The 144,179-nt window shown below is 35.4% G+C and overlaps 2 protein-coding genes and 1 long non-coding RNA gene across 7 annotated transcripts; all 3 read right to left on the reverse strand.

Annotated features, from left to right (window-relative positions):
- Positions 1-12,940: 12,940 nt before the first annotated feature.
- Positions 12,941-30,805, reverse strand: LOC116167458 (zinc finger MIZ domain-containing protein 1). Of its 4 annotated transcripts, none has more exons than XM_031482822.1 (9): positions 30,455-30,805; positions 29,738-29,944; positions 18,118-19,061; positions 17,721-18,064; positions 17,332-17,666; positions 17,133-17,277; positions 16,294-16,629; positions 15,992-16,243; positions 12,941-14,760 (listed from the first exon to the last, which is right to left on the reverse strand). In XM_031482822.1, exons 1-9 carry the CDS (start codon positions 30,475-30,477, stop codon positions 14,620-14,622), a joined length of 2,727 nt encoding a protein of 908 aa, XP_031338682.1. In that variant the 5' UTR covers positions 30,478-30,805; the 3' UTR covers positions 12,941-14,619. The 4 variants fall into 4 exon arrangements, with proteins under 4 accessions (XP_031338682.1, XP_031338684.1, XP_031338681.1 ...); XM_031482824.1 differs by having other exon boundaries at positions 16,303-16,629; positions 30,455-30,779; XM_031482821.1 differs by having other exon boundaries at positions 17,721-18,067; positions 30,455-30,775.
- A 5,345-nt stretch (positions 30,806-36,150) lies between these two features.
- LOC116167460 lies at positions 36,151-74,573 on the reverse strand. Its single transcript, XM_031482825.1, has 2 exons — positions 73,303-74,573; positions 36,151-36,261 (listed from the first exon to the last, which is right to left on the reverse strand). The coding sequence occupies exon 1, from the start codon at positions 74,299-74,301 to the stop codon at positions 73,393-73,395; it is 909 nt and encodes a 302-aa protein (XP_031338685.1). The 5' UTR covers positions 74,302-74,573; the 3' UTR covers positions 36,151-36,261; positions 73,303-73,392.
- Positions 74,574-116,255: 41,682 nt separating this feature from the next.
- On the reverse strand, positions 116,256-127,679 carry LOC116167339. 2 transcript variants are annotated; one of them, XR_004144508.1, is made up of 4 exons: positions 127,600-127,679; positions 127,282-127,469; positions 127,098-127,236; positions 116,256-116,588 (listed from the first exon to the last, which is right to left on the reverse strand). It is a non-coding gene; the product is annotated as an uncharacterized LOC116167339 (long non-coding RNA). The 2 variants fall into 2 exon arrangements; XR_004144509.1 differs by lacking the exon at positions 116,256-116,588 and having other exon boundaries at positions 127,037-127,236.
- Positions 127,680-144,179: the final 16,500 nt, after the last annotated feature.

The following is a 144,179-nucleotide window of genomic DNA, read 5'->3' on the forward strand; positions in this document are numbered from 1 at the left end:
ACTGAAATACAGTTAGTTAAAATCGTGCGAGTACTATCTGTGTAGCCACAGCAAATTTTTGTTGTAACTTTTAGCCAAATGGATTTTATGGTTTCTTAAGATCACTCTTTCGATTTTGCAGAGGTGAGCTTTTTGTACTGTATTTTGTTTTATTTTGTGAATATCTTCAACTATCAAACACTTTACGCATCAGCAAGCAGAGGAAGCAAATTTAGGGAAGCAAAATGTGCTTTCGTGCGTAGACTTTAATACTTGTTAATGATTGAATGGGTAGCGGTTCTGCCCAGTTTGCCACACAATAACTTTATTTAAAGTCCATGGTCCATAGTTAACAAAAAAATTAAGTAATTTATGACAGCGTAAGTACTAACAATCGTCTTTTGATACGCATATTCCATCAGAATTTCTTAAAAATCCTGTTACACATCCGCAACCTTCCCTACATACGGCTGCACAAATGGTATTGCCCTCTTTAAGTTGTTGGCACGTCTCTGGGCAGCGTGAATGGCACGTACTGTAGATTTCGTTGGGACCGGGACAACCTAGAAAGTACAAAATTTGAAAACTTAAGTTCTAGTAAATCGTAAGCGTACAGGTATATACAGGAAGGGAAGAGTAAAATTGTATTCAATTATCTATACAAAACAAAAGAAACGCAAAAGAACTGAACAAAATTTAAATTAAATTACTAGACCCAGATTGAAGTTAGACGATTTGTCTAAGTACTTTTTACTAGGCTAGGACTCTGGAGCAAAATTTGGGCTTAGGCGTGGTATAATAAGGCTTAGGTATATCTTTGATCCAAGTTTAAGACGAGGCAAATATTTAATAATGGCAAATCAGAATGCAAGAAGCACCAGTGCATAGCGTTTGAAACATGCATCTGAGCGGACGGATAGACGATGGCTATGGAGTGAATCTCGAGATCAAGTCTAAATTTTAATAAAATACACAGTTGTGATTCAATTAAAAGAACATGGAGAACGTTTTCCTTCACAAAATGTACAATAAAAAATAAAATACATCAGGACAACTAATACAAACGAGTGGCAGTAATTATAACTTGTACCTAAATACAAAGGTAGGTACTTACTCGTACTTGCGCTCGATGTCATCGCTACCAATACAAATAATGCAAACAATGATGCACGCATTTTAGTTGTTTGCTATTAGTATCGCGAGAAAACTCTGCCATTCTCACGAGAGTCGAGCTTTTTATAACATTGAAATCGCACATGGGAAATCCAATGGTTTTTTTTTTGTTATTGTGTACAATACAGATCATCCACATATTTATGTAAACGTGTTGTGTATACCAATTCCTAATTTTATTCTACTACTAACCTTCTGCTAACTTACTTCAATGCAACATTAAGATACCTAAGTAGTTTTCCTACGACGAATTGTAAATAAATGTATGGGTTGGGCATCAAGTAGAAGATCATACGTTTATTCCCTCGACTTTTCCAGTTGCAGTTCAGAATACGTGAACTGTATTTCAGATTAGTCAATTTAATTCCAGAATATTTGAAATAGTTAATTGAATTTCAGATGAGATTAAAAGTATTTAAAAAAAGTCGAGTTAATTTTAGAAAAGTTCAGAAGTTTTTCAGATTATATCAAATGCATTTCAGAAAAATATACAATCATTACAGTAAAAGGGGGGAGGGGGGTAAAAAAACGGCGAAAACGTAGTACAAGATATTTCGGAAACGTTGAAAATTTCTTCACTTAACAAAATACAAATTATTATTATAACATAGATTATTTATTGGTCCACTGGCATTAGCACTGGCATCTCTCTCAGTTCCAATGCGGAGGTATTTACATTTGACACTTTCTGAAATTCAATTAAACAATCTGAAATATATTTGGCCTTTTCTTAAATTAAGTTGACGAATTCTGTACTAGGTACATCTGAAAAAGGTGCGTAGACACAATGTTAACAAAGCCAATGCGATATTACTGCGATATTACTGCAAAAGTACTTGCAGTGGCCTGCACACATGTGAGTGAGAATTCAAGATCAAGTACTTACATTCTTTATGTGCGGTATAAGCATTTTAAAATTTTGACCCCAGATACAGACGGACAGATACGTGTCTTGTGTAGACCTTCCGTTGTCTATTTCAACCCTCATCAATCCACTCTCGAGATCTAGGTACACATTTCAAATTTTTATATAATTGTCGATCAACTAAATCGCTAGAGTAGGGCAAAAATTTGACCCCATAACATTGGATTTAAGCCCATGAGAAGAGTCCGAATTAATAGTGAACTCGGCGAAGAGAAAATCTGTGACTGACAGATCTCTAAGGCATAGTCAAGCTCTATTTCATAAAGCTAAAATTGACAATTTTTGAGTTTTTGGCCAGATGATATCCTACAAATTCAACAAAATATAAAACATTGTTTCTGTAAATCTTCTTGCACAATATCTTTTTCCATGAAAAATTAGGTACCTACCTATAAGACTACTTTCAAAATATTTGTCAATAATACGTTTGAAGACATTGTCTACACGATGGTGATGTGATATCTGATTTTCAATTTGACAAATTATTTCAAAATTACGACTTTCAACTGCTTTAAATGGAAAATTAATAGTTTTGCCACAATTTGCAAAATACCACTTTCCACCCCTTTCAACCCCCGGGATTTCACCCGCGGAAAAGTTCAGTTGTTTTAATTATTTTCCCCATTTTCTAATCATTTCACCTGCCTGAAAAACTCGGTTTTGCCCGGTAACTAATTTTTTTAATAAATAAATTATTTTAGAGCTATTTAGCCTGGACTAATTATATCATTGTATATAACATACAATGCTATTATCATAGCCGATGGTGTTACGTAATACTACAGACGTAAACACTGTGGTATTACCCAAGAACAGGGATTTCCCTTTTCTGGAGCAACACAATGCATGTCCTTCAGCCGTCCCGTTAACTTCGATAACTACATCAATTTAGTCATTTAAATCTGTATACATACATTATAATGATTTAAATAATACTTTTTACAACGACACTTAACGGTTTACATTTTAGTTTAGTGCATTTATCATTGGTCTAAATACGAGTATACATTATTTTTTATTTAACTGTTGTACGCTCTTGGGTAAGAATAAATTAGAAAGATTGTAATTTAACATTTAGAATTTCGTATACCTAGGACTTTCGTCTCATTAAGGAATAAGGAAGGAAAATGCACTACCGTAGTTTATACGAATTTCATTATTTCTTTTAAATGATAACCTTGGTATTATCATTGAATAAAAATAGTGTGAATAAAAATAGTGTTTTTATTCAATGGTATATTATTGAATTGCTTATTTCTAAACCTTTTGAAAGGAATTATATTTTAAGAATGCACCATCACCCTGTAGCCTGGAGATCGGTAACGAAGTGTTTGCGGACGTACACGCTATGTGTATTGTATATGTTGTTTCGGACACGGACGACTCGGCTCCGCGCAAATCGGCACCGGAATACTCGGCTTTCGGATGACTCGGCTCTGCCATAACTCGGCTTCAGGACTACTCGGCTCCGGGACTACTGGGCTCTGGGAATACTTGGCTCCGGGATTACTCGGCTCCGGGACTACTCGGCTCTGGGACGACTCGGCTCTGCCATAACTCGGCTTTAGGACTATTCGGCTCTGGGATTACTCGGCTCTGCGACGACTCGATTCTGCTATAACTCGGTTTCAGGACTATTAGTCCTTGGTGATAAAACAATTCGTAAAGTTGAAATTTGTATGTGCATAAAGAAGCCATACGAACGGAGGTTTTTTTTTCAGAGTCCAATGATTCTCGCGGTGCCGGGTAATGCTAGAGCCGAGTTATCCCAGAGCCGAGTTATCCTAGAGGCGAGTAATCCCAGAGCCGAGTTATCCCAGAGCCGAGTAGTCCCAGAGCCGAGTAATCCCGGAGCCGAGTTGTCCCGGAGCCGAGTTGTCTCAGAGCCGACTTGTCCCGAAGCCAAGTAGTCCGGTGCCGAGTAGTCCGGCGCCGAGTTGCGCAGAGCCGAGTCTTCTTGTACCGGTATTGTTTATATGAACTTATTTACAGATTTAAATATACTTTCACTCCTGTGGTATAACAGACAAGGAATTTTGGGAAACGAATATGCTTCCAAAGATCAAGAAATGTTATAACAGCTTTACTACCGGAAATAATTGACCACGCCCAGTTACGAAAATTGCCGATTAGAAAAACATTTCTCTAATATTAAAAGTATCAATAAAGACATTAGGATAATCAAATGTTTCTTAGTTTATTTACTAATTTATTTACTAAACTTAATTTTCTAAACACAATTGCTGCGTTAATCTTAATCATAATATTTAAAATTAAAACATGCCCGTATGTAGATTGCTCTGTGTCAAACTTGATTATTGCATACGATAATTTTTCAATTTTTATTGTAGTTTCAGAAAAAATTATGTGTAAAACTTGAGAATAAAATATTTTTCAAAAAATGATCAAAGTCCTCGTGTGAGATCGAAGGGACTTCAGCGCATTTTTGTGTGGCAGATCAGTGTTTTATTAGCCAATATTGACTCCACCATCAATAAGATCTTGCCGAAAGCTACCACGGTCACTTTGTCGGCACCATTTTCTCACTTACCGTGCACTCGCAATTCGCGTTTGAAGTGTTGACTCCACCATCAGTAAGATCTCGTCGGGGGTTACCATATTCCCTTTGTCGACACCCACTTCTGATCACCCGCAACAATTCGGATTTGAAGTTTCGACTCCACCATCAATAAGATCTCGTCGGGGGTTACCACATTCCCTTTGTCGATGCACAGTTCCGACGTCCCGTTCATTCGTAATTCACATTTTGGTAGATTTCGCTAAAATCCCGGCATAAAATCGTATTCAACTTTTGGGTACTTCACATAGCTCGACCTTCTATTAGTGACACGAGAAAGAGAGACCGCGATTCGCGCTGTAAGAAACTTTTGGGCGCCCAAAGTCGACTACCCCTCGAAGCGCGCCGCGCAAAAGGTGGTTTATTTCGCCCCTAGGAAAAAAAAACAAAATTCCGCCACGCAGGAGTTGTGCGCGTTGACAAGATCTTCCCGACGACACCAATTTGAAAACAATCGGAGAAAAACTGTAGAAGAAGATAGATAAAAACTGAAAAATCTCCAGGTTAGTATAATACGCTCGGGGATGGCGTCCAGATGTCGTCGACTCCAAATCTTGTAGCCCCATCCCTAACGTTCTTAATTACACGGCCCCGATAGTTACATGTACACTCCTTGTCTTTTTACAAGCGTTTTTCTACGGGCGCGCATTTACTGCCAGCCAGCCAGCCGCCAGCCAGCCAGCCAGCCAGCCAAAGTGAGATTAAAAGCTACTTTTTACAAAAAAAAAATTTTTGCAAAAATGCGCTAAAAACTCCACTTTCTTCTCTAGTTGTGCAAATAACTATTCAACTATTCATCATTACCTACATTTGAGGCCTTTTTTAAATAGTTTTTGTAACAAAAAAAAGAAAAATTATAACATATAACACAATATGTTATACTAAAAGATATTTACCCTTTGCCTTTCTTATGCTTCTGTTGACAAAAACGGACCGTCCTTAACATTTCAATAACTTGTTGTTGAGAACGGTCTCTTTCAAATTTGAAAACTATAAAATATAATTTGCGATCGTCGATGACACAAGAACGGTTGACAAACCTTGCAACTATAGCAATAGAACAAAATTTAGTGAACTTAAAGAAGGTGGTTCAAGTTAGTGTTAATGCAAGGAAAGCGAAATTTTAGTTGAGCGCTTCTCATGTTCCTCTATTAGGTATGTCATATTAACTGTATGTAACTACAGGTTGCAACTAGTAGGTAATTGATTACGCCACAGCTATGAATGAAAGATCTTTTACCTACAACATCAGCAAATGGTATAATTCCCTAGCTATGGACATCAAAAGCACGCCTTACAAAAAATTTAGATTAGATACCGTGTCGAGGTTATTGCACGAACAATCTTCTTCTCAATGATATCTTACAATTTAATTTGAGGTTTTTTTGCTAGATATATATATATATATTTTTTTAAATATCTGTTAATGAACGGAATCACACGGGTTAGATGGGAGAGCAGAAATGGTATGTTTCATTCCATTACCGAATCTCGCCCTTTTTACACATTTCTATGTAATTTAACCTAGGTACTTATTAAAGACATTTATTATTATTATTATTGTTAGTTTAGTCTACTACCTGAATGACAATATTTACAGGCCGTCATCTTTAACTTCTTGTTCGGGTTGGGACTCGTTAACTGCAGGTGCTGGTCTAGGACACGCTTTCCTGGGTTTCTGTGGTATCCAACTAGACAGCCACGCTTCTAGAAATGAATAGGACAATTTTATATACAACAATTCTATCTGAAACTCAGCCGTATTATATTGAGTTTTACATCTATGAGAGATAAAATCAACAAAGTAAGAAAGTTCACCTTCCGTAAAGCAAAAAAAAAACAAAGATTGTGCAAAAAAAGGATATATGCCGCACTGCTATACAAAAATACCTAAAATTGGAAAATTGTTTCTAAGTTATACTTAACTTGATAATCTCAATTCCAAGTTATAGCTCATTGCTATATAATTTCATAAATATGGAGTTGTAATTGGAAATTAAAGCTAAATCCAGGTTTTAAATTTGTAATTAAGGCTATCTTCGAGATTGAGCTCGAAAAATTAAAGAATGTTTGGTGCATATTAGTTCTACGCTTTCCTAATTAGGTATCTATGTTAGTAAGGAGCTACTCACTTCGATTCACAGGTAAACTGTAAGACACGGCAAATAAAACTAGTAAGACGTAGACAATAGAGAAACGTATTTTCATTTTATAGGATACCGCGAATTTTAGTGGGTTACCTCAATATGCCAGTAACGAAGTTTGTTCCAAAAGATTTGAGTGTCTGGTATAAAAGGTAAATAGTTGGAGAGCAACGTCACAAAAGATAAGAACCACTGTGTGACGAGCATTATCTTCATTACCAATGATTTTTTTAAGTCTATGCAACTTTATTTGAAGATGGTTTAACGCGAGGTTTAATGTTAGGTACCTATAGGTTTTGGAATAATCATAACAGCTGAAGTAAAACTGTTTTAGGCGTCTTATTAAAATAGTCATTTAGAAAGCCTGGAGATTCTCTATTTCTATTATATGGATTTTAATTAAAATTCTTATCAGTTAACAAATATTCTCACAAACATGTAAACTGTATTACAAGCAAGACTGTCACTTTATTTAATCATATATTTTGTTTAAAATCGTTTTTAAAAGAACTAACGATCTTTGATTTTTACTTACCCAAATTTAAAAAGCAATAGATATTTTGATCTTCTTTGGAAAACTACCTACCTACTATTTAAATCTTTTCAAATTACTTCATTAGAACATTTTTAACTTTTCCAAGAATTTAAATCGTTTACAAGGTTGACACAGATTTTTTAGGAATCATTTTGTATATAATGCTATTTATGGTATTCCTATAATAAGAAGTTCCCTGTTTAAATTTTGTTTATGATGATTATAATTTACTCTCATGATCGACAGAAAAGATATTATAAGTATTTTGTGCCTGTTCTTTCATCTTTGTTATTTCATTTATATTCTTATTCTTAACGATTCAGTCCTATTATCCTGTTTTGTTAGTAAAATCCTAGGTATATAGTTGAAAGCTTTGATTATTCAAAGGTTGAAAGGTATATGGATGGCTAGTCGTTATTGAATTAATATTTTTATCGTGATTTAAACAAAAGACAATAACCCTCGATTAAGATATCTGTTAAGTAGGTACGATGGATTGGGGTGAAAATAAACTGTAAATTAGTGTAAACAAAACTGTACGAAGTGGTGAAGTTTTAGCGCATTTTTGCAAATTTATATTTTTAATAATAATAATAAAGTTTATTTGAGCTTTAAGAATACAACAAAACAAAAATACATCAACAGAAAAGAAAAAGTAGCTCAAAAAAGCTTTATTTATTTATTTTCCACGTACTCATTCTCCACAGCAGCGCGGCTCGCCATTCGGAATAAATTAAGATATTTGCCCCAATCGCGCTAGTGGTCGGACGTAACTTGTGACAGGTACTTCCCCATTATTCATACGTTCTACCGAAGCCGATGGCGCAGTGGTTGCGTTGCCGACTGCTGTTCGGGAGGTTGTGGGTTCGAATCCCGCTGCCGACTGCCCTGTCTGGGGTTTTGTCAGATTGTTTTCCTCAGACGTACGTAGCTTCGCAATTCGTATAATGCTAGAATTATGTTGAAATCTATGAGGCGAATGTAGGAGCAGTAGTGGAATAGCCTTTGGCTACCTGCGATATGAATATCTATTCTTTCAAATAGACTACCTACCAAAGTTATATTGCCTATGGCAGTTGAGTGAGAAATAGCTATAAAGAGGCGAAACTTGCATTAATTTAGATGAGGTTTATTCCAGGTAACGAAATATGGATATGCCACTTTGGCACCGAGATGTGTCAGTACCTCAGCAACTTCGTAAAAAGTAGTCGATTTCTACAGAGTGTATTATCGTTCGTGTTGTTTGAGCGACGTTTAAGCATCAGATTCGCACGTCTGCCACCCTCACACCCGTCCCACTGTGGACGTGCAGGAATAAGCTCCGGCGAATGAGATGGGGAATATGTATCGCAATTTTACATTATAGTTGGGCCTCTTTACTATTTCTCACTCAACGCTTTAGCTCATTGGCAACTTTTTCTTTCCTACTAATCCGTTGCTTGTGGCACAAGCTGTACATTTTCTGCTCCACTTACTCCTTCACATCTTGTTTGCAATTTACCCAGTTGAATGGTTTCCGCCCCTTAATCAGGGTTTTTTGTCACTCCTAGATGTCTACCCGAATCCGGAGTAGAGTACCTACTCTTTTCTAATATCGGGTGTTTTTAAGCAAGATAGAACTTTCCATCGCGATGGCTGTGAAAGCCTGCGTGAATTTCACGGCATACATAATCATCCATCTGAACTAGCAGGTTGAGGTAGGGCTTTGTCCGTCCACTACATGGAAAATTTTGCACACAGATCTTGGGCTAAATCCATATACTTAAGATACAGATATACAGACAAGTTGGTGCAGGAATTAAAGCTATAACACCATCGATTGCGGCGTTCTTTCGAGGATTGGGCTATAGAGCAGTTGCAAGTTGACCCGTTGTTTTATCGCAAAATTGTTTATCTATGAGGCTCATTTTTGGCTTAACGGGTTTGTTAATAAACAGAATTGCCGAATGTGGAGTGAGACCAATCTAGAAGAGGTTTTACAATGCCCCATTACATTCGGAAAAATCCACCGTTTGGTGTAGTTTACACGCTGCAGGTGTCATCATCGGACCGTATTTCTTTATAAATGAGGCTACGGCTAACGTTACGATTAACGAGGAACGTTATCGGACCATGATCAGTGAATATTTGTTTCACAATATTAATGACATTAATCTGGAGGAGATGTGGATGCAACAGAATGGCGCTACGTGCCATACAGCGAACGAACTATCGACTTATTAAGAACAAGATTTGGTGATAAGTTGATTTCAAGAAATGAACCTGTCAAGTGGCCACCTAGGTCCTGCGATTTGACGCCTCTTGATTATTTCCTATGGGGCTACGTAAAGTCATTGGTGTTCTAAAAAACCGCTCGAGCGACGAGCGCTCTAATTTTCTCAAAAGTGTTCGCTCCTAAAAGTGCTCGGGAGCGAAAAAAACGCTCAGGGCTCGGGAGCGTAAAAACCGGTCGCGAGGGAAAAAAGAGCTTGCGGGGAGAAAAAACGCTCATGAGCGGAAAAACCGCTCGTGGGCAGAAAAAAGCGCTCGAGCGCCGAGCACTTTTAGTAAACGCTCGAGTATCGAGCACCATGCGGCCGCTCCGAAAAGTGCTCGCGAGCGGATCGCTCACAAGCGCTTTTCCTCTTGGAGCGCTTTATCGAGCGGAACGCTCGCGAGCAGTACCCAGCTCTGGGTGTATGCTAATAAACCAGCAACTCTGCACGCCTTGGAAGCAAACATTGTTTGTGTGATTAATAACATAACACCACCAATGCTCGAAAAAGTGACCCGAAATTGGACTGGCAGAATGCGTTTCGTCAGGGACAGCCGCGGTGGCCATATGCCTCAAATAATTTTTAAACATTTAATGTCATATATTGTTCTTTCCAATAAAAACAGATTTTTCAACAAAAGCTATTTTTGTATTATTTATTAAAGTTTAAAATTCTATCGGGCTTAAAAAAACACCCTTTACCGTCGGCAATCTGCAGTATGTACTCGTAGTACCTACTACCTATGCTCTCCGGTATAGTATAATAATGCGCTGGACACACATTTTCTAACGCTCGCTTGAGAAGAACATCTAACTGTAAACTGAGCCCAATAAGTCTTTAAAACTGTATACGTATATCGGAAATACGTACCTCTTCCCAGATTGCCCTTCTTCCATTTTCCAGTTTATCATTAGACGTAAATCACGGACACCTAAAGCTGTCCGGGGTTCTTGGGCGACATGCGTTTTGTTTTTCATATTTATGCGTGAACAGTGTGGACCATCTTCACGACATGGTATAATAAAATGGCAATATGGGCCAATCGATAGGACATCGGCATTACCGGATGCTTTGTATTTGTTGCATAGAATGAGTTCGCATTCCGAAATAGTTGTGGAAAAGGATTTTCGCATGCATGTGGACGCGTTCTGCCATTTACAAATGTGCGCCCCGTTTCCGGATTTTTGAATTGATCAAAACGATTTTCTATCGTGGTTGTGTCTACCATATGAAAAATATTGCTTTTGTAAATTTCTTCGGGATCAGTAGATGCGAAGATGGGTGGTGCAAAGATTCTCATCATTTAAAAAGTAATACGAAAATATCATTCCCCTGAGTGACTTTACTTAAAAAATCTTATTCTGTAACTGCAACAAAAATCATTATACTGTACAGTTGAGTTTTTTAGGTCAACCAAATTGCGTTTAGCGTATGTTAGAGGCCATTACAGAATTTGGCTCCAATCATTGTTTAGTGTTATGCTTATGGGTTTATCATAAGTACAGTGTAGGAATTTAATTCATCTTCCCATTTTATGGACAAGCGTAATGGAAGATCTTTCTTGAAATTGTTCCAGCGGACTCGAGATATGAAATACAGGGATTTCCAACAAATCTAGATTATATTAGAATTTTATAATTTCATGATCAGTTACCGATTGAAAAAAAAAACAAGCCAAGAAAAATATCGATATATCAAGTCCACTTTTTAAATGAATTATATGTGGATTTTATGTACTTAATGTATATTTCTGAACGTTTTATTGCGATTTTTGCTTTATCTAGTAGGGGAGCTAGCACGAAATCCACTGAACGAGAATGATCAAAATTTTAACCGATGGAGTTCCATTTTGCCCTATCAGAGTATGCTAAAATCGATCGTCTGCAGCCTCAGGTCATACGATTTAAGGCGCTGCGGGTACTTCTTGTGGTACCAATTCTGAAAGGTTGTTTTTCGAGAAAATAAGTTATACACCAAATGAAAACGTTGATAATAGCTCTTAAAAAAATATTTAAAAAAATCGCGCACATTTGATAACTCCGTAAAAAAACAATTCTTAGTCGGTTTTTCACGAACTTTCTACGGATATAACTAGGTTACCGTTGGAAGAATGAAGCTGATTTTTTTTACAGACTAATGATAGGTAGGTACAGCCAATGACTATGAGAGTGTTTCTTTTTTAAATTTAAGATAATAAGATAATCTTGTAATTAGAGAAAAAATTTAAAAACGAAACACCTTTAAGTCATTAGTAGTACCTATCATCAGTCTGTAAAAAAAATCAGCTTCATTCGTCCAACCGTAACCTACTTAGTTATATCCGCAGAAAGTTTGTGGAAAACCGACTAAGAATTGTTTTTTTATGTAGTTATCAAATGCGCGCGATTTTTTAAAATATTTTTTTAAGAGCTATTATCAACGTTTTCATTTGGTGTATAACTTATTTTCTCGAAAAACAACCTTTCAGAATTGGTATCACAAGAAGTACCCGCAGCGCCTTAAGTCGTATGACCTGAGGCGGCAGACATCGATTTTAGCATACTCTGATAGGGCAAAATGGAACTCCATCGGTTAAAATTTTGATCATTCTCGTTCAGTGGTTCAGTGGATTTCGTGCTAGCTCCCCTACTATTAGTTTTGCTACTAGGATTCCATTATAAGTTTTAGAAAAATTTACTTACCTTAACCATTTCATCATTGTGAACCGTAGAAAAAGGGTGTGTGGTAGTGGTATACGATACCATTTTTATTTCAATTCATAATTACACTTTTTTCTTTGTGCGTTTTCCCTGTAATCATGTTTTTTAAATACTTACCATTACGGTGAGGTTTTAAAAACGTACATTCTATACACATAACATGCAAAATAAAGTTACATGCAAAAGAAATTAAAAAGAAAAAAAAACGAAAATATAAATATTAAAACTATCAGTCTACATTTTTATTTCATTGCACAGACACTGATAATAAAATATGATAACATAAAATCGATAGAATTTAAAATATACATAGGATTAATTATAATTTAGATAATACCGAAACTATCCTTTAATTTGTACTAACACAACAGTAAATTAACACAAAAAGTGAAAATTAAAAAACCTCATAATACTAGGATGACAAAAAAGTGAAACGACATATTTGCTTAATTGAATGTACAGTATATTTACATTATTTAGCAAAAGTCATGTAATACACGTTTTACTACATAAGTATTAATTTAGATCTATACCACTTTTTACACAAATATAAAATTGCCAATAATTAAAATTTATTATTTTTGTTCATATTATTTATTAAATATTTTAAGAAGTATAGCAATTGACAATATTTTCTATGATTTTCTTCTACATGGAATCAACGAACGCAAAATCATTGTGAAAAGGGACATTTTATGTTACTTGGTCCAAACAATATTATGTGGTGCCATAAATGTGACGATTGCCAATGAATTGTAAAATTTCTCTTTAAAATGATATGTTACCAATTGGTCTAAGGTAAAATTGAATCCCACTTAAATTGCGAATGCTAATTGTACCCATAATAAAAATAGTAAATTAAAAAAAAATTATTGGCAAAATTTTATACCGAGGTTTGAATGATCGAAAATTTTATACATTTGGAACATTTTTCTTTTATATACTTCTAACTGGAAACTTTAAATAAATGATTTTTCGACTGAAAAAAATTCGCTACATATGGCTACTAACATACATGTCATACATACATGTTTGTCTAAGTTTAAATTTAGAATGAGATTTACTTTTGGCAATAGAAATGTTCAATTCCGATGAACCTTCATCATTCTTACTTTAACAATAATAAAAAAGAATACTTTTTAGGAACTTGGACCCTACATTACAAATTAACACACCACAGACTGTTTTGTCATTATAAATCGTATGCAAGTGAAATTCTACACGTGTAAAGGTTTATAAAAAAAGACAACTTTTAATTCAACTTAAACTGTATTTTAATATCACATGATGTTTAAGGATTACAGTTAAAAAGATCCAACGATACTTTTCGTACATGTATCTAAACCAAATGCAATGTCTGAAAAAATTACACTAGCTCTAAAGAAACATTTTCAGAATTTGAACACAATTAAACCCACACGATACAAACTTGTACACAAAAACATTTAAATAAAAAATTTACCCAATAACAAACTTAACAACATTCAGTTTCGTTTATGTAAACTTTTATAATCAACGTCGACATCATGCACAAAACACTCAAAAACTTTGATTCCATATAAACAAACTAAAACATCATATGTACGATAAATGATAAATTTTAGGAGTTACAAAAATTGGAGAAATAATGAACTAAGTATATATTTTTTATCACAGTCAGGAGAGTTCACATTTGCAAATATTCGTATTTCTTGAAGTGAATTGATGCATGAGAATGTGATTTAAAAGGTTCCATAACAATGTGAAAATCTTACGAAATTTTTACAATGTCAAAACCTATACACGTGCTGTACTTGCAAGGTTCACGGAATTGAATTATGCACTAATACTTGAAGCCAATACACATCAAGATGCAAAAGGCCAGCTAATCGGCCAACTAGGATTATGTCACTAGATCGTTTGGTTCCAACAGCTAGCCTACTTATTATTATTTAAGTAGTAATACTATACTAAACTGGCCGTTATGTGTGCATTCATTTCATTCGTTATTTAACTACGATTACAACATATATACATTGCATAATACTCCCTCCTTCCAATTTTGTATTGTACTAAGTATTTTACTACCTTTTCTATTTATATTGGAAGAAAAAGACAAATTAAAAAATAAAAAACTAAGAATGCTTTTAAAGTTCTCTGTTTAAATAACCAATGAAAGGAATATTTTATGCCATAGTTTTTTTTAAGTATTTACAAATAATACAGTAAAAATAATTTGATTTAGACCTTTACTCCAATAATTAACACATTTCATAGTTCTATCACACTTGTTCACTCACTTTATTACACACATATTTAGGTATGTGTGAGGGTTAAGCACAGGAACTTATCTTACTCAAACAGTGCTAAAATGTCATCATTTGTGGTCGTATTCGCGTGGCCTGTACTGCTCCCACTCGATGGCGGTGTGTTTAAATCGGGTGGATCCAAATACGATAAGAGCTCCATTGGATCCACACTGTCGGGGAGTAACTAAAATTGACAAGAAAAATAAATAGTACCGCAATTCATAATTGTTGCTTTAATTATCTACTACCTATATACTACACATAAATTGCAAGATGCACCAATACTTGGTTTTGTATTTCTCCATACTTTTCATCTGGTAAGTATGAATCAATTTCAGTGATTTTAGTGCTTTTCCATAGGCGGTTTGTAACAAGAGTATTATAGTAATAGCTATTCTATAAAAATACCTAATCTTGTTTGCAGTCCTATTTGATAAACTCCTCTTGTGTAAGAAAAAATCAAAAAAGTAATGTATAGAGTTCTGTACACTCTTTTGGGGTCCCTACAACCACCTACTTTTTTAGACATTTCAATATAAATTTTGGTTGGAACACGCGCGCCCGTTAGCTCTGTTTGCTTATGATTGGTTAAGGTTGAGTTGAGGGTATACGTATATGATGAAACTGATGAAACTTGGGATAGGTAGTAGCATAGTGTAAAGTTCTATTCTTATAGGTACTATGGTCGCAGTTATTCACTACAGAAAAGGTGATAGAGAAATAAACCCGTTTAAAGTATGCACTTTGATGCTTTTAGTTGCCTTGGTGAGCTATAACAATGTTCCAAGAAGAATTCAAGTTGAGACACGTTATTGACACTACTGAAAACAAAGAAGTTGACTTCAAATGGCGCAAAAAAATAGCAAAAATTCAATTAATGTAATGAACATCCAATTCCAAGATGTAGCAAACGTAAACGCGGTTACTGATCTGTCTGCTGTAAATGTATAGTGAGTTAGGTTGGTACGCTGAAACCACGCCCACTTAAACGTTTGGGAAATTTTGCTTCCAGTGACCTTATTACTGCTATCATTGAGTGTTTACACTGGAGAAATGGAGATAATGATAAACAGCAAGTAGCTTATCAATTAAATTGTACTGCAAAGTACACCTTTTGGAACAAAATTGTATTCATTTTTGATGGTGCCAATTTCGAAAAACCAGTAGAAATGTCTAAACAGTTTCATTTTAACTGCCTGCTCTAGTTTTTAATTACTAATCTGTAAGTCATATTGCTATCCTTATTGTGCACATACTGTATATCATATTTCGAACACTAGAAGTTTACACAGGAATTATATAAATGCTACTTTACTAAAGACACAGCAAATAAGTTGTTTATAGAAACTTTAAAATGTTTACTCAACAATATTTCAACTACACTAGTCAGCAAGAGAAAAAGATCTATTACTTACATTTAATGCTTCTTGGCCTGTACCCTCACCATCAATAACAGCGGCCGGATCAAAGTTAAGATCGGATGGTATTTCAGGAACAGAATTGTCGCACTTGTCATTGCTTCCACTCGAATTTAAATGACTACTATCGGAGGGAGGAGGTACGCTGGGCGGGCCCGTTCCACCACCAGGAGTGTGCGCGGAGCCCGGAGTTCCTCCTGGTGTATGTGGGGTGTGTGGAGTATGAGGTGTGTGAGGTGTATGAGGCATCTGTAAGTAACACCAATATAATACAATGACATCACAGATCGATCTCTCACATTGTATACCTGTTCATTTAAACTTTTCTCCATTGCATTCAGTGGATCAAGCGAATTTACAGAGTCGCTCAGGTGTGAGAGTGGACCGGTGCCTGCCGTGTACTCGTTACTGGAAGGATTTGTCGATGAACCATATTCATACTGGTTCGTTCGCGAGTTGTTATACGACGGTCCATTCATCATTGACCCACTCGCAATACTGTTCATATCTGGAGGTATATAGGGAGACATGGCCTGAGGAATATCCCAATTATTCATCGTGGGCATCGTCATACTTTCTGGCGACATTGCTTTGTTTAGTTTTCGAGAGCTGCACGACTCGTTCTCTTCCTCCATCTAAAAAAATCAACCTTTACCTAACCATTTGCTCATCAAAATAATGAATATATAAAAATATTAATATAGGGAATAAACAAGCTACCGCAACAAAAATTTGCAACGCCCATAGTTTTTGGGAAACTTTCAAAAGAATGTTGTATTAAAAAGCGGTCTCAGTCAAAAATTTCAAGGGAAAAAGCAAGGGTATCATTTGAAAGTACATTTCATTCTCTAATGAGAGCTATTGATCATTTTAATTTCTATCACTATTAGCAAATGCTTCAAAAAGTACAAATACTACTGGTTTAAGATGGATGTGGATCGACTGCTGAAAAGCGTATATGATTCTTCATATACTTATCTTAATTAACTTAAGTATGCATTATTTCAATTAAAACCCTATGAATGAAATTTGAGATGTTTGAGCACTTTCCTCATTTTATTAAGGGGTGCAAGTTTTAGTTGAGACACTTTATAAATACGTGACACATTGCTTTATATCGTGATAATTTAAATCGTACCTTAATGCCCGATGTTATACTCTTAGCAGCTTTCCAATTAGCTGAACTATCAATAGTAACTTCATCGACCTCCGAATTGCTTAACGTATTAAGAATTCCCCACATATACTGATCCACTTCCAATCCTTCTAATTGTGCCGGTTTACTGAAAGACAAATAATGTAAAAATGTATACAGACACTTTACTTTGGCGAATTACTTGCACACAGGACATCGCCAGGAGCCTCTTTCACAGTTCAATTGTAAATAGGATTCTAAGTCGAAGCACTGTATGTGTTTGCACTCGTGACCTCTCGCAGGTAACGTTATTCGTTTAAAAGTAATAGGACATTTGAGACAAACTTTTAAAGCAGTTTGTTCGACTACATCTCTGTCTCGTTCTGTTAAGTTTGATCCGGAACCCGACGTATTACTAAAGTTTCGTTTAATTTTCGCTATACAATGATCCGCTGTTAGTAATCGTTTCCTAAGTAGGCCTTGAAGAACCGATCGTACGCTCGGCCTGTGCACTAATTGTAGCACGAAGAGGTGCGACTAAAAACAAATTCAATATAGTAACACATATCACAAAAGAACTAAGAAACTTACGCAACAACATGCAGATACTGTAATTTGTATTGTATTGCGACCAGGTTGACAAACTTCCTTAAGATAGAGAGGTTTGTGGGAAGTTTTGTTTTCTCCTCTATCAATTATAAGAGGAGTGGCGTTAACCGAGACCTGAACAGATGCCGGCCAATTTGTGTTCATCTGCCGATCTTCGTGATGGAAGCACTTAAGTTGTAATTCTAAATCTGATCTCCACATAAGTGTTTGGTGTACAGTGGGTTTCAGTTGAAAGACATGATTGCTTACTGCCAAATTGTGTTCTAATCTAAATGGTGGTAAAATAATGCCATCCCTTACTGGGAAAGTCAGCCTTAATTCGTCATCTTCTAAAAGAGAAAGAATTTAGTAATTATACAGTGATGTAGCGGTTACTTACTTTGTACTGGTATTGGTGGTTTTAGATCATTAAAACTAGGTTTTACATCGGGGTTAGGACTAATGTACGGTGGCATGCTGCTCGCTGGGGTTAAAGGTGGCGTCGGATTGCCCGGAATTGGACTGTGTTGGTAACTCATATTATTCCTCATGCCCATATCTTGTTGGAATTGACTACCGGTATTGCCATATTGCGCTGCAGCGCCGCCGCTCATATACTGGCCAGAATTATTGCTATGAAACTGACCCATCGAACCATTAGAAAAGTACTGTCCCTGAGTTGTGTAAGGAGGGGTTGCCTGCCTTAGACTACTGGTATTTCTAACAGGGGTCATAGTTCCCGCTCCGAAATTGCCGGAAGGACCTATACTTTGTTGCGTAGGATACTGAGTTTGGAAAGTGGGCTGCCGTGAGGCGTAAGTAGGATACTGTCCGTTTGGACTAAAATTAGGATTCATATTAGGATTCATTGGACTCATGTTAGGATTTAAATTAGGGTTTAAATTAGGATTCATATTTGGACTAGGACCGGGCGTGGGGTAAGATTGGGGAACCCTTTTCTGGGACATATGCATCGCCGGTGACGGATAGGGGGTCATTCTTCTGGGGTACATGGAACTATTGGCGGGTCCTCCCATTTTTGGGCCCATATTTCCTGGCATGCTTCCCATCATTGAATTGTGCATATTTCCCATACTTATGTTAGCCATGTTGTTCATAGGGTTCATCCCATTCATACCGTTCATAGGAATCATTCGCTGCTGATAGCTTTGGGCGTACTGCTGATTGCCGAATTGGGAATTGTCCTGTAGAGCCACCACACTAGCGGTGGCGGTAGCCGTTGCCGTCGCCGCTGCCACCATAGCAGCTGTTGACAGCGCGTTGCCGCCTCCGTAGCTTCCTTCAGAACCATTCATTCCCCCGCCCGCTCCATAATTTCCGACACTAAAAATAACACACGTTAACTTGTAGATTTTTTTTGTAATTTCTAACGATATTGGGAGTATTGTGCAATACAGTACAAGGTTGCAACCATTAAAACGTGTATCGTAATGAAACATTTTAGACAATACATTTTATGATGATATGAGCATTATATTTTAAGTTACGACCAATTTGCATAATTTTATTCATAAGTTAGGTCTGTACCTATGAGGAGAAAGTGGTACAATAAATGTATAAATTAAAAAACGTATTTATGGCATGCGATGTCAAAATTATTGGCATTAATGAATAGATCTACGTATAAATAGATTTGCTATTACATGTAAACTCGTTGCCTGCTCGTGATACCTACACCGAAATGTGCTATTATCGTAATTATGCCTCCGAAGAGTTTTACTGGGCCATGTCCGTTTGCTACGCATTCCTCGCTACACATAACGAGACATTGTTTTACTGGCTAATAAAAAAAATTAGAACTCGTACCTACTCAGTTTTAACACTATTCTGTGCCGCTGAATTATTTCAACTATTAATAAATTAAGGTCAACTCTTTGACGTAATATAATAACATAATTAGGACAAAAATTATTTTGGTATTTAGTAACGACGCCAACATATGTATAAAAACGGATTGCGGAAAACAAAAGTGCATACTCAAAAAATCCGTTATATTTTATTTATAATTGCACATGTTTCAACAATTTTCGTTCGTATTTATATTATTGCTCACCGATGCAATTGCGTTGCTTACACGAGTTATTTTTGACCTTGTCAGAACTAATCTAATATTAGTATGTATTACTATTGGGGTCCATTAAAATCGTTTACCTGTAAAAATTGCGTTTTCTGGATTTATGTAACATTTTCGCAGAGCCTGAAATCGATAGCATTCACATTTGTATTACCAACTGTATTGTGTCTAAACATAGATTGCGGAATTTGGAGTAAAAATTTAAGGAAGTATAAATATAATAATAGGCATTTAAAATTTAAAAAAAAGACTCACCATAGCGTTGCCAATTCTACTTCACTCACATTAAAAAAAAATTGAAAATAACGCAAAATAACACATTCCATGGCTCATTGTGGCTTAAATCTCGCCTTCAATCGAAATTGATTGGTTAATTGCACAATACAATTTCTTAAGCTGGGTCCCAATTAAGCGCGCGCATGAGTACATTATTCAAAAAATATTACAAACTTGAAAACTATGACGATAAATGGAAAAATCACACGGGTAATAAAATAGGTAGTAGTACTCATATGATCGTTAAATTTAATGAGTCTGTGAACTTTTACCATTAACTTTGGCATTGGACCTGTTCCTAACTGCATCACCAAGCACTGTGGCATGGACTAGCGTAGGTACTCGAGAGCGTACTACGTACGTAATCACTATGAATAAATAATAAAGGGATAATTGAAGAAGTTTGCTATACGAAGAATATGACCTCAAGATACATGCAGATAAAAAATATCAACAAATTTTGAACAAAATCCCCATGGAAATCTGTGGAAAACTATTGAAAGTAATATTTGTTCACTTAGCTCACAATCTTAAGATTTAAAAACTATTTTGGGCAGAGTTTTGCTTTTTCATTTTGATAGTATCTTAAAACACTAAACAACTCGAAAAACAACTCTTAAGTTTGTATTATACGCAAGATCCTACATGGAGACGGTTACCAATTATCATCAATGACGTGTATTGTATTATAGTACTCGGTATAGTATCTAGTCATGTTAGAATTATCGGGTGCACTACGTGGAATAATCCTCTGAAAATTCTTAAGAAAATATCTCGGAAAATATAGACTGATGGTAAATTGTGACAAAAGAGTAAAAACCCACGTTCAAAAGAAATAGGAACGTACTCGGCCGGTGCTTGAACTTCTCCATTTGCTCGCAACCAAGACTGCCAAGTCCTAATGACCCTGCATGCTGGTTTTAGCTCGGGTTTTAGTTGTCTAGAATCTAGAGAGTAACAGCGAGGATAATAATAAATATCATTGAAAAATTTCGATAAATTTTAAAACTACACATTTTCTTGGAAATTCAGTTTGGCGTGAATGATTTGCCAAATGAATGAAGTACGAGGTGAAGTACCTACTTTTCCATCTCCACACTACTAAACAACAACGGATGATTATCATTTGGAAACCACAGCACAACTCCGCTATTATTCAAATGGATATCAGATGAGCAGTTTTATGGGTGCTGATGTCCGATTTCGTCTACAAAACCTTAAAATGGGGGTAGAATAAAGAAATTATGAACTAAAAATCGACAGCGTCCACGACAGATAATCTATGATTGATAAGGTACCAACAAACTTATTTATTATTATTATTAAATTAATTAGGAAATTAAGTATGAATTTCGAACAATTGAAGATGGAGGTTTTAGATTAAATTAAACCCGACCTTTATCATCGATAGTAAGAAAGTTACCCATGCAATTCCCGAGGCAATTCCACTCGCTTATGTCTCGGAGCGGTCGAAAATCTTTGTTATCTACGGACCGATTTTTTAAAAATGAGAGTAATAAGTACTTTAGAATAAAAAGCAAAGAATTCATTGGCTATAATGACGATTTTTTCATTTAATCTGGCCGGAAATAACCTTAATTTTTTTTATAGAACACCCTGTATATTTTGCTGTTTGACTACACAAATTAAAAAAGCCCTAGATTATTAGAGGAAAATCTAGGGAAATTTTGGAGAAATTTTTAGGAAAATTTAAGGCAATGCTAGAAATGTTGGGGAAATTAAGGAAAATGGTGGAAATGTTTAGACTCGTGTTTAGACAATGAAGGAAATCTTTGTCCTCTAAAATAAGTCGTGATCAATTCCTCGAGCAACAATGTAATTAGGAAAAAGAATGCAAAATAGTTGACGATATAAAGGGTGTTGCACTTAAAAAATACCAACTTCAGGTCAAATCTCAGAAAAGGTGGGGCAAAAATTTAATTTTACTACGCCACTGGATCCTACGTAAAAATATCCAGAATGGGCAGTTTTTTACATTTTTTATATCTTACATGGGCAGTAAGGGTAGTAAGCGAGGTAGTAAGATACGATAACATCCCGTTAAACTTTCCGTTTTTACCCTGTATCTCAGAAACAAACGTAAATAGGTTGATTCCAAGGTTGATTCTGTTTGTGGTACTAAAAATTTAACAAAAAAGTGGCACAGGGTCGCGCAACAACAAGTCTTTAAAAACAGCCGAGATACACCGCAGTCTGAACCAAAATAGGACTCACGCTCGGACTCACGGTACAAGGAATTTATGCATTTATACCTCGATTTATACTTAAGGATGTTTTAAACAGAAAGTTGGCAACCATAAGGGCAACTTATTTCTTTGAAAAAGAAAATTTGAAATGTTGAAGAAACGGATAAAACGTCTTTTTGTTGTATAGATATTACATGTATCTTCCCATGTATCTGAATGTTACAACAGAACGTTTTTTTTAACGAAACGTGTGAATGGATGATTTTTTTCGGGCAGTATTAATTTTCATTATATTATAACCAATGACTTATATCATGATAATTAATCTATTATAAGACAGGTTCTGCAGTACCTATAGAAAAGTTTAAACCACTGTCGAGACCACTGTGAACTCCCTTTACTCCCTTCAAGAATTTAATAATTAAAAATTACATCCCGACCCTAACGTTCTTGAAACTCTTTCGCTCACGTGACTTTTGTAGACCTTCGGGAGAAATTTTAGTACGTGCAAAGTTGGTTGCCTATTGCCATCTATTCCATGCTCTGATACGGTTTTTTTAAAGGCGAGTTAAATAGTATACATAACAGATATGTATATATTTAAGAAAAAATCGCTGAATGCAGGCTGGGGGTTATTTCCGGCCAAACCGGAAGTGAAAAATGTCATTATCACCAATGAATTCTGTGCAATTTACTGTAGTTTTACTCTAATTCGACCGTTCCGCGACTTATGGGGCAATCTTTATGCATGTACATGTTCCTGTTATATGTACCCTCGTATGAACCTAAATAGTTCTCTTTTAGAAATACATTTATTTCATAGGTAAACTTCTTCGTAAAGTCCTTGGTTACAATTGTCAATACGAATATTACCTTAGAATTCAGAATAGATCAATTGTTCTGCTTAGAGCACTTGCAGAAGTAAATAAGTTTAAAAAGTCATTATGGCAAACATAAATGACGAGAGCGTATTTTCCTCCTAATAATATTAATGTTAAGACCAGGAAAAAATCCCGGTAGGCACGAGATCCTTATCCCATTCTCTTTCAAATGAGCCGCCTATCGTCGAAGTCATACAGTTTAATGAAAAATAGTGGAGGGTATACAAATACAAACAAATTTTGAAATGGGAAATAGTTTTACTTTTATTCGAAGTGTCTACATATGAAATTTTTTTATTGCTTTCATAAATAGCATTGCGCATTGTCTACATTAGAAATTTCATTGAATACCTTCATAAATAAAACATACAGCATGCCTACATGTGATATCTCATTTAACTGCTTTCATAAATAAGAAAGTTGGCATTGCGCATGCGCAAAACAACATTTTGAAAACTTCGTTAACTTTACTTACATTGGTAGTATTTACATATACAGTTTCATTTAAATATCTTCATAAATAAAAAAGTTAGCATTGCACATGCGTTAATCCCAATTTTTGCCACTGCGCAAACCAAAAAATATCAGTATGCACGGAATCCTTGGACCAAGCCCTTTCAAATGAGCCCCCTATCGCCCAAATCGGTTCAGTGGTGTAGGAGTACGCGTGACGGACGACAAAGTGCAGCCAATAGCGATTTATCGCTTTGATGAAAATACGCTAAAAAGAAGAGAATAAATGCACCATTTTCCGCCCTTGTTGGGTGGGTATGTTTCACGCGTAACCCTCGACGCTTACACCACAAAAATTAAAAGGACATTATACTCAGTTGATTTGCGCAGCGCAAGCCATTAAATATTTTTAAAATATCTTAACAAAGATTAATGCGCCTGCGCAGATCGGAATTTTTTTTACAAAACTCTTTCGTTTCACCCATTTTACACATTAACACCTCTTACATTAAAAAAATTCCTTTTGGCCTCGGTCGATCAGGTGTAGGTAGATTTCTTTAACCCCATTAAGTAACATATAAAAGTGTCCGCCATATGGAATCAGCCGGGATATGAGTTGGTGTACCAACCCTTCAAGTTTGGTCGGTGCATAATTACGAAGGTTAGAGTGTTTCTTGGAAGTGATATATACAGGGTGACAATTTGAAAACTTACCACCTCCCATATCCCCCAAAAAATAAACTAATATGATACATTTGAAATCTGTCGTATTTAAAACGCAACCGGCGACCATAGACGAACTGAGACAGAGAATAATTCAAGAATGTCGAAATATTGCAAAACCAACATTTGAAAAGGTTCGACAAGAGTTTGAGAATAGATTATAACTGGCGATCAAAAATGAGTTGCTGTCGAGTCGGCTTTGGAAGTTCAAGTTAAATACGATTTTCCATGTTTATTTTTTGATTTGCACGATAATTACTAACCTAAATGTAATGCTATTTGGTATGGTTGGAAAGCATTTTTTCAGAGCTTTCCAACGACGTATCACACATGGGGGGTCACTATTTAAGATTTAAAAGTTGGGGTGGCTGGGGCGCAGGGGGTGTGAGGGGGTGCGTCGCCAACTATGTCATTGTGAGTCCCCCTCCGAATTACCGAAACGGATTTTGATTTTTTTAAATATCTCGTTTATTTACTAAGATATGGGGGGTGGTAAGTTTTCAAATTGTCACCCTGTATATACGAGTATACAGGGTCTTCATTTGAAAACTTGCCATCACGGATTTATCGAAAACCAGTGATTAAAAAATTAAACAAAATGCCGAGACGCATCAAAAGATTTGTCAAGGGGGGCAACTTTTTAAACTACTGCACCTCCTTTCCCCCTCTGCCCACCAGAAGTCATTCCCTTAAAAATGTTCGAGAACATTTTAAATGACCAGTGGTATCGAGTAATAGCCGAGGTAATGGCTTGTTTGAAAGGTCTTTCGAAGTTTTTTATTTTGACGTTTGATTTTTTTTTAATCGGTCGATACGTTTTCGAGAAAATTAGAAAAATCTTTAGGTATTTAATTTATTTAATCAACCCTCGAATCGATAGAATCGATATAAAACAAAAACAAACGAAAATATCACTTGTCGATTAAATAAATTAAATAAAGATTTTTCTAATTCTCTCGAAAACGAATTGACCGATTTTAAAAAATCAAACGTCAAAATAAAGGACTTCGAAAGACCTTTCAACAGCTATTAGGTACTCGATACCACGGGTCATTTAAAATTTTTAAAGGAGTGACCCTGGTTGTCCCCCAAATCTTGTGACGTGTCTCGACGTTTTTTTCCTTTATTCAGTGGTTTTCGATTAATCCGTGGTGGAAAGTTTTCAAATGAACACCCTGTATATAAACCTATAAATATACTGGTACCATTACAGTAGGGAGATAAAAATCTATCTAAAAATCGCAGTGTCCAACGAGGTCCGATTATTACGAGGATTATTACCTACTGAATTTCTTGGGCGTACGGACAGAATTCAGGCACAATACAGCATGTGTCCAGAATTTTAAAAATATGTGTATGTTTTAATCTAGTCTACAGCGCGTTCGCACCTCCAGATGCAGTATGGTGCTTATGGACATACAGTACATGCTTGCCAAACGCAACAATGACAGCACAAGATTATGTTTTGTTTTAATACTTCAATTTAATCATATGTCAATTTGACATCAATGCGGTTAGAAACAAGGATAGTATATTCGAAGAATGACGCAAACTAGTGAGAGAGGCAATTAGTCCCCATACTGCATCTGGAGGTGCGAACGCGCTATAGTAAACACTTTTATTTGTTACTCAGTTGTAAGACAAAACGCAAACGGGTAAACGTCATGTTTAAACGCTACTGACTTGTAAAACTGACAGCTGACCTGTAAAAATTTTACAAGTTAGTAATCTAGTAATTTCATTGGCCAGAATTAACTCAAAGTCTCTGTTATCTACATGGATAACATGATATTTTAGACATTTCTTCGAGATCAATTTAAGAACTAATTATTTACGTTTACTATTTTTCCAAATGAGTAACAAATAAAATATTGTACATTATACGCCAGGTAATAGTTTTTACTGGCTCTAGGAGATGACGGGCTCGCCTGACGGCTCGCTAGTTAAAAACTCACTTACCTGGCTAATAATGTAAAATACTATAAACAATCTAAGTAAGAATATTTCATCAATGGAGAATCACATAAATATCATTACGCATGCATGCGGAAAATGCGAGAGAAAATGCATAAAGTTGATTTCCTAGACATCGAATTAATGCATGACGATTCCCGAACAGAATTGGAATACATATAAATAACGACTTTGATACATCTTGGTCAAAATTCGCGTGGTCATTGAAACGCATTTCTTGAGCTTGGATCTAATTACTTAGTATTGCTGTTTTCGAAACGAAATTGATGTATGAATATAGCGAGGAATATAGTATGACAATTAAAAAACACGTGGTCATTACCAATGTGTAAAACGAGGTGTAAAATTTATGACTTGGGCAACGAGCTAGTGCGATTCATTTTTCCAACGCTACTCGTGTATGAATAACGATATTCATCCCTGTGATCTCGCCTGTGATGTATCAGAAACGTCAAACTTAACGTGCAGGTAATTCCCAATTAGGTTTTCCTGCAGTTTTCCTAATTCGTCAGCGAGTTCGTAAGGTAAATACCCTCGTAAATATCGGAGTAGTATAGAACAACTTAAGACCTTCTGCAGGGGCATCCCTAAAAAGCATTAAAACGAACAAGAGGGATAATAAATAAATCTGTCAAAAACGTTATTTACGTTATTTAGTACTTACTTCTAGGCAAATAATGTTTTCTACAGATAACCTACAAAAAAAAATGTACCTACACGCAGTGAGCAAATAACGATTACGTATAGAAATTGAATTTTTCTCACTTATTTCTTTCTCATATCCCGGAGGGAAGGGCGTAGGAGGCCGTGCAAAGGAGGTTCGCCATTTTGATAATATAAGCTTCCAGGACCCCAGAATTTGCCCAAAGAGAAAGACAGACGAATAAAGCGCAGACGATAGCCAGACGAGAGAAATTAAATAATTCTCTCAATATTCAATAGCAAAAATAAGAAAACCAAAAAAGGTGTCTGAATTACCGGAAACTTAATGTTTGATAACTTTCCGGGTACTTTTCAGCTCCTTTCATACACTTTCCCACATTTCATTTACAGATACACTCGAGGATACACTTTTGCCATTGCATGAAGATACATAGAAGATTAAATTAAAATAACAATTGAATGAACATATTTTTCTCTATTTTCAAAAATTCAAAAATTTGCCTTTTAGACTCCCGAACAAGAGAAATACGAGAGAAACCATTTTCTTGCTAAAGTCAAAGTACGTCGTTGCAGGTCAAGTCTTACGCACTACAGCTCAACTAACATTCAAGAGTCACTTCACAAACTATCCTAAAGCGGACAAAAGAATAACAGCCGGGGTTGACATATTTAACAAACTGTAACCTACGTTCTCGGGAATTTTGTTCCACGTTATTTCCACAATTGTCTTTTCGGTAATTTCAAAATTTACTATGTTCGAGTGGATCTCGGAGTGGACATTCCCCATCAGAGAATTTTTCTGGCCACCCATAACTGCTTATTAAAAAATTGTAATGCTCTCACCGACATGAAACAACACACGAGACGTTAAAGGACTGAAAAATTTGCTTTAAAAAAGAACAGATTAGAATGACGTCAATGAAAAATGCTCATCTGACGTTGTGGAAGGTAATTGCGGGGGTAATATTGTAGTATTGGAAACAGTACTGTGACCTGTTCCTGATTTAATTTTTGCTATATTTGTAATGGAAATTAAAAAAAAAATCATTATAGTCAATTTGGGAGTGCTATTCGCACTAAGATGAGGTTAAAAAATTGTTTTTCCTTTTAAAACATTTACATACCTATCTTTGGACGGAATTTTCTAAGCTAAGATATTGGAAAACGCAATTTAAACAGACATTTTCGCTCGGCTATTCTCAACAGACAAAAATACAAGGTATCGATATATACCTATAAGGGCGAGGGTGATAAAGAAGTGGTCAATATTTATCTTTTTCTATTTTCCCTCATCATTATTTATTCAAATACGAACGACAACTTTACGTAACAATTGCAATTTACCATTGGATTTCGCAACTAATAAATACAATAGGATGAAGACAATGGCAAACTAAAAAAAATGTAATGCCTGTGAAGGTTACCATGAAAGAAATTTTTGGGCATACTGTGAGCTCAATTTTTAATACCTTAAAAATTGATAAAATTTAGAAGTGGAATTCTGTTTGCTACACACTTTAGTCACTAATGAAAAAACACAAAACGACAAAAACCGCAAAAAAACAAAGTGCAAAATATTTACAGCGTAGTTTACACGTCAACATGATAATAAAACTATTCTTTTTACACGACCGCACGTCATTACGTAGATATTATTACAAATTAAATGCGAAAAAAATGCTTGTGGACGTTACGTTTCGGGAATTTGCAGTGTCAATAAAATTCCGTTATGCATTAATATTTGCCCAGCGAGGAATTTTGTGTTAAAAAACTGGGTCAAGGAAAGACTAAGTTAAAGTACTTGGGCATATTTTATAAGCGTAATCGATTCCATAAAAAGTGCAGTTGTATAGGAATCATAAAGTTACATCTTTGAAGTATTTATTTTGATTTCAAAGTAGGACATGGCCGAAATAAACAAATCGGTGCGGCGCCGGCGTGAAAAAGCTTGAAGGTTTTCCTACACTTTTTGCAAGTTAAGGTGACATACCGGTAAGTTAACTATCAAATATCCTGGTTTTGCAATTAATTATGAATCAATGGCACGCATACAAATTGCCCTTCTTTTTTATGCTTTTCGAATCAAGGACAAAAATTTGTAAATGACTGTCGACTGATGACGGGTTTAGCATCACTCTCGTGCTTCTTTCATTTCCGCGTAACAGAAACTATTTAAATAAAAGAACTTCATTGATCGCATTCGTGTGAAGAGGGAGTTGTTCCCCTCGAGGTTAAAAAACCGTTACACGTAAGGCGTTAATAATCACGCTGCTCGTGTTACGCGTTTTTTCTACAATTTTCGAAATTTCCAAATTAGTTCCTAACAAATCGGACGTGATCGAAATTAAACCCGAACTATTTTGTAGGGAATTGCCAGAAAACTTTTTGTGGTAACTGGTGTAAATCCTCTTTGGTCCGTTTACCTCGCGCATCCCTTACGCTCCCATTATATTGACAGCCCCTGATTCCACCCTTCTCTTTACTCTTCTCGCCCCTCTCACGCGCTCACTAGGTCACCTTTGTTAGACGCAAGCCACCCTAATTGGACACATATTTGTTTGAATACCTGGGGTCGTTTTGACTAGGTTTGTCGACTTCAACGGACGCTTTTGTAATAAATGTTATAAATGCATCATAAAACGTGCGTCTAAACGGCAAATATTTATTTTCGGTTGTAAATCAACTGTATTCTTTAAGTGATTGGGGCCGGTTTGGTTTTTGGGGCTATTTTGAAACTAAACCACTCACCTGGGCCCCGTTTGTCTGTAGCCGCCTTGATAACTATTTTGTTGAGATTGCTTAAGGGTGTTTACATATCCTTGCGATCCTGCCGGAGGTGCTGAAGTATTAGCGTAAGCACTATGGGGGCCTGATTGACTGGACGTGGTGACTCCCCACACCGTCGTCACGACAGACAGTTGCTGTTGGGCCGTGGCGCCCGCTGGCGACCAGTCCCTGTAACAGGCCATGTTTAGATCTCATCCAAGATCCACGTGAAATTCGAATTAGTCAAGCACTTTAACGCTCTGGTGTTATACGTTGCTAATTTGCAATAATTATACTGAACGCGAACATTTTTCGCGCACTTTATTTATAGCGCGAAAACACTCATCCAACTACTTTAGATAAGAGCCTCGTTTATGTTTACAATTAATTTTTAATATTTCTGCCTCGATAAAATTTTATAAACAATAAAAAACGGTTATTTATATATAACTGGAGCTACGTGCTGTTGCTCCAATTGCTTTGGCTTATCATTAAGCACTGCAATAAACTGCATTTATCAGCGTGTTGAAATTTTATTTTTAAGCGGTCGCGATTTCACAGACGAATTCCAGAGAAATCCCATAATGCACATACACAAAGAATTTAATCCAATTGGTGGTAGAGCACTTTCTTATCACAATAATTCACACAGTTTTGATTCACAGCTGAAAAGAAATTCACCCAAAAATTGATATATACCTATAGGAAGTGTATCCCAGCATTTGATCCCAAACATAAATGTAGACAGTATATTAAACACTTGACATAAACATAATTTGTCTTTTTAAAAATTCGCACACTAATCGAGAAGCGTACTCTGCGCGTCCGTGCTAAATGTTGCTCCTACAACACGCGGCGTTCAACTGTCTAACTTGCCTGTGGGAGAAACAACGGCACGTAGTCAGCACTGGAGGGGCTCAGGGGAAGTTGACCCGAGCTTACTCTCCTCCATTCCATGCGGCCACAATATCGGTTATAGCGAGGCGGTGTTGCCGGCTTTACCGGACCGATACCGTGGGTGGATAGCTCGCCGTCTTTATCATTCAACACGCGATTTTACAAGTTGCTTCTAGATTGCACTGCTCTTTCAGTTTCAGCGCTTAAATCAATCTAACTTAAAATACTGGCAAACTGTGCGTGCATACGATTATGCATAAGCATAACCTGCGACTTTTTTCGAATTGGGATCATAGCCGTCCTCTCGTAGTGATTAGACGCCCGACCTGACACAATAGTGGAGAATTGTCTCTGCTCGTCGATATTCGCCTTTTTCCGCCACCTCTCGGTATACGTTCAATTACTCTGCCTAATTATCAGCTAAACAGTAAACGTACGCTACCCGTTGATATTGCGCTACACGACAGTATGCTCCCCGTATTAAGCACGTGTCCTTCTCTAACGTAGCGGTCTGCGCTTTGTAGGGCTTTCGGTAGATATTACATACCGTATACAATGGCGTGACTAAAACAACCTGTAATCATGCATTAATAACATTTAACTCAGCGAGGTTTAACAACGAAATGTCAATCTCGCTGAAACGTACCTCACGTAATTATCTTCGCATGCATCTGCTTTTCATATATGAATATCGGCGCGCCGTAAAAGAGATAGAATTATTGACGTACAATTCCTTAATTAAAATAGTAATATCACTGCAATAATTATATTAGCTCACTCAAACGTCACACAATATATGGATGTTTTGCAATGTTTGTCGTTCGCATTCCAAAATGAATTTGTCTCAAAGGCTAGTTCGCCATTTTGCCATTATTTTTTCCATTAATTTACGAAGCAGTGTAAATAAATAAATTAACAGATAAATTGCAAACTCAAAGTCTTCCATTTCCTTTTACATAAAATTATATAAACACAGAATAACAATATTTTTTACTGATAACCTTGCGACATAGGTAGATACAATGAGTTACTTTGCTCACGCTTGACGTTCGTTTAACAGATTTACGTCAACAAAAAATAAAAACTTTTCAAGGTGGCATAAAAAGAAAGCTATTTTAATGTGATAACTACCTGTTCAACGCCTTGACTTGAAGTGAACAAACAAAACGTCGCAACCAATAAGACCCAGGGGCGCCGGCTCAATGTGGCTTGGGGGTGCTCGAGTCCCTTCAACTGAAACGTTGAGGGATGTCTTAATTTTTAGCGACAGCAGTACCACAGAATCACATATTGCTAATATTTACTGGATATTGTAACGTAAATTTAAGTACGTGATTGATTTACCTATATACAATTAATTATTGATGAATTTGTAACAGTCCTTTTATACAGGATGCATACAAGGTGATTTATATCCAAGTTGCGTTTTTTTTTAAATAGAACCCCCTGTATATTATTGTATATTTGGATCCCTTGGTCAATTTCGTTGAAAATATTCTTAGGATATAGCCTAAAGAGTTAATCAACATCTCCCAGATAATTAATTTTAAATCTGTGCTTTAATAAACCCATAATCTTCCCCCACGCAGTAATGGTCAACCCTGTAGATTGATTTATAACAATTCAATATTTATCACTTACAGATACGATTTATAACACGACCGCGTACTTCATTATTTATCACATCGATATCGATGGTAAAACTGAGACTAAAGACCATTTCTAGAGAAATCTCGAATCAGCATATCACATTTCATAGAATGAATGAGTCACATCCGCTTTCATTCTTTATCGTCGGTGACTAATCCGTTATCCCTTTCGAATTATTCTTATAGAGATCCATACTTTTAAATTATTATACAGAGCGGCCCATACTAGTGTGATACCACGCTTAATTATTTTGTTTTTAAGAAAGACTAATTACGCTATGGATAGTTCGTCTTTGTGGATTTAAATTTAATTTAGAGAATACTAGATAAAAAGCGACACTAATGCTTTTATTTAAATTATTGACATTGTTATACAGTTGCAGATGTGTTTTTTGTGTACAATTTTCTTAACGTTAGGAATTATTTTTGGGTTTATTTTCTGTATGAAATTTGACACATTGGTTAAAAGTAATTGGGCGCAAATAAAAAAAATAATAACATTTTTTTATGCGATAAAGAAGTATTTTTAATGTACATAAATTTGCGAAAGTGGACGTGGTTCGCTATAACGCTTGTTTATAAAAGGCAGTGTTGGAAGGGAAGAATGGAGATTTGTATACGTGTGGACGGACTGTGACACTCAAGAGCGTTCTGCTACGCTCGAATTTCTATCCCCGATTTGAATGCATAGTTTTTGAAATGTACGTCATCGTAGTCTTGTAAAGTTAATTAAGTGTGTGAGTTACACTCGTGTCCAGTTGAGTTAGTCAAATTCGTCTAAAATAAAATTGAAAGTGGACCTAGGTATATCGTTTTTTTTTTAAATAAGTGCACTGAATATTATCATATGAACCAACTATTTATAGGCTAGCGCCTGAATTCAATTAAAAGAAGTCCGCATAACGTTTGAAAAGTTGTTTATTATTTTCCTCTACGGGGTTTGGTGAACATTAAATTTGTTGTGGGTAAATTTGATTTAAGTAGTGTTGGAGAAAGTTATGGTTTAATTTTAGATTTAATATTTTCTGTATCTCTTTTGTTAAAAGTTTGTCACGTATGCTTATTAACCCTGTAAGTTTAGAGTCACTTGGAATTTGGGCAAGCCGAGTGGTTATTTTGTCAAACAAAAAAATTGAAAAGCTGTTTATAAATAATAACAATAACAATAATAACAAAAATGTTAAGCCTGCCCTAGCCAGATTTCGGAATTTACCATTGTTTACGAGTCTGCTAAAAATATATTATAATAACACAGAAAATTATTACTATTGAGGATGTTGCTGTTATCAATTTAAAGCAACATAACTATGTACTTATAACATGTCTATAATGTCTAATAATAGGTATGGTATTACGATATATCAACATTTCAAAGGACCGAGGGCGTCTCGCGGGGTCGGTGGTTTATCACAAAGATTTGATGAAGCTTTGATTTTTAGCGCATTTTCCAACGAAGGCAAACATATCTCATATTGTAAACATTCTGCGCAGTGCCAACTTCTTATTTATGAAAGTATATTTTCGAAATAGATGCTTCTAGTAAAGAAAAACATTTCACATGTAGTAAAAATCGAAAACTACAAATGTCATTAGCAATTGCAAACATATCGCACACAGAAAAAATCAAATACGCGCATGCGCTAACTGCAAAATGTCACCTTTTTTACTTATGAAAAATTTTAACCATAGAAGCTTCTAGTAAAAACAAACATATGGAATATAGCATAAATTAAATGGGCGCATGCGCGAACTGCATACGAGGACAAAGATAATATTATTCTAGTTGTTTTCAACAAAAATTGACACGTGTGTTCACAAACCTAGTAAATTCGTGTCAATGTTGAACAAAAAGCCTTTCGTTCAACATTAGCACGATCCTATTCCGGAAGCCGCTCGCATCTTAAGAAAACCATAGATTGTAGATCGACAGAAGGTATGCTGTGACCGGCAATCTTTCTTGGCGAGAGTAATATACGAATCGCTCAAGTAGCCTGTCCTGATTATACAGTCTGGCTAAGGCCCTGGGTTTGTGCTGCCCTGCCTCGGGGGGTTATCCCCTGAAACCCAAAATCTAATCACTTTTTCCGTTAGCCACGGCCTATCGGTATATCTAGTATAGTTTGAGCTTTATAGTCAAAGTATTTTTGAGTTATCGAGCGGAGTCGATATTTATATCTTTTTTGAGACGCCGGATCAGTTTCAAGCTTTCGAGGAAGCCAAATTTTCGTATTACATCCAAAAGACTAATTAAGTACCTACAGAACATTTTTGATACAGCATATTTCCAAGAAACCTCCGAAGAAACACACTACACATTATGTAAAATTTGAAGTTAAAGTCGCATTGAAAGATAAGAGAACCGGAGGAGAGTTGGAGGCTTGGAGCTAGTAATATTATTTAAAGAACGTACATTGCAAGTATCGCTTCACATTTTTCTTCTGCAAATAACGTGACTTGTGTTGACAAAATGCAACACATCCTGTGGTTAACCTAATATGTTAACTTAATCTAATATTAAAAACATTCCATCCAGATAATACAATCAGCGACAAACAAACACGTCAAACTGCCAAACGACCATCATTAAAAGTATTTTTTCCGATTGAGAAGCACAAACATCCTACTCATCTACAAAATTGACGTTTTAATACACGGATTCACGAGGGCATATAATCTAGCACTTGAATATTGAGGCTATAAATTCATTGATGAAATTGACGTGTAAATAAAGATCTCAATCAAATGATACAAAACAAAGCAAAATTTATCACACCACCCGTGCGTGATTGTTCCCCTGGTACACTAACATACAAGTGTACAAAGAGACGCAAATTCGTCAGGTTCGCGCAGGTGACCCAATAGGATAGATAACAAATTTTTTAAAACCGGTTATAACTGTTCGTATACCTCTACTATAACTTTAAAATTTTAAAATGATATTTCAACAAGATAAATCATACTGCAAATTTATGCCATTTAAATTGTAGATTTTTATTCTAGCGCCAAAACGCTGTTTTGTGTCATGGCTGTGACGTCACATAACCCCAGTTTAAAAGATTTCGTGATGAATTATAACTACTATACGTGGTGCTCTACCATGGGGCACACCTTGTCGTGGTGGTAGGGCTCAGTAGTCACATTTTTCTGTGGCGCAGCTAAGTATCCCAGGCGGGTGATAGCTAGACATAGATGAAGTCTGATATGTGCAATGCCATCAGAAAAGATAGTGCCATTTGAAACAAGAAAGTTTCGGTATCGTTCTAACCGGAAAAGCAGCCATCTTGAAAATATTTTTAAATGATTCATTTTTTGACCGTTTATTCAAAAAAGGAAATGGGTCCCGAATCGAAATTCCTAACCGTTCCTGAGATACTTCTAATGGTCCACTTAAGAACACCACCCTGTATTATGTATAATACCATATGGTAGCTATACATAATATACCAAAACTTTGTTTAATAGCACTAAACGTAACAATAAAAACAGCTATACTATATACATTTGCTATACTACTCTAGGTACTACGATTATCTATGATAATTTATGCTTAATAATGCAGGCAAATTTGACAGAAGCGCATTACGTACTTATTTAATATAGTATTATGTTGTACTATAATGCTATAAATACATGATTATCGCTAACGACATGGGTATTAATAGTAGCTAATGGCTTAACGTCTATCAATTTTGTACGTATAAGTTTTATTAGGTGAACATGTTATTTCAAAACAACTATAAATTGACAAACAGATTTGTTCTAAAAATAAAATGATTAATACAATTTTCCTATACGGGTACATCGATTCCTAATTAGTTGCCCGTTGCTAGTTCTTCATCTATATTTATTTATTCGTTGGTGTATGAAGCAGCCGCTAAATAAATTCTTCTAAAGCTATACATCACTTTCCAATTAGAAGCGGTACCAAATTCTTTAATTATAGACAGCTGGAGTGGTACCCTAGAAATATATCGATCATTCCATTAATCCGGCTTTAAAAAAATAAATATCAACAATGTAAGTAGGTATCTCAAGTCTATTCATTGGCACGCGATATTAACAGTTCTTTAGTGTAAATGTTCTCTAAGGCATAAAAGGTCTTGTCTTGCTCAACCCTGGACAAGTCAGTGATTATCATGAATACCTAGGTATACTTCATTGCACGTACCTACTCATAAAACTAAAACATAAGTGTGCCTCTGCTGGAATGTACATAGAAATTGGAACAATTGCAAAATTATGTGGTTTTAGATACGAAGAGGGAGGTTTGGTGGCAGATGTAGTACTTAACCCCGCAACCCCAGCTGCTTTGTCTAAAAATTATAATATGCACCTTTGCACCAGATTCAGGGCTGTGCTATGTCCTGTACAGAAATATTTGAAATAAAACGATTTTCATTAAAAAAGGTACAGGTAACTATAGGGTGAGACAATAAATTGAGACCTAACGTTCAATGTTTTCACGTTTGTTAACTTCTCCAATAGCGGAAATTTTTGTTTATTTCAAATTATTCTTGATTTTGTATAATTTATGGTTTATAATACACCTACATTTATCTAATAATCATTTCGATGTTTAATTTACTTAAAATCCTTTAATTTTATTTCAGAATGAGATACCAAACCCGAAAATATTCTGAATATCCAGTGTTCAATGAAAATTATCGCCATTGGTGCCAAAGTACACATTTTTTGTAAGAGCGAAAAATACATATGAGATAATGATCCGATGAGTTAGTAACAAGGGAGGAATAAACATTGCCAAAAAGTGGACTGAAGCGCCCCGTCGTGTCAAGACCGTAAGAAAATTAGTTTTCCCGACGCCTTGAAATAAAAAAAATTCACTTGGGACGCATCATCAAGTAAAAATCGAATCGAAATTATTTTCGCGTTGCTTTGAAATACATTTGTAATATTTTAATACCTACCGGATGACTACAAATGAATGTCCCAATTACAAATTTTAATTGTATGAGTTTAAATTAAAAGTGGCAGAAATTGAAAAGCAACTCAAACGATCTTAGTAGTCCGGGAGGTAGCGTCAAATTTTTATGAGAATTTCCAGTTTCTTATCGATTAGTTTTTCGTACAAAAATGAAGAAAACGTATGTTAGCTGGCGCGACCCCGTGACTTAAGATTCCGAGAGCGTGCGCATCTCGCAAGAAAAAATAGATTTTCGGAGCATTTTACTGTAGTTGAAAATTTTCTGGTAGATAATTGGTAAGATTTTCATGACGAAAAAAAATGTTAGCTGCGAGATCCCTGTGATTTAACATGTTAGCTGCGCGCATGTTCATGTATAGAAAATTGGAAAATTCGGACTATTATACTGGAGCTGAAATTTATTTATGTGATAGTTGATGGAATGAGAACTGTATAAATAAATGTTAGCTGATGCACAGGTGTGACTTAACCTGTTAGCTGCGCGTTTGAAGTGCAACGCGCGGTGAGTAGATACGCGGCGCGTCGCTTGGATTCAGCAGGATATAACGCTAAAGTCATTGAAATTTTGATGTAATAACAATGAACAACGATTGTAAGCTCGTGTGCAGTATATATATATTCATAAATTTCATAAATGTAAGTCGTAATGTAGGTACTTTAAAATCCGATTTTCATACAAAAGAAACAAATATAAAACAGTGTATATGATCGATTATTCAGAATCGGAATCACTTTCTTCTTCCTGTTCGTCAGTGCTACTTTCCGACTGATCTTCAATATCAGAGTGTTCTTCATGTTCCTGGTGATCATCATCATCATCAGATTCTCTGAAAGTATCTGAAAAAAAAATACAATTTCATAAGTTTCAAGCATTATTCAAATGAGCATTGGGCAAATCTCAAATTACCTTCTATTTCAGCCTGACTACTTGAGATTTCATCAAGTTTCGGCAATTGATCTCCTTCGAACCATTTAAAATCGTATCTGTTCTCCTCTTCTACCCATCCAAAATCCTTTGGAGATGATAGAGTTGGAGTACGAGAGTGTGCGTGAGTCCACAATTGAGCACTATAAGATGTTCGGAGGATATGTTGACGCAACTCGGACTTGCACGGAGGTAGCAATGATCCTTCGAGATTTTGATCTAATTTCAGTAGCTCATCTTTATCGCTAAATTTGTAGGCTTTCATAAAAGTCGCTGTACGCGATACATTGATATCGTCTTGAAACTTGATGAAATCTCAAGTAGTCAGGCTGAAATAGAAGGTAATTTGAGATTTGCCCAATGCTCATTTGAATAATGCTTGAAACTTATGAAATTGTATTTTTTTTTCAGATACTTTCAGAGAATCTGATGATGATGATGATCACCAGGAACATGAAGAACACTCTGATATTGAAGATCAATCGGAAAGTAGCACTGACGAACAGGAAGAAGAAAGTGATTCCGATTTTGAATAATCGATCATATAAACTGTTTTATATTTGTTTCTTTTGTATGAAAATCGGATTTTAAAGTACATTACGACTTACATTTATGAAATTTATGAATATACATATATACTGCACACGAGCTTACAATCGTTGTTCATTGTTATTATATCAAAATTTCAATGACTGTTAGCGTTATATCCTGCTGAATCCAAGCGACGCGCCGCGTAATTTACTCACCGCGCGTTGCACTTCAAACGCGCAGCTAACAGGTTAAGTCACACCTGTGCATCAGCTAACATTTATTTATACAGTTCTCATTCCATCAACTATCACATAAATAAATTTCAGCTCCAGTATAATAGTCCGAATTTTCCAATTTTCTATACATGAACATGCGCGCAGCTAACATGTTAAATCACAGGGATCTCGCAGCTAACATTTTTTTTCGTCATGAAAATCTTACCAATTATCTACCAGAAAATTTTCAACTACAGTAAACTCCTCCGAAAATCTCCTTTTTTTTGCCAGATACATAGGCTCTCTCTCGAAATCATAAGTCACGGATCTTGAGCAGCTAACATGGAAATTTTTTTTCGTCAACATCACAAAGGCCTATACTGAAAAATTCACCCTCGGTATAATGGTCCGGTGAAATTTGACGCTACCTCCCGGACTATAGAGATACGTAAGTGGAAATATCTACCGATTAGTTGTTTTCTTACTAGTGTGCCGCATACACAAAATGGCGAATTCTGAACGTAAAGCGTTTTGTATTCTGCAATATGCTGAAAGAGTGTCAGTAATTTTAGTGCAGCTTTTATTAATGTTTGGTTCCGATCCTACGTGTGCCAAAACATGACATTTGCCGCAACACATATGATACTGTAGCTATACTGAACATAACCTTAAAATGTTTATTAAAAGCAATTATGTAAATAACATTTATTAGTTTCCAAATTATTTGAAATTACATAGCAAACATTAATTTGTAACTGAAAGGTGATTTACTCTCTTCTACAAATTGAATAATGAGCAACAGTTGCGAATTACAATAATTGCTCGAAACGGTCACCCCCGTTAAGGAGACCACTATCTTCTTCATATTTTCGAAACCTGCATGTTGTTGCTGTTGTGTTATGTTATGAACAGTCTCTTCAATGGTGTGTAAACGTTTTCTATAAATTCACGTTCAGTTCGCCGGACGGCCATGGACTGTCAGTAAAGGCAAATATACCGCATACAGTAAAAATCAGACGTCCGCATGCGCAAATTGCACAATGCCAACTTTCTTATTGATGGAGATATTTCTTTGAAATTTTAACCATAGATGCATCTAGCAAAGAAAAACATAGCGCACATATCTGTGGCCTCTTGGGATGTACTAATCGTGGCAAATGTGCTGAAGTTACTCCCCTTAGGGCGAAAGTTTATTTAATTTATGTAGTATGAAGTTATTATTACCTATACTAGCAAAAAAGGACTAAATTGTGTTTTGATCAAGAAATAGACTTAATAAATTTCCTGAACAATAACGTAATTTATGTTGCGCTGGTAGCGTAACTTCGCAACAGCATTAAAGTCAATACATAACTTTTTAATTTTTTAATTTTTAGAATCATCAAAGAAATTACGCAATTGAGTAGCGAAAATGACGACTGAAACAAAACTTAGTTTCGCAAATATAATTTAGGAAAGTGCGGTAAAAACTACTATTGCACAATGTTACCCTACAATTTTTTGGCGCATTTTTCAACTCATGTTTATGGGCACTGTCACCGTCCGTCCGAGGCTTTAACTACTCCTACAGTTTTAAATATATAATAATAATAAATTATCTTTTATTGGACAGTATAGGTAAAATGTACAATGCGCAATGTATGTTTAGTTTGTTATTTATGCATTTGGTACCTTATAGATCTGGCACTTCAACCAAGAAAAATCTTGACGATTAATGTGCGCATGCGCAGACTGCGCAATGTCAACTTTCTTATTTGTAGAGAATTTTTTTTTTCTTATGTCTACTAACTTATACTACTATCTTATATCTACCTACTTTAGAATTTAGATGTAATTAATTTTGTAATTTGTGATTTTGTAATTTTAACCACAGATGTTTCTAGTAGAGACCAGTATATCGCCTATTGTAAAAATCATATGTGCGCATGCGCTAACTGCGCAATGCCAACGTTCTTACATACACTTCTAGTAAACGAAAACAGCGCTAAAGTTTCACGCTTTAGGGCGAAAACCTGTTTTATTTTTTCTTGTGCGTCTTTATATCCGTGCCTAGCATTTGGCTGAGTCGCCATCACTTTTTAGAAATTGTGAACGAGGCCGCCAGCGACTTAGCTGCAGCGTTTATAGTCGAGTTCAACCTAGAACAAATTCGGGACAAGCAAGCGATGGCCGAAATTAGTAGTCCCCATATCTTCGAGATGCGGAACATCCTGAAAATTGAGCCGCCATCTTGGATTTTCATGTTTTTTGCTAATAACTTTGTTATTATTATTTTTTTCGGAAAAAGTCAGGAAAGGGAGTTTGTGAAGCTTTAAAATACAAATCCAATGCTTCTTCATTTCTCGCAATCGATTGAAAACTAAGGGAGTTATGATTTTTTTATTGTATCAATAATCGCACTATACAGCATTCGCTGTGTATACTATACGACAGTGCAACACTCCCCCTCCCCCGGACATGAGCAGAGATATGTGTAATACCCCCCACCCTTACTCCCCCCTCCTGCCCTCACCCCCGTCCCCGCCCATCTGCCCTCACTTCATCCCCCTTTTCTGGTATAGTTGATCTAAACTAATTAAAAAACTAAACATGATTAACGTATATTTATTTGCAATGGACAATTTAGGGTAAAGGTTCAGCATCATCACTTTCTGGGTCTGAGCTGTTGCCGCAAAATGGGCTCCAAGACATTGGGCCGTATGAATAAAAGTAAGCAAATGCTTATACTTGCAAAATTCAAAGTAAATACTCGTAACTGCCCCTTCATACTGGTCTGTTTAGCATGGTTTAGAAGCGCTGCACTGCGTCCTGTCTTTCTGTTTAGAAGCGCTGCTAAGTCGCCCAGTGCGAAGGAGCACTTACGAGTATTTACTTTGAATTTTGCAAGTATAAGCATTTGCTTACTTTTATTCATACGGCCCATTGTTTTGATTCGTACACCAGCCAAAGTCTCAAAAGTAATCTAGCAGCATGCGATGTAGGAGGTAATGTTGCTAACTCAAAATAATTGGTAAAGAGATTCTGCCTTGCCACGACTTGGTTGTACTTGAGTCTTGATGTACCGGTAGTCATCGAGCGTTTTGCATTTTTTGGCACCGTACCACTTCAAAATAAATGCTTCTCCTTATTTGAGAAGCTCATCCATTCGGTAGTTATTTGAAAATATTGCCCCAGGCCAGGAGGGGGCGATAAACTAAAATTTGGACTGAAAATTGTTCCAATGAATTTCGCCTATCGGATAAATCGAATTATTCGTGTATAGTGCGATTATTGATACAATAAAAAAATCATAACTCCCTTAGTTTCCAATAGATTTCGAGAAATAAAGAAGCATTGGATTCGTATTTTAAAGCTTTACAAATTTCCTTTCCTAACTTTTTCCAGTTTTTTTAGCTGCCCGCATGTTCATGTATAGAAAATTGGAAAATTCGGACTATTATACTGGAGCTGAAATTTATTTATGTGACAGTTGATGGAATGAGAACTGTATAAATAAATGTTAGCTGATGCACAGGTGTTACAAATTTCCTTTCCTAACTTTTTCCAAAAAAAAAAATAATAACAAAGTTATTAGCAAAAAACATGAAAATCCACGATGGCGGCTCAATTTTCAGGATGTTCCCCACCTCGGACATATGGGGACTTTTAGTATGTTGAAGAGCATTATTGGTACTACTAATTTCGGACATCGGTTCTTTGTTCTAGCTTTGAGCATATATTACTCTTAATTTTACTCGACAATTAGTACGAGTAGCTTCTTTCTACACATATATCATCACTCCTCTTCCCTTTCTTAATAGGCCAAATTTGTGATCAAATTGGAAGGGAATCTGTTAAGAAAATCGAAAGAAATACCGTTTTCTTCCGTCAGTCCCTGTATCTAGCAAGCAAGTAGTAAAACAGTCCCACTTGCGCAAATGACTAAACTTCGTGCTTTAGACGAATTGTAACTGCAAATGCCATTGTTGTACTTGAATCGAAAACCCAATTAAAAACTTACTTTGCGCTTGTTATTAAAATTTTCAAAAAATCTTTAAAAAATAAAAGATTTATTATATGACAAATTTGTATTGTCTTCACAATTTTTGGAAACTTTACACAAAACGTAGGTGTACTTAAACATAATATTCTGATATCACATTTATAACTTTTGCTCTTATCTGTTTAAAGTTCATTATTGATTCACTTCTATTTCACATTAATTATTTGACTAGTAGATACCTATCCTTTGTCTGTCAATAGTGTTTATTTACTTAGAAAATTATTCACACACTCGGAATCCTACCTGCTTCTGCACGTCATAGCAAATTTTTCTTAAACATATAAAAAGCAGGTCATCTAATGACATTATCCGTTAGCAAATACAATAAACTAACGTCGCTACGTATAGTACGTTATATGCATAGAATTTCAAGTTTTTCAAGGACGATAGATGAGAAACTGCACTCGCCTGTCCTAATTTTAATTTAGCTCAAAAAAGGAGACACGTTGTACGTATTTCAAACAACATAATCCTGAGCAAAATGTAATTGTATTATAAGTTGAGAGTCCAATATGTTCTCTCAAGATCCACGTTCCCAAAGTATGTATCTTTCGATGAAATTTTTTCCATTTCTCGTACAAATGCGGAGGTGCGTAAAATTCTAATCTCATCCAAATTTGGTATCCATGGTCTTTGAATAAAGGAGTAACTAATGTTACTTCCTAGATGAAAATTAGTTTAGCTCGTCTTTAAGTATGTTGCTGAGAAGAAATTAAGATGAAATGGTAGGACTTTGAGGATCTCAAACGGTTTGACTCAAAGGTTGCACCAATCAACTTTTTTTATATGCATATTTGAATGTTCACGGTACACTACGTTGTCAGACAAGGAGACGAGATTGGATTTTAGGATTGGATATGGATGCTTTTAGATCGCGCCAAGCCTGGAATACTAATTTTTCCAATTAATCCCTTCGAAAATTTCATGCCTGAAAATTACGTATCTATTTCGTTCATTGTATTTCCTAACGCAATTAAAAACCATCTTATCAATTGCATTAGTGATGTACCGGTATTGCGTACTACGCCGGTTGTGTCATTATGCTAACAAATATCATTTGATGTCGTTCCGCCACATTTCGGAATCGATTTTATGTACTACTGAAATTATTGCGTATTAAAATATTCGATTTTCTGTGAGACACGTGGGGCGATAATTTAGATAATAGTATGAAGGTTTTATAAACGTTATACACTGGCGCACTTAAGTATACAGCGCGATTGCAAAACCTTTATTTACTACCTGTAATTCGATAAGGAATCAATTTTTTGCGAATATTTATGACTTTTCGTACCACCTATTGATGGTATCTAATCATTTATAATCCTCCTGGACAGCAAATAATTTAAGAAATTGGGACGAAGGCGTCATATACTTCCAAATAAATAACTACAATGTGGATATAAGATAGCGCAACGCGAATTACAAATATTAATTCCGACCAAGGTTTACGTCATATCCGATAACTGAAATGCATTAAAGCACGCGTACGTCTGCGTTGATAATCAATTTCAATTTCCCTGTAACTATATAGTTCAATTCCTGTAATCGGTAAGTAGTTTTTTACGCTAAAGTAATTGAAAACGGTATCTTAAAGTGTAAATTAATTACCTTTTATCACGTAAATGGAACACCCAACTACTTACGCATTCTGGGGATTTAACAGCATTTAATGAATATGGATTCAATTTAGCTCAATCAATAAAAAATGACAAAGACTTTGTTTGCATATGAGAATGACATTCCAGTTCCAGGTACGACTGTAATGAGGTTGCCAACTCGTTGAGACTGTGGTTCCAAATTGGGCGTGTTTGTCTTTATTCCAAGAAAACAAATTCAATTTTTAATGATATTCAAAAAATAAAAATGTATTTTTGGAGAATTCAGATCTTCGGATTGAGAGAATAAGTGAAATGGAATAAAAATTACAGCCCCACTCTGGAAGTCATAGCGTCTGGCATTTTAAATTTATCAAAAATAATGAACTCGAGTTCATTATTTTTTTTCCAATGCCGACACGTTTTTATTGAATTTAATCCCTAATTTTTGTGCATTAATAGGTAATTTTAATCCCTAGGGATTAAAAAAATTTTAATCCCTCATTTTTGATTTCTTGTAAAACATTCAGAAAGTAGGTACCTAGGTATTCATTTTCTTTATTTTCAGAACAGGTAATATGAAAAGCACAATTTATAAAGGGCCTTGGTGTACATCCAGCTCTTCCTATATAATGCCAAATAACTGAGTTCTTCTCCGCCTCAACAATGGTAAAAACTCTTGACTTTTAGTTTTTGTACCTGGAATTCTAACTACCAACATCGATTCTCCATCTTCTATGTAGTCTACGTTCATTTTTAACAATTCCTCTGATCTGCAAGCTGCAACTTCCTCCAATATCCATAATTGTCACAATCTACAACCACAAACTTTGGAAGCATGAGCGTGTACAATCGTTATTACAACTTAACGACCATTGGGACAACTAACTAATACACACTTTAGTCGCTTGGTTATAATATACTGTAATGCGTTTGCGGATTCGAAGAACGGGGAAAAACAAATTTCACGTTTTAATGAGATAAATTGAAAAATCTCGACATATACTCGTACACTATGTAAACTAAACTAAGCTTACCCCTGTAACTGTGGTAGAATTGGTGATTGAAAATTGTAGGTACTTTTTTATCACTCCCGGTTTAACCAAAACTTTTTTAGCAATTAGCTTTTTTGCAATCATTTAAAATATATATACAAGGCGCTTCAAAATATACCGGTAAGCCACTGTGGTCCTATTTGGAAAAACTAATTTAAGTATATAAGACTAATTTTGATAATTTAGAAATTGTTTAAAATACCTGTTATTGAATACATTAATCAAAATGGATTTTTGTATAGTAGTCTAATTCAATGAAGAACGTTTTTGGTCCATTCATCGCTACCTAGATCAAAAAATAAAATTGAATTATTTTTTCGATCAACCTCGTATACATTACGGAAAACAATTAATCATAAGTTGTCTGTACCTATTATCAAAAAATATACAGGGTGTGCTATTTAAATTTCAAATATAGAGTAACTTCCGGCCAAACCGGACGTACCTATATTTTACGAGAATCCAATTTGCTTTGCTTATAATATCACCCACCAAAATAATATATTCGGAATGACAATTCTGCCAAACTTACAGGGGTTGACATTTGGTTGACATACGGTATTCCGATTTAAACGCAAAAGAAAACTCTTTTATTATGATCTGATACCCCTGCGAGAGAAAAGAAAAAAATTACTATCATCGGATTTATAGAGAATGGAACAGCAAAAAAATTGATGAGGAACAATTTAAAACTAGTGCCAAGAAGAACGAACAAAAAAACAATAGCTGAAACAATATCGGAAAGAAGAAATTCAATTGATATTCTTATTTTTCAAAACCTGGAAGGATTGGGGTTTAACAAAGGATGTAATATAATAGAGATATTATACAAATAAAGCAGTGACTGATGTATAAAGACAGTGTGGCCATAATACTCCATGTCGGCCATGTTTTTTCTCCAATTTACCAATACTGAGTGGTTTAACCGAATTAATAGATTTTGTGACCATGGCAATTTACGTAAACTCAATGATATAAATTGGAAACAACACAGTAGACATAGATTATATATGGGCACACTGTCTTTATACAGTCATTGTACTACGACTCTCCAACGAAACAAGAATCAAAAATGTCAAAAAACAGTTTTCTAAGATTGTGAGAGGATTCAGTTGCTTAAGAACATGAAAAAGGGCGATTCTGCCGTATTCGAGAGAAAAAACATCAGAATTTTTCCGATAAGACGATACTGTTCCACGACCAATGCAGGGTGCTCGAGACTCAAAGAGTGCGACAAGTGATCAATATATGTGGCTTTCAGCTCAAAAACACTTATGACGACAAAAATTCACAGTTTCACTACTAGTATAAGAACTTCGGCTTTCTTGTCCTCACGTGTCATGCCACTCTAGTTTTTAGGTTAACTTATAACCTATTCGTTCTTACTTCTTACTTCTCACCTCTCGCGACTTTGTAGGGAGCAAATGTTGAGGTAGCATGTTCTGCCGTTTCTATAATCTCTGGCGGAGTGCAATCCATGTCGCTATCAGTTTCAGTCATTTCTATTGTATACACAATTAATATTGTTATATTTTGTATTGAAATAAAAAACTTAGCATACAGTTTTTTAATTAAAATTAATTGCAATTAACTTTTTCAAATTTTGAATTCAAAATGACAGATAATAGTGCAATGGGTCTGAAGTAGATGGCGTTACGAGCGATGGCGGGTTGTATACGTATTAAAATTACGTTCATCGAATATGTAAATTATGTTACACGTGGTTTAAATAAAAATAGCGAGCGTAAATCATTTTCAATACATGTACATATACGTATATTAGGTAACAGCATTTGCATTGAATATGCAAAAATATTTGATATGTATGTATAAAAATATCTTATAACCTGCAATGTAAAACGATGTCAATGTGACATATCTCCGTGATTGTAATTTTTTAATTGACCAACTTTCAAGGTCAATTTCTTTTTGGTACTAGTACCAAAAGTATCCACTTTTTGTACAGTTCCCATGGTGAAAGCGATTAATCCGCAAAACGTCAATTTTACGTACCGAACACTGTCACAAAATAGCGTCTTATTCAGGTGGTTGGAGAAATAGTTATTTGTTTCATTAGTACAAAAAATGTCAGTTTTCGGGACGAGGAAGATAGTTGCTGGACGACGCGTTAGCGGAGTCCAGCAACCTTCCGAGTCCCGAAAACGCATTTTTTGTACGAATAAAACATAAAATTTTTTCTCCAACCCCCTGTACTTCAAATTATATTCGAATTTACATTCAGTCACAGTTTCACTACTATAGTATAAGAACTTCTGCTTTCTTGTCCTCACGTGTCATGCCACTCTAGTTTTTAGGTTAACTTATTACCTATTCGTTCTTACTTCTTACTTCTCACCTCTCGCGACTTTGTAGGGAGCAAATCTTGAGGTAGCATGTTCTGCCGTTTCTATAATCTCTGGCGGAGTGCAATCCATGTCGCTATCAGTTTCAGTCATTTTATTGTATACACAATTAATATTGTTATATTTTGTATTGAAATAAAAACTTACCATACAGTTTTTTAATTAAAATTAATTGCAATTAACTTTTTCAAATTTTGAATTCAAAATGACAGATAATAGTGCAATGGGTCTGAAGTAGATGGCGTTACGCGCGACGGCGGGTTGTATACGTATTAAAATTACGTTCACGGAATATGTAAATTACGTTACACATGGTTTAAATAAAAATAGCGAGCGTAAATCATTTTCAATACATGTACATACGTATAGGTAACATCATTATTTGCATTGAATATGCAAAAATATTTGATTTGTATGTATAGAAATATCTTACAACCTGCAATGTAAAACGATGTCAATGTGACATATCTCCGTGATTGTAATTTTTTAATTGGCCAATTTTCAAGGTCAATTTCTTTTTGGTACTAGGACCAAAAGTATCCACTTTTTGTACAGTTGCCATGGTGAAAGCAATTAATCCGCAAAACGTCAATTTTAGGTACCGAACACTGTCACAAAATAGCGTCTTATTCAGGTGGTTGGAGAAAAGGTATCTGCTTATTTCAGGAACGGTGAAATAAGTGTGAAGAGGTCGACGGTATGTACCTATGTGGAAAAATAAATTTTGTTTTGACTTAGATTCGTTTTCTTTCCTACCTAGGTAGATTACATAAAAAATGAACGAACCTAAGAAGAAGAAATCTTACAAGGATCTAAAACGTTGCGCAGTGATAGCGATTCCAGTTTAGTTACAGTCTCGTTATTCACCACAAGCATCCGTATGGCCGTATCCTATTGGTTACTTTGAAATATCAGGTTTTAATAATATGCGTCGGCGCAGACCCATTTAAACGTTATTATCTGTAAAGATATTTCAATGAAATTTTAATTGCAGATACTGTAATTTCATTAGTGAATTCGGAGGCATGTTTAAAAATTGGACCATGTTAACCATGCGCCATTGAGCAAAAAATTGTGTTTGAGCATGCGCAAACCAATTTATCCACTTAACGCATGTTTTACCAATTTAATGAATTCGACGATTTGTTCATTTCTCTATAGGTTTTTTCCATTATACGGTTGATCGAATTAACCTTGTCTTTAATAAAACATTGCAAATATACTCGTACTTTTGAAGTTTGACTTAATTTCGCTTGCTGTTTAACTGTTTTAACCGGTACATAGGAATCATCTAACACCCATTTACATACTAATAGGTACTTATTGTAGTTGTAAATTTCCGATATACAAGGTCGCATTCGTTATTGTCGACCGATGTACACCCATCCCATATAATAGTGAGACGAACAATAACATCGATATGTAGGTAATATTATTGTTATAGACAGGCCTTGGACGTAGGTATGAATATTGCAATATGACATGTGGAAATATTAATTAAAACGCAAGCTTGCCTTCGTATCGCACACGATTTCTAAATATTTAAATAGGCGCTCAATCCAATCGATGGTGTACGTCTCGCCACATTTAAGTGCAATTCTTGTAGGCTATAATTGAGCAAGGGCTATTGTTTAAGTACACTTTTGCTGACAATCTTCGAGAAAGTGCCAAGCTCTTCAGTCAGCATTTTTACTCCGAAGAGAAACCAAATTCAATCTGCAACTTCCATATGACGAGTTATGTCATCACATTTATGATGCCTTACTTACTTTCTACACCGCCAATTGTTCTCAAAAATAACCTTATTATTTAAATGTGAAATATTGCTCACGTCCTTATATACTTTCTAGTACGTGAAATGTGTAACGTATTAGATGGAACAAATATTTCTTTTAATCACGTTGTTAATAGGAGAAGAAAATTTATAATAAGAACTCTTTAAAACCGAGAAGAGATGTAGGTTAAGTTGCAAAGAAAAATGATTATATTTCTTATGGTCTAGTTAATCAGTTTATATACCCACCGACATCCACAGTCAGAAAATATTTTCTAAAAGCAGCAAGTGAAAGCATTTATTCCAACTCTTACGTAATTGAATCGAAATTATTTTTATTTATCTTATACAAGTGCAATGGAATTTATAAAAATTTCTAATCTATTTCAGTTACATAAAAATCGTAAAACACAAGCAGTGTTCAAATTTTTGAAATTGAGACATGAATTGTAATACGAGAAGTGCACTGACCGCGCGGGAGGTCTTTTTACGTGAAGTCCAGAAATGCGTGAAGTATTTTATTTAAATATCGGTATGATAAAAGGAGGTTATCTCATTGACACACTTTTTCGCGGTCGATACTTTTAAATAATGATGTGCTAGGTTGCACTGGTTTAGTCTATATTTGTAGAGCTTTATTACACTTTCCGCGTTGAAAGTAAAAATTTTATTGGCTATTGAGTACCGGAAAAAGTATCGAAGGAGATCGTTCAACAAAGGAATGTTGATACGCTCGAAACCTTTCCATATACGGAAAAGTTTATAATTAAATTATAATCTTCCTAATGGTATTATGGACAGGTATTTGACCCAAGCGTTTATAGGATGTATGGTATCGTTAAGCATTGTGTTCTACAAAGCCACTGGCTCTTCTATCTAAATCTAAATCATTAAAAGGTAGCGAATAAAAAAATGAATCAAAAATACTTTACAATGTTATCAGAATCGAAGGTGCAGGCTCTACAAAAGAATCGATAGCTTCGTAGTGATCTCGGCTTGGTACTGCAATCTTGACTTAGCCTATACCTATAGTTGGCAACCCTGGGCACCTAAATTTCATTTCAAAACGACAGACGTTTCGCACCATTTTCAAATCTTCGTAACAGTCGACTCGGACTGGATGGTACGACTGGAACTCCTACGTTTGTGTAATATTATGGCGTTTCTTTTTATGTGTTGGGACGTGAGACACTACCGGTATATGGTTCGTATATTATCGTACATCGTATCATAACAATGAATAAAGAATACTATTCATTGTATCATAACATGCGTGTGCGCATTAATTCCAACCGATTCCAACAGAATACAAACCGTGTGCGGCCGTGGCTTGTGTTGCGTGCGTCGCTTGTGTCTCAATGTGCGCCTCGCCGTTAATTTATAGTTTTGTGCGTAAAAAAAGACAAGAACAAATGAAAGATATTACGCATACAACAAAAGGCCAGGGAAAAAACCTTCAATGGGCAAAAAACGTGGCATAATACATACACAAAAGCAAGAAATAAATCAACTACGGCAACAAAATGTAAGAGAAAAATCCGCAAATCAAACATCTCAAATTGTACAAATAAAATCAGGTATTGAGTAAATGAAGTTAACTAAATTAATAAATCGAAACACAAGAGATATCATAAATGCACATGAAAAACAAGATAAATCAAAGTAGCACAAAAAATATCTATGGTCAATTTAGACAAAACAAAACAACACATATTAAGCTAGGAAAAACAAAAACAAAGTGATTTTCCTTGACGAGAATGCACTACTACACCGAACATGAGAGAGTAAGGAATTGGTCGAGTCGTATGGCTGGGAAGCGCTAGCTCATGTGGCGGATGACTCATCAGAGTGCTAAGACGTGATACAGCAAACAATCGGAGCTCATCCACTTAAGATCTTCTGCAGGGGCAACTCTAAAACGCAAAAATTCTGTAATTGGGCGCAAGTCTGTTGAGGGTCCAGAACAAGAGAGGGATAATAAATAAATAAGAAATAAACGGTTAGTCGAACAGACAGGGTAACATCACACATAATATACAAGGTGGTCAAACGAAAACGGACGTTTTTTATAACGGGTAGTACGTGGAGTCGTGTGATCGGTCAAGGTCGCAGACACCCTCAACTCTTAGCCCACACCGGGTAGTTTAGTTGCAATGGAGAACTGAAGTTTGCAACATCGTGTATGTGCCGTTGAAGAATTGACTCGTAATTAAAGAATTACACCAGAATTACACCAGCGGGCAACGAAAATGTTACAGTGGTGTGCAATATCTAAACTCGGAATAATAGGGCCCTACATTTTCGAAAATGAACAGAGCAGGCAGTAACGGTCTACTCCGCCCGATACCTGGGGAAGCTTCAAGAATGTTTAATCATCTTGAAGCAAATGAGATTGACGCTGGCAGCAACTGATTTCAACTGGACGGGCCTACAGCTACAGCTAAAGCTTTTCCCCGATAATAGATCGTATCCAGATTTATCAGCGACCCTGTATATAAACGTCAAGGGTGGTCTGTGTACTGGTTAGCGAAGTATGTAGACTACATGGTTCGATTCTCAGTCCCGCCAGGTTATTTCCGAGGCGATAATAGCCTCTAAGGAGCGTATTGCTAGCCACACTGCCTTCTTGAAATTCACAGATCCGACCGAGGCTAAAATAAGTGGCTCAGCTCATATCAGGGGGACTATTATTATGAACGTCAATTGTATATGGAGGAAGAGATCTTAACAAAAACAGTAAGGTTTGCATTAAACGATGAAATTACCTTTCATCAGGCCCTGTCATTTATAATCGACGTGCTGTTGATCAAGGAGAACTGTTCAAAGCGTTCAAGACTAGGTAATTTGTAAAAATGTAAAGGCTCCAATCAGATTACTCATCTGATGTCTTAACTGGACGCTGTAAGATGTAGTGAAACACTGGAATATAAATTTTGTTTCTGGTTAGTTGTTATCTGTAATCGATATACCTATTTAATTGTTAGTAGTGGTAGAAGTAGCACTAGAAAAGCATATGGTATTATTACTATTACTAATAACTAAAATAAAAATAAATAAATAAATAAATCAATAAATAAACATTTTATTTGTGATCGTTTAATTTCGTCGATGAACGACACAAACGTTAGACTACATTTACGGTAAAATGAACACAATATCGTTACTATTTGTGATATAACTTGGTAAAAAAACCTTTATATTAAAGTATAAATTATGGTACTAATGCTGAACAATGCCATATAAACGTGAGGTGTAAACATTATCAACGCTATTGTATTCCGAAAATCAATACCTGACAATGCTCACTTCTACTACTATCTAATGACACATGCTATTTTTACCTAATGTTTATACAAGGTGGGAAATGGAAGGTTTGGAGAACGTTGTTAATTATTCGCCGCGCAGTAGGTATTTTATGGATCTTATCTTGTGGTTTAAATTGAAATGCTTGAGTAATGATTTCTTTGATATTGCTTTTGCTTCAATTTAGTACCTACAAATAATTTATATACAGACCTCATCGTGCAAGTTAATTTGTTCATTATAATAATAACATAGTGTATTTCTTACACTATGATAATAAGTGTATACCAGGGTGTATACGATATAAACATTTGAGGTGTCTCAAAAGGTCGCTGTTTATGATGTTCTCCTTTAAACGTTTTTGTTGATATTGTTTACAGTCGTGCTATTTGTGCAAATTCGCACACCTCACCTTTGGGTAACTTTTTGTGTTATCATATTTCCCCTTACGTAAACTTGTTTCCATTTGCAATCCTTCAGATCGACCTTTTTCCGATAGGCGTGTTCGTTTTTATATTTGCAATGAAATTCAATTACCTGTATAATAGTATATTGTTTAACAAGGACGAGAAGTGAATTTTCGCTGACAAATCGAAAGTTTGACTAGCGCCGAGTAAACACTAAATTTTTTTTATTAGTATGCTGGAAATTTTTGTATATTAGCGGCTAGTCAACACAGGCATAGAAATCATAAGAGGCAGAAAAGTGGAAAGAAGGCTTTATTTCTCTGCCTGTTTTCCGCAAGGTTGTTTTATTAGAAAGGTTGTCTGGTAACTCTAAACCAATAGCATGCTTGCATTTTGAAGGCGGGAAAACGTCATCCGGAATACACATTTAAAATTGCTCATAGGTTACAATGCTAATAAAAGGGGTAAAAGGTAAAGGGGTTTTTGCAGTATATTTTTGGATTTATATGGGTATATTTATATAAGGGTGGATCTTATATTGGAAATCTTGGAAGTTTATCGACTTCCACCTTTGAAAGCAATCAAAGTATTGCAAAAATGAGTGTGGTGCGTAAGCTATTTTACATTGCACGAGGACTTGTGAAAATGTAATCAAATTAATTTAGAGGTGGAAATGGATAAAATTCCGCGTTCTACAAAATAGGAACCACCCCTATGTACCAATACCTAGCCTTTGGGAATTAAAACTCTATACATTCTTTAGCGGATGACGGCAAATAAAATGCTGTTGCGTTTTATGGAATATGTATATTTATGTCTTACTAACCTATAATAGCACATTTTATATCTGTGATACGCGGGCATAAAGTACCACTTTATGCCCTAGGGCATTAAGTATCACCATAGTAACTCGTTTATACTTAATGACAAAACAAACAAATATTTGCAAGTAATTGAAAATTAGAAACGTCAATTATTAATTGTCAATACCTACTAAAGCACAAGATTGGCCTTATTTCGTATAGTTTCTGGAACTTCTTGCTGATTCACGATGAACTGAATTATTTAAAATTACGTTTGACGTTTGGATGGTTTCAATCACATTAACAAATTCGAACCACGCATACTCGATCAAACATAATGAATTATTTTGTAAACGAATTTTGACGAAGAAAACTATTTGTAAAACATAAAATTGTGTATGTACCACGGGCATAAACTGATGTCTATACTCTCGGGCGACTAAAAAGCTCTCGGGCCATAGGCCCTCGAGCTTTTTAACTCGTCGCCCTCGAGAATATAAACATCACCATTATGCCCTTAATACATAAATAACTATTATAGTATGTACAAAATGGTAACCGAGGTGCACACGGCGAGCTCTGTCGTTGGGGGCGAGCCCAGATGCAGGTCTTCTGACTGATGGAGTGTGGCGCGAGGTCGAGCTGGCAAGGCGACCTGGTTCTGCAGGTGGAGAGCTTTTTGTTTCTTGAAGTGCAGTCGAAGCAGAAATTGCGTTGCACTTTGCAGAGTTCGTGGCTCTGCTTTTAAACGTTCGCGGCCAGGGACGCTTCGCTTTCATCGGTTGGCCGTTTTGACCAATGAGGGCGCAGCACATTTTAGTTTGCTGCCGGATGTGAAACATTTTCTTACCCATTCTTTAAGAACGGTAGGGTCCTTGGGAAACGTAAAAACCGAGATTTTATTTACACCAGGATGAGAAATTTTAGTGTTACCGCCACTCATCTAAAAAAAATACTCAATTATAACATACAAAAGTGCATATAATTGATGAACTAACCTTTCAATCACGGCTATGAAAACCCACAAAATTCACAAACTAAATGTCTTTATATTGCGCCAAACAGGTACATATGTCCTTACGCACTTCAAAATTCGACAAATTTTAAACAAATAAACTATAAAGCCCCATTCAGATAGGTGGTAGTGCGGTGCCGTTGCCTTGTTGTGCGGTGCGAGTCGGTGCTGTCAAGTTGACATTTGCTTTCACAATCACCGCAAAATTGGCCCGCCTACACAAGTATGACCAATCAACGACAACAGCAACAAATATGTTGCACTTCTATTGGTGCTTGCTAACGGTAGGGCAGAAAGTTTGAAGTTTACATACTTTCGGCACGCGGCTGCAATTCGTCTGCACTGCACATGTCATTGTGAATTGTCATATGGATATGCGTATTTCAAACTTTTATACAAAGGCATCGCACCGCAACAGCACTACACTACCACCTATGTGAATGGGGCTTAACTCAAGAAAAATAAGCACCCGCGCGACTACCAACAACGTTGAACGTCAATGTCTGAATTCTCGATGACGTATACATTCCGTCCCTCCCGCTTCCGCCCACATAGTTACCAGGTAACCTTTGAAATAAAATAACCTTGTGTTTTCCGATTCTCTGCCCCTAGCAACGAAACGATACTTCGCTGTTTGAAATGACTTGTCTAAGAAATATGATCAGCGAAATGTCACAGTTGACGTACGTGTAAAAAAAGTTAATTTTTACACGTCATGATGAATCGCTGCAGAATGTTGCACTTAATTATAACATTCGCGTTCAGACTGATGGTTTCTAATCTCTGTTTATCAAATTCTCTTTGCATATAACTCATCATTAACATACACCTCTGCTCTCTGCTAATATAACAATTTGGTTTACTTTAACCATGAGATTAGAAAAAACTGAATTTGTGCTGCTGCTACTGTGGATCCAGATGAAATCTTACTAATCGGTGCAAAAAAATTATGGGCGTTTTGGTGTGGCACAAGAGCAAATCTGTAACTGGGACGAGTGTCAATCTGTCAAATAACATTTACATTTTAAACCTTGCAGTAAACTTTATCTTACCATCAAATGAACAAAAATTCCCAACGTAAGCGTATTTTGTATTATATCTTTATGAAAGGGTTGCAGAAACTTGTGTTAAACAACAATTGCAGATGCAATTTGAGTCCCGAGTTCCATGGGCTATCACCGATTAAAATTCTCTTGCGGTAGTAGGAGTGACAAAAAACGCTAGGTTTGGAGACTAGAAGTTGTAGTCTTCAACCCTATGTAGTGAATAAGCTAAAAGCTTAGTTTTACCAGCAGAAATGAAAAATTGATTCTATTCACTTTTCACTACCAAAACGTAATAGCATTTATAGAAACAATTTTAATTTCCTGTACTGATACTTATAATATTCTTTTCATACATAGAGCAGGCGCTTGTGTTAACAGGAGAGAGATGTTTTGAAAATTTCAGAAGTAAAATAAGAAGTGATTGTGCATACTCTACCTTCAAGAAACAGTAGCTTATTTTACATTGGTAATGAATTATGTATTGAAATAGTGAGATTATCCAAAAAATAATGTATTAAAACGGAATTGAATAATTAATTAATAACTGCTTTATTATAACGAATATCTCTTGATTTTAAACCTAATTAAGTAAATAATTCATATGTTTGGTAGATAATTGTTTATAGACATTCTAGAAAGAGGATATAATAAAATTTTCACTAAATTTCATAAAACGGTACCTACTGCGGTATGGGCACCAAAGTTATATGGTTGCTGAAAACCACTACCACCATTTGCAATGCAAATCTGGCAAAAGGAGTAATTTCAAATGAATTTCAAGTTACAACTCGAAATAAATATTCCAATAAATTGTCAGTTTTAACAATGCTTTGTATAGTGAGGTTTTTTGTCTGACAAGTAATTGTATAGTTTTACAGATAAATAGCCATTACTTATTGGGTGACTTTTTGGGTTGCATTTTTAAATTTATTATCAAATGTGTTGGCAATATTTATACAGGGTCGCTATTAAAGAGGGAATCAAAACTCTCACGCTCAAACCGCTTCCATTTAAAATTATTTCACATATTTTAAGGTTCAAAAAAGGGTTTTTGAGTGCTACCGCCATATTGAATTTTTTTAATGGCAACATTAGAAGTCATGTGATACGTTATTAGACAGCTTATTTTTTAAATTGTATAGGCGAAACAAAATTAATAGATCGATTGTTGCCTTACCTACATTCTTTACAAACAATTATAGAACTGTGAAAAACCAGGATACATCTCAAATGAGGGGCCCATAGGCAGACTTGGGCTTCATGAAGAAATCTGGATGGTACGATGAAGTATAAATGCAGCGTACATAAAGTAGGTAGTTTTTGTAGGAGTGTTGGTAGCAATGTAATGATACTTTGGGTAATTATTCAAAAATAATCACCTGATCCTCGATTCTGTAGTAGAAAGCACCATTTTGAAAACATAATAATAGTTTGCCTTCCAATGCGGTCCCTACTCGAGATTAATAGCAATCTGGTTTGTTTAGATTATTTCGCAAAAATTGATGAGCGACGAAAAAAATTGGTCCCTACTTATGCAAAGTCCCATTCCCTGAATCACCGTTATATCTTTGAGTACAACGTTTTCTAGATGACAAAAGTTTTGGATTCTTCGCTTTCCGGAAATTTCTCTTGAGGTATAAATTGCCATTTGACAATTTATGGAATGCTCCCTACGCTTTATCATTGCTTAAAGAGAAAATCCCTTCCATGGCGTACTTTATTGTTAATGCTTTAACGTGAATTGCAAGTGAAATGTAACAAGGGGTGTATGTGCAAAATGTTAATTATTATCAATGTTTTTAATTTGACTACGATCTCTCTACGACTACGACTTCAAATGTGTGGGAGTCGAGATGGGGTTGTATTCTGTCATCCCAAAACGCCCAGGGCATCGATTCCCGAAGTTAGTCGATATGCTCCGTGATGTGCATGTGATGTGACCGGCTGCTATGACGTCATGATCGTATACGATAGGGATAAGTTCAAGTTTAGCTGCATTCCCGAATCGTGGACAAACTGTATAAGCTAACCAATCACAGACAAGAATTGAAATGTCATTTGTCAGTTTTGTATTTTGTTTTGTTTTTGCATTATGGATACTGTTATTAATAACCAGAAAATCCTGGAACAATTCCATGTACCATTTCACAGAAAATACGTGAATGTAGGGCAATGTTAGGGCACTGTAAAAATAACCCAAGCAAAACAGCTGCAAGATCCGTCTACAACGGCGCATGACTTTCACGCAACGAGTGGTCTAGACCAGTCGTTGTGTTCGATCAACTTATCGCTCGATGTGATAGGTTCGAGAATGCAGTCACATTCACATTCACATCAAGGTCAGCCGATGTGAACAAAGCACATCTTCGGGAATCGACGCCCAGTGCTCGTTGTCACGATCGATCGGAAATATTTCGTTGCTCTCTACAGACATAATGAATCAGTTTTGCCAATTTAGAAGTTGACTTTGTTTGATGATTACTGGTTAATTGTTAATAGCTTCCTTTTTGACATTAGAATAATATCACAACTTTAGTTGACAGTGTTTTTTACGCTGATTGCAATGGTGAAAACCGAGGTGAAAACAGAAAATAACAATGGAGAGTCGTATTCTCAAAATATCGACAAAAATGCACCTTATTCTAATGGAACATCCTGTGTACGATACCTTCACTAGGTACAGAATTCTCAAAATATCAACAAAAACGCACTTTTTTCTAATGGAATAGAATGGGTAGGATACGGTATCCTGCGACTGCCCATTGTTTATTAGAGGAATTTATGGAAAGAAAAAAAATTCTCCTTACGTGATGGTTTTGTCCGTCTGCCTGTTCCTCTTCTAACTCGAGAACGAAAAGAGATCGCGATGTCATACCTTCGCCAATCGATTTCTACGAGTTCAAGGATCAGTGCTATTGAATATCAGCCGGATCAAAAGTCTAGTTTCCGAATTCGAGCTGAGTGGAAAAAAATTCTCCGACTGAAAATCGTATGCGATTTCTTTGTATTTTGTTCTGTTTTCACCATTGTAATCAGCGTAAAAAACACACTAGTTCTCTGATTTAACCGACCTTGTAGCTCTTATAATTATCAAGTTAGCAATAGTGCCGACTTAAGTTTGAAGGTCCCGTGTACAGAGTATCCAACTAATACATTAGGTTTAATGCGGACTTCAATTACAGGATGTCATATTTGTATTCAATTCAATTAAGTGTAGGCAATTAACTCCTACATGATAACTATTAATGAATATTAAACAAAATTCTCAAATAGCAAATCTGCGTCCGAATGTAGCAGCGTCTCAATGCTACCGCGTCCAAATGTCAGCATCCTTTCGTCGCTCGCCCAAATTTCTGCGTCCTTTTGTCGTGGATTCATCGTATCGCGCACTGCTAGGTTTTCGGTTCTGATCTGGAAACTGCGAATTTTCGATAATTCCACAGTAGGAAGCTTTGCAATATTTATACAAGACAAGTACACAAAAATTCAAAGGGTTGATTAAAGAGCAATTAATTAATTGATTAAACGAATTTCGATTATAGTCATTGTGGAAACGCGTAATTTTTGTTAAACTTTGATCTTTATGAAGTTGTAATCAGTAAAAAATGCAAAACTAGTCGTCCTTTGTAGTTAAATCAGTGGTCTTATACGTATAAATGTCATTTACGTTGTTATTGTATAACTTTGTAATTATTATTTATAATTTGTAGCTTTCAGACACAATGTCAACTAACAATAACTAATTTGTTTGCTTCCCATGATATGTTCAATTTATATATTACTTATAAAAAGTTATGTTAATTATTCAATTGTTTAAAGGCTGTATATAATATAATGTATGTAATTGTAAATAATTTTAAGTACCTTGAAAAATGTATTACATAGTCGCGTATTGTACCTGCACGTGATTAACCAAAAATATTAACAAAATCAACAATTTACAAGATTTTGGAACATTCCTACGTTTTGCATTTTGCGGTCTATTCACCTCGTGAGAGGATTTGGTCTGCTACCATATTTTTTCACACGTTTGTTTGATTTTTGAACTGATAATCATGCTGTTTTTGTTGTAATTATTTGTTCGTTGAACAAACCTCTCATAGCATACCTACCAGATACCTACTTACATCCAGAAAAAGCTCTCGGTTACTTTTCACCTATTAGATGCTAAATTAACAGGTGAATCCGCTCGATACTTTAGAGAGCTACCAAATACAAATAGTGCTCAAATTAATTAACTAATAATAACTCATCACTTAAGTATGCCCTTGGTTAAGTCACGTTCGAAGGCCTTTTTGATTTAAATTGGTTGTACGTTTTTCCTATACTTACCTACTTGTTTATTACGTATGGTTGGCACGCGTATACTCTTCTCTACATGTGAAGAATACTGTTTCCTTGTCGATGGATGCAGACAGAAAAAAATATGTCCTTTCTGCATTGACAAACAATAATGTTCCATTATCTAAATATAAAATTGTTGGGAAACACTTTACCTTGAACGTACTCGATTGATGCAAATATTACCGAGCCATCAGTATATATTGTGCTCTATTAATATATTATTAACCTTTGGTTTGTTTTCATTTATTTTTTAAAATAAGAAAACAATGTTTGCGTTACAAAATTAAGCGAATGAAACAAATTCAAGTAGGTACATATTTCTATTTCAAAATTATTAATCGTATCAGATTTGTATAATTTCAGCTTAAAATAATAATTGTTTGGATTTGTACATTTTCGTTGAAAGTGGTTACTGCACTTCGTGAAATTTCTCCTAAATATAAGAAATGTTCGCTCTAATTATGTACATTTTTACTGTAAAATTTACTTATTAAAGATTTCACTAAACATTAAACGTTACGATTACTCCACTTTCAAGAAAATAATTATGTTTGCATGTTTTATAGGTTTGAATAATTATGTTCAAATTATTTTTTTGGTACATAGAAAATTAATTGTAAGAAAGACTAGAAGGTGAATCGATGGCTTTGCTCTTAACGGCACCGTAATGCTGTTCCTCATAACGGACCTCAACAATCATGTCATTTCATCAGCTTTGCACTGATTCGCCATGTCATTATTTTAAGTTCCTTACCATCGCACATATTTTACCTACATACATACGATACCTTAACGAGCTAGCGTGACATGACGTGACGGTTTTACAACGTAATATGTTTACACCGATTCCCGTCTTAGATGAGAAGATAGATATTTTTAAGAGATACAAAATATAATTGTTTATTTCGTAGCAGAAATTCTACGTTCCGTATCTGACTACAAAACTATTTAAACGTTGACAGGTTGAACAGATGAAATTTATCATTTGCTATTAGCTAAGAGTACGGGCCTTCTTTGAGTAGGCAGATTCAACTGCCACATCAGATATGGAATTTGAATAACTAGCTTCCCGAATTTAGAACAACAATAACTGTTCACAGCTTTCAAATGTTGAGCAAGATGGTCGGTGCTTGACAAATTACAGCAATTGTATACAATTAACCGCCAAATACACTTTTTTTGATGATTAATAAATCTATTTTATTTCCCCCACAAATACAGATTACCATAATTGGAAGTAACTGCGTTTACAACTAAACTTGTCACATATTATTTTAAAAAAATCTGTAATCTGAGGGCATATGGAAAAATTGGTTATGAATTGAAGTAGAGATAACGACAGATTTTGTGGGATGATAAGTAAACATCTGCCACCGCAATTTTCTTTTTACATACGTTAGACTTGGAAGTAGCGTACAAACGTGTATCATTGACGTCTCTTCTTGAAATTGTTGTCAATACAAAAAACAAAAGTTTATTAATAAACGTCTGCCAATAATTAATATACATTTGATATTTCAAAATGACAGACGTTTGCTAATAAAACTTTTTTTTTGCCAATTTTTGGATCATCATACAATGCATTAATCATTGCCTGTACCGGTCTTATGAAACCTGATTTTAGTAATCAATTGCCGCAACGCATGTGATGCTGAACCAATGCTAAACATAACCTCTAAATCTAATCTTCCTGTCACCTCCTGTTTGATCCATTTATTTCCACAACAATTTGTTCACATTATCTTTTCGTTTTAGAAAACAGTCTTTGTCAAGGCTACCAATTTGCAAGTAAGTTCTTTAATATGAAGTTTTGTAACTTTGAACCTACAAGAGAGACACCCTGTAAGCTATTTTTTTAGTTTCATAATAGATTTGACTTTTACTTTAGCCAGGATAAAATATATAGAACCTGGAATCAAAATTTAAGTAATAATTTTGACAATATACTGACACTTGCAAATGCCTAATTTTTCTTACAAATCTTTAAAACTACTAATTTTTCGGATATTGCCCAGATAATAAAAAAGTCGTACAATTACACGTAGAATTAAAAAATGCATTCAAATACAGGAGGTTCTATTTTAAAAAAATGCACCATTTTGGCGCCCTACTTCGTGAGCGCACCCTGTATAATTCCAAATATTTTTAAAATGTGGAGAATATTCAACCATATCATAATATACAAAAGCATTTTATCGAAAAATCTTATCTTCAAGGTATTAACTTACTCCGCGCAATCATTGACTCACCCCGTACCTCAACTTTAGTTAAAAATAAATTTTCGTATTTCCAATGGTTAATGAAATCTGATAAAAAAATGAAAATCGGCCGCCATCTCGGAAAATGGCGGCCGTAGCACAAGCACAGCATGCACGAATGTTAATGTTTGATATGTTGTTACTGACATTTAGTAGTACACATACGCAATGTTTCCCCTTTTAGGGAATTATTTCCTGGTAGAGGGGTACTTTTGCAGAATATAATTGGGCTAGGTGGTATTTTGCGATCATTCTTCAAACAAGTATACCATGTGCAATGTGCATAACTATTGCGCAGATAAAGCGCATTTTAAAAACCAAAAATCTCCCATACTCATGAGTTATGAAGATTAGTACCATAAAAGATACCCCCCCCCCCTCACGATGTTGTAATAGCGTTGGGAAGGATGGGACAGGTACATATAGCTTATGGAAACCAATTACTTTTGATGAAATCTGATCAGAATACCATCACGCGTAGTATGAATGGACAAACGATCGAACAAAACTGTAACGGACCTACATCTTACAATTTAAAGAAATTGCTTTTTACTCCTGTTTTGGACGAATATTTGTGTATGCCTGCATGTAAAAAATTTATATTGTATAGTTAACGTGCAAATTTATCATTTGATAGTATTATATTGGGTCGAATTACTCAAAGTTATATTTATCTTGGAATGTAAGATAAGATGTAGAAGGATTGCAGCATATTGTTAAAAATGCAACGCGTTATTTCCAAAATATCCAGATTGATGAGGTGTTCCGCGTGGGCGGAGAACTGCTTTTGCGTGAATGCGGATTATCAGCGTAAGAGGCCGATTCTCGTACATCTTCGTACATCGTAAGGAACGTTATTTACTGAATTTAGGTCTTTACAATTACTCGTTACATTGTTTACTAATATAAATTTAATTATCTATTGAAAGTGGGTCTAATCCAATGACCCCTTGGAGTCACGCCTCTCTGTCTCTGCTATAAACGCTTGAACCTATTAGGTTAAAACTATGCATAGTTGACTTATATGCCACATGTAACAAGTCTGATGAAAATGGGTCAAATCTAATGACCCCGTAGTGTCACACTGAGGTGCTCTGCCGCTTGTTTAAATGCGCTTTAGGGGTTTGTTTTTTTCTCCATGGTATACAATGAATCAAAAATTAATTTCCTCTATCCTACAGCCTAAGCACTTAGTTAATAGTAGCCTGCTTGTCCCCCCCCCCCTCCACCTATCGTTTCGTTGCTTGTTTAATTTTTAATTTTACACTGTTAGAATGGTAAAGAGGATTTTACTGGTGACAGGAGAAGGTTTCTGGCGGGCCATTAGGGGAGTTTGGGAATCTAGTGAGCCTATAAAAGATGTAACCTTGCGTATGACGTATAATATTGTATTTGTTACTACTTATACATATTTTATTAGTAATTATGAAGGTACGATACACAAGAATTAATCGTCATAAGGCTTCTAAAATATCTTATACTCATGAACTATAAACAACGTATGTACTAGTTTTTATCTGGCAATTTGTCAAGTATTGGTCAAACGAATTTACACTTGTTTACACAAGAAGTGCACCATGTACCATTAGTCTTAAAGCTGAATAAAATGTATTTTTGATCAGGAACCATCCTTTCGGTTTGGCTTGATTAATTGCTGTTTACAATTGAGTGGCAAATATCGTACTTTACAAACCCGAGATGTTTTGGAGATATTGCTTGGTAGGGACGTGCAACGTTTTATCCGAATCCAGACGCCCCAGAAACATTGTTTATATCTAAAAACCTTGAAGCATCAAATATTCTGTCACATTAACGATTTGTTCATGTTGTTCGATTGATATAGGTGTTATTATTAGCAGCGGACGTTATGTGGCTTCAACATCCTCCAACACTTCATAACAGAAGTTATCAAAATAGCATCGTGTTGGCGGCTGTTTTTAATAGCCTCCTTTGAGAAATATGAATTTGCTAAGATTGGATGTTGATGAGAGTCAGCAACACATAAAATTTATATCATTTCGAATGTTTGCTTAATATATTACTTGGAAGATCATCGGGTTTAGGCGTTTGGTATGTTACACGAAAATTAGCATACCATACAGCGTTTTCTTAAATAAAATCATCGCGGACGTCATACTTCCTACCTGAGACACTCTGCATATAACGTTTGTAATGCAACAAAACTGAAAATGATCAAGAGTGTGAGAGTGTCCTGCGAACGAATGGCACTACAGACTACACTGAATATTTATACCTATTCAAAGACTGAAGGGAAATTTGAATCAGGATGGTTGCCCCAGACCATTCCATCTTCGCTTAACAGTAGTGTTAGAACAAAAAGCTTTATCATTCACCACTTTGTGAGGCATGAAATGGGAAAATTGTAAACTTTAGAAGCTCCACGCGTTCTAAACGGGAAATATTAAATTTCAAATTGAGACCATGCACGTAAAAGTGGGTGTTACCATGATACAAGATTGGGTAGGATGCAACGATTTTAGACAAGTTGAATAGTTTGCATTCTATTAAACAGTTTCTGTTCTAAGAATCGCAACTTTTAAAATTAGAATTTACTCCTTCTGTTATCAACTTGTAGATATTTACTTCCAATGTCCAACTCATATTATAGTATATTTGCAATTTTGTTTTTGATCTTTGCGGTAAGCAAGAACGAGATAATTTGAGGCGGTCATTTTTACATGTTTACTTTATGTCTAAATATTGCAACGTCTTAACTAGTGGACTATCTAAATCTCCAATTTGCGTTTCAACTGACTACTGGTTCAGCTTGTTACTTGTTCAACAACATTTGTTACTTGTTAAGTATAGTTATACCAGTGTACCGATTCTTTACAAACATTGAAATTCGTGTTTGTGCAAATACCTACCAAAAGTGACCCAGTATTTGTACGATCGTCGTTTAACCATAATTATTACCTCGTGCGAATCGTAAATTTCAATGAATGTACAACACTTTAATGGTGTATGTACTTACCTACACAAAAACCTTGGTGAACTCGTAATGATATCTAAAGAAAACAATGATAACAGTCGGAACTCGTTATCACTCAAAGGAAAACGTATTGGTACCGTATGCGATTACCGTGAACTTAATAAGATGTTAATCTCAAATAAATACAGATACGCAGCTCAAAATAATTTTAAAAATCTGAAACAAATGCCCTTGATATTTTGTATCTGACGTGAACCTACTTCGCGCAGTGTAGATTGCATCCCAAATGTTTGCTCAATCCAATTCCCAGGCCAATTCCGTTTTATTTGCGACTAGTACCCCCTTTTTTTGGGCGAATGGTCAGACTGAACACTTAGATTCAAGATTAGAGGCACAAAAGAATATTGAAAACATGGTGTAACAAAGAATTCAAAGAATTCTATGTATGAAATTTGGTTGCTAACACTAAAATAGCGAATCCTAAATCAATTTTTATAAATTTCACCCGTCCTGGTTGTACCATAAAAATGGCCTCCTGCATATATCATATTTAGAAGCTCGGTATGCACAATGTGTTTTGGACCGGTGTAAAATCATCTCATGCGCAACGGCACAGAATATGGAGCACCTGTTTATATTCTGTGGTCATCACGTGTAACGATCATCGACATACAGAGATGGACTGTACGTGCCCATGCTAAGCGCGAATACTGCAGATGAGAGCGAAGGGAACACCAAGAGGCAACCTCTCTCTATCGCGCTTCTGTTGCTCGCATTTGCTGTGACAGTGCAAGTATGTCGCTGGTCGCATGTCGATGGTATGATAGAGAGAAAGTTTGCCTCTTAGTTTTCCCTTCTCTCTCATCTGCAGTATCCCCGCTTAGTATTGGTACGTGCAGTCTATTTCTATATGTCGATGGTAACGATCGACAGGTGACGAGAGGTGACCTCCGGCCGTTCGCCTGGCTCACAAAGCGCATTTGTCCATTAGAAAGCAAATATGGCTTAATGTCGACGTGTTTATGAAATTGACCAATATACATACTTAAAGCGCATTTAATAGCTTTGGATTGGAGTAAATAAAACGAGTTTAAGGTTTTTTTGAGTTGGATCCATCGTTCCTCGAAATGGGGGTTGAAATATATTATGTTATCAAAAATCTCTAAACCTTCCCCATATAGTTTTATTCGTTGAAGTTTTAAAAATAACAGCGACTATAGTTTCGGCGTACTGCCATCATCAGGCGATGTGAAAGTTAACAGGAAAACGGTAAATTACAAACGTTGAAGACGGATAAGACGAACATGTTGTTTTTTTAATTATAAACTGGCCGAAGCCAAGTGAAAAACCTGAAGGGTGGTTAAAACGGAAAGGTTGTCCTAAGTTTCAAGACGAATTAATTATCAAGTCAATCATTTCGAGACATGCCGTCTGCATGATCTCGAATTTAAACTTTACTTAAATAATTTAAGTATGTAGTCATCTTAATAGTTTCAATACTTTTATAAGTTTATTTTTTCCCCCCCGTTCTTTTGAAATGTGTTAACCCAAATTTCAACTTTAATGTAAAAATTCAACCCCCCCGGTTGGTTGTCTTAACAAGGCTTGATAATTAATTCGTCTTGAAACTTAGGACAACCTTTCCGTTTTAACCACCCTTCAGGTTTTTCACTTGGCTTCGGCCAGTTAATAATTAAAAAAACAACATGTTCGTCTTATCCGTCTTCAACGTTTGTAATTTACTGTTTTCCTGTTAACTTTCACATCGCCTGATGATGGCAGTACGCCGAAACTATAGTCGCTGTTATTTTTAAAAACTTCAACGAATAAAACTATATGGGGAAGGTTTAGAGATTTTTGATAACATAATAGAGTTTAAGGTTATTGTATTATTATACGTATTATAGTTATAGTAGATATTAGTTTGTCGCTTTATAACCGATATTTAATATTATATTATTTAGTAGGACGGTGCGTAGTGCAGCTGTCTAACAATTGGTCGCTTTAGGTTTTAAAGATTGTTTGATAACTTTGATTTGATAAAGTTTGCCAGTACAAGAAATTTTATACGTGTATCCTCGCGTGTATCGCTTCATAGCGAAATACAACGGAACTAATATGTAATAGAATAGAGCGCGTTAAAGGTAAGAAACAAGGGTTCAAGCAGATAAAACTCCAAGCGTTACAGTGTTACCCGTTCTAAAAACCGTCACGACGGAGAGTGAGAGGAATATTTTCTGTGAACGCTTCGGTTGCGGTGGGTCCGTTTTGTATTTGGGATTCGGCAAATACTTGAGTAAAAATCTGGTGGGAAACCGGGATTTTTACTAAAGTTTCGAAGAGAACTCATGCAGATTGAGCGCTGCATTTTTAGAGCGCGTAAAACGAAACTCTGCCAAGTTTTCAAGGCGAGTGTTGTGTACGCCACTTTTGAGATCGCTTAAAAATGTAGGTAAATGTTAATTAAGAGTTCGAACCAAAAACTGTCGTATATAAAAGAATAGTTAGCCGCGCAACTGAGGTTTTGTGCCACTATTTCCGAAGAATTTATTGTCGCGCGTACTTTATATATTCAGCGGTAGGGAGCATCTACATCAAAACCAATAATAAGAAATGTTTTATGATGCAACAAGGGAACTTCGTCGTATAGCGAAAAGTAATGGCCGGCTAATATAATTTTCAACCGTGAATAGTGCGAATAAGTGACTATACGTCCGTGAATATTTGCGGATCATTGCACCATTTGATTAAGTGTGTGTGTTACCACGACAGCATTGGGGCCCAAGTACAAACGAAAAGCTAACTCAAGTACATATAAGACTAATTAATCTATATCCCTTAATCAATCACAGGTCATTTCTTAAAAACAAGTGTTCGCTACTCTTATATACCGCACTGATACGACCAATAATCTGCTATGGGTGCTAAAGACTAAAAAGGAAAATGCCACAAGACATGTACATATAATATACGTATAATTACATAAAATTCACTATTTAACTTATTGTAATGTAAGTAGCTATATAGTTATGTTTGTTTTTCTTTAGTACCATAAGTTATCGATGCTGTGTATAACAACTATTTAGTTGTTGATCCGGTATAAAAATTAATTAAAAATAAAAACATTTCGTTCCGTTTTTGGAGTGACGTGAAGTTATGTAAAAAAAAAACAATTAGTTATGTACCTGATTTAATAAAACGGCTATCGGTAAAAAGGCGAGTAGAGAAGCACGCTCGTGTCTTACCCCTACGTAGACCAGGTAGACATTTTGTTTGAGTCGGAATCCTGGTGCTTCAAAACGTATATTTCTATCAAAAAGGGGTCATTTTTTACCCCAATACAATCCCTTACTAAGGTGTGGATGGTAAAAAAGCAAATGCACACCACCTTTTGCCGTATAAACAGCATACGATCGTTGGACTATTTTCGACTATTTTTAACGAAAGCGTGAGACACGATTTGCTTGCCTACCCGTGTCATCAGGCATCAGGTTCGGTAGAACAGCAGTTAGGCTTGGATGTGAATCCACCCATTTTGCATTGTATTTTGGTTATGGTGAGCATCGTGGCGCTCTCACCATTGTTTGTCCAGGTAGTTATATCCTTATTATTTTATTTTCATTTTATACATTAGAAAGAGATAAAACAGAATCTGGTATGTATTGCCCTATATGGTACAATTAACCGTTTATTCCGTGGAGAAAGAATCTAATGTAGATACAATTTTTCGCTTGTATCTATTTCTTTCTCATTCCATGGCGACTGCAGAACTTATGTTTAGCTATACAAGAGGGAGCTCTCTAATTAACTGGTTCTGTTTAATATGTTTACTTGTAAGTGTGATAGTTGAATTTATTTTAACTTGAATACTTTCTTGCATTCCCACATGCACCCTCCTTGTGTTCAATTAATTATAGCCTAAGCTGGAGCTGAACGTATCCATTTGTTGTTCTTTAGATACAAACGGTTGATCACTGGAGGAGTTATTTTTTGTCTATGTTTAACCGTTTAATAACGGGTATAATTTACCATTGTACTAAATTGATCACCCTTGTTATTCATCTTGTGTCACTTGTATATTGTTCTTATTAATTTGTGTAACTGCTTTTGTCTTGATTACCTGAGTTGGAATGCTAGGATGTTAAAAGTTTCTAAAGTAGTGGATTTTGCTTGGGGACGAATTTATTGAACTCATGGTAACCAACAGTACGAAACCGACAATTGCTTATAATAATAATGAATAATAACATTATTGAGAGTATATTGTAAGTAAAGAGAAGTTGAGTAAGATGCTAGCCCTTGTTTCTGTAAAGTGTCGACGAACATTCATCCCGAGTCTTCACCTTCGATTTTAAAGCTCACAAAGTGTGCATGTGATATCACGAAACTAAATAGCCTAAACGTTAAAATTCTATTATGGCACACTTTAGGAAATAGCATTACTTTAAAATAAAGAGCATAGATTAGATAGCAAACACACAGCACTTATTTCCAAATTAATATTATCATTAAGATGACACCTTATAGCAGAAATATGTCCCAATACCATTGCCTAGAAAGATTATAAATGTTTGGGATGGTTCATAAGTGTAGGATTATAGTGACATCGATAACATTTCATTATAAATCTACTTACATGTTGTACTACTCTCTGAGTGTAGGTTTGCGAAGTCTTAGCTACCTCTATACGTTTTGCATTCGTCGTGTCACACACTTTTGGCGTTGTAATAAGCTCCAGAGAATAATATCAGCCGCGCTGGTGTAACACTGTTACAGTAACAGGCGGCAAGGCAGCATATTTTACTGTTTCCCAGGAGAACTTGATGATTCAATTTGATCAAATTTGTACATTTTGTCCTATACTGTATTAACCCCTATCCAGTGAGACTTGGACAAGTTTTAGACGATTTTTCATTGTTGGGATTTTGCCCCTCATACTGACAGATGGACGTAGAAAATCGGTGCAAAAAAAACACGATATTAACATTTCCATTATTCCAAAATTCAAAAGATCCGATCTCTGAACCGAGGAACCCAGATCATGCAATCAAACAGCATTACTTCGGTTTCCTTATACATAATACATTGTTCAATTGTATTTGGGCAGAATGTTCCTATACTTTCTTTACTTACGGATTAGATTCCGCAATTCCAACTCCATATACAATTCAATTAACGATGACCCACATCATCAACATTTCTTACATCGATGTATGCCTGATTTTTATAATTAAATTCACCTTTCAAAGTAAATATATGTGACATACTATAAATTTCACGTATAATTACCATGAGAATCTATCGTAGAAGGAAAACAAACATTACAACACTTTCCGCATTACCGTTACGAAAAAGAATCGTTAATTAAAGAAAGAATTCAAAGAAATAAATTTTCGTGCGTCGCAGGTCATATACTTACGACAAAAAATAATTTGATTTTTAATTAAACTTAACGAACTGCAATTCTGATCAAGATTTTGCTCGTGGATGCAAATAAACATTTAATTAAAATGTTAATTATATAAGAAAAGCTTTACGATACAATTTTCATTACGGAATCGTTGGAAATTTAGCCCCATAAGTTTCTTAACAATTAAATTAATTATGTTTTCTATTGTGGAAACCATTAAACTTATTTGATAGAGGTGTTTTAACAAAGTACTCGCACACGTTACCAATGGGGGTATAATTGTTTTAAGAATGAATTTAGAGGCTAGATGACTAATATAGATCTTTAATTTTAAATAGGTGGTTTGTAATTTTATAGCACATAGCACTCTGCGGGTATAAAGCTGCCTAATTTGTTGTATAGTATATGGCGCAATTTATGATACATGATATATGATGTATGATGTATGATGCATGATGTATGATGTATGATTTATGATTTATGATGTATGATATATGGTATATTGATAAATCGACGTTTTCGCACCCAAATACTAATCGACATGCCGGCACTCGGCTTTTGAATGAGATAAAGATACGTTCAGGCACCTGTATATGTGTCGATCTCCGACCACGCGGACCCTTTGTTTAATGGAATGCAGTTCTAGCAATAAGGGACCTTAACCTGTCCTGAACCACATATTAAAAGCACTTGTGGACGTTACGTTATATACTTTACTAAGCATACTTTCCGTTTGAGATTAAAATACATTTTTCTGTTTTCGAGAAATACCCACCCGATGAATAACCGTGTTTTATCTCAGATACATTACCTATTAGAGACTATACTTAATTTAAATATAATGTGTTACAATTATGTTGCGTTAATTTAGCGTTTTTTGTTTGATAACTTGATTACTTCACTAAGGTGCATATGAAGAGCTGTATGAGTATTCCTTTAATAATATTTACTTTCAAGTTTCATGTTCACCATTGTGTTCTATTTAAAAGCCATGTAAGCCGTAATTATGCAAAGACAAAGCGTTCATGAATGATGGTGACGTTTCGAATGGTATTTATTTTACGTTTACCATTTGCCAACTGTTAACAATTTAAATTACCTTTGCACCTTTGTACTTGAATAATTGTGACAACTTAATTATCAGAAGTACAAACGCATATCAATTTATTGGGGCCGCTGTATTAATTTCATAATAATAATAATAATAATAATAATAATAATTTTATTGCATTTAGTAGTTTTCTTAACAAAAAAACTTATTGCAGGGTTTAGCGTTAAACTAACATACCTACACTACCAAACACTAATCAAGCTTACAAAGGAAAATAATAATAATAGTAACTACCTATTGTAATGTACCTACCAGTATAGTTTTACATAGTTTTAACTTAATTTTAGTACATCTTCATACAAAAAAAAAAAAAAAAAAAAAAAAAATTTAGGTCCAAGATAAACGAAAACAATTATTCATTCATGATAAAGGATCGTAGTCTTAGACTTTGGGTAATAAAATTAAAAAGTGATCGGGTGATTTGTGTAGACTCGTTGTTAAGATTGTCCAAAAGGTCCTGAACAGATTTAATATGGCTGATATAAGCATCCCGGTATGGTTGAAACATAGGACACTTAATAACTATGTGCTCTAGAGTTTCCATATCATTAAGATTACAAAGGGTGCACATCTCGTCTGTGTATATTCTGTAGGTAATTTGTTGTATTTTGAAGGTGATCACTTTCCTTGAGCATAGCCTTATTTGCGAAAGTAATCGTATCATGTGTATGGGTAACTTAAAGGTTAGGTAATTAGACGTATTACCATCATATGAAAAAAAACGCGTAAATAATGCGTACGTGGACAATTGAAGTTGGGAGATATCTTTATCAAATGAGTAACTTCTATATTTTTCAACAACTGTTCTTTAATGGCGGGTGATACTACATAATTAAAACTATTGAAATGATATGGAAGAGATAAAGTCTTATTAGTGCACCAGGTTTCACACACACAAATTACCTGATAAGTCCAAGTTGAGGCCTGTAGAAATTGAAACAAGTTAGAGAATCCTTGACAGTTCCAAAACACTAGTGAGAAGAACTGTGATTGCTATTTCGGTATTGTAGACCTTGCCGCTTTGAATGGGCGTGCGGGACTAATCAATTCTTCTCTTCCTCGTTTGTTTGATTCTTCAGATGACACTATAGTAGGTTCGCCATTCTTGTATTTAATTGTGATGTTGGTTTCTCCTTTCAGTTTTCGTTGTCTTAATTGTTCATTCAGTTGCCTTAAGTGCGTTGTTTGTTGCTTTGTTAAGTCCGATCGAATTTTCACGTCACGGTACGATGAAGATTGGAGAATATATTTGTTTCTTAGGATATTGATGGCGACTTCCGGCATGGAGAGCGTCACTTTAATGGGTCTAGGTCTCGTAGGGTTTTTAGTTTGCCCTAATCGCATAACCGACGCGACCTCATTTTCAGTAATGGAAATTATAGTCTTGAGTAGGTTTATCACCACAGCATAATCGGTTTGAGTAGGGTCTGAATTATCCGCTTCTTTGAGATTATAAATAACAACATTTTTTTCTCGTTTAATCCTATCTCGGAGCTCATACATTAATTCCCCAGTTGGAGGCTGTTGGATTGACTGAGTTTCGAGTATTGATAAACGTTCTTTGAGCTGGGTATTTTCATGCTTCAGGGAGACAATTTCACTAGCACATTTACTAATTTGGTCACTTTGTTTTTGAAGTAATGCATTATTCTCATCCATTTTGGCTGTTAGTGAAGACAGCTGTAGGAGTAGGGAGTTAAAATGAAATTCAGACAGTACAAAGTTACTGTTTGTATTTGGCTGGGTTATTTCCATTGTGGTGCATAATTCGCAGATCCAATTGTCCACTGTTGAATTGGTTAACGCTACACAGGAGAGATGAAATGGTAATTTGCATTTCCCACAACGAATATCTTCATCATACAAAATTTTCCGGTTGCATTTTGGACAATCGACCGGCATTTTAATAAATATAGTACACGTCCTTGTTACGGGTTAAAACCGATAACGGCGCCGATAAACTTGCCTTAAGATAAGCCCCAGGTAAATCTGGATTTAACAGATGAATGGATATTTAGCGATAAACTTATTAATTGACACCACAGCCACACTACATTTATGTTAAGTATTTGAAAAAATGGACATATTTATTTGAGTTTCATTTGAATTCACAGCCTGCCGCTACAACGTTAAACGATAATGCAGTATAGGTACGTTAAATACGTGTGCACAGTTCGACGTCTAGCACTAAACTCACTATTTGATAAAGTTATTAAAATATATATTAATAGGAACTTGAATATGATATTTTTAACTTAACCTTCAGTTTTACCCCAGAATGGTATATCATTTTGATTAATGGTATCCGTTATTTTTTTAAATATTAAAAAAGGGCAATTGTTTGCATTTTATCCATCTGTTCTTTCGTCCGTCCGTCCGGGCTTGCGGTTTTGAACTACGTTTAGGAGAATGTTTTTAGAGTAAAATTTGCAAAAAAAAAGTTGCCTTCGTTGGACATATTGGTTCAAACTATAGAGACGGCATTTTTGATTTCAAATAATCTAATTCATCCTCTAATCACATATAAGAAACGCCAAGCACGAAGAGATCTGAAAAATGACTTGAACTAGCTGTGTTTTAGTAAGCTAAATCAATTTTTTTTAAATAATTTTGTTATACGACCCTCCCAAATAAACCAAAATGGGTAATGTGGAAAAACGTCTTGACTTAATAAAGTGCGAGAAAAAAATGCGTTTTAAAAAGTTCTTGTTGGTTGCAATTGCCATCAATCTGTACTGAACATAAAATTTTGTAAAGCAAAAATAGTTTGCAAGGCAACTATTGTTGTCTCCGTTTATTTCTACTAATGCCTTTTGCCCTGAAACCATATCGAAATCCTACGCCAAAAACTTCGGCTCCAACCCTGGAATATTCAATCTCTAAAGTGAGCTCAAATTAAAAAAAATTGTAAAAAGGTATTAAGCCATCTTTTGTAATTAAACGCACAACAAATCTTAAAATTATTTTTTTTACATTTAATTTTGGCAACAAATTCCTACAAATAAAATGATAGATGAACGCCTGCCAATATTATCTAAAATATGAATATGTAATTAAGATAATGTTGAGCAATTAAAGGTAAATTAAGAAATCCTTTGATATCCAAAGAAGATTACTTTATATAGAAAGGTAATGACATCCGTTGTATTATTTCAATACAAACAAAAATCTACCCTATCTATTATGTTACAAAGCAGACTAATTTAATGGGATTTAAATGTTTGATAATTGGCATTCTTTTATCTAATTTGAAATATGTTCCCTCCGAATTAATGAAACGTATTAAACACTGATTAGTGAGTGAGAAGAGACATTTAAAGAAGGAATATGCGCCGTTATCATTCATACGGATTAAGTTCCAGTGAAGTATATTAAAACCAAAACAAATTTTTTTTTCCAAATACGTAAACCAAAAGTCCAAAATGTTTCTGTTGGGAGCTACGCCTCCAAAAGTTCCGAAATTTTTCCTCAGAACCCATAAAAGGTAGCAGAACTTACAACTTACTTAGTTTTTAAGTGCGCCTTTTCTGATTTTGCGAAAATTATTACATTTACAGTTATTCGATGGAATGTTAGAGATGCGTCGTACTATTAACGCATACGCGGTCGTTTCTTGACGAAGCGAGCATGTACTGGAATATTCTCTTGTGGTTTCGATCTTAAATGCAGTGCAGCGACTAAAATTAATGGCATTGACTTAGGACCAAGAATTGCATTTGCAGCTGCAATTTCTTTACACTTTCAAAAAATTGTTATTAAAAGACCCCCAAACGACAAATTTCGTCGAGAATGGAATTTTGTTGCTTCCCTATTCGGAAGGTATATCATCTAGGGGTAGGAACTTTAGTAAAACCGCAGCTTATAGTGTAATGGCTCACGACAAAAAAGTTAAAAGCATTTTCAAAACCCACTTGTGGGTGTTGCCGCGTAATACAACTATAAATCATGAGTAGCGGGCAAATATAGACCATAGCAGCTATCAATTAGCGAAAACCCGAAGTCTCTAGGTGGCCCAGCAGCCTAGATCTCGAAGGAACAGACAGACAGACGACAGACTGTTACGCTAAAAAACAAGGAATTTAGGGGGAGAAGTTTTGTATCTTCGGTTTGGATCCAATGTATTTTGCCACACTTAATGTTACACTCCGTATGATACAATCTGTACCTATAGCTTATGGTATGACGTTGAATGGGTAGAAAATAAAGTGCGTACGTAACACTTTCTGAACAGAATGGTTGTAAAGCATATATCTGTACGGTAGTAGGCAAATTTAAAAAAAAATTTTAAAAAAAATGCATAACTCCCTCAAAATTGGTTACGATGAAATATTAGTAGTGCAGGAATTACATACAGATACATATAAGTTTCCGCGTGTGTTTTCGTAAAAAAATCTTATGGGGTTTTATATGTACTGGTTATCGTAATTGGAATACTTTTTCCGTCAATATCTGCAATGTTTGTTGCCGGCACTTTTTTTAATACTTCGGGCAAAAAAAGGGCCGATGTTTATGGGTGAACTGATCAGAATTCGGCATAGAAATAAAGAATTCGGTACTCAGCGCCATAGTAACCTGACTTAGGCCATATCTTCATTATCACAACCGTCCAGCGCACAATTAGCACCCTTCGAGCGATTTCCACGTATGCATTGCTTCATTTCCACCACTGTAAAGGTTTTCTTCGATGTTCATCAAACCAAAAATTGGCTCATCTAGTTTGTGTCAAGGAATTCCCAGCACAATTATACTTTTTGGAAAATTTTGATTTGCTATTTCATCAAACAGCAAAAATCATTAACAGCAAATTAATGGTTAAGATGAAAATAATGGAATAATACGACAATTTTGTAGAGCACAACCCGAAAAATACATCCGGTCCTGTGCGTTTTCTAAATAATTGAAGGTTTTAGACTGGAGTTAATGTTAGACGCGTCATAAATGTGTCGTTAATTGAAAATAAACTGTACCAATGAGGCACGAAGCCAAAGAGGTGCATATCCTGATATCAGAGGTCGCAACAAAAATACGACTAATCTAAATTCAATGCGACCTCGCGTACTAAACATAGCAAACCCAGCCTCAGGGCAAATATAGTATCCCAGGAAGACAATTAGTTGTCAAGATGACATTGATTGTGTGTCAAATTGTGAACACAATTTTTTCGCGGCGCATTTATTTGAAAGTTTAAAGGCATGCATTCGTTGACACATCCGCCTGTTCTCGCAATACTCGTCTAATTTGAGAGCAGCCGTCGTCGGCGTCGGTCGTCGTCTCAGTTAAATATACTATACTAATAACTAACGCGTTACCAACGATATAAATTAAAATTCGCGGATGTTTGCCCTTGCTATGGACTATACATAGTTACTCACCTGGAGATAAGTTAATGCATCACCTAATTATTGCTTTAACAAATTGTTAAATTTAATGGCTCCTATTTATTTTCTTGTTATGACAGAACATGTTTCTACTTTCAACAAAATATTATACCGATGATTAAAAAAAAATTAGTTACCTACTTCACTTTATTAACATTTATTCACTGTTGATGAAGAACAGTTAGCTACCTTGTTAATTATGGTTCAAAATATATAACGAAATTAACATACCATTTGTTTAAAATTTATTCGACGTTTAATAATTTGCTATAAAGAACTGTATCAATGATGGGACCAATTAACATATTTAAATCAGTGATAATGCGTACCTCTTCAAATTTAATGAAGAGTGTTAATAACACACACACAATCAGTGCAACAGAAGGAAATATGTATAAATTTAACGATAATCAAGTATTTGAATGTGAAAGGATCTTGGCTTGGTTAATAATATTGAGTTTTTTCAAGTAACTTGATTGCATTTCATTTGACAGTCCTGTTGTGATTCTCGAATTCAAAGGGAAGGACTACATACTATTTTAGTCCAGTCAAATTATCTCTAAAAGTAGTATAAACTGGATGTTGTCAGTTCACTCAACGAAACCAAGCGTATCCTATGTAAAAAAATCCGCTGAATCGGAAAATCATAGTCCCCCTGGCCAGAAACGCCCGGAACATATTGTTATAAACAAAAAACCAAGAAAAAATTGGAAAATGTTGTGTTTTTTCACATTTACATACACAATTGTTTATGAAACATTTTCAAACTGCTGGTTACAGCGTGTACCTAACTTCATTTTAGAGGCCCGTCCTCAAAAATATTTGGGGGCCCTTTCCTTATATCAGCAATTTTTAAACGATGTTAATCTGTATATGTAGAAAATAGTGTCTTGATTTAGTTTTGCATTTTGTAATTCATTGGTTCACACTTTCACAGATCCATTGTAAAATTTAGCGTCACTGCTTTCTACGTTCAGTCAGAGTTCAGTTGATTTTGTTCGAACTTTAACTGTCAAGCTTTGTGGAATATTTGTGCCATAACAAAAGGTAATAATGTTGTTAAATAATGTATTTTTAAACCGATTATCCCTCTCAGGTACTTACCTTCGGGCTTGCTGACCTTCAAGCAAAGCACCCCTTTATATTGTACATAATTTGTAAATAGAAACTAGTTTTAAGTGAAAGTGACATTCTTGCCACTCGTCACTCTTAAGGCCACTAAGACACATGTAGAAATAAAGTTCTAGTTATTATTGCATTTATTCATCTCTACAATCATACAACAAATGTACTTAATTTTAATTGTAACTCTGCGTTTTATTGTGACTTGTATTGACTTCAGCTATTTGTAAGTAGGGGTGGGTATCCCTTGAATTTGTGTGTTATTTAATTGTTTCACTTTAAATGTTGTCCTTATTTTGATTTGTTTAATATTGTTTCTTCGATGTTTAAACTCGTTTAGTTTGATTAGCGGCTTCAATTCTTTGTGTATCAATCTGCATTTTGTTAATGTATTTGACTATTTCGTCCGTGCAGAGGTAAATGCTGGAGTGTTAAAGTTACTTAGCGGCATTTATCTCGAAATACAACTTCAGTCTAAGGTTACCGTATCCAAGACCTCCAGATACCTTCTGGATTGGAGAAGGTCTCGCTAATTAACAAAGTATTTCATTTAGTTTATGTAAGAGACTTCGGAATGTTATTTTTCACAAATGGGAAAGGGATGGAGTTGCTTTGAAATCTATTTCAGTTGGCTACTTTTGAACATATCAAATGTTACATTAGATTAAAGTCAGATTTAAATTATTCAAATTCAAAAGTTACTTCCTCGGATTGCTAATTTTTGTATATTGCAGATATTGCTCTAGATTTTTCACCTATATTTACCCTCCGTGAACAATGATTCAAAATTTTGTTCGGGCTGTAATTGTAAACTGTAAAAAAAGCAGGTGCGCCGCCCTTCGTAAATTAAACATTAGCCAGCATTTGCATTACGATTTTTTACGTTTTAACTCTTCCTTTAGTAACGGAAAATATATAAATAATTAATAGAAGCATACCACTGAAGGAGTTCGGGAAATTTCCAATTTTTTTCAGAATGTTGTATAAACGAATTAAATTTGTTGTACATTTTTGCCGGGTCCTCTTTTACGTCGGGGTCCATCCCCATTGCGTACCTTTGAGGCATTGTAGTTATTGTGGTTGCATAGACAGCCGGTAGGTGGCTCCATTACATGGAAATGCCAGAAACAAACAGTGGTTGCGCAATGCACAACCGAGGCGGAGTACATCGCATTGGCGGTAGGTGTTAAAGTTACGATGATCAAGGCTGATATCCAGTTAACTATTAAAACATTTAATGTTTATTTTGTCCGCGATGAAAGTGAAACGGGTAACATTTGTGTCTGTTATGTAAGCTTTAGTGCTCAGTTGGTAGAGATTTTTATGTTACATGATCAAATTTAAGACAAAACCCGACTTGCGTAGCTCGGATGAGTTTACGTTAGTATAGCTCCAACTTGGGCTACAAGGCTGTTTGTGATTATATAGTGGGTTGAGTGGGGAGAGTAGCTGTTAGCTAACACTCCGTCTACTGTAAAATAAAGGCAATAAAATAAAAAAATAATACACTTGTTACAAAGAATATTCTAACTATGATAGATCATTGTCTCAAAAATATGAATAGTTGATATTTGAAATATTTTTTGTATTCAATTATGTCTGCATATGTATTTGTTGAAACCTTTTTAATTTTTTTTTGGTTTCAGTGAGTAACTCTCAAATAGGCGGGAGTGTTGAAATATTAGCATTTTACCCCTTACTTTGTGAACTCCCTATATTTCGCTTTGACCTTCAACATCTACTCTATGAGCAGTGTAGTACATGCATCGCAGTTAACCTAACTTTTGTTCGCGCGTCTTGTATGTTTATATTGTCCGTTTTGAGTAATAATTATTTACCAAAAACAGTTTATAATTTTTGTACCTATACTTATTTCTTATAAATGTGGAAATGAAGTTAGCTTCTCAGCTGTGCTCTGCACGGACCGGTCACAGAATCAACTTTCACGTTTTTTTTTCTTGGAAATGCTACGAAAATCTGCGCTTTATCTTACTACAGTGGCAAGTTTAAATGCCTAAAACTCGTATTTAAGAACTTCCCCTGCTTTTATTTTAATTACAATGACTGACTTTATTTACCTCTTCCCGAATACATACGTAAACAAGTATTTATTATCTAATTTACTATATTTACATCTGAAATAAAATTGCATTTCTAACCGCGTTACTTTAGATTGCTAATTCCCTTTTACATAAAGTTATATTTGCGCTCTATTTTTAAATTATGCATTTTCACCGAGATTTTTACTAATCTGTAAATTTCCGTGCATACGGATTTCTTACTAGGAGCCAACTGTACATCATCTACCAAACTTTCAAGAAAATAAATAACATCGTTCAATTTCAATTTCAAAATCTATTCAATAGCAGACTGTACCACTGCTGTATAACAGTTTTTCCTTAGGTACCATGGTCCATATATTTAAAACACTAATCTTATTTTACGTCGGTACACTGTCGAATCAGATTTGTTAACAGCATTTTTTGACGTGCTACACGAGGTATGATGCTATTTGTGATTTTAAAGTGGGGTGTAGTGTGGAGATCTCAGATAGCAAAAAAAAACTCTTCAGTACGTCCACTTCTGGATTTGATTAGGATCATCTGGGGATGTTTAAAGTGTTTTATATCTTCCTAAGACTTCCTGAAGACTATCATATTGGGGCTAATGCAAAAACATGCAACTAATCGCCTCTGTTCCCAGACGTTTAGATAAAGCTGCTCTTTAACCGTGTTCAGGAATTGTCATAAACAAGGTTTTTACTTTTTCTTAGGTTAAGTAGATTAAGTCATGGCACAAAAAAATGATATTGTACATATTCCAAAATGTGCAGTATATGTTTTCCCTTCAAATATACCTGAGTACATATTGTAAAGAACTTTTTAAGGATGTCTAGGACAGGACTTCCTGAGGATTAGATCTTTTGGTATGTCCCGGAGGACTAAAAATGGACGTCCTGAGGACTTCCAAATAACAAATCGGCTACAGGACGTCTTTAGTACGTGTTTGTGCTATGTGGGAAGTCAACCGAGGCTATCAATTGAAAATATATGATTCCTGTTATTTGTAGTGGAGCGTCACACACGTTCTTATCTAAAAAAACCAATTTATTTTCTATTCTATTTATCAATAATGTGATCTCTTTCCCTGCTTGTGATTACACCGGTCTACAGCATTTTTGCGCATGGGACATATATACCTTATTTGTATTGCTTGTATAGCCACAAATAAGAATTAGAACAAAAAAAGGTTATGTATTTGTTTTTGTGCTAAAAAAATGCAAAAAACCAAAAAATAAAAATACCTATAAAATCTTACTTACATTGGCATGATTTATTACAAGGTAACGTTCCTACATTTATAATTTGTTTGTTTTAGAGTCTAAATGTTTAAAAATGGAACAGTTTTGCTGTTTTTGTCATGTTCAACTGAAGTTTTTCTCATCAACCCCCCAAATATGATCTTCCATCATGCTTCCAGGTTACTGGCCTTGGTAACGTGCCTAAATTCCATTATGTCTGGATGAAAGTGTTGTCCTTGTTATTCCGAATAAGCTCCCATATTATCCTTAAATTAATCTAAATGAGAATGTAACCTGTGCATCTTTACAGACATTCTATACCCGATGATGCAAAACCAAAACCTGTCAGCTCGTCATAATTTTCAGCTCTATGGTTTCCCAGGAAACACTGAACGGGAAACCATGGACTATTGCCTTAACACTGTTCCAGGATTTTTTCCTCTTTGCTAAGTAACTGCGGGAAAATATCACCCTCCATTTTTCTTTTTATTTGAGTGAAAACAAAGATTCCAGCTTTAACTGAACGGGAAACCATGGACTATTGCCTTAAAACTGTTCCAGGATTTTTTTCCTCTTTGCTAAGTAACTGCGGGAAAATATCACCCTCCATTTTTCTTTTTATTTGAGCGAAAACAAAGATTCCAGCTTTAATTTTCGCCCCTAAAAGCTTTCAATCAAATCGCTATAACTTTTGTAAAAGCAAATATTTTCGATGTCTAATTGCACTTTTTATTTATTTTTGCTTATTATAGTCAGAATATATTATGTAAATTCCATGCGCAAAAAAAAATTATTTTTTTGTTGACCAGTGTTATCTCTTACAAATGGTTTAATTCTTGAATTTTCCCGATAAGTAAGTTAATAACGCCGTTTCCTATAACCACATTTCACCCAAACCGACTTTTACTAGCTGGTGCTATATTGTAGGGTCCACTTCCTCTTAATTTGCTTTTCTTGTGGTCACTTACACCTGAGCGTAGTATCTGTGATGACGCTGACTACGCCACTGACGGTTTTATCTGTGTTTGTCGTGTGCTTTTTCAAATTTTGTAAACAATAAAAATTCAAAACTGCCTTTAAATCTAAACCCATGTATAAAGTTTGAATATCGCATGGTAATTAAATTGTTTTTGTAGGTAATTGATGTGGCATTGCGAACTGAGCAAACTATAAAACATTCAAATGCCTAAATAATTTAACCAAAAACTCTTTTGGAAAATTGTATATTGTAAAATGCGAAGGGAAATAATTGCAAAGCACTGTGAAGTAAACTTTAAGGCTCAACGTCCACTGGTTACAATCGGATCACATCATGCACTTGCATAATTCACCATAACGTTCACTCCAAAAGTGGACGTTGACACAGGAACATTGAAGACTGCGACAAACGTCTTCGTACGACCAGGGCCGTAGAGAAACTTGGGGCCCGGGGGGTTGTTAAGCACGGGCCTCTTTTTTGTGCTTAAACTTACCTATTCCACATTACTTTATTCTACTAATCAAGGACTCATAATATGAAATATTTTATTTTAGTAAAATTGGTATGCTTTAAGGATGTAAAAATGTAAAAAACCATGCAATGGGCCCCTTTTCAAAATCCGGGCTCAGGGGGAATCCCCCCGTTTACCCCCCCTTCTCGTCAGGCCTGCGTACGACGCGACCAGTACGGGGTTGTGATTAACTTTAGAAGTCAACTTTTGTGACCAGAGAGTAATGTGGTATTTCTACTTCCTGATATAAATTTATATTAAAGAACGAAAACAAAAATGTTTAAGATGTGATTCATGTATATTTTACAAATCGTCGAAATATTTTTAAAATGATAGTAATAAATAAGTGTTCTTCCATGTAAAAAGAATAACATATAAATTTCAAAACCGTGACAAGCACAAACATTGTTATTTAGACAGGCATGTGCGCCAAATGATGCCTATTAGTACAACAGTAATTCTTGAAATGTTTTCTTACACATTACAGGATTCATATAAATTAGTACATCTTATTAGATTAGCATCCTTTTTTTATTACCATTTAGACGTTTAGACTCCCTTGACCGTTTTATAAATTTTTAAACACTATTATACATACAACGCACTCTTTATTACTTTGTGATATATAAAATCATGTGTTCAATGGCATTTTTAATGTAATTAAGAGTTTGCTTATTTAACATATCTAAAACAATACATGGATGACTTTTAGGGCATAGACGTAGACATCGGGCACGAAGTATACAAAGCGACGTTAAAATTATAACACGAAGAAGACGTTGGAATTTATTGACCAAACTTGAACAAGAGTTACACTACTCAAAGGTAGTATAGTCCGTTTACTCAGCCTAATCCCACATAATATAAATGCCGTACTGGCCATGTGAAGTACAAAGATTACGAATCCAAAGATCCAAAGCATTGTGAACAATTCTGCTTTGTCTCATATTTCGTCGACGAACTTTCACGATCCAACTTTTAACTTTGGGCGAATATAGGTATCTACCACAAGTTAATATTCCGACGTGAATGATATCGAAGACAAATATTCAGGGGTGAATATCCGACTGCGAATATTCCTATGGTTAACATTCCGAAGACATACTATCGAAGGGTTAATTTACTTGCAGCCTTAAGTAAGGACGAAAATATCTAGGGCGCGACGCAAAGCTTATGCCTAAAGATCTTAATTGATCTAAATCGTGGTCAGTGCTGCTCATGAGACTATAGGACAGCTAACTCGTCCACCATTTTGGAGCCCACTGACAAAAGACGGTTGCAAATCGTTCCATGCTTCCATGTTTTGTCTTATTATTTAATGAAAAATCGTTTATTTTTTTAACGAAATCAGACGTTAGACTTTAACACCTTTTTGTGCACAGTTTTGGTTTTTTGTTTGCTATTTCAGGTAACTTATTGCATATGAAAACGTGCGGAAAACAGTCGATTGTTCTGGCTTGGCATCCACCCAGTTATCCCTTCTGCAGTTAGTCAACCATTTTTGCGCTTTTCGGCATCCGCAGGAAATTTAAGTCAAATTATTGCTAATAGTAAGGTTGCAATGTAATCTTTGCTGTAGACTTTAATTACTTTAATAACGTAAATCCAAAATACTCCCCTGTACAATCTGAAGTCATGTCTGGAGAGATTTGAACACTTTGCTTCTGAACACTCCGTCCACTATTACATATGAAAAAACGCCACCAAACATCATGGAACAACACTATGCGTTATAGGTATCTTATAATAGCATCTATGGTTTATTTTGGTTAGAATTCTATTTCTCTTGTGGAAATGATGATAGTGATGGCTAGAATGGAAGAGAACCGAGTGCGTAGTCAACAAATGTTTCATAAAATACTGCGGAACGAGTCCCAGCACAGCGACCAATCCTTGAGGGAACCCCAATCATACGAAATCATGCCCGATTTAAGTAAAACAATTTAAACGGAACCAGCGGCAGAGAAGCTATAGAATGGTTAGAAAAACTGAATACCAGCACAATATGATCAAGATCAGGTCAAATTAAATTGGAAATTGCGAGAATCCTCTTCTGGTGATAGCTAAACATTGGTTTCAACAAAGATCACTAATTTTATACTCCCATAATTCGTACTCCACAATAAGTCGACTGCTTACCCCAGAGGTGATGTTTATATTACAATAGTACAAACTACCTGGAAGGCTACGAAGACGCGCGAAATGGTAAAGCACAGATATTTTTAGAACAAAGGGCATTGTATGGGATGTCGGTGTCATTCGCAAGCTGCGACCTTGTGTGGGGGTTAGTTGTGAACTTGTGAAGTAATTTGTTTATCTGGATACTTTAACTGTAAATTAAATTCCGTATATCCACATCTTGTTTTAAATTAAATTTTCTTAACTTCGCAGAAACAGAAAGGCGTGACCCCAAAGGGTCATTGGATTTGACCCATTTTCAATAGACTTGTTACATGTGGCATATAAGTCTACTGTGCAAAGTTTCAACCGAATAGGTTCAAGCGTTTGGCAGGGACAGAGAAGCGTGACCCCACGGGGTCATTGGATTTGACCCATTTTCAATAGGCTTATTACATGTGGCATGTAGGTCAATTGTGCAAAGTTTGAACCAAATCGATCCAAGCGTTTGACAGTTACCGTGTTCACGGGCAGACAGACAGACGGACACCATCGACCCCCTATAAAGCCTGGATCGCTTTGCTATAATGTCTTTGAAGATTAAGTAAAGTATCGTACTTGAAACTAAAACTTACGAAATTATGCTAAGAAAAAAGACTTTTGCAAATATTAATTTAATCCGAAAAATCTGGTAATGTATTGATTGGCATTGGTTAAAAAAGTTCAAAAGGAATGTGTAAAACCTCACAAATTCTGTTTTTCATTTTAAGGTCTGTCTGTAACAAAACCTATCTTTTCCTGAATGGCGTCCACGGACCCCGTGCGACGATCATGAATTTAATGCAAATGGTTAGAGGGTACCTTACTTAAGCACCTTCATTTTTGTCTACTAAATTGAAATAAGCTGGGTTTAACGTGTATATTAACAGTTAATCTAATAAAAATAGTATAATAAATATAATATACAATAGACTTTTAGGATTACTTCGCCTGATATACAAAATAAGCGACACTTCCATGTGGATACACTTTAATAAAACCACTTTTGGGAGTGCACACAGTCAAAACTTGAAGGATTTAGAGAAGAAGAACGTTGTAGAGAGGGTCACACTTTGTCCATTCCGTTAGACAACCTTATAAACTCGAGAGGGTCACTCGTACCTTCCGTGTGCTGCCTTTTCGCATTGAACGCTTTTTTCGTATGAACAACCGCTGATTGGCATCGATCGCCTTCCACATCCGAGAGGGGAAGGGCACCTCTCGCATCCTCTGTGTGTGGGCCGCCTTTTCTGTCTCGAACGCTTTTTCCCTATGAACCGCCGATTAGCCTTGACCGCCTTGCACATTCGAGAGGGGAAGGGCACCTCTCGCATCTTCCGTGGGCCGCCTTTTCTGTTTCCGAACGCTTTTTCCGTATGAACCGCCGATTAGCGTCGACCGTCTTGCACAACCGAGAGGGGGAGGGGCATTCTTGCATCTTCCATGGGCTGCCTTTTTCGCACCCAGCTCTCGTTCTTGAGGCAATGGAACGACTTAAAATGTAGTTATGTAATGTTTTGAATTGGTAAATATTTTCATTCTGAAGCATGGATAAAATGATGCTGATCTGTAAATAATTTACACATGAATTGTGTAAAACATGTAGAGAACTGCTATTATGCTATAATCACACACATGCATGGTTTTCCATCATTTTAAGAATTCTTAAGAACATGAAGTAAAGAACCTGGGACACTCTTACCAACATAAAAATAATCCTGATATGAAGTAACATAACCTCACATTTGTAGAAATGAACTAAACTTCTTATTTATATTGTGGAAAATTTCGGGTTTCTTCTGCAAATTTTTGTGTCGAAAACATTTTTTATCAATTTCAAGCTCGTAGCTCGGGGTCCGTATAATGCTATGTAACGGGCGAGTGCAAAAGAAGTTAGAGGATATGAAAGCACAATCCTCAAGAGTAGGTATCTGCAAAGATTTGGGCATGAACAAAGTGTATGCTCCTTACGCCATATCAGAAACTAATGGAAAACGAAATTTGTCAGGACCATTTTGACGATTGGTACACGAAAACGGTTATTTTTCACGAACAGTGATGTGACGTGGATGTTACAACGAGGCCCTCTTCCAAACCAGGACTCAATGCACTGGGTCCTTAAGAGCTTTCTAAAGAGGCAAAAACCCAGTCTTCGTCTGCAAAATTGTAACGGTTTTTTTGGAACCGTGAGGTCGTTTTTGTTATTGCATACATGACAAATTGGAACACGATTAATGGAAAATCTTATGTAAGCAGGGTTGAATATTTGAAGAATGCTCTCAAGGGAACCGGCCGGTCTCATGACGAAGAAAAACTGGGCTGTTGCACGACATTTGCAGGGCCCACATTTCCACAAGGCTCGCTATGTTCAAGCTATTGTCGGAAACCATAGGTAGCTTCACAGATTCACCGCATCCACGCTACAGCCCAGATTTAGCACAAAGCGATTTCATTTTGTTCAAACATCTCAAAAATTCCATTAGTAGTGTCTGCAAATTTCCATCGTCGTTGGGTAGGTAACCAATTGCAGATTGTTTGTACCTCAAGACTAAATTGACCAACAAGATATGAAGGGTCACAAAGAGTGAAACCAATTGGAATTGTTCGTTTTTACTACCTTTGCGTAGTTCAACATCTCAGCAAGTTTGGTCGAAAAATTCTATCTGTATTTTGGAGCGCACTTTTATTTCATTTCGTATAACTACATTAAGCTTCAATTAAAATTAGGTATACCCATAAATTAGATTATCGTATTTCGTAAAACTCAAAAACTAGCACGAAGTTAGTGTTGGCAATTTTTGAGTATTCCAAATATCGAAAAACAAATTAGACGTAATTCACATACTATACCTGTAAAATACAAATCATACGGAATATTATTTAACATATGTAAATATGAGTTACGCTTACTTTGAATTGGAGGTGAGTAACTAAAAACACCTCCTTCAAAAATAGGATGACCTTATATCCGCTTGGCATTTCCAGTTCTTGGTAAGCACTCAATGAAAATTATAAATGCTTTAGAACTCTACTTATTTCAATAAGTTCTGTTGGTTTTCTATTTACTACAAAGATGAATTCCGCAATAAATAGATAAATAGTCCATCCTACTTAATCACCAGAACGGATTAAATTTTTAGGTTTATATTGAAATGTGTTACAACAAAGAGCTGCAATTTAATTAAGGGCAAAACTAATTAAGCTGTTATACAGGGAAGGGAAAGTAACTGGCAGGTAAAGTACAAGTTGTATAACTTTAGGGTGAAAAGGTTTGATAAAATATTGTTATGCAGAAAACTTTGAGATTACTGTCATCAGCTCTTAAACGTATATTTTTACTTAGGGCGTGCAAAATTTTGAACGACAATATAAATCCTAAAAGAACAACAATAACTGTATGCTATGCCGGAATGTATAGAAAAGGGACGTTGTTGTAATGCAAACTGTGGAACGGAGATACAGATACACGAATCCGGGCAAAAGAGAATAGAATTATTAAAACATATTTCTAATAAACTACTCAGTTCGTGAAATTTGAATTTTCAACAATTTAAAGTAGATGTTCCCGTTTTAGAGTACAATACAACGTTCACGAATCTTCTTGAAATTTTATTATAAATAGGTGTTAACGGAATAACTGCCATAATGAGCACAAAGCAATTAACAATGCTGAATTTCTTGTTCGTATTTATGAAAGTCCACAAATAGGTACTTCTTTTTCGTCTTAAACGTGCACGCAATGCGGAATTTAGAACACTTGATGAATATAATAATAAAACCATTAGAATTTAAGACACGTTAGACGCATTAGTTTGTTACTTATTGCAAGACACTAATGAAAATTCCAACGGTAATTTTTCAAAATAATTATTAATTCTGTATATTACATAACGAACTATGTGTACGAACTACATCTTTACAAAATTTTATATACAGTGTGTTCTTCGCAAATCTCAATGTAATTGCTAGAGGCAAATTCAGTGTGTGATCCAGGTAGCTTATGAGTTACTCATCAAAGTAATTTAGAAGTTTCTTCTTATTTAGTTTGGACTTTTTTGTCCTCAGTTTAGGCTTGTTTCCAGTTAGTCCCGAACTTTACAGGTAGGTAGATCGTTGGCACCTCTATCGACGTTTTTCGAATTTAAGTTGGCGGTTCAGCATTCAATAAATTATAAAGCAACGTATTTATTATTTATTTATATTATTTATTATTTATTATGGGAGCAACTTGTTTGTTTAAAACTTCGATTGTGTGTGTGTGTGTACCATTTTATTTGATTTTTTTCAATTTATTTATTGCCCCTCTCTTGTTCTGGGCCCTCAACATCCTCGTGCCCAATTACAGAGTGACCCGCTATAACGTGAGGTTAGTTCGGCGCTGTAAAACTCAAACCCCGCCGCATAAACGGCCAGCTAGCTCAGATTCTTAATTAAAAGAAGGGCTCGAGATGAGAATCTTCCACAGCGGTTTGTTCGTTTGGGCATATAACATAAGTTTTTGATCTTTGGTAGTCACTAGAAATGATTAGTTGAGCGCCACCCAATTTTGCACAAATTCTGACCTCTCCTGTATAGAAATTGGGAAAACACAAGAGAGCCAAATAATAAATTCACTACGAGCAATTCTGATTTATTAATCCTGGCAAAAACGGTGCAGGATCGGCAAATAAAATGTATCTTCAATACGACAATAACAAATACTTTAAATGACAAAAATAATCCCCAAATAAATTCATGAACACTTCCCTAATAATTACGTTACCAGACCCCTACAACAATGATCGAGCAAAAATGTAACTAAGATTTCAATGGATTCAAAGATTGAATCAAGTTAACCCGAATAACAACTCATATAGGCAACACTGGGTACAAGTAAATTAAAAATCTTACCTTGAATAACACATACGCTGTCTTCTCCGAAAAAGAGCTCTCCTTCGAAGTTCCAGTTCTGTAACACAAAAACAAACCCCAAGCTACAACGCTCGGAACGATTATATGAGCCGGAAGGGCCAAAAAAATAGCTTACTCGTAGCCGGCTCGTTTACCCATACGGTAAATACAGGTGCGTTGCTCTTGAAGAGAGCCACGACCTCAAACACTAGATGCGAACAAAATACAAAGCTCCAATCATAAATCGTCGGAAGGTTACACTAGATTAACGGTATTGAAGCAAATAAAAAAAGGTTGTGTAAAAGATCGTATCTTCCGAAAATTCCACAATCAGCTGGTCGCTCCCGGTATGGTTTAGGTGTTAGCGCTTATCTACTCGGTGGTACGCCGGATAGCTGCCGGCAATCAACAGGTGTTCGTACTCCGGAATATTCGCAAGATGCAAATTCATTTACTATCCCAAAATTATGCCAGGTCAATGTCCTCCGCACACAAGAATGTGCAAGGATATACTATAAACTATACCATACAAGGATTCGTCTGTACAAGGATTGACCGGTACAAGAATTCATCTGCTACATGGACCCCCTAAAAGTAATGAAGATGTAACACTCCCTTAACGAGATTTTTAATAACATACCTGAAATCGTCAGGAGGGTAATGAAAAATACTTAAAATCAATGAAATATGGAAATTATCCAACCTCAAATTGTGAATCTGAAAGAATTTTAGATAACATAACGTAAAAGAAAGCCAACGCCATTTCACTTACATGCAGGTAGGGCGATGAACTTCAACCAGATATAGCCTCGCAATGGAGAAAACGGCTTCTGAGTTACACTACTCGACAACGCCAATGAAAAGGTAAAATTGCCAGAGATTTCACGTGAATGATGGCAAATATTACCCACTAGTTTAAGAAGAATTCACAAGGCCACGCTCTACAACAAGTACAACCTCGTTGGCTTTAAAACGGAAATGAAAAATGAAAAAAAATAACGCGATTCTGCGCGAGGAAAGAAACACGCGTACAAGTGACGCCATCTCACCTATATCCTACCTAACCTAGCAAGCGGTAATTTTTGAAATTTGAATATGAATAAACTAAACTGTTACACCGCATAATGCTTTTTAGAGGTGCCCATCGATACTTTGAAAGTTTGAGGGTCGAAACAAAAGCTAACTAGGTATTTAAATTAAAAAAAAAACTACTTGGAGAAGAAAGGTCATTTACAATAACTTGTCACTCATCAAATAGCGTTATTTAGATTTTGATAAATTTAGTTCATTGGCATTCAAAATATGGCGTGTGAGAATTTTCCACTTATACTCATTTGAAATTACCAATATAGTTAAAATGTGAAGTTTTTATTTTATTTTAACGAAAAAAAACAGGTCACGAAAGCAGATTTGAACGCGACTATAAGAGTAAGTACGACGGGCTTCGAACCTGAAGAGAAGAGGGTAGCCAAGTAACACGTATCTACGAAAATCTTGCTAAACTAGCCCGGGACATTATTTTAATGTATTTTAGTTGCTCCATAGCGAGCTCTAGACTCTCTAATTGACATTAAACTGTTATACAGTTGGGTACCATTGCGCTCCCTGAAACAAATGGAAAACATTTTTTACAGATAGGTTATACCTAGGGTTATACAATCACCAACTCCTAGGGGCGTGTTTTTGTATTACGCATCGGAGTTTGCTCAATCGACGCCCTTATTTTAGCGATGTTTTCAGGAACTCTGATAACTTGTAACAAGTAATCGCTGCAGGCTTTACAGTTTTGTCGGTATAGGAAATTTGACACGTGTACCGCTTCATAATGAAATAGAACCGAACTAATATTCAAGAAATAAAGCACTTTAAGATAAGAAACAAGTGTTAAAGCAGGTAAGAGCCGAAACGTTACAGTGTTGCCGGCTCTAGAAGCCGTCGCGATAAAGCATGAAGGAAACTCTTCCATGACTCTCTCTGACGCCTCCAGATATCCTTTTTATATAGCCTTAGGTTTACTTTCTAGGCCTTCCAATCGGCTATAGCTATGTTCTTCGTTACATTGCTGAACACTTTTTCAGCCAAGTTTTCTGCTTTTCGAACGCCCTGCACCACCAGGGATGGCTATAGGGCGGCTTGGCAGTCTTCAGAGGACATGCCTGTCCAAATGACTCCACAATAAAGTTGGTTAGAAGATCTACTTTGTCCAGTAAGTAAAGGATGCTCTCTATGTTTTTCTCCAAGCAGATGTTTCTAAAGGAAAATATCCGTTTCCTTGGGGTTGTGATAACCCTTTTAAACGGCTCCCTTGAAGTTAATTTCAAATGAAATTGTTGTATGATCTGACAAAGATGGAGTGACGGTCCTTTTGTACCCTTGATTTAACAACCCAGGGTTCTTGGATGTTCTGGTTGGCAATGAGGCGTCTGCCTAAAGTAACAGAATCCGCCCTACAGTGTTGCAGGTTTATTTGTATACATTTCTCATTCATATTTATGTAGGTAGACAATATCTGTCTATTGTTCATCCGGCGTTGTTAGTGTTTGTTTACAATGAACATATACATCTAAGTTTCTTCGTGTTATTACGGCTTGCTAAGGCAGCTTTATTATACCAGGAGGTGCGCGAAGGAGCGCGGCCCACAAATGGGGACTTCGTACGTCACATCCAAGAAAGACGGTCGAGAAATAGAGCAATGTATCGAGCCATTGTTGCTGTTCAATAAACGCCCATTGTAAATTGTTGTATAGTGTTTAATTTAGGGGTGCAATACTCCTAATCCTTTATATCGTTAGTGAATCTTTTACATACATAAATATATGTCATAAACCGTAACTCTTACATATTCGTATCGTAATTTTTTACGTTAATTTACAGGAAGAAATGTAAGGAACATCTATCTGCAAAAAGAGTATACTTCATGCAGTAAATTGTAATTTGTAAACATAACCTATTAATATCTGGCGCCATCAAAATATGGATACGGATACGTGTGTAGTAAATCTTTTATTATTATTACTTTTACGTAGAAGTAAGAATATCGCCAAAGAAAGTGTGAAGGAAGGAAGCTTTATTGGCGGGTTATCCCTATTAATCAAAATAGAGAAAAAAAGGAGATTAATGGTAGACTTAAAAGCCTGGAACCCGATCTCTATCATTACAGACCTCACAGAACCGAACGTCAGATTAGGTTCACTGGATGCCATAAAAAAATCGGATTTCGCATGCGCAAAATACACGTTTTGATTCGGCGTTCCGTTTATTTTTACTTGAGGTGCCTACAGTCAAAATTTCATTTAACTTAACAAATTTTAAAAAACGATTGCGCATGCGCAAATAGTATATTAAGTAACAAGGGATTAAAAAGAGTTTTTGTTCCTGAAAGAATGGTTTAAAGCCCGAAGCATTGGAAAAACAAATTTTTGGCTTGGTATTCGTTTTACGATGCCTACATACAAAATTTCATGTAATTCGGTTCATAATTAACGAATATGTCAAAAGAGCCATCCTTATTATTTTTTATTTATTACTTTATTTATCTACAAATTTGATAAACCCACCTGCAAAATTTCATCGTATTCGGTCCATCTGTTCTCTTTTAAATCTATGTACATGAAGCCATCGAGCGAGCAAGCGATCGGACGATTGAGAGATAGCATAACCGTCTCGTTTAAAACTCGACGCTAAAAATGCTTGATGAAGAGTAGTTCTTTTTATATACTAGAATGAAACCTGATTTCCCACATAGCATTCGATATCTTATGTATTGTGATGATCTTAGCCTCCTACTATCTTGGTGGGCTAACGCCAACTTCAAGTCACACTGGAATATTGGACCATATTCTGTAGTAGCCGGAAAGCCAAACTAACATGGCTGCCTATTTGAATATTCTGGCTTACATTTCCCGCGAGAATCTGTCACTCGGGGGCCACTCCGAGTGCACTAAGACCGTGATCGTCATATAGGACACCTACGTTGTGTAATAACTGGGCCCTCAGCAGGCACTAAGGGCGTTTTATGGGAAAGGAACACCAAAAGCTGATTAAGTTTATATTGAAACTAATTCCAATACGGTTACAGAGTGACCCGCATAATGGTTTTTAGCGACGCCCCTGCAGAGGGTCTTAAGTGGTTCTATACTACTCCGGCATTTACCTTACGAATTAGGAAAACTGCAGGAAAACCTAATTCGCAGTAGTCCTATAATGAACAACATCCAATGTACAGCACTTTTGAGCCCTCTCGAAACCGAGGTAACTACTACAAACACGCTATGAGTAACCAAAATGGGATCGAGCCATTCCCCACGTATTACAACACATACATCGGACAAAACTAAGAGGTGTCAAATATACCTCGCCGGGCGGGAGGATTATCCAGGACCAGTGGGGACTCTGTAGTCCTGGGCTAAAGTTGTTGGGTTCGGAACGAGTGAAAATGTTAGTGTTAGGTTCACCAAGGCCCGTATAAACTTGAATAACTCGATCCCCTCTAAACAAGCACACTTTCCTCTCGATTACTCACAGCCCCAAATAAGCAAATATAATGAAATGCAATGAAATAATCGAGAGTGACTAAAAAGCACAATACACAAATATGTACACATGCAAGTATGTACAGCACAGATACAGCCCTACCGACAATGAAACATGGTTGCCAATACCAACAAAGGTCACACATTAAAGGTACAAGTGACTGAATTCAGTAAGTACATAAGTAAAGAGTTACAATCTACATTCAAGTTACACACATTTATAGATTAATTGAATAAAGCAAATACCTCACCTGATATAACAAAGCAAAAGCACACAGCAATGGTTAAGGTATAACAAAATATTTCAAGACAAGCCGTACTTTACACTTCAGCCGGTTACAAGAAAAAGACCATGAACACCCATGTTAAATCCTATTTATGTGACCAACCCAAGCCACGCGGTAATTTGATCTCCTAATATCCCTAAACCACCCGAAAATCGCCCATTCCCTGCATTTCACGCATTTCTAAGAAAAAAGTGGACTGCAGGTGTTTGAAATTGTAAACACATGTGGTTTTCCAAGAAATTCCATCCGTCTCATCTTCGCTCTCTTTCCCTTTTCTGTAATCCCACCAGGTTTCGGTTGGCAGCTTGTGTAACTAACATGATGTATAGCGTGCTTCGTATCGCCAATCATAGTTTCAGGACGTTGCTAAGGTTGGGGTATCTCAGTATAAACATTTTAAATCCATAATGTACAGGGAATATCCTGTCCATCTGTTGTATATACTATGTATATTCATTATAGGCATATGTATTTTATGTCCAGTATGGATATTCTATAAATATACATTTTGGATGTGATATGGATATGTTTAGGCACACACATTGTATGTTTCTTTTATGTATAAATCTTGTACCTCCTTACGAAGATCTTCTATGTATATACATGGGATTATATTGTATGCATATACGTTTTGGATTAGATACATGCGTTTTCTATATTACCGACGTTAGAAACGTTAGCGTCTCATTTTCTGTGAATTACGGCGATGAAAACAGTAAGGTGCTATTGCAAATACTGTTCATTTTTCTAAAATCAGGAGTGTTATTTCGCGAGTTATTAATGAGTTTGTTTGTCTAATTTGGACAGTGAAAGTAATGGTTTTTATTTCGTGTGTGCATGACCTCAAGTTCCAAATATGTGTTAGTGAGATGCAAAGACTGGATGGGAATTAATATAAGAACAAGAATGGCAGGTATGTTAGCAACCTATTTGTTATGAACTCGCGCTATTATTATAGTGTTGAACAAGAACACGATCAAGATGACTCAAGACTACAGTGTTAAATAAAACAATAATAATTTCTTAAGCACATTTTCCATTGTATACTAGGAGACTTAATAAACAAAAAGCTTCACTCAGTGAAAAGAATTTATTTATGTAGGTATAGATGCTAGTAAATTTCCCGAATGTTAGAGGGATCTCTATAGAACATCCATTCTGAATGTATACAATATTCATAGAATATCCTATTGAACATCTTTGCATATTACAGGAATATTCATGGTATATCCACTTGTCAGTATACAAATATACAGAGTATGTCTGATGCATATACAGAAGACATATGTGGGTTGTATCAAACATGGATGTCCCCTTATTAGATTAATTAATAATATTAAATCTATGAAATACTATGAAAACCACAGACCATCAATGTAAACAAAAGTAAATATTTTTTTCAATTGCACCAACCCACCCCTGCAACCAACATTAATTACTTATTTTTACTAGAAATTTACTTAAAGCCGTCCGTAAAGTTTTAAAAATTTTCAACTTTTGTGAATACGCGTAAGACTTACATATCACTTACGTAAACGTACGTGAAAAATACGTTCATTATAAACACGTTAATAAAATGTGTAAATAATGCACCTATTCGAAACTTTCCTCACATCCAAATGCTTACGCTAACCAATTGAATAAAAATTTTTTAATTCAATGGCTAACCTTGATATCTTCCTTACTGTAAAATCAACTAGGACCCTTTTGGCATTTAGGACCTTCGGTTGCACTTTTGAGCCACTGTCTGCGATGAACCAACTTAGTGCAGTTTATCAATAGTACGCAAATAAAAAATGCTATGCAGTACGTGTTTCGAGAATATGTTGTATTGTGTCGAATTTTTGGGTAGATACTGAGCGAAAGGTGAATTCTTGTTTCAGATATGTCGATGGAAGTTTATCATGTGATGATAGAGAGCGTATTATCACAGAGAGCCAAAAAAAGAAATTAAAACGATGACCATAAATGGCAACCAAATTTAACTTACGATCCACAAAATAAATGGTCATTAACCTTTTTCTTTTATAAACAATCTTAGTCATTCTCTGCGAATTCCTTATTTATAAATATATACACGCACTGGTATAAAAATAAAACTGAATGAGATCTTTTTCAAAATTCCGCCAAAAGATAAAAAAAAAAGAAAAGATGTTAATGAATACTATGTTCTGTTGAGATATTCAGATTCACTATTTATGGTTGTATTCGCATCTGTTAGTGTGCGTTCGTTTCGTCACCCAAAATGGGTGAAATGCGTGCTGATGGTATAACGGCGAATCTGGTTCTACTGAAAATAGAATCCCATATCGGTTATCTACAGAACAGAAAAATGTTAATGGAAAATGAAAATTAAATCAACCTTAAAACCATCAACAAAATAAATCCATTTGAATAATAATTTGTAAACAACAAACGAACTGGACTGGAATAGAACGTCTACATATCGTAATTTTAGGAAATCTCTGTACGTTACTCGTTGACTGATAATTATATCAAATTAAAAAGAGAAGGGATTATTTTGACGTTGAAAACATCAACCGAAGATCATGAAGTATAAAATTAAGTAGCGACAGGAACGCAGAATTGTGTTAAAAATACATAAGATGAAGCACCAATCGAGAAATGCTTCCAGAAATTATAACCTAAACAATTATGTTATGGTAGAAACGTCATCCTTACGCTTTCGTCGACTTAAAACGAATTTGACTGACAAGGACGACGGCTCTTGACGCGGCGCCGTTTTCAGGAGGCGAACGCTACTATTCCTAGCGAGTGCCCTCTTTCAGGCAGTTATTTCAGTCGAGGGAAGGGCGCAACTACGGTGTTAAATTTGGCGTCTCCGCCACGACCAGACCAGAAAATCTAAACAAATGTCGCATTTCGAACCACAAACTTACTCATTATAACCTATAACCGTTTATTTTTATTTCATCTTTAAATTCTTTCTCGAAATATTTTTTAGCGTTTAAATTAGAAATTTAACCGTAATACACCGACGTAAACGACAACTTTGAGTAAGTTGGGGGTGTGGAACGAATGTAGATTTCCGGATTTTTTGGGGACACAGACGACTCAATTGCTAGATTTATTACATTAGGATTCGCTAGAAAGAAACATAAAAGGACACTAGTGTAAGCGTACTTTTTAAAACCTACAGGGAAAAATTCGGAATGGACAGTTAATTTATCAGGGTTAATTTACAACTTAGGGTTGAACTGAAGTTAAATGGTCACAAATTATTATCTATTTGATTTCGTACCTATATGTACATGATGTGATGAGTAATTAAATAAAATGAGCGGCGTAAGTGAAAGAGGAATGAACGCAATTGATTTAACCACAAAACCGCAGACCTGCAGGGTGACTAACTAAAACTAACCAGATTTAAATTTGTAATCAGGCACCTATATATTTGGATTTGGAAAAAAATGTTTCTAAGAAGCTTGACAATACATATCCAAACTCGTTCACTTAGACTTAGACAAATGAATCACAACAGTGATACTTGGTACTTTTCAGAAAAATGACGAAAGTGGGACGGTACTCGATCATCGCTAACATCAGAAACCACACCATTTACCTACGTCGCGCAACTTCTTACCTGAATCAAAGAATAAGTTACTCTTTGACCTACTATCTTCAAACTTGACGAAATGTTTTGACATTATACCTATGTGTTTTGATAATGCTAATGATGAGAATTCAATTTATCAAGGTCCGTGCCCTCAGCGTCCCAGACCAAAAAGTATTATGCGTTTGTAATCTAATTCTATTTATAAGCACTTATTAAGACTGTATTGGTTAGTGTTATACAGTGGATGTCTGAGAGCGTACAAATTCGCTCTCACCACGGCATGTGCATAGGTGGTAGAACTGGTAGACAATGGAGTGCCTAAAGTGTCAACTCCTCGAACCAAAACTGGAGCGAACAAAATTACGAGTTTTACCGGGAGGGGGGGGGGGATTGAAGCCTTGCTTTGGACGCCTACATACCACGCGACGGCCCTGATTGCGCAACTAATGATAAATCAAATTCACACACAAGACTTCCAAGGATATTAAATGCAATCAGTGCATTTAAACGACCAATAAAAGAACTATTTTCAAACCACATTTGTTAATACTCAAGACTTACAAAGATATTCAGTGTAATAAGTGCAATTACGTGACTAACCGACTAGTAATAGATAATAGCAATGATTTAAAAACAAAGCACATCTATTAACACACAAAATGTCTTAAAGTTTTAAATGTGGCCAGTGCTATTCGAGTGGGTAGTTACAAAGGTTAGTAGAGAGAGTAGGTTCCCTCGTAACTTTCAGCCAATAAACGTTCAGTATACGCGAATCACGTCACCCAGAATCCCATTTTGTCCAGATCATATAGCACAATACATATTTGAAACAAGTCGCCCTGCCAAATATTGATAATCATAATTGCCCGGTTCATATACATAGAAGACGTATAACGTTAAGTATCACATTACAACAAAACAAAGGAACATGTCGTGGCAAAACAGTATAAAGTCATTAATTCTCAATGCCAAGTGCGATATGTAACAATCAAAGACCTAACGTACGTCTCTCGCCCCGAGATGAAGCACCCTGTAAATATACAGTAAGATAGTCATGCAAAAGAAATGAAATGTACTGCAAGAAATTCAATTAGAATGTAGTGTCTCTGTTTCCAAATACAGCACCATCCACTGATCGCTATAATATAATATCATTTAATGCTGCATATTCGTATTGAAAATCATCCCTAAGACAACATACTGTATCTAAATATAAATAAAAGCACGTAAATCGGTCAGAAATTCATATTGCGGGTTGGAAACAAAGCGCAATCTTGAATTTCGTGGCGCCAGGGGCGGCTTCGGAAATATTTAAATCGAATTTCCGTGGGCAAAGTCAGTGCCATTACAACATAGAAAGAAACTTGCTTGCGAAATATTAAACACAATTTATTCAAAATAGCTGGCACAGTTATACATTAACAACTAATGAATAGTTAAACGTCCCTCAATATTGTTTACTCAGACCTCACTTACTCGATTGCACACCCACACCTTATTGCATACGGGGTTCAGTTTCCCCTTTCGATTGCACTTTATAACCTGTTCATTTTGCGATACAGTATCTTTTGGAAAAGTGAAAAACTGAATCTGCGTCCATTTGCTTTCGATTTCTTGGAACTGGTAATGTATAGGTATAGCAACGCTACACAGTCTCCGTTTAGTATCAAATCACATCCTTTTTAATGAGGATATAAAATTTCATTTCTGAGTTCAGCGTGTGATAAACCACTAACTCGAGAATTGCTGAATCCGGCTTTGGATGCGTAGAAAGGTGATTAACTACCATAAATGGCATCTGGGATTGGTAGTAAAAAACACATAAACCAATAAAAAATTCGATATCGCCTCGGACATCCCTATTAATTGTAGTCCTTCAAAACATTATGAAGTACCTAAGAGGAGGAATTATTTTTCAATAACTTGGAGGAATTCGCGTGTTAGTTGTTGCCGTAAACAGATTATTAACGCTGTATTAGAGGCGGTTCCTTCTCAAAAAAGTTAAACCCCTTTGACCGAGAATACTAATTTACTAGAATTACGAAAGTTCCAGGTTTGTGAAAGTACACAAAATATAACGTTTGGAAGAAATTCGAGTTTCGAATATCGCAATTGGATTAAAAAGCTTATTCCAAAGTTCGTATCCTGTGAATATGACGCATCATAAACATTATTACTTTATTTTTTATTACAAAAAAGAGCAATTATTTGGTTCGTCGTGAGCAATTACAAGGAGAAACTAAATATCAACGCATTATATTCCATTTGTGAAGCGACATTGCATAAATAAAAAAAATTTAAGTGCACGGCGAAGAAACGAGAATTTTTCCTTTTCTGTAAAATATCAGTAAGTTTATCTGGGAAATTTGGACTGTATTCAATAAATTTTGTGCTAGTTTAAAAGTTGGACAAACTAAAGAAAATTCCTGGTCAGGAATAACATTAAAACAGCCCCAACGGTTCGTTATCTTCAAAATTTTCACCGGAATCTATACTTGCAAGGCGATTTGAAAGCAGCAACCGTTCTCAACCCTCTATCCAGCCGACATCGGATATTTATAAGCAGTTTTGCCATTGTATGTACAGCAAAACCGAGTTCTTTAAGGGTCGTCAAACGTCAACGTTAACAAAAAAGGTATGTGACACTTGTTTTATATAACCCTTGTAAATTCAAATTGTTTTGGTTGGATCCGTTTAGTAAAGTAAATTACAAGAAATAAAAAAATTCATTGTTGTACTTTAATAAGTGGAAATGTTGAGTGTTTTTACCGAACGGCGCCAATTTATGTAAAATGTTTATTGAAAATATTTCCTTATAATTATGTACATGTGCAACTAAGATATATTGTGCATTACTAGGAGCAAAAAGGTTTGCCAGTAAGGGATAGTAAATGTCGACACGGAGTTAAAAATTGGTAAAAGAAGTTAGGTTTAGAGAAGAAGAGTGAAGCTGGATTGAGTTTGATTTTATCTATCAATATATTTGCTTTAGCAACACGTTAGAAGAAATTGCAACAACCAAATCAAAATCAAAATTTCAAACAAAAATGGTTAACATACTTTCATTTTATGCTAGCCGGGAATTGTTCATATTCATTTGCAAGAAAATCGAATTTAGCCTAGGTAAATAACGAATTAAGAGTTTCAACTCCATGTAATAGGAAATCCTGTTACAAGGGAAGTGTAAAGTTTTCCGGGATAACTAATTTTTTCTTGAAACAATGAATTAGGGACAACATACGACGGTTTTGTAAAAACTTATGGAAACTAACACTGTTTAATAAAAGATTGCGTTTGAACTAACGAAGCATGCAGGGATAGTTCTGATTTAGAGATAACATGAAACACCAATAAAAAATGATGGCTATTTTTGAGAAAATTATCAAAAATTCACTAAAATCTAGCGGATACATGGCCCATTAGCGTAATCGCTGCCAATAGCAATGCCAAGTTTCAGGGACCTGAATAGTGACGGTTAAGCGAAAAATGCAATGAAGCGGCGGGCTTTCAATTAGTTATGTACCAAGAATCTCTTCTAATATTAATACATCACTAACTTTTGCATGTTACTACCAATTTATGTTAAACTTTGTCTATATGTTTGCCTCCAAGAGTAACCAATGATTTACTATGATATTTTTGTTTAAAAGAAGGTAAATGATTATTCAAGGAATAATTTATTTATTTTATTTATTATTTATTTATTTATTATTACTCTTTTGTTCTAGGCCCTCAACAGGCTTACGCCCAATTACAGAGTAACCCGCATAATGCTTTTTAGAGGTGCCCCTGCAGAAGGTCTTAAGTTGTTCTATACTACTCCGGTATTTACCTTACGAATTAGGAACACTGCAGGAAAACCTTATTCGGAGTAGCCGGCAGAATGCTCGAAACTGATCTAAGGAAATTCCCATCTCTGCCACAGATGAAAAATTCACCTCAAACCAGGTTCGAACACCCGACCTCCGGATTTATAACTCAACGCTCTACCATTGAGCCATAATACCCTTATTCGAAATCATCATTTGCCTGAAAAATTGCTATTCGACCTGTCATCCCATCTGAAACGTCAATAATTTTAAATCTTGAGTCTTCAGTTTGGCTGTTCCCTATATACCCATATAGCTTGGGAAGTTTTTCAATGTCCGCGTTTTTGGGCTGATGTTCTCGTAAGTGGGCTTTCACACCAAAGTAGCATGCGACGTGCGACTTGCTGCTTGGAAGCAAGAAGCACGTCGCAATCAGCATCTTTCACGTTTAGCTTCACACCGAAGCCGCAAATTGCGACTTATCTTCAGTTCTGTGTTGGTAGTGTACAATAACAAAACAATATTGAAAATGTCGTCGGAAGAAGACAATTTTGTGTTAATTGCTGCTATGATTGCAAGAAGAAGAAGGAAAAAAAGAAGAAAAGTTTGGATTCATCCGTATTTACGTGATAATGCTGACACGCATAGCACTTTCATTGTATCCCAGCAGCTACAGTTTGAACAAACGATATATTGAATTTTTCATCGTCTGGTAAGCGTTTTGTGCACGACATCATGAAAAAATATACAAATAATACCTAACCTCAATCACCAAATGGCTATAAACAACGTGTGGGCAGCAAGGAAACACGCAGCCGCGTAGCATTTTATACAACCTGTCGTATACTCACGTCGTACGCCGCACGTTGCCACGTAGCATTTTTGCGCCGCTACTCCGGTGTGAAACCGTTCATAATATGTATAGGTTTTTAAATAAGTAGCATGCTTCTTGCTTCCAAGCAGCAAGTCGCACGTCGCATGCTACTTTGGTGTGAAAGCCCACTTAATTAACTAATGGTTAATTTAGGCGATTCGGTGCTCAACACGTAGTGGGAAATTAATCAATTGAAAGGAGTATGTTAATTAATGTTTTGTTAGGAATGGTATGGCCCGATGGTTACTTAAAAATTAAAAACACTTTTCATTATAATGCTTGTTGTGACCGCTTTTAAATATTTTCAATAGAGACAAAGGTATACCCACAGACATACGATTTACTGACGTTTCTCAATGCATGACAAAAATGTGTGCATAATTTGCTTCGCTTTTATTTTATTTTTTATTTTATTTTATTTGCGCATCAACCGCGTAGGGTTATTTGCGTTCGCATCTTAAGAAAAACATAGATTATAGATCGACACAAGGTGTGCTGTGACCGGCAATCTTTCCTGGCGAGAGTTATAATTGGTGTATGACATTGATAGATTTTAGATAGTTTGTAACGTTTCCGAAGTTGCACTTCTCTCCGAATATTTCTCGAAGGGATCCTTGAATGTGGTGTAATGTTTGTGCTAGGCCTAAGCTACTTACCCTTACGCTTACCGCAATCTCTATGTATTTATTTCATGTCACTAATATTTTTGTTTAATAATTGTTTCTCTGGTTAAGTAAACTATCCGTTTGTAATCTCAGAATCGTTCTATTGTTTCATTGCTTGGTGATTACATCCACGTGCAATTTTCCCTGCCAAAGTCATCAACGGTAAGGCAAGATTCAACCACAAACAGCAGGTTTTCTCTGCCACCAACTTGGTGAAGATAACAAAATTAAATGATGTACAACAAAGGGTAGCGGTACTGTTTATTAGTCTTTCAATTAACGTAATACGAATATTTCGTGATTGCGAATAGAATTTGCCATTGAATCCAATTGTTTTTCACATACAGACATGTAAGAAACATACCGACGGTTGTGGAGTTAAATGGCAGAAAATTAATTCATATTCGTGATCACTTATGCACAAACAAGATAGATTAGATGATAGAATTAACTTAATAATTGTGACAGAGGTGCATGCGATTCTATACTAGGTTAGTTAATTACGTGCACAATTCCGATACTTTCAAGGGTATTAATGGCACACGTTGCTGTGGAGGTTTCATCTAAAGGATTCTAATTAAAATCGCCCACATAAATTACACAAGCAAATGATTCCATCATATTTATTAACATTAAGACAATTGTTATATGTCTGTCGGTGTAATAACTGAAACCTACATGTAAATAAGCGGTTTGGTACTGGTGTAAGGTGTTTGTAATCATTTAGGCGCTACCGAAAATGATTTTGTCGGTCATTTTTAATAACAGTAAGTCAAAGCCATAGAAGGACTGAAAATGTTAACTTTTTTTTTGCAATTCTAGCTCTTTCTCTACAATTGTAGGAAAAGGGATAAACTTTACAACAGGTCTTGTGTAAGCAAACAATATGCAATTCGTGGGAAAAATTATTCGTCGTGGCTCTTCTTTTGTCGTCAACTATAAACTGCAGTTACTGACATGATTCAATTATAGAAATCTATAACACTATTTTATGATTACGTTTATTTCATTTCTCTGACGTTTACAAGAACGTTAGAAATAAATTTCAAGTACATAATTTCAATTAAAAATGAATTTATCAGATTAAGTATGTACGTATACAGACATGTAGACCTACACCTGGGATAATATTTAGATTCAACACTTCCATATACGTTAGAAACTTGTTCTTACGGTCAACTATTTGTAACGTAGCTCACGACCAATCTAAGGCGGCGTCGTAAATCAATTGTCACTATTATAAATCGATGTTCAACTGTTGACTTCTTCGGCTAATACCACCAGAGTACCTACACGCATTCTCTTCGAATCATTTACCTTGAATTTCTTGAATCTTCGCTTATACTGGCAATCATTATATACCTGTAAATAATGCCGTTCTTTAATAATAAATAATTAATTTTTATCTTGTTCATTTATTTATAGATGTTGTAATGCAAATATTTACACTACATTATCTTTTATAGATCTTCAAGTGAGAGGAATTCCTGCGCTCTTTCTCTTACACACCGCTGTTTCAATTGCTTACATTCTTAATGAGACGTTGCAACTATTTCAATGAGAATAAATACCATAGGTAGTAGGTACTAATGCGATAAAATGCTTAGTCGCATTTTTCTATCTATAAAGGCGAGATGTGGTTTAACTTCTTTATAAAAATTGTTGTTTGATAACCTCGTTTAGACAAAAATGTGGTTAAAATTTTGTTTATGATATATGTATAGTACCTATACCTCGAATGTTTCTTATTTTGTTTACCTCGCATTACTTAAATTGATTTCCATAGTCCTTTTCTGAACTGAAGTTTGACAATGTTTTCAATTATTTCAGCTTTCGGACGGTTGTTCACAACATACGTTTTTCGAACTCCTCGAGACAAAATATATTTGGGGGTCGGCTGCGCTTGATAACAATCTTCGCCTCAAGGATAGGAGGGGAATTAAAGCAACAATATTTATTTATTTATTTATTTAAACGGAACAGATTTTCTTAATTAGCTACTGAAAGGAAATTGCACGTCAGTACAGTGCGGGGAGGTCGTAGCTGAAATAAATAATTAGAAAACACATTCGTTCATCACGCTCAAATAAGTTCAATTGGATTGGATATGAACACTTAATATACGTTTCAAATCAACAAATTTGTCTAAAATTCGAATGCATGAACAATCTTCTATTTCATGCAGATATTCGCGGTGAGTGTCCATTACTAAAACGCAATCATAATTAAATGTGATAATGAGACACAAAAATCTGTTTTACAGTACCTGTTGTTCCACTCCGAAGACGGTGCAAATAGATAGGAAATTGTTCAGCGATGATCGATGAAGACGTCCCGTTGAGTTTAGTTGAGTAACTGCCTGAATGCACTTTAGTATGTTAGGAGTGTGGTTGGTTGGTACAACTGAGGATTTCACTCTTATTTTCGTCGTTGAAATGACAGGCTTTTATTTTGCGAAAGATCTGAAGTGGAAAATTACAAAAACATCAAGATAAAATTCTCTAAATTGTTTATCTAAACGTAATTACGTGAATGGGATTTTGTTGTATCTGTTTGAGGTAAAGTTATTTTCATAGGATACAGGGCGAATAAGTTACTTTCTTAATACGTATGTAAATATTTGCGGATCATTGGAGGATCGGATTAAAGTGCTCGCATTTAAATAAATGGGGGTTTACAGTATAGTTGAATTCCGCAGTTCTAATTTAATAAGCGTGTACCTGAAACCATAAAACATTTTTTTAGGCTATCATCACAAAAACGTAGATTTTGTGGTCGCTTTTGCGGCCATAAAGTTTCACTTTATTGTACGCTTCTGTCAAACTTTACTTTATTGTACACATCTGTCAAACTGTACTTATTTGAAACTGATGTGTGAGAAACAGTAATCTGTTTGATACAAAGCGTCTATCTGGTCTAGCCCCATCAAGGATTGGGCCATCCACGTGCGTTTTTTTTTCATTTTTGGACTTGTAGGAATGTTTCACACTATTTTGCATAATCACAATGTTCGTATTTAAAATTATAGTTTTCAATCTTTGCTGCTTGCATACCTTTTCGAAGTGTAGAATCAAAACATGAGGAAGATGTTATTGCTTACATTATTATACAAAGAATCACCAGCAATTAACCGAGAACACAAGTAGCTACCTATACCTACCATCAAAGTAGGTAATCAGGTTTCTAATAATTGTACAGCATGTTAACTATAAGGTCTTGGAAGCCACAGTTACGAAGGACCTATTGCATTTGACATTATTAAAATCTTGTGCAGCGGAGGAAGTTGCGATTGTAGGTACTTTTACTCTCAAACGCCTGCTCTTATATCATATATGACTTAGGGTCGCAACGCTTGCAGCTTCCAAAATTTCATTTGGGGTATCTGAACTGTCGCTATCACCCATTTTGATACGCACAAAACACACGCAAAGATGCTAATTATAATTTATTACATATGACAGGAAATGCTTTGTTTTTAATTGTCTAAGATAACTATGATTTTCAGAAAAAATATGTTTATGAGCAATTTTTTGAATTCTTTTTTGATGATCGCCTAAAAAATGTTGTGTGCACCTTGGCCAAAAGTGATTTGTTAGGCCTCATCTGAATTGCGGCCTCGGCTACCGCCTCGGCCGCAAACAACAGCTTCGGCCAAAAAACATCACTTTTACGGCCTTGGTACACAAATAACTATTTTGGACAGTAAAAGTTTATTTAAAAATAGAGGCTGATTAGCCAAAAAGTAATGAACATGTGCGGTTTTAAAGGTTTATTCAAAACGATATGATTGTGGCGGGCTCTGTGACGTAATAAGCCCGACCAATCAGCTCCTAGAACCATTCAGATGACATAACGACTTGGCAATAGCGAGTTTGCGGATGTACATTTTACGTTACAAAACTTGTCGTAATATCTTATAACGTAAAAAAGCTTAAGAATTATACCATATAAAGACACTATTATACCTTATGTTTATAAATAACGTAAACCAATCAAATTCCAGCAACAATAAATTTATCCGCAAGCGCGTTTCACTAAATTTCTCTTACGTTATATCATAAGAAAAAATGGCCGTCTAACGTAACGGAAAATACGTGTCCGCAAACTCGCTAATATTGCAGGAGAATGGCATTTATAACTTGCGTCATCTGTCACAGGCACTTGTCACTTTCGTGCTAGATGCAGTTAAACATCCCTCTCAAAACGTCAAATGTGACAAACGTCAGACCCTCGCGTAAGGTTGCCAGCTCACTTCTACGTGAGTGGTTGTAGGTTTGTGACGTATTTAGTCTGAAGCGTTTCAAATTCGGACTAAAAACACAGCTTTTCAATAATTTATTTTGGGTTTATTTTACTCGCAAATAAAAATTGAGGACACACGGGTCTTTTTATTTTTAATGTACTTTGTGGATCAGAAATAAAAAATAAAGGCGGGATGACCCCATTGTGACCACGAAAGCGTTGGAGTCCAAGGTACAAAACATTTCGTTGCGCTATATTTTGAGTGGATAGTTGCGATAAAAAATCAGTTTATTAATCAACTTTCTGCACCTAACTTGTTTATGCGAGGTGCTAATAAGATTATAAATAAAACGGCAATCGATGAAAGGTTTAAAGACATTTAATTCGTGCTTTTTTTTGCTGTCAGAACCCTAAGTTTTACGGATAAATATGGATATTTCCATAGTGCGGAACATTGGTAATCTTTTCCATAAGTGAACTAAATTGGAATTAATAAAGGCGAGGAACCTGATTCAAATTCGGTAACCGTCCTTTGAGATTAATTTTCAACGAGTAACCAAATTGTTACCTAGTCCGATTGTATTGTAAAAAGGACGTTTCAACTTGCTGCTACCTTTCCAAAGGAGAAAATAAGCTGTCTATGAGAGCATCGATAAATGTAAGTTATTTAATTCTTTGCATTGTGTAAACACGGAAGTCCACCGTTTGTGGGGATTTTATATCAGAAATTTGCACTTAAAATCATTCTAACGTTCCTGAAGAGGTTGATTATCCCATGAGCAAATTTGTGTTTTTTGAATGATAAGAGAACCCAAACATATTGGTAATTTCTTTCTCATTAATTGTCAAGTGATTCTTAAGTTCACTAATTTAATACCATTCTTTTGTGTTGGGTTAAACTTTTGATTTAGCATCTAGATTTTTGATTTAGACATTTGTTAGATGAAGTACATCAAATTACAAAAAAAAACGAGAACGAGACTATTTTCAACAATATATTCAAACAATACAATAGATTATATGAGTAATTATTTGAGAGTGGTCAAACCAGGGCATCCGATTTTAATTTTGTGGAGATAAAGAACTAACCCTCCGCAAGGTAAGAGTCATTGAGCTTTGATCCATTTCTGAGTTAGCCGTAGTATTTCGTATTCCATTACAAAAAATTAATTGTTTCCTTCAATTTTCAAGGTAGGTTTTGTATTGTATTTATAACCGTAACTTGCCGTTAAAGTTTTCTTTATGTTTTCTGCACCAGCTAGTTTGGTTATCAATAAATTATGTAAATTCATTACTGGATCCGTACAGTTGTGTCATTTGTGTGCCCTTTAGCTATATTAAATTTACATAATCAAGTAGTTGGCATTATTTACATTTTATTTTGTATTTGTACTAGCTGTATTATTATCTCATTTCCTACCACCGTTTTTGAAGTTTTAATAAATCGTCTCAAAGAAGTGATTTTGATAATAAGATCCACTTCTTTCATTTTAAAGGTCGAATATGTTTTACGTTTCTACCTTTTCGTAAGCTTCAATAATATTTGTTTTTTAGTGTAGCGCCTTTTCATCGCATAATTTAATTTTATTTTTGATAAGCGTGAAGTGCGAAAGATTCTATACTGCTAAGGATTTGTGGAATTATCTTGTAATCAAATCTAAGATTCCAAAAAGTTATTTAAATTGTGAACCACTCATATTTGGTAATTTAATGCCAATTAATTCAATACGACATTTACCTAAATTTATTAATTCCCGAACGATATACTAGGTGGCATTGAAAAGCAGAACTAAAGTCCCTGGATACGCGTGTATTAGACAAAAACAAACCTAGTGTCAGGTTTGACATATGAGATATATGGTATTATAATAGTTGTGTGTACATTCAGGGGAGTACTGAAGTAACCATTAATTCATTAGAGAAGCGCATCTAGGCACTTTTGCAAGAAAACAGAAACCGAAAAAAGAAATTACTCAGAAGTGAAGACAATTTTTCGAAAACTTTTAATAAAGATCAATTAAAATATTTAGAATTGGGTACACACAAGGGTTTTATGTGGAGTGGTAAAACGATTGAAAAAGCGATGCAACTATATTTTTCTTGTGATGTTAAAGGCTATTAAACGATACGCTCACAAAACTTTCCCTATCCAAAAGTCTCCGCACAATCCAAGAGCGACTATAAAATACATACTTTCCAACTGTTGTTCAATTTCAAATTTCGCGATTCCCAAAGTGAGCCAAAATGGCTGCTATTCGCGTTACTTTAGTAATCTAGGGACTTTAAGCAGAACATAGTTCCAAATATCAAAAGGGAATTTTCGTAAAACGATGAGATGCTAGAATGAAGATCCGAAAGGAAGATCTTTATGATAAAATTTTAACCGTTGTGACCAAAATCCCTAAAAATTGTAGGTGGAAGATGTTAGTGAAGGCGGGTTTATAGTGAACTCAAAATCAAATGCGATGGTATTTTAAACATTTCATCAAACCCATGGGTTAACTTATAAGATCCTGTTAATATACAGTGTTTTAATTTTCAGTGGTAAGAGAGAACATATCGAAAACGGAAAAAATAACATAAGTAATATAAATTTAATTACGTCGTTTATTTATTTACAAGTAATTAACAATAAATTCATAACACTCTTGAATTGAATGGATTTATAACAGTAAAATGTTATTAATCACTCACGAACACACAATTTATAACATCGCGAACTATTTATTACTGCGGCGTCGAAATTAGAACTGCCCTGTAACGCAATCCGATTTGCTTATATAGTAAAATCGAGTGTTCTCGAGTTTGGAAGTTTTGAGGACCTTACCGAGTTTTGCATAAGATTGGACAAAATTGACTTCTTCCTATTTAATGGTTTTAAACGTTTTTGATTATTAATTGCTATATGCGGCAGACTACGATAAGACAATGCAAAGGAGCAAACAATTTTCATTTACACTGGGTAGGTACAAAGCAATTGAATGTAAACGGATTTGGAATTTCATTTATCTGGCACAACGGAAAATAATAAATTGAAATATTCACACATCTCTGCACCTAATTTTAGAGATACGTCTTTGTTACGATATTTTTAACCAATTCAGAACTTCTCATCGCACGTAGTTCTTCTGCAACTTCCCGACTTCCTCCACGCCTTTATAATTAGAAGGATTCGATAAATACACGAAAATAAATATAATTTAAATAGTGCAAGGCTATTTTTGTCATGTTATTAATAGACGAACTCGATAATTTAATTTGGGAATATTTACGAACGCATTACTCGTTCCATAGACATAATTTAGTGCGTGCACTTTACACACCTGCGCACTTACGGGATTATAATTGAAAATAATTGCAGCTATCAGAAAATTGAACGTAGGTATCTTGTCAATTACCCTACGTTTGACACTTCAACCGTATTACCGAAGACTAGCATTACAAATCAATACTTCGCGATTTAGTTCAGCACACCACACCTACAAAATTTAACCAAGCAGAACGTAGCCAAAACTCATTTATGTACACATTTCGATCGACTCCCAAGCTCAGTGAATACACATAGAGGGGAAGTTTGTTTCAAATTTAATACGTAATATGTTTCCTAAACGGATCGGTATTGCAATTATTAAATGATCACGCCAAATGCGTTTTACGGAAAATGCAGTATAGTACTAATTGAAAACTCTTTCGGTTAAAGAGATTTTTTTTTCGTAAATTAAGAGTTTTGATCATAATTCTCATCACCCCTCTATGACCTACGTTTAGCACTTTCTGTGAATATAATTCATGTAAACGTTTTAGAGTCCTTAATATATCGACATGTTTACTGCTTCACGACTGGAACTCCAATACTTGAAACTTTGAGAAACAGTATGGTGTTTTTAATTGAAAGAGGGCTTAACTCAGGTACATGTGTAATTTGAAAGGGTATTATGGACAAAAATCACAATTCAGGCAATTTTAATTCAAGTGTTGCTGTTTACGAAAGATGTTTGATCAAATTTAATTATTTAAAATATTCATCACAATAAAAAGTGCCGACACACCGGAGTAATAAAATTTAAATATCTTTACCTTGCGGAAGTTTGGCCTTTTATCTCTTTTTATCTTTTTTTAAAATTTAAAAATCAAAACTTGACGCTTTGGTTTGGTGGTACACGAATAAATGCGAATTCCAAAATAAGCAATTGACAAACTAAAGTCAATCCAGTTCCACCATTCTCCTTTCCTTCTCTTTCTGATTTAAAATATTGATTTGTTTCATATAAATACAAAAAAAATACAACCCCTATTCCGTGGGCACGTATTAGTTCTAACTTTCCGCTTATAATAATAATATAAAATAACCAAATTTCTTTCTATGGATCCAATAATAATAATTAAACGCAATACAAATCTGGTTTATGCAATTAATATTCACAAATCGATTCCTTTAAGAATATTATGATTACCTTAAGTAAGCATCCGCTGCAACCTCTTAAACAATTCAAAATTTTAAAGTAACTTACAGATATCGCTGGAGTGGGTGTTTTCTTTAAGTTACAAATTGTACAATGTACGGCCCTCCCTTGACAAAAGTTCCCTCCAACTAAAATCGCAAAACCCTTTTGTGACTTACTCTTTCACAACATTGCCTCTCGTAGTATGGGAACTTTCAAGATAATGAACCTTGTATTTACCTCCGACGTTTTATCAGCACATGTTTATACATGGGCTTAAAATATGGCCCTACTCCAATTCGGACCCACGAACGATTTACGTTTTTTCCGGGATTTACAAAACTTTGCGTCGAATATTTTATATCCTCTATTAAGCGTTGTTTGTGCGAGCTCTTACACGGTAGGCACTTGGAAACAGGTAAGCCTTAATAGTTTCACTTATATTAACCACGCTAATCTTGAAATATGAATTTCTATGGCCGCCAAACTTAGCGGTGAAACCGTTACTCTCTAGAATTTTCTACATGTCCAAGGCCGCAGACAAAACGGACCCAAGCCAATGGGACAATGGCGCGTCGTGTCATCCAATAATCTACCGATAACGGGGCAGACTTCTCTCAATACGTTCGTCTTATCGCTATACGCCCTCGTGTTCACCTTTGTATGAAATACATATTCGATAAATTTAAAACTGCAAAGCAAGCTACCGTTACAAACCTCGTTTCAACAAGCTTCTTTCCTAGGTTTTTTATCTTTTTTTAAAATTTAAAAATCAAAACTTGACGCTTTGGTTTGGTGGTACACGAATAAATGCGAATTCCAAAATAAGCAATTGACAAACTAAAGTCAATCCAGTTCCACCATTCTCCTTTCCTTCTCTTTCTGATTTAAAATATTGATTTGTTTCATATAAATACAAAAAAAATACAACCCCTATTCCGTGGGCACGTATTAGTTCTAACTTTCCGCTTATAATAATAATATAAAATAACCAAATTTCTTTCTATGGATCCAATAATAATAATTAAACGCAATACAAATCTGGTTTATGCAATTAATATTCACAAATCGATTCCTTTAAGAATATTATGATTACCTTAAGTAAGCATCCGCTGCAACCTCTTAAACAATTCAAAATTTTAAAGTAACTTACAGATATCGCTGGAGTGGGTGTTTTCTTTAAGTTACAAATTGTACAATGTACGGCCCTCCCTTGACAAAAGTTCCCTCCAACTAAAATCGCAAAACCCTTTTGTGACTTACTCTTTCACAACATTGCCTCTCGTAGTATGGGAACTTTCAAGATAATGAACCTTGTATTTACCTCCGACGTTTTATCAGCACATGTTTATACATGGGCTTAAAATATGGCCCTACTCCAATTCGGACCCACGAACGATTTACGTTTTTTCCGGGATTTACAAAACTTTGCGTCGAATATTTTATATCCTCTATTAAGCGTTGTTTGTGCGAGCTCTTACACGGTAGGCACTTGGAAACAGGTAAGCCTTAATAGTTTCACTTATATTAACCACGCTAATCTTGAAATATGAATTTCTATGGCCGCCAAACTTAGCGGTGAAACCGTTACTCTCTAGAATTTTCTACATGTCCAAGGCCGCAGACAAAACGGACCCAAGCCAATGGGACAATGGCGCGTCGTGTCATCCAATAATCTACCGATAACGGGGCAGACTTCTCTCAATACGTTCGTCTTATCGCTATACGCCCTCGTGTTCACCTTTGTATGAAATACATATTCGATAAATTTAAAACTGCAAAGCAAGCTACCGTTACAAACCTCGTTTCAACAAGCTTCTTTCCTAGGTTCTTTCTTGCAGTACCCTATATACAAGGTTTTGCATTTCTAAAGGTTTCCGCTCAAGAGCTATCAAAGGCACTAGAGACGGACCGATGGATGATCAAAAGGGCGATTTCAAGTAGATAAAATAAATATTTGAAATGTTTATGTAACGGTAATATGATAGTTGATACTCCTCGTATCCTACTATAAATGAGTAACATTTAATGTAGGGTACGAGGAGTGGGTTTCTATTTGTATAATTGTTTGTTCTACCGCCGATAACGCACGTAAGTTAAGTAGTGAATTTATCAGCTTTACTACCCTTTCGGTAGGAATATTTAAATTGTCTTTTTTACAGCCGCCGAAAGCTCTCTTGCCACAGAAGATGAAGGTGAATTAATATTTTGAGATTTCAGAGCGGTTCATTAATTATTAAGCATTTTAGTTTCCCATAATAAGCGAAAAACAAGATAGAAACGAGTTCCAAATCGAGATATTAACACTTTATCAGTCTTGCAGCGTGCATGTGTGTAGATAACGACAACAGTTGTTGTAGCGGGAAAATTCCAATTAGGCCTAGGTGTTAATTGGATGAATGAGTATGGATGTTTGAACGCCCCTAATTGTGTAAGCATAATTAATGACTGACATTTTAATGGGTTGCAGTGAACGATATCGAAAACAGTGGTGAGACGTGTGTCTGGATGCGTGATGTTTGCAAGTGGGATAACTGCTCGTCGAGTAGCATTCAATTTATTCCAAGATCGCCTAAATGTCACGGTTGACACAGCTGTGGATCCTAGCTTTAGGTTAGCACAAGATGCAACGAAACCTGGTGCTCATTAACGGTAGGTACGTAAGTTGTAACGAATCTATAAAATTTTTTCGTTAATTTTAATAAATGCAAGTGAATAAAGTTGCAACGTTATTACAAATGCGTATGTTAAACTAGTTACTACAGTAGAATTTCCTGTGTACCCCGATTAAATATAGGGTAAATTGTAACTGTAGCTCACTTTAAAAAATCGTGGTGATGAAATTTTTCTCTAAATCTCGACGCTACCAAAATTTGGGAAGCTCAAGATTATATGCTCCAATATGTTTTGGAGGCAATTGTCTCTCTTTGTGTAGCACTTACAACAGGGTTCCTCATTAAAAATTACGCGTAAACAATGAGATAAATAAACAAAGCCCCTTATCTCTCTAAAACGAAAAACAAAAAGTACTTTCAACTGCTAAATAACTATGTGTTCCTTGAATACCCATGAAATATTTTATATGCGATTATAGATTAATAGTCCCTTTATCCGCTGAAATTCTTGAACGTTGTCCTCGTCACTGAATCAGATCGAGTTTTGGAATCACACTTGCGTGGAATTGCTCTCAAGTTCGATGTCTTCGTTCTCTTCGTCCAGAAATAAATTTCACGTGGGAACTACGGAAATCGGGAAACTCACTCACCAACGTATCTTCTTTGAGAAAAAGAAGGCGCTGACTGATGAAAAAAATATGCTGGCTAATAAGTCAGCAAATGAACGTGATGTTGCTTCCAGTCACGCTTATTTAGGCCCTTATCGCGACCTTTGCCTTAAGCTACATTATCCGACATTCCACACATGCTAAAAATAATTTACACTGTTATAATTAACGCTATTTATACACTGTAAAAACCTTAATAATACAGAGATGTTTCCTTAGGATGAAAAAAAAACGTAGGCAGCAAAACAATTATTTGCGCTTGTGCTAACGTTTATATTATTAATTATCACATAATGATCATTAATGATCATTAATCAAAATTTGTGAATGAAACACGTTATTTACCAATGGTGAAGTTACTCTAGTAAATATTTTACTTTTAATGGAAATATTTCTGCACATGTTCATCAACCTTAAACCAGTTATCTTGATATTAAAGTCAGTTCATGCAAATCACCATGTGTCATACTTTTTATTTTTTTCAATAAGCATTCTAGTGATTTATTGCTCACTATTGTGTTGTGTAATTAAACTGTTAAAATGTTTCTGTTGGTTTCATTTCTATCTGCATTTTAAGATTAGCAGTTCAATCACTGTACCTGCTAATACATAATTGCATCTGTCAATAACGTATCAAGTGATTTTGAATGGTGGATACCTTTAACGCAAATTCCATTAGCCAATCAAATGATTACATGCTGTTGACGTTTATTTACACAGTTAGCAAATCGTAGGAATGTTATTTTAATTAATTCGAATTGGAATAGTTAAACGAAGTTGCATTATAGGTAGAGTAAGCCCCTCCAACTAGGAATTTACTTTTTGGGATATTAAAATAAGTTAATCCGAAATCAGTATCTTGTCACAATCTTCTACTCATAAATAAGAGAGGCAACTCTTCTCTATTGTTAGCGTACGTTTTCAGATATCTAATTTGGTTCTAATTATTGACCATAGGTGGATGTACTGTTGTCAAATCCCGTCATAAGGATGGCGTTTGTCAACTGATTATCGTCTAATTTCCTTGCATACTTGCGTGTGTGAATAAACCAAATTTCAACTATTGAAGAGAAACCTGAAGCACGGGTTGTTCGGGATTCAAATTGTCATCCATCTTTCGAAATTCACTTTCAACAAGTACCCAAATTTTACATGGCGATACAAAAGGTCCGATTGTATTACACAAGGCATTCCGATGTAATTTTCGATATTGCTGCTATCCTTCCAAAGCAGAAAATCAACTATCGATTGGAGAAAATTTTGAATTGTTTGCATTGAGTAGACACAGGAATCGAGCTTTCGGGGATTTTGTATAAAATATTTATGTTTAAAGTCATTCTAACATTCTTGAAGAGATCGACCCACGGGGGTTATAAGTGCAGAAAAAGAACCACCCTTCAGCAAGCTAAGAATCATCGAAAATTTATTAATTACTGAGCTAGCCGTGGTATTACTCATTTCATTGCAAAAAATTAATTGTTACTGTTACACTATTTGTTTTCTACAACGGGGATGTCCAACCCCTGTAAATGTAACTGAGCCGCTACAATGCACACACCTGAGTAGCGGGTATAAGGCAAGTGACACTTGTCGCAAACGAACACGATTGTCCTTATCTAAATTCACAACTTTACCACACGATCAAATTGTAACGTCCCGTTGGTTCGTTGAATGTACTTTTCGTTTGTGTAACTGACTGAATGCGCTCTTAGTGTGTTAGGAATAGCTGGTACCATTAGTATTAAGAAAAATATTACTTTTGCTTTTGCCGTTGAACAGGTCTGTTTTTTGCAAAAGAATTTGGTATCTGAAGTGAAAAATTTTCAGAATCATCACGCTAAAATTCTTTAAATTATTTGTCTAAGCGTCTTTACGCGAATGGCGTGGTGGCTATATCTTCTTTAGGTTTCATAGAATTCCTCTTCGTTAACACGTTTCTTTTTAGGTTATGCCATATGCTTTAATTTAAATTACCTATCTTTGTTTTACATATATCACAATCCGAAACCCATTTATTAATGGGGTACGTAAGTTTGACTTAATTGGAATTAGGTCTGATTTTGGCATTGTAGCGTTTGGATGTATTTTTCCTGTATCGAGCATTAACCACTTCTTACCGATGAAGTACCGTTCTCTTATGAAATAGCTAAACCAATCTATAATTGATATGTCTGCTGAGCTGGAACTCATCTAACACTTGGTATTTAGGATTAGACGTTCTGCAATGTGTGAATTATCGGAGCAGCTGCCAAAGTGCAGGTAAACTGTAATAGTTTTGTCGTGGCTTCCGTTACTGTACATTTTTTGCTACGAATTGCTCTGCAATGATTACGTGAAATATAGAGGTTGCTACTGTCCAATCAGCTGTAAACTGCAGTTTAATTTATTTTTTGCGTTTGTGGTTAGTGTTAACTCGAGGGAACTCCGTAATGTCATGTCTGTAAATCCGATTAGATAGTTAACCATAGTTTCTAAGGGCTCAACTGTGTTGAACCTTTGCATGTAGTTAAGTGACAATTTTTCGCATCCGTACACCCTCAGTAGGTATATAGATATACAATAAAATATGTATATTTTCAACATAATTAAATCTTTTGTCATGCAGTTACACTACCATTTCGTTTGATTCCTACCGTGGTACCTAGTGCGAAAGTATCAGTTAAACTGGAATGTGTTCTCACGTTCTTATATAAACGTCTCTCCGTAAATCTATACGAATGTGTTACAGGTTCTACATCAAATGGGAAAAATGACGACGAAACCTTCAAAACTCAAAGAAAATTAGCAAACAAAGCAATTCTCGTGAGACTAACAAATTAGGCTTTAGATTCATGTTTTCAAACATAATTTATAATTACAAATGGAATAAAAAGGAACCGGTTGTTTTGTCAAATTTTGTATGCTGTGTGAAATTACCAGAGATCTTGCGAGTAGGTAGACACCCAAATTACAAAGACACGTACGCACAATTCTATCTCTAAAACTGTTTAAATGTTTTCCCACAATTAAAAAATTAATCTGTAATAAACGAAATAAAGTAGAATTTTGTGCTCGTCATTGTACAATTTATCATTTTCAGAGATTTCAGACATTATCCCAAAAATATCATTTGTATATGTTGCGCAATAATAAACATTATTCTATTTTTAACTTTAAATATTTAATATTCGTGTTGGCTACACCCACAGCTCATTCACTAGAAGCCTACCTACTGCTAACGTTTGTAATTGCAAACTTAACCACTTCTATTAAGTGTTCACACAATTATTAAAGCTAATGTCTAATTACCACAATTGACATTGATGAGGTAGTTTCCAAATTAAAGTTACAATATTTTTTGGGGCATTTAATTAAGTAATATTTGCTCTAATTGGCGATACTTATATGCACTTTGAATTAGTTACCTATCGAATTACTCATTCGTAAATTCATTTTGCTGTTCCGTTGCATAAACCTGTAATAATTAGTTCATCCTTTTACAACAATATATGTTAATGTTGGTGAGAGACAAGTATATGCAAAAGTTTGCCAATTAATTTAACAGGTCTTCAATTTGAAGAAACGTTATTTTTTTCGGTTCAAATGCGTAATTTCTTCAGCTAGCATAACAATTTCAAACTTCCGTACACGTACCACTTAACATTTCCTCAACATAAAGTGTAAGTACAATTCTTATCTAAATTTTTAACAGAAAATTAACTGTCTGTGCTTCGATGAGATTTGTTCAGTACCTATGTAAACTATAAAGCAAGCATACATTTACAGTTTTTTTAAATCAAAAGTAGGTAAAATAAATGAATGCTATTAGTAACGTAATCAATTACTCCACTAAGTTGCATTTTAACACATTTCTTACTCCAAAAACAAATTAATAATGTACAGTTTTTTGGTAGATATATATTTATGCGAGATTGTAATTGAAAATAATTAGATACGTAAAAAGCATGAAGGCACTAGATGGATTTATGCACCATGTGCTGAAAAATTTCCAAATGAATAATGAACTAAAACAACGGTTAACGAATTTATTTATATCTAGTTATTTAAATAATAAGCAACAATACACCCAACAATAAATAAAAGTTTGTCCATTCATTTTTGGAATTGTTCTAGACTAGGTAATATGAATTTTTACGATAATAAAGAAATCGAATAAAAGCCTTATTTTCTACGGTTTTTAAATAGTAGGCAATGGATTTATGGAACGTTTGTTTTGTTTTTGTATCTATGGCAGCCGATACCAATCAATAAAATTGTAATATATTATATAGTTATGTATATAAAAAATAGGTTGTGATACATCAATATATATAGGGTTTTGCATTGAAAAAATTATAAAATGGGCAAAATCTTAGATATGGTGGTCCAAAATTTTTTTTGAACTACGCCACTGGATTCTACGTAAAAATATCTAAAATAAACAAAGTTTACTTTTTTTCTATCTTACGAGGATAGTAAGATATAATAATAATAATAATTTATTAACGATTTCAGCTACGTAAACCAACGGGACAAAAAGTTACAGCCTAAAAACTGCCCAAACCTCCAAAAAGGATTTCTTTTATATCTCTTGTTACAAAGAACAAAATATGAATGTTCGGTTTTCTGTGTTAGCAAATATTCCTTAAATCTCAGGGAGATGAAAAAAAGCAGCGCATGCGCATTTCAACTTTTGTATTTGCGCAATCCAAATTTTTTTATTTGTTAAGATATTTAAATGAAATTTTGTATGTAGGTACCTCAAATAAAAGTAAATGCCGAATCGAAAAATTTGTTTTACAAGCCTTACTGATCTGGTGGGACAGAAACAACCCCGTAAGGTGTATTGTAAGAATGATGTATGTGTGAAGATCTCGAGGATCGTTCGGTATTCAGTTGTATCGGATTTTTTCCAACAGCAAAGCCCTCGGCAAAGCCTATTACAGGAAATTTCAAAAGATAAACAAAATTAAAATATAAACTTATAAAATGTTAAAAAACACAAAAAATAAGTGCAAGAAATCTATCTTAAAGTTAGTTTAGTAAATGAGGTTTAACTCAATATTATAATATTGGTCCTGGTCCGTAAATTAAATTTGAATTTATTGAAAGATAAATAAATCAATATGGTTACAAATTTGATTGTACAATATGCACATTTTGTTTAATGGATGCCTTTTTACTAACCCTGACAAAATTAAACTCATCCAATAATGCATTGTAGCTATAGCCAATTTTGGGGTAAAACACGTGTTTCCGAAAATGTGCTCAAAAGGCGCTTCTGAATTCTTCCTAGAGAATTTGTTTGAGTAATGCTACCGGATGATCAATTCAAAGATACATAGCTAAGCTTTCTTTATAATAAAGGATCCATACAACATAATAATTGGACCCATTTGTGAAAATAATTTGCTATTCCTAATAACAAAACATAGCATTTTGTTTAATTCAGAAATTAATGTTTTGATATATGTATATTGAACACTAGTCGATTGTCTAGTAATATTCCAAGATCTTTAAATTCATTGGTCCTTACCAAAACGTTACCTTGTATATAGGGTCATGCTTGACGAGCGTCAGTTAAAAAATGTGGAGAACCTTTGAAAATGAAACTGAACTGAACTGAAGGGTTTTGGCACGTGACGAATTGAGCTAAAATATTTTCAAGATGGCACCACTTCCGCAAATACCGGAAGTAGCCATCAACTTTGTTACTTTAGGGACCCCTATTTTTTCTACATTTTTGGACTCTACGTCGAATTTGGAGTACAACGATACTCATAGTTGATCCTTTGCTTCAAGGGCTTCGTGGATATTCAAGTTTTTATGTCAAAAATGAAATTTTCAGGGGTAACTTTAAAAAGTTATTATTCGAAAACGGTAAGAGATATTGCAAAATAGTTTTCACTGCTTTATTAAGGAAATAACCATCTAAAAAACTGAGCTACGTCGCTTTTTAAAAGCTACTAATTTTTTCAAATAGAAACCTATATTTTTTATTGAATATTTAAAGACATTCTTCCAAAAGCGCGATTTTTAGTTTGAGCTAGGAACCTGTTCTGTCGAGAATTTGGGTACTTACATTGCTTTTTTGTAATTTGGCAATCGTGGAACAAACCTTGGTTACAGTAAATCAAACAATAACCAAATAAATGAAATGAAATAATGTCCTTTAACTTTGAAAAGGCGAAAGGGAGGTCTCAACATCAATGTGAAGTGTTGACTTGATTTTGTATCGGAAAAGCTTCACTAACAATACTTTCGTGTTTCGGTTCCGCAAGGATCGTTTTTCGTAAATAGCTAATATGGACTTAGTTCTTTAATGCATAGTTGAAATTCTACAGCTAAAGTACAACTGACGGGCGTATTCCACATTCCACAGATTTTTTATTCGATCACCGCCGACCAATCTCAAATAGAATGCAAATAGATAATATTATAATTATACAACGCTAATATGCTGCAAAGATATGCTAGAGAGACAAAAACGGAACAAGTACAGGTTCTGCGACCCTTGTGGTTTACATTCCTACTTGTGCACTACCGCACACTTTACACAAAACCTGATATCTACTTGAGATCATTTATTTCTGCACCGTGCACAATGCAGAGAAACTGGAAATAGCTGAAAGCAAAGCCCGTATGGATGGATGTGGCAAAGCATCGACATAAAAATTCATTCCACATTGTGAAAGATAGCGATTACGAATTGCATGTCTTAATTTCTTCGCCACCGCATACAACTTTCTTATAAAACAAAGTTTTAGTAAAAAAATCCATTGTGCTGATAACCTTAGAGTTTATTAATACAATGCAAGTATAGTATGTCAATGACAGCTCCTACTCATGGCTGTACTGGCCGACCTTGACCTGCCCTACTATTACAAATCTTTTAATGTATTACCTCAATTTCGTGAGCGTTTCTGTTGCAAAAACACTATTCATTGTCCTTCACTCTAGCTATTCTAACTGTAAAATGTTCTATTCAATACATTCCTTATTCGATCTTCGTGTATTGCTATTTCGACAGATTTATTATAGACGGAACTAAAGTTAACTGAACTTCTCTCTGAATAAATTTGGTTGAAACATTTAAATTAAGAGAGCTATCATTAGCACATCATACGATTAATTCTATACTATCCTATTTCATCAATGATCATAGCCCCAGTTACACTTCCACATCTCAGGCAATGTCAGAGTACAGGATTACAATTTGCAAAATATTTTCATACATGTTTATGTTGAGCAATTTATCATCATTTACTACTTGATGGTAAATTATGTACTATCGTATATTCAGTGTTTCATTGAAAATCAAAATCATAGAAATAATCCATAAGGTCGACGCTTACATGCAGTTTGGTTTTGAATAAATGAATTTTGGTATATGTGAATTGATTGAAGTGCCGTTGACAATTAGGAAATCTTCTAAGCTTTAACATCCCGATTTGGATGATAAACATGAGGAAGGGTAGAAGGCCGTAGGTTGTTTGTAAGAACGGGCCATTCTTTTTGAAAAAATGGCCTGCTACTCTTTCCTTCCTCTTAGAAAACAGTTTTCAGCGCAACCAGCACTCCTGATACCTCGCGTGGGTAAAATTATCGGTGAGGGTAAGCATGTGTCACCCTTGTTATATTAATATTGAAAAGTATTATGGAAATTGGGGACAAAAACTTACAAGTTTTAAAACTCTATACATTTTAGCAGCACGTCCTAGAGCTGTAGTATTTACGGTAGGACCACCAATGGCAAATAGTGTATAATTTAATCTTCATCACTATTAATTTCTTTTAATTTAGGCATAGACCTTCTCTGTAGCAAATTGTTTCCTTGTCTGTTTTTCTCTGGATCTAAGTAAAACTTTTCTCTATAGCACAAGGGAAGAGAATTACATTGTGTTTTCGAGCTATTCGCTTTGTGATCAATCGGTGTTTTCCAGCCAAACAAAATGGGTCCGGCAATAGATATCAGATACGACACGTTACAATTACCTACAAAAAACAACAAATCACAACAGGTTGTTCATTCATTAGAAGCTGAAATATCTTTTATTATTAATAGACGAGCGAAATCGGGGAAAAAATGTAAACTTTTCCAAACATTTCGCATCGTAGCGGTTGGATCAGAAAAATACGAAGAAAAATGTACAGGGTGGCCAAATAAGAATGCGAGGTACTGTATCTGGGAACCTGTCCATCGTAGAGGCTTGCGGTAAAAAAGTTATTACTAAAACAGCCACGAAAAAAACCTGGAAAATATTTTTAAGTTTTTGAAATGGCCGCGAGGGGGCATAACTGCAATCTGGAATCTAAGAAAGTGATGTTTCTGTGAATTCCGCTATATTACCCTAACAAAAAATGCCAGGTCTTTGAAGTCGACGGCGGCATTAAAAGCTTCCTTTTTTAAATCGATCCTCCTTAGGGCCACAAATTATATAATAAAAATAATTCCGGAAAAGCTTTAAAAAAATAAAATTTTGAGGGTATAAAATTTTCTTTGGCCTAAATTTTAGGTTAGGAACAAGATATCGAGATGCGGTTTTCGCGAGCTTGTTTAGGCATCATTTAGCTACTTTTCATGAAAAAAAAATCAAACCAACGCATTTAATTTTTTTAAGAAAATTAACCATCTCTGTCGGAATATCGAAAAAAACCCTCAAGCGGCAAAATGTGAAACTAACAAAACTTCAAATATTATAATATTTGTAGCCGAAGACTAACTCTTTTCAATTAACCCAAGTTTGTTAAAATTGGCTCAGCCGTTTCGAAGATACAGGGTGTTCTTTACGGAAACCTTTGAATAACCACCACCACTTCATTTTTAGAGGTACAGAAAAAATTGTCAAACAAAAAAGGTTCAGATTATCGTCGTCTTCAAAGACCGGACATTTTTTTGTTAGGTTAATATAGCGGAATTCACAAAAACATCACTGTTTAGATTCCAGATTGGAGTTATGCCCCTAGCGGCCATTTCAGAAACTTAAAAATATTTTCCAGGTTTTTCTCGTGGCTGTTTTAGTAATAACTTTTTTTACCGCAAGCCTCTACGATACAGTACCTCGCATTCTTATTTGGCTACCCTGTACATTACTGGTTCAGCCATCTTCTCAAAATTTCGTAAGGGGTGCAAGAATGTATTTATCACATAATTTACAAAAATTATAAACCTATATGAAAAGTTGGAGAAATCGCTTGAAAATTGTTACCCGGGGATTTTCATGGTCCCCAAGTACAGGTATAGGTACCCTTAAACTTTTCTGGTGATACTTACGCGGCGCTACGGAGTGCCGGGGATGTAGTGGTGTGAAAAATTAACAGTACCGAGAAATTTCTCGGAAATCCTTAGTCAGTGGTATTCGGGGTCGCTGAGTCCAAATCTGCTCTCGAAATTGCCCGGCGGTGCGCAGCGGTTGGGCTATACAGGGGTGCCGGGAGGTACAGTGGGGTGAAATTAAACGTGCCGAGAAATTACTCGAAAATCGTTACTCGGGGGCTTTCGTGTATAAAAAATTATATTTCTCTCAATTGACATTTTCTACTGAAAAGTTACCGCCGCCTCCCTCTTATCGCCACCCCTGGGCATTCACGGGGAATTTTGAGGGCAGATCTGGAATCTGCGATCACGAAAATGTGAAATGCGCTATTGTGGTCACTTTGTCCGTTCTTCTGTCCGTCCGTCCGTGGGCCGTCCGTCTGTCCGTTCGTCCGTTCGTTTGTATATTTTTGTATGAAAGACTTTTTGTTGAGTGTAGTACTACAAACTTGTAGCTTTTTCATAACACAACTTTTGCATATACCGATAAGGTGTGATACAAAATTGCATGAAATCATCAGCGACATGGCTGTTCAAGAAATAATTGAACCATTCTGCAGCCCTTGGACTTCACCCGTGGTGCTAGTGAAGAATTGCTCGGAAAAGATGACCGCTAGATACGCTTGCAGGACAACAAATAAATACAATAAACAAATCGATCCCAGTTGACGTGAATTCGTATACTCTGCCGCGGCAAATGTGTTGGCTACTGACGTCACGCGGTCTAGTCTCGCGCACAGGTACGTTTTTCTCTTCGCGCTGACCCTTGATTTTAAAATGCTTACAGCGGACGTAAATATCAATATTTTGCTCTAAAATTTTTTTTGATCGTTTGTTAATAACAAAATCTCTCAGTTTTAGTTAGAATGAAAGAAATACAAACAAGTTGTAAATCAGCATATGCATGATTAAAGCGCATTTTTGGTAATACAGGTCAGTATTTTATTAGCGAAGTTTAAAATTATCGATCTCACATCTCACGAGTAATTTTGGCTGCGTTAAATAATTAATTTTATTTAATTTCAATTGAGGCTACGTCTTTATTTTGTAAAACAAAACACAAAGTAAATAATTAAGTTTTTATACTGGTAGCGCTATCTAACGGTAAAATATAGCACCTCCAAAAACCATATCGAAATTATTTTTTTCAATTATCGATCTCACACGTAATCTAACTCAAAATAGAGCCTAGAGCCTGCACATCTACACGATAGCAGAAAGCTTTTAGTGAAAATTTGAAGTCTCTAGCTATTGTAGTTGCTCAGATCTCACCCGGACAGCCGGCTAGCCAGCCATAATGAATATAATAGCGTATTTTTTTCAAAAATGCGCTAAAAATGTCGAACCACCCTACCTCAAACCAGGAAATTTATGTGATGGAAAATGTGTCAGATAGCTATTTGGTATTTCTGACTTATCTTCGGAGTAATCGCATCTTTCATTTAAAAAATGACTTGTAATTGACACCGTCAAATTACAGGATTGTTTAGAATCTACAATCTACACTTAGGTAATGGTTGGATTTGGTGTGAACTTACGCTTAATTTTTCTAAAGTGTAAGGAAGATGAGCATTAGTAAGTTCCGATTGGCACCCTTGTGTTCAGTTTGTGCGGAATCGGAAACCCCGATCCTTATTTAGTTTATCTTTTTTCTTAGTTTCGTATAGCTATTAATCCATTGCCAAGTAGAGTATACAATTGTTAGCTGTAGTTGTTGCGGCAACCTCTGAAATAAATACCTTGATGATATAACTTAATGAATGATATACAATAAATAAATTACGAGACCCGTTCTACCTGACTTTGTTTATCACGTAAATCAATGGAAATAAAGGTGAATATAATATGATACATACATAGTCGCTAAAATGTAGATTAAACGTAGGCATTTTGCATCATATTATCTTGTTATTTTTATATACCTAGCTAGCACGCGAAACCGTTGACAATGAAACGAGGAACAAAGTCTCTTACATTTATTACCGTAATAATCATAAAAAGGATGTTACATAATAATGAATTAAAAATAATTTAAACAGAAACAAAAATAGTAATGAAACGCAAATAGAGTTATTGAGAAAAATGATTTATATTTTTGCACAATTCTTCACCATTCAAAGGGAATCTTGTACGTCATTAAAAGTAAATAAAAAAACGTCGGTTTCCACTAAACTTCACGGTCAACCTAACGCAATCCATTTTTTTATCTATTAAGATATTTATAAGAAAATGAAATTTTGTATACAGCCTTGAATGAAAGTAAAATTAATGCCAATTCAGAAAATTTGTTTTGCGCATGCGCCATCTAATTTTGTTATTTGTTAAGATACATATTTAAACGAAAGTTTGCATATAAACACCTTGAATAAAGTAAAATTAACCGATTTAAAAATTTGTTTTACGTGGGACAGAATCAGCCACCATATATGTAAAAATGATTGATGCGTGGAGTCTCGCGGATCGGCGACCGAGATAGAAAAATAATCAGCACGTATCGTTATTCCAGGTTCCGGGTCCAGTTAATTCGCAATAAAAATCAGCTTTTCCGTTCTTGTGAGCAGTACTTTTACATGTACAAAAGAGTAGTTCCGACCGAGCGGTAGCAATCGTAGCATCATATCAACGAGAGGTAGTACTTCTGGTGGTAGAAGAAATCAGAAAGATTTATACACGGAAAATGTGTTTACGTATTGCTTAGTATACGAGTTGAATTGGATCGTGAAGCGTATATATCGATCTTCTCTCGGAACAATTGCCCATTTACGCTAAGGAGTGGAACAAAACGTAGTGTAAATCAGATTATTTGTCTGGTAAGCGCATTTAATTACCAGTAGATTTTACTAATTATTATTAACCGCACTGCATTAAGTAAAGCTTACTTGTTTGTAAGTAATAATTTCCTTTAAATTGAGGGTCGTAATCACCACGGTGTTGTTAATAAATATTTTGAGATTAATCTGTGGTACGAAACAATAGCTTACCGTATCTTTTATACCGCCTTATTTACCTTTCTGTAATCGACACAAAAGCTTCCATCTTCCATCGATCGGCGATGAACATGGACTGTTTGATGGTCCTCCTATACCCTTGGCAAAAATATCATCCAATTATGCATTGACGATCTTCTGCAACGCGGGTGATATTGGGTAGAAGCGTTGCTTGATCGGCTCAGCATTGGTTGCAATTGTATGCTAAACCATTCATTTGGCATAACCATCATACAGATTTTAAAGATTTAGAGGACGCTACAAAGAAAACCAACGATGCGACAGAGAACGACAACAGAGGGCGAATTAAAAATATGCATGAAATGACGGGGGATAGAGTAAGGAATTAAAAGAGCAAACGGAATAAAAAAAGGGTGAAAACGGAATGGTGGATATAAGATAGCGGAATTCGATATAATTGACAATCACAAAAATAAAAAGGATTCTAGCGAATAGTACGCCACTGGTATATATAACCCCAAAAAAATCTCTAATTATAAAACCAAATATTAACGCTAACGTACAATACAAAAGAAAACTTCATGCGGGGTTTTGAAGGCACCAAAACTAAATACGAATTCAAGAAGGAAAAGGAACGTAACAAATGAAGAGCCTTTTTTTGTCTTTTTGCCAATCAATTCAGCAATAAACATTCTGTATTTATAACAAGGTGCACAAGAGTTTTTATTTAAGACCCAAAAAGCGACCATAAGCAATAACAAACGAAGAAAATATTTAAAATAAGTAAGTAGCGTACTCCAGTCCAAATTGGAGGTTCTACACCGAAAGTGTATAGATTGTCCATGATCTTTTAACACCACCAGAACTATCGTAATTATGTTATTATGACAGTTAGCTAAGAAAGCTCTCCCTTTAAAATACACAGAATTGTTGAAAAATTTGCGAATCGTATAGTGCTCGTACCAAACGGTCCCATGCAATTAGTTTCTTTTTGAATGACATGACAAACGTACTGTCGGAGTGGACCGATTAAAAGACAATAAAAAAAATATATGTACATCACTTAAATTTATTAGTTAACATTAACAAGTATAATCTAATATGCTACACGATAGTAATTTATTGTTACCCAACTAACGATTAGATCAAATGATCTTGAGACATTCGAGGTCAATCAGTTAAATTAGATTATGTATTGATTGATTGCCAAAAGCTGACAGCGGTAAATAAACATTGCCCTGGAAACATCTTCATTCAGCGACTGCATGATTTACTCATCGACATCTGCTGTTTGATTTTCCTCTGTAATAGAGGGATCATTAATTGTAATTGCATGGTTCTTGTTCTTATTGTTAGACGATTTGTAAGTCATGCTATATGCAGATAATCAACATGATACTTAATTCTACTTGCACATAGCTTAATTATCGATTAAACTTCTTTGCCTCTGCACGTGAATTGGCTTTAACAAAAATGTTCACTGTCCGTAAATTTTGGAGAATAAACCAAACGGTTTCGTTGAAGAGGTATTTTATAAAAAAAACGTCCATATAATTTAGTATTTACTGATGGTGGCCATTTTACAGATTTAGTGACTTTTGAAAAAGTGACTGCAAACACATGAAAATCTATAACTAAAACAAACCTGTATTTTATATACTACTTCTAAAACGTATTGTAAATTTTTATATTATAATTATGCAATGTTGACGAGTGTAAAAAATACGATACTGTATTTATTAAGCACAAATAAAATAACCCGAGCCACACTTAGCAAGCTATTTGTATGTGAACGGATTTACTTTATCCATTCGACCACTGAATAGCAGCACTGCAGCAGTTCTGGTCGAACTGCGTCAATTACTCAAGATTTACATTTTGTCTTAAAAAAGGCTCCTCATCTATCCAAACACTTTCTGAAGATTTGATATCTTCAGCACACAACCATTTCGTATTGGAGAAGGTGCTAGAAAACAGTTATTTATATAACAAGAGCGCGAAGTTCAATTTCGCGCATTGAGACTGAAGGTATTTTGACGAGGCGAAGCCGAGTTAAAATATCAGTCAAATGCGCGAAATAACTTCGCGCTAGCGTTATATACAATATTTTTCCTACAACTGAACCGATTGTTAATTAAATTGCTGTTTAAGTTCAACTTTGTCCCGTGCGCGAAATACTTTTTTGCACTGTTGACGATTTCGCGCACGTTGTCAAGAGCAACCTTACTTATTAATTAACCGATTAAAAATCTAGTACTTCGCGTTTCGAAATCCGTCAGAAAATGACAGGTTTTTTTGACAGTTGTAGAAAAAAGATATTACCTGTCGACCATTTTCAAATCTTCGTCACGTGTTACATATCACCTAGCACATCAGCTGGTAACCGTTCTGCAACAGGAACACGTCCTAGAAACGCTCAGGGGCAGATAAGAGAAGAACTCTCGGTACCTATAGTTTATATTATTTGGTTTTCCTTAAATATAGCGTTGTAGTTAGCCGCGTATTTAGTTTGCAACGTGAATAACATTTTAGCGTAGTAGTTTTGTTATATTCAACTTTTTGTATAAAGGACATGTCTCAAAACCGTTTATTCGTATACATGAATTTGCAGTTCAATGACAATGAAATAAGTGTTCATTTCCAACCTACAGACACTGAATTCATTTTGAGTTGAACGAATCCCCATGTATTAACTTGCATGTTTCGGTCATATTATTTTTTTATTTTATATGAAATTTGTATTCACGTTAGATACTACAAGGATGCTTTGCTTCTGCTCAGGTTTCTGAAACTACAATTCCAAAAAGCTACGTATAGCTACCTTTCGCAAATGCCTTGTTAGTGTAGTTTATCTTCGAGCTATGCTGGTTAGTAGCGAAGATAGTGGGAACATCAAAGCACCGAACAAATAGAATAAACCAGATGACACAAGAGATCTGTAGGTACTTATTTGAGTTTCCAAAAATTCTCAGAGGTATTTGTGTACAAGATCTTTTCCTATACGAAACATTTGATGGACGTTTGTTTTAAGGCGTATATGAAAGAATGTCAACTTTTACCAAAAGGACACATTTTCATTTTGCAATCAATTATTATTTATATCAGCGATGAAGTAAATCCCACAGTTAATGTACAACATACTGCATAATATTTCACTAAAGAATTTGTAAAGTAACTTAATTTTATGTCGGTAATTTATATATTCATAATTTATGAGTTTCGGTGGTGAAGTGCTTTGCAGGAACCTCATTCGGTAAATAATTTGGAAAGTGGAATGCCAACCTACCATTTGATAAATTTATTATATTAATTATGGATCAAATATAATAAATAATCATTAAGCAATAAATTAGAAATTAAACTATAAAGTGATATTTCAAATGGAGAATTTTAATTGCGAATGCCAAGTTCTTGCTTCCTTAAAGTCTTACCGGGTATTCGCAAAAAGAAAATTAAACGTAAGAAAAGGAAAAATTAATTTTGTTTTTAATACAGTTGAATCACAGCGATGCATTGGTGTGAATAGTTAATTATACACAGGTGTAATTAGTAATCTCAACTCAATGCCTTCCGTGTTTTTTTGTAGTGATTCAGTTCTGCCATTCAACTTGCGGTGAATGTTAATATCTAAATTGGCTATTGAAAACGTGCAAACATTTCTTTCTTATTGCGCTTTTGTTCATTACGAAAATTATATCACTATTCTATCACATTAATTAGAAAAATTGGATCAAAAAGGAATAAACATGGCCATTTTACAAGTCTTCGTTTATTTGTATTATACAATAATTAATATTAAACATTATAGGTATAAAGTACATATATCGAACATTAAACATTTTTTTTTAAGATTTAGGAGAGGAAGAAAATTCACCTAAAGCGAAAGGTAAAGTGCCCATAACCCTAGCGGCATTGCCGCGCTGAATAGCCGGACTAACTTTTAGCATTGGAAATGCTTATGTTTTTTTGTGTATGGGTATGAAGTTACCTGTTTCGTCAAGCAGAAAAGAAGACAGTGGTGTCGCATCAAGTGTTGATTGTCCCGTGCTCGACTGCAATCGGTAGATTCAGGAAAAGTCGCGGATACTGTCGATACGCAAATGTTTTGTTAATTCCAATCTAAAATTCTCGCACTTCTCGACTTACGAGCATGTTATGATGAGCCTTTTATTCAGAAAGTGTATACGTTTGCGACAGGAGTGAGCCTGCGAGCGAGTGGAGCAGCGGGTGATCGCGGGCGAGTAAGGCTTATTTGTGTTTTACATATGGCGTTATACGGTTATCATTTCCAATGTTTCCGATTGTTTAATACCAAAAGATATTAAACAGAGGAACAAGGAAGCTGCGGCAAATACATCGCTGTCGCAATAGTATAATTAGAACTAGGTTACAGTTATTACATTATCATGAATTCATAAGGTAACAATTTATTAAGAGTTGTGAAACGCAAGCCAGCAATCTGGCCGCGAAATACTACAAAGGCATCAAGTTTCAATGGAAAATTAGGTACTATAATTGCATACGTAAAACGCAACGTATGCCAACTAATGCAATAAGAAATAAGGACACTATGTCAAACAAACACAAATACGTCATAATTAATTGTATATATAAACCGTAAATAATACTCAATAAATGACTATCGATTTGAATGTCGTTTAGTCGTTGGGGTTGCGAGGTCTCCAGTCTTTCAATTTGTACAAGTGACGGTGTACAGCCTCATCTAGCAACCCCCCGTCGCAGTCTTCTATTATCCAGAAGATTGTTCACCGATGGTTGCATGGATTGTGAAATCTGTAAATTTTTGAATTAGGAAGGTTTTCGAACGGCGCTCTCCTGCGACATTTTTCAATTTCTTGCCTAAAGTATTCACAAACTGCATAGCTTCCGTATACTCTCTTTTGGTGAGTTAGTTTGATATAAGTATAATTGAATTATAATGAGGACGCTTTACCGGATTTTTATTTGATTCGAATTTGTACGATTTTAAAATTGGGCAATGCAAAAAATACGGAGAGTAGTAGGTATCATTATGCGAATGGTTTTTGAGTACAGTCCTGTCGATCTAACTGCGCGCGAAAGTTGGTGGTACCAGAAAGTCGTGAGACGAGACGAAATTAACTAGAATGGCGTGACGATCCTGCTGATGCCAGATCCGCCTTTATCGCGTGTGGTATCCAGCGTGTTTGGTTTTGTTGATTCTGTGGAAATTTTGAGTGAACGTAAGTTGGGAGGGATTGTCAATTTGGTTAGTATTTTCTGCCTTAGAGGCATCATTGTTTTTCACGTGTATTTACACGTGAATGATGATGCAATTTCATCCGCGCTGCATAATACAATTAACCGGTAGTAGATCGAATATGTGGTCCTTGATTTAAACTTTGGGTACTCTGGCCCTAAACGGCACTAGTTTTTTTTCTTTCACCTGTTTAAAATATTTTGCAATGTTATAAATGGTACGCTTTAAACTACCAATAGCATAACCGCTTCGTCACAACTTTCAGCGAGCACTCAACTTTTCACACTGATATCAATTTCCACCATCTCCTCCGGTCAAAGTCCATTCCCCTTAATCTAAATTTAAAACTACAGCAGATTATACCTTCGTTCCCAAAACTTATTTATATACTATATACAGTGGGTTACAACATTTTATTATTTTACTCCCAGGCTAAAAAGCATTTAACATTTTGATATGAATAATCCTCCCCATTCACCTGGAAAGCATATCCTGTGCCTCTATCTGTTTTTGACCCATCTGCATTAAACCAGAGAGAGTCAGGGGGAAGGGTTTCTTCATCCCCAAGTGATATGTAGAACGTGGCATGCTAACAGATTGAGATGTATAACAATAACATTAATAAAAGATCACATTAAGTATCATATAAATAATAGTAAAGTATCAGAAATAATAATCACTTTGTTTTCAGTTTTCTTTCGAACTTTTCCCTTCGGCCATCCTCTCGAATTTTTCTGCGCTTTTGCAACTGTTACAGTTGACCCATAGAGACAGATCCTTCAATGTTGAAGGGATGCTGTTTTGCAACGGAAAGGACGCAGCGACAGTTTTTCCCTAGGTTTTTCCTTTGAGTACGATACCTTATTCAGCACCATAATTTCCTCAATCTTTGTTTCCTCTTTGTATACAGGGCAACCTCTATATATAGCAGAATGGTCCCGTTTGCAGTTAGGATAACTTCGGATTTTGCCAGGCAACGGAATTTTCCGCATCTACACGTTTTTTCATTACTGCAGTTTACGGCTGAATGTCCAAATTTGTGACTGTTAAAGCTTCTTAGCGGTGATGGAATATATGGTTTTGCGAGTACATGGTCGCTTTGATGGTTTTCGAAAGAGAACAAGGCTCAAACGTTAATGTGTGGTTAGGTATTATGACCAATCACATGCCATTACGTTTAGATCTTACTGTGTAGTGCAACAACAAATTCAAGTCCTCTTTATTTTTTATTTTTTTTTGCCTTTATTTTGAGTGGGTCCGTTGTTGAGCTTAATAGATCCGGACAATAAATCCATTCAAAGTAGGATGGGATATGACTTCCACATCAACGCCCGAAAATCTCTTGATGTTTATCAGTTGCACTTTGAGCTCTAGGAACACCTTTCACTGGTAAAGATCCCTTAGCTCTTTTAATACTGATAAGATTTCGAAGGGGACCCACTTTGATATTATGAAGAGGGCAGGGGACTCACTTTCGTACAGTCCCCTTCATTTCCAGGACCTTAGTGTCCCCTTTTCTTGACAGTTTGTCCACTGTCTTGGCGAGAAGTATTTGCATACGCCGCAGGTTGGTTATTAACCAACGGCGGCGAGCAGTCGCTTCATATCAACCGTGTTAGGCCCGCCCGCTCCGCCTCGCTCCCGGTCATCTCTGGGGCCGATTTGAACCCCTGAAATTTTTCCAAAAGGGACATATCCATAATGAAACAACGGTCGTCAATGTAAAGTAGTAGGAAGGATACAAGGGATGGTAAATATATCAGCACTATTTAGAGTGTGGAGGGGAACGTGTGAGAGGGGAAGCTTAGAGGAAATGATTGGACTCGCCCCCTTCCCTGCCCATTGATCGCCTCTTACGGTCTCCAGAACGGGAGTGGGCCAATTCTTTCTGTTATAACGTAACTGGAAAGGTGTGGAAATGGAATTATTTAAACCCCATAATGACCTTAAATGGCGGTGCACTCTTAACTGTAATTAGTTCATTTGGAATGACAGGGGGGGGGGGTCGAATAAGTTTCTGCTATATGGTGTGTAGTTTTTGACAGCTACTTAATAAGCAATTTCACATTTTAGATTCCTGGTTTAATGCAAGCGTTTTCAGAAAATCCTTGAGTTTTCTTTGAAAAATCCGTGTTAGTCACAATGTTATTTGTGGAGTGCTTTTAGAGTTTGATGACTTTCACCAGCCAATTCTTTCAAACAATTAGATCATTGCGGTTTTTCTTCCTCACTAATTTCATTTGCATTTAAGGCCCAAGATTGGATAAGTTCGGTCCTATTTTCGGGTTTTCTGATTTACAAGATCTACTCTTGGATCACTAGACTAGAAGCACAAGACTTTTCGCTTTATTCAATGCTTTTCATCAATAAGGGCAGACAAATATTCCTCATTTAATTACTAAATTTGAAAGCTTCTTGTTTAACTAATCTTGACATAGCATATACCTACGTAAGAGCAAATGGTGTCATCGGTGGATACGTTTCTCTGTGTATAACATGCAGTTACCTCCAGATAATTTGATGTCATTTTGCAATTAATGATATTTGAACGATGGTGAATCATCACCGTGAGGTCAGATTAGAGGACTAGACTAGCCTAGTCTAACTTGAATTCGACCGACTGATTTTCGGTCTAGGACAAGTCATCGCCGCCGACTAAGCGCGGCCGGTTCATCGCCGCCCAACTCATCGCCGAAAGTGTCGGTTTCTTGGCTGTTGCATCCACTATGCCATAACCACACGACAAGGCAACGAAATAAAAGAATGTATGGGCAGTAAGTCCTATCTATTTATTAATTCGGCATTGAAAAGGTTACATCAACAACAAAAATCCCTTAACCAGTATAAAAGCGTATAACTAAATAATGGCAATGATTATACATAGCATCGAAAATTTAGTACAAAGTTAAAGAATTCCTCTGATACACAATGATAATTAATGATACTAGAAAGTATGACATCAAAATTTTTGTTTAATCACATGCTAATACGAATGAGTTATTGATGAGACTAATCAGGTTGTTGATTACCAAGTTGAAAAATCCCTCTGATCCAAAATGATAATTAATGAAACTAGAAAGTAAGACATCAACATTTTTATTAATCACATGCTAACATTAATGAGGTATTGATGAAATTAATTAGGTTGTAGTGGATATAAGAACCCTTCTCAAAATTACAGTTTGGTAGTTTATTCTCATTCCTTGGCGATTAAGGCATATTTGATAGTGTCATGGAAGCGGAAATTGTGAGCCAACGGGGCCGCGAAAAGTTTAATTACGAAGGTCATTTGTATATTTTTGATAAGCGTAGCAAGTGCAACGTTGGTGTCAAATTTTGGCGGTGTGATCAGATGGGTCGCTGCAAAGCAAGACTGCATACCCAGAACGGAGAAGTCATAAAGCAACTAAATGATCATTCTCACGACTCTTCGTCAGTTGGTGTGGAAGTTGCAACTGTGATAACAACTATTAAACGTCGTGCTGAATCAACTGTTGAAAACACGGTTCAAGTTATCAACCAGTGTATAGGAAATTTATCACAAGCTGGGCAAGCCGCTATTCCCAATACTGCAGCGTTAAGAAAAGTAATTCGCCGAAAAAGAAATGAAATTCATAATGCACCACTGGATCCTGCTGTTTTAGGAGATCTTGTGATACCGGATGCTTACAAAGTATACCGTTCTGAAGGTGCAGTGGAAGAAAATTTCTTACTACATGATAGTGGCCGTAACGACAACAACAGAATTTTAATCTTCGGTAGAGAGACTTGGATCCAATACCTACAATCGTCACAAACATGGTTTGTCGATGGAACTTTTTCAATTGCACCAAGATTGTTTGCGCAAGTCTACGTCATTATGGCATGGCATCCCATTCTATATGCACTTTTACCAACGTGCAACGTGCAACTTACGTGCAAATGTTTGAAGCGATAAAGAACTTATCACCAAACTTACATCCCAACTCAGTCAGCTGCGATTTTGAGTCGGCAGCAATTTCTGCAATTTCGGAATGCTTCCCTGACACTGCTATAAGAGGTTGCTTCTTTCATTTAGCAAAGAATATGAAAAAACATTTGACTGACATGGGATTTGTGGCACTCTATAACAACGATGCCGAATTTGCTTTAAAAGCAAAAATGGTGATTTCTTTGGTCTTCGTACCATTGGACGATCTCGACGGATTTGTGGAAGAGCTTGGGCAAGAGTTACCTCAAGAATTACAACCTCTGTTGGACTGGTTCGAGGATAATTACATTGGTCGTCTTAACAGACGTGGCAATGGGAGACGGCGACCTTTCTTCCGCCAGAAACTTGGAATCTGTACGATAGAGTATTAAACGATCAAGACCGCACGAACAATCATGTTGAAGCTGCACATCGCCGTATACAGACGGAATTGGGAGTACATCATCCAACAACGTGGAAGTTCATTGATGGTTTGCGGAAGGTCCAGAAAAATCGTGATACATATTATGAACAACTAGTAGCAGGAAACAGCGCACCTCCCAAATTGAGGAAATATCGCATGGCTGACGAAAGGATAAAATCAATTGTATCACAATACCACATCCGAGATAAAATTTAATATTTACGTGGCTTGGCACATAATTACCAGTTTTAGAAAGTCATTATATCCATACTTATTATTCGTAGTTTTTAAGTTTTTCGTGTCTTGCGTTTTAATAATATTGATTACCATAGTGGATCAGATTGTTATAATGTAAGCTTTAATAATGGTGAAAATATTGTTGTTGTTGTAACCTTTTCAATGCCGAATGAATAAATAGATAAGACTTACTGCCCATACATTCTTTTATTTCGTTGCCTTGTCGGGTGGTTATGGCATGGTGGATGCAATAACCAAGAAACCGACACTTTCGGCGATGAGTTGGGCGGCGATGACACGGCTCGGCGATGAACCGGCCGCGCTTAGTCGGCCGCGATGAGTTGGCGGCGATGACTTGTCCCATTCCGCTGATCTTTGGCTATTCATCGTAATGAGATGAGAACCGCTGCTTTGCTTGATCAGGTACGTTGCTGAACTGGACACTTTTTAACACATAAAAATGATTTCCCCCTTCCCAAAATGGCATTATTTTGGGTAAGACGTAATTTCATCCTCCCTAACGTCCGAAAGAGCTAGTGATTTTTGCTGGTCTGTAGTGATACATCCACCAATGTTTCATCGTCTGTTCGTGCATGGTGCGGGACCGTTCGCAGAATACATTTTGCATCTTCATTGTTTTGCAAGTTTACTCTTCTCTACTTGCTTTTATATTTTCCAAAGGTGCTTGTTTCGTTGTTTGTAAACTTCCTCCATAAGGTAGAAAATGAAGATGACAACGGAAAAAAACATCAGTATTTAGTACTTTTGATATAATTATGAAAATTTGCAAGCGACTGTCGCTGATTATAATACAAAACGCAATCAACTGTTTCCCCTGATTATTATGATACGAAATACTTATATGTAATAATTTGTAGTCTAACAAACCAAGGTTTCATAATATTTAATACCAAATTATAATTGAGATCCATTTAATCAGTGGGCTCCACATTCCTTAAGGGTAAATCATGTGATGATTACCAATAATGGTCACTGCTTTCACCTTATCTAATTAGAAAGCATAACAAGCATTATGTTTTTTTTAGCGACTAACAATGTACGTATGGATAACATTTCATTAAGTAAGTGATAGTACATAACCTCCTTACTGACCGTGTCAGGCGTGACTGCTCTGATTGTTAGACCGGATATGGGATATGCATTCTAGAAGCTCCATCAAGCGCTTTTAAAAGACGTAGCTAGAGGTGCCAAATACTGAAGGGTAACTTTTACTTTTTACAAGTCGTTGATAGCTAAACAGATAAGTAATGCATTTAGAAAATTGTGTTTACACAATAAAAACTTCATCACTTGTAAAGATTCTTTCCGGTTGTACGTTTCACTTCACTCATTCTCGAACAGTGATATTATTACACACCTTTTCTTCGTAAGTAAACCAAAACAATTAGGAAAGCATTTAAGAAGAAAAGGACACGTTACATGGAAACTAGAACACAAAACAGTTTTTTTCTCTAAGGTGATATACTAGTTAATACCTTCCTTAAACAATTACGTCTCTTCGCCCTTTACTGAAGGTTATTCTTGTTGAATGCGCACACCGGGCCGTGGTTTCTCTGCTTTCTCATTATAAATTATAATGCAAAATTATACATGTAGGTAAATCTATTTTTATCGCATTATACAGTAGCTTAACCTTCGTCTATTAAACCCATATAAGGTTTATCAAAAGTCAATTAAATCATGAATGAAAGAGCACGAACGAGTAAGGTAAATGATACCCCCCAATGAATTTCCAGCTATGCATTCCCAATTATTACACGTGTAAGTTATGACAAACCTGTAAGCTTTCTTATTGTAGTGTGATACTTGTGGGTTTATATTTTATATCAGGGACAGCATTGCCTTAAAAAATGTCAAGCTGTGAGTCATACAGGTGCTTTAGCATTTTGTAATATTAGAAATTGTACAATGTTTCTCTTAGATTGGAGTACAACGATCAAATGCAGTCATCAATTAAAAGGTAAGCATTTCATAATAGTTTGCTGTTAGGTAAGTATTTTATTTAAAATTGCCATAGATATTCAGATATAAAGCAATTAGTAATGTGAAAATTGTAGGTGTGTTCAGCAGCGACAATTCATTTGAAAATGTTTCGCAACGTTTTTTGGAATATTTGCTTTGTTTTATTTAATTACACTCTTATTTGAATTGTGTAATACTGTTCTTTACTGTAAACTCTACATCATTAATCAGTCGCGACGCACAATTACTTTTGCATGTCGAGTTTTTAATATTAATATTAGTAGGTGTTGAAAGAACCTGCTACCTTTAAAAAACAAGTCTACGAAGAGGATCTTAACGGCTCTTATTCTGCACAATATAAGTGACAGAAAAAATATTCAAGTCCTTCATCCGATGTTGTAGTTCCAAAAGGTTCCCAAGATCGCTTTTTTCCGATGGATACTGTAATAAAAAGTATATCATTTGCTTGCTCCTGCCCCTCAGTGTTTTAGTTTTTCTGAAAGGACCTAAAATTTTTGTAAGATAACACCGTGCTTGAAGGGATTACAATTATGCAGTGTGCTTCTATTTCTTATGTTACACTTTTCAGTTTTAAAGCAAATCCAGTGTACGTAAGAAATGAAATTTTGTAGACAAATCAGGAGCAAATATAATAAAACATTTCCTTTTGTGATTATTTCTTAATTAAATGATATAGCTTTTGTTAAATAAATTATGAACGTTTTATTGAAATATGTCTTTTATTTTATGATATATTGCTGCGATATCACGCATAATTTCGTTTTAGTATACCTATAATTATTTTGTTTTATGAAATGAAAATGGCTTACGGATAGTGATTTAACTAAATTTAATTAAATTATTATTAGATAAAAATGAGAAAATTATTGCTTTTATTTAATTTGATAAGTTTTTTGTTCTGTTGAGAATTGAAGTGTTTATTTTCAAACTATAAAGTTCAATAATTATTGGTTCAAATAAATAAAACAAGCAACATTAGTGTAAATTAGATACTGTCTAAATTAGGAAACAAATAGCTATGTATGTAATAAGTACATAATGTGGGTCTTTATTGACAAGCCAGCGAGTCAATAAAACCTAATTATTTACGAATTACATACACTCCAAAAATTAGTTAATCTTTACATTTCAGACAAAAAAATCATAAATTTAATAAAATAAGTCAAGTGTGCATTTCGTCTCGTTGGTTACGAAGTTGTTATTTTGTTTGTGAAAATCACAGAATAAGACCTTCTCAGAATAGAAACAGCAATGTTACAAATTTGTATGATATTTTGGCGGACCCTGGTGGGTATACTGTGAACTAAAGGATCAAAATCAGAATAGCGAGTGCTAGCGACATCTGACTTCTAAAGTCATGAAGTAATCCCCCCCCCCCCTCCAATTCGATCTAATTTCTAAATATTGATAAAGAATACACAGATGTTAAATTGTAAGTGGATTTAGATACATTCACATTAAATTAGTTAAAACAGAGCTTAAATAAGATGTCAGAAGTGAGTGGAACTAACACTGTGCCACTTTTTGCAAAAAGATCCTTGCGTAAAAATTTGTGGTGAGCACGTTTTGGTTTAAATAACTGTTTGGATTACATTTTTTGCGGGGTACCGCAAGGTTCAGTGTGAAGGTCTTTCTATTTTGCATATATTCCCCAATTTCATTAGGAAGCTGAGATGTTGGGTTGACCAAGTGTACTACGCTACAATGTGCTCGAAGCTGGTTTGGAACTAAATGAAAATCGAAACAATTTTGTAAATGTTGCCGCCGAAAAATCCCTCTTTGTAATTACAAAGAAGTAAAAAATGCTTATGTTTGGTAGTCAAACAAACGAAACATATAAGGTGAAAAATGGTAAATTAGGGATTAACTGTACATTCAAGTTTGAGCGTCACATTGAAAACTGCATTAAAAAAAGCCTTTTTAGCGCATTTTTGAAAAAAATACGCTATTAATACGCTATTATATTCGTCATGGCTGGCTGTCTTGTGAGATCAATAATTTAAGAAAATAATTTCGATATGGTTTTCGGAGGTGCTATAATTTTACCGTTAGATAGCGCTACCGGCTACCAGTATAAAAACCGAATAACAGTATATTAAGATACAAGTGTATAATCAAGTCTTTAAAGCACGCGCAACGAGTTTAAGGGCACGACGCAAAGCGGAGTGCCTTTAACGTTGCAAGTGCTTTAAAGACCAATTATACACGTGTATCTTATAGTATTTTTTATTATACCTGCAGTATAATTTAAAAATAGGAAATACAATGAAGTCATATTGACGTTATACTCGAATACATGTCTAATTAAGTGGGCTGGGTGTTCGTAATTTCACGATTGCCATGGAAATGTCACTTGACGTTTGCTTATAAAAATCATCGTCTTTGTGAATTAAACGATTTCCGTTGAAAAAGATAATACACCGTCCATTAAATCGGTTGTTGTAAAATCTAAGCAAACGTTGGTAGGTGTAAAATTCAATCCAGTAAAGCCTATTATAAAGAATATGAAAAGTTGTTTCCATGGATGAAAAGGAAGTTACTTACGAATAAAGTCTTAAATGCATCGATAATGCTGGCATATATGAAGGAAATGTCAAAGGTATTTAAATCTTCCATATTTTGGTGCATTCATTCAAAACTTCAAAGCAATACTGCGATTAAAAAGTGGAACAGATTTGGAAGCATACCGTAAATTACGCGCGTTTGTGAAAGCTTCAACCAAAGGATAGGTACAAAAGCCAAAGAAATGTTCTGCATTTACAGAAAGCGACCTAAGAGGATTCTTTATTTCATCCAGATGACAGTTTCAAAAGTCATACTTGAAGTATCGTTACTTAGCAACTTTAAAGCACGTGTGTTTTAAAGGCCTTTTTTCGCACGCATTTGAGTGTTTAAAACGGAGATTGTGATTCAGGTATAATAAAAAATTAATTATTTAACGCATCCAAAATTACTGGTAAGATCGATAATTTTAGACTTGGCTAATAAAATACTGACCTGTATTACCAAAAATGCGCTTTAATCATGCATATGCTGATTTACAACTTGTTTATCGTACGTTCATCTATATTTTATAAGAAATTATTATCATACAATTAATTATGTTATGTACGAGAGTACCGCACCGTACATTTGTGAGGTCATCCAGCTTTGCTGAACACCCGGTATCGAGTTTGTCGCTTCGTTACTAAGAGGTTTTGAAGTTAGTTATTTGCTCCAGTACTGAGTTGTCTGTGTTTCCATTTTGTGTAATTGTTTATTTCACCGCCGCTAAGCACGTAAGTTTTGGAATTAATTTATGAAGTATTCCGATCGTTCCGGTAGGAATAGTTAAATTATTCTTACAGCCGCCGAACATTCTCTTGCCAGGGAAGAAGGCAGTCAGTTAATATTTTGATATTTCAGCGCCGTTAATTAATTATTAAGCATTTTAGATTCCCATAAGCGAAAACCAGGATAGAAACGAGTTGTATAACACGTTATCAGTCTTGCAGACATGCCGAAATGTAGATAACGACAACAGTTGTTGCGCCGGAAAATTCCAATTAGGCAAGGTGTTGATTGGATTAAAGAGTATTGAAGTTTGGATGCTCTTAATTGGGTAAGCATTGTTAATGAATGACGTTTTAATGAGT

This window comes from Photinus pyralis, unplaced genomic scaffold, assembly GCF_008802855.1.
Source record: "Photinus pyralis isolate 1611_PpyrPB1 unplaced genomic scaffold, Ppyr1.3 Ppyr1.4_LG3b, whole genome shotgun sequence".
Taxonomy (NCBI): domain Eukaryota; kingdom Metazoa; phylum Arthropoda; class Insecta; order Coleoptera; family Lampyridae; genus Photinus; species Photinus pyralis.

Excerpts from the sequence above, each read along its gene's own strand:
- LOC116167458 (XM_031482821.1), bottom strand. The coding sequence starts at position 30,477 with ATGCTGGGATACACTTCCTATAG. Across the intron at positions 19,062-29,737 it reads TACAGACAAACGGGGCCCAG|TGTCGGAAATTATGGAGCGG; the intron begins GTGAGTGGTTTA and ends TGTTATTTTTAG. Across the intron at positions 16,630-17,132 it reads GTATAACATCGGGCATTAAG|ATGGAGGAAGAGAACGAGTC; the intron begins GTACGATTTAAA and ends TGATTTTTTTAG.
- LOC116167460 (XM_031482825.1), bottom strand. The coding sequence starts at position 74,301 with ATGCCGGTCGATTGTCCAAAATGCAACCGGAAAATTTTGTATGATGAA.